At 38.4% G+C, this 144,179-nt stretch overlaps 4 protein-coding genes and 1 pseudogene across 12 annotated transcripts; 3 read left to right on the top strand and 2 right to left on the bottom strand.

The window, feature by feature from the left end:
• Positions 1 to 3,319: 3,319 nt before the first annotated feature.
• LOC138436417 (C-type lectin domain family 2 member A-like) lies at positions 3,320 to 12,668 on the top strand. Its single transcript, XM_069581998.1, has 5 exons — positions 3,320 to 3,458; positions 5,632 to 5,694; positions 7,703 to 7,893; positions 10,360 to 10,463; positions 12,511 to 12,668. Exons 1-5 carry the CDS (start codon positions 3,320 to 3,322, stop codon positions 12,644 to 12,646), a joined length of 633 nt encoding a protein of 210 aa, XP_069438099.1. The 3' UTR covers positions 12,647 to 12,668.
• Positions 12,646 to 34,519, bottom strand: KLRF2 (killer cell lectin like receptor F2). The gene is made up of 6 exons (XM_069585751.1): positions 34,309 to 34,519; positions 31,223 to 31,321; positions 29,146 to 29,193; positions 18,947 to 19,095; positions 17,766 to 17,881; positions 12,646 to 15,341 (listed from the first exon to the last, which is right to left on the bottom strand). Exons 1-6 carry the CDS (start codon positions 34,394 to 34,396, stop codon positions 15,224 to 15,226), a joined length of 618 nt encoding a protein of 205 aa, XP_069441852.1. The 5' UTR covers positions 34,397 to 34,519; the 3' UTR covers positions 12,646 to 15,223.
• A 6,518-nt stretch (positions 34,520 to 41,037) lies between these two features.
• LOC138437822 (C-type lectin domain family 2 member B-like) lies at positions 41,038 to 61,660 on the top strand. 2 transcript variants are annotated; one of them, XM_069585761.1, is made up of 7 exons: positions 41,038 to 41,217; positions 41,399 to 41,486; positions 46,667 to 46,771; positions 53,726 to 53,889; positions 57,044 to 57,147; positions 58,924 to 59,065; positions 60,202 to 61,660. In XM_069585761.1, the coding sequence occupies exons 2-6, from the start codon at positions 41,432 to 41,434 to the stop codon at positions 59,030 to 59,032; spliced, it is 537 nt and encodes a 178-aa protein (XP_069441862.1). In that variant the 5' UTR covers positions 41,038 to 41,217; positions 41,399 to 41,431; the 3' UTR covers positions 59,033 to 59,065; positions 60,202 to 61,660. The 2 variants fall into 2 exon arrangements, with proteins under 2 accessions (XP_069441862.1, XP_069441863.1); XM_069585762.1 differs by lacking the exons at positions 41,038 to 41,217; positions 46,667 to 46,771 and having other exon boundaries at positions 41,265 to 41,486; positions 60,202 to 60,742.
• A 2,963-nt stretch (positions 61,661 to 64,623) lies between these two features.
• LOC138437821 (C-type lectin domain family 2 member D11-like) lies at positions 64,624 to 86,113 on the top strand. 8 transcript variants are annotated; one of them, XM_069585753.1, is made up of 8 exons: positions 64,624 to 64,755; positions 69,793 to 70,272; positions 73,931 to 74,537; positions 74,913 to 75,088; positions 79,606 to 79,767; positions 83,413 to 83,588; positions 84,159 to 84,265; positions 85,724 to 86,113. In XM_069585753.1, exons 4-8 carry the CDS (start codon positions 75,037 to 75,039, stop codon positions 85,842 to 85,844), a joined length of 618 nt encoding a protein of 205 aa, XP_069441854.1. In that variant the 5' UTR covers positions 64,624 to 64,755; positions 69,793 to 70,272; positions 73,931 to 74,537; positions 74,913 to 75,036; the 3' UTR covers positions 85,845 to 86,113. The 8 variants fall into 8 exon arrangements, with proteins under 8 accessions (XP_069441854.1, XP_069441856.1, XP_069441858.1 ...); XM_069585755.1 differs by having other exon boundaries at positions 69,793 to 70,213; XM_069585757.1 differs by having other exon boundaries at positions 69,793 to 70,213; positions 73,931 to 74,499.
• Positions 86,114 to 132,857: 46,744 nt separating this feature from the next.
• On the bottom strand, positions 132,858 to 133,713 carry LOC138437824 (casein kinase II subunit alpha' pseudogene; annotated as a pseudogene).
• Between the last annotated feature and the right edge of the window lie 10,466 nt (positions 133,714 to 144,179).

Below are 144,179 nucleotides of genomic sequence, written 5' to 3' on the forward strand. Positions count from 1 at the left end.
AGCATTTAGGTAACTTGCTCAAAGTCACACAAATAATAAATGTGTTTGAATTTATACAGGCTTAATATCTGTTTATAATTATTATCAATGATTGGTGTATAGGTTTTCTATAAAAATGAGAAATGAGAGACCACTTCAAAAATAGCATGAAGTGCTATACAAAATAAATACTACTTTTTATGTGCTCCACTCAAGATGTTTTTCTTGTTAGAGAACAAAAAGTTTTCACTAATTTCATGATGTCCCTTGCCTGTGGATGAGTCAATTTTCTGATTTCTTTTCTGAACTAACAAGTTTGTCTACATTTATATTTGATTTAAACCAGTAGTGCCAGTTTATTTGGATTCCAAGAGCCTATTTTGATCATCAGTTGTTTTAATTCTATCTTTATAAGATAGAATTTTATCTTTATAAGATTCTATCTTTCTAAGTGGTTTTTTTTTTTTTTATAAGTGGTGTATACAAGGATCTTGGTTTCCTCCTATTGATCTGGATTAATTACCACCTTTGCCATTATTATTTTGGAACTATGTTATCGACAGGCATGACAACTGGATACACATGGCAGTTAAGTTGCATAGAATGAATGAGAATAAAAGAGAAATAAAAATCAAGTACAAGACAGCCTCAAAATGCTAACTTCCTTACTTAAGGAGGAAAACTGCTAAAAGAAGTGAGGTATGGGTGAAAGTACTACTGCAAAGTAGCAGAAGGTTTGGGAGAATGTGCAGAGCTTTATGTCTGCAAGAGTGGGCATACATAAGCTTGTGTGTATATAAAGATACTCAGAGTTGAATTTTGTGGCAAGTGTATTATACTCCAATACAGATTTTTTAAATGTGCTTTTACAGAAATGAAAGAGGTTGTTTACTACAGTTTTGCCCCATCCTGTAATCAAGATATTTTTCCCCCGATTCAACTGGCACAGCCCGATAATGGGTAGAAATAGCTAATGTCTGGCTAAAGTGAGTGAAGATGTTTCTAAATGACTTATCTTAACTCTGGTTGACTTCAAGAATCATTAGGCATCTAGCAGCTTCTGTTGTTTCCTCATCACCACCTTAATATTATGGAAAATAGAAATAGAAGTAGAGAGGAGAGTAGGAGGAAGTCTCAAGAGGGAGAGGATATATGTGTATATTTGACTGATTCATGATATTATACAGCAGAAACTAATGTAACATTGTACTCCAATTATATTCCAATTTAAAAAAAAGAAATAGAAGTAGAGAAAGTCTGAAGATGGCTTAAGGATGCATAATGAAATCTAAAAGTGCTTTTAAAGAAGTTTAGGATCGAATGAACCTAACAGAGTATATTTAGTACCTGAAATATGAACAAACAAGTGACAACAAGGCACAAAAACAGAACAAAACAAAACCCCACCATGCACAATAATTCATAGAGTTTATGTTAGACAAAATGAGTGAATTGTGTGCCAAAGGACTGGAATAGGCAACCTATAAAACTTCAAGATAAATACACTAAAGGGAAAAAATTAAAAGTTTGATATGAATTGCAGATAACAATTGAAACCACTGATAAAAATTCCAATGCTGACTACTCGATAACTCTCTTAATAAATAAATCTGATCATCGTAAAAGTTAAAGAGACTTCAACAGTCACTTAACAAAACTTCTTGTCTAATGTGGTATTCCCAACTACAGCATTCCTAACAGCCTGTACTAGAAGATCTTCAGTGATGAGAATATTTCTGCCTTTCAAGGCTGTCTATCTCAATTTTGACAAATTTAACTAGAAGTGTCTTTCTTTAGTGAATGGACATAATGTCACTCATGATTCATTTATTAAAGATTTTAAAATTTAAAAAATAAAAAACTAAAAAAAAAAAGTGGATAAAATGCTTACATATATGCATAGAGTAGCCTTAGATCTCCAAAAGAGTTTCCAGCAGTCCCTCATGGAATGTTCTCTAAGCTATGAACTAGCAGAAAATAAATTCAAACAAGAAGAATACAAGTGAGACAGGAAAACAGCTTGAGAGCAAAAGGACAAAAAATATTGAGTGTACATAAGTGCTTTTTATAATTTTAAAGTGACCTTAGATGACCTTAAATATTATCTCTCTGAGCATTTGTTTCTGCGTTTATGAAATGAAGATAATTAATCCTGTGTTATAGCTATTGTTATAAGGAATAAATAAGAAAGAATATATGAAGACCATTTATTTCATTGCCGGATAAACACTGAATTCTTGGTAAAGGGTAACTGCACACATATACACACACTTGTGTTTTGGGGTGTGCATGTGAATGGATGGATGGATAGATGGGTGTGTACATGACAGATAGAAAGGTACAAATAGATTACAGTAATAAATGCAAAAATTTGAGAATCAGAAGCTTTATTAATATGTCTACATTCACATCATTAGAGGTTTCTTTTCACCACTGGTAACCAATAGTGTGTTCCCTATCTGTGAATCTGCTTCTTCTTTTTTCAAATTAATTAATGTCTTAATTTGCATCAGGTCTTAGTTGCAGCATGCAGATTCTTGTTGTCTTTTGTGAGATCTTTGTAGTACATGAATTGTCTGGTTGTGGAGTGTGAGCTTAGTTGCTCCATGGCATGTAAGGTCTTAGCTCCCTGACCAGGGATCAAATACACGTCCCCTGCATTGCAAGGCGTTTCTTAACCACTGTGCCGCCAGGGAAGTCCTTGTGTCTTTTTTTGTGTCAAGATCCAGAAGACCTTAAGGTTGTTGCCTGCCCACTAGTGGGTGAAGCCAGGTTCTGGGGTTAGTGCAGAACTCCCTGCAGGTGGAGCAGCCCTGGAGTCTGGTTGCAGGGCCCAGGGATCCCAGATCTGGTGTCAGGCTGCTGGTGAGGGGGTGCTGATTCCTCTCACGGTTGGGTACATGGTCTGGCTTGGGGTGTCCTAAAGTTTGTGTTGGCCTGCTAGTGGTCAGGACTGAAGTTCAGCTGATCCCAGGGCATAGTCTGACCTGCTGTGAACAGGCTGGTTTTACAGGCTGTCTGACTGTCATTTTCTTACCTCTAGTGTTTGCTCCCTAGTGGGTAAGGCTGACTCAGAGTCCAGAGTAGGCTCCTTGGAGAGCAAGATCACTGGTAGGTGAAATTGGGTCCTGGGGCCCTTTTGTAGGCAAGGGCAACCATGGCCATAGGCTACTGTGGGCTCAGAAGAACTTTATGCAGCCTATCTCCTGTCTTCTTGTGGGTGGGGCTAGGTGGCCCCACTCAGCAAGGGGCGTGACCTGAAGCCTGCCATTACAGGCATCTACTTTCTGTCGAGCAGGGCCAGGTCTTGGTGCCAAAGAGCTAGAGGGAAGGTTCCAGGATGACTTCGTCCTGCACCAGCATTCACTTGCTAGAAGAACCTCCCAGTGTGGAAGCCATTCGCCTCCACCAGTGTCTGTGTCTCCAAGGTGAGCAGCAGGCCCTCTCAGCCTCTACAGGAGGGGCTCCAAGACAAGCAGGTGGGTCTGGCCCAGGCTTATGTCAAATTTCTGCTTTTACCCTGGGTCTTGAAGTGTGTGAGATTCTGTGTGTGCCCTTTAAGAGTGACGGCTCTATTTCCCCAGTTCTGTGAGACTCTTAAAATTAAACCCCGCTGAACTTCAGAGCCAAAAGCTCTGTATGCCCATCTTTCAGGAGCAGGATCCCTGGGCTGAGGGCTCTGAGGAGCCTAAGGAATTCTCACATCTGTGGGAGAACCTCTACAATATAATTACTCTCCAGTTTGTGAATCACCTGCACGGGGCATACGGGACTTGACTAAACTGTGAGTTCACCCCTCTTACCCATCTCTTTATGGTTCTTTATTTATATCCTTAGTTACAGAAGATATTTTCTGGTAAGTTTCAGTCTTTTTCATTGATGGTTGTTCAGCAGGTAGCTGTGATTTTGATGTGCCTGTGAGTGGAGGTGACCTCAGGGTGTTCCTTCTCCGCCATCTTCACCCATCTCTCTATTATATGTTAAATTTATGCAGCATTTTTATGATGTTTAGTAATGAAATTTTATAGATTTATGATTAAGGACAAGAAAAGGTGCTCACTCCTCGGCACCCTTCAACCTAGTAGAGCTCTAGCTTTTGTCAGTGATACAAGAAAATGAAAGGAAATAAAAGTTGATTCTGTTGGTGTTTCTTTTTATGTAATCATACTGTCTGAAATCATTGCAGATACATCTCTTCCATTAGAATCCTTTACCCTTTTTATTGTGATCATGAAACTGAAGGAAACCAGAATATGTCACCTCGAAATTTGCCTTTTGATATAAAAATGACTTTGAGTTGAAGGCATGTAGAAACCAGTAAACAGCAGAGAAAATTCATTGTGCCTGCCCTTGTTTTTGCCCAAAGACAGGATACAAATTCTCTCAATTACTCTATTAATTTCTCCCTACATATTTGCCTTCTCACAGTTGGCTACTCTTGAAAGTAAAAAACTGCTTTTTCTGTCCTCTCATTTTTCTAGAAATGTATTGTCCTTGGTGGAAGATGCTCCATTAGCTGGGGTTCTAAGCTATTGCTTTAAATTACTCTTCATGTAGGTTTTTCCCAAGTGGTGTGCACCACAGTCATTAATAAACTGTTTTTCTCTTATTAATCTGTCTTTTTGTTTAAAAAAAAAAAAAGCCAGCTGAAAACCCAAGACGGGTATAGTTAAAGTTTTGCCTCCCCTATGAAACCTAAAAACTTCATTTTCAACCACTAAGTCTGTGGTACAACTCTGAAAAGAGACAGAGTGTATGACATCTTTTTTTGTTTTTTTTCTTCAAATTTTTCTTTTTCTGGTATTAAATGTGTGTGTGCATGTGTGTACAGAATCTTCCCAGTTTGTTTTTATATCTGCTAATGGTATGATAGAGGATGAAATGGTTGGATGGAGTCACCGACTCAATGGATATGAGTTTGAGCAAGTTCTGGGGGTTGGTGATGGACAGGGAAGCCTGGTGTGCTGCAGTCCATGGGGTCACAAAGAGTCAGACACGACTGAATGACTGAACTGAATAATGTGTCAGACATGGGGATCTTAGTCATTAATAGAATTATTACTGTTTGTTCCTAATGTCCTAACATTTCCGCAAGTGCTAACTTCCTTCTTTCTAATTCATTCTGCTCAGTACAAATTACTGTTTTTAGCTTAACATGCTTTTGCTCAAAGACATTAAACTTCTGCCCTCTGTTGCTTATCAAATTAAAAAAAGTTTATTTTACATTTTAATTCTTCGGTCATACATACTTATGACTTTTTTTTCTTCCCTATCTTTGTTTTGGTTGATTCATATTTCTTTTGTAGCCATTTGTCTGATTATAGCCCTTTTGTTGATTCTGATGCTTTCTTGACTCTAATCTTTCATTCACACTATTTCCAGCTTAGGGATAACCTTGTTTTTCTTTCTTCCTTCCATCAAATCTAAGTACTCTCCTCACTCCCCACTGCCAATCTGAGCAGTTATAGCAATCACTGGGGCTTATCTTTCTTGTGTTAGTACTTTATAAGGCCAGTATATCCTTTATTACTTTAGGATGTAGATGCTTTTAGTGTGAGTTTCTTGATTGATTATTATGGCAGAGGAATAAGTGAATAATCAGTTCCCAGTCAGAATTTCTCTGGAAATTTAATTTTTTTTTTCATTTTACAGTTTGCAAGTTAAAAAAAGACTGGTGGAAGAAATTTCTTATATGTGTCCTTGTAGTAGTAACAGGTGGGTGACTTGTGAATTTTCTTTGGTTCTTTATGCAGCAGGCTATGCATTTATACCTCATGCTTAGTCCCAAATCTCTCAACTCTGCAGTAATAAAAAGACTGTAGAGACTTGACCTCAGGTTCCTACTAGCTTGGCAGCATTTGCCACCTTCCTTGGGGCTTTCCAGTAGTTCCACTGTAAAGAATCTGCCTACACTGCAGGAGACGCAGGTTTGATCCCTGCGTCGGGAAGATCCCCTGGAGGAGGACATGGCAGCCCAGTTCAGTATTCTTGCCGGGAAAATCCCAGGAACAGAGAAAGCTGACTATGTATGGTTCTTTGGGGTCACAGGGAGTCAGACATAACTGAGGTGAGTGAGCACACATGTACCATCTTCCTTGCCTCTCTTAAAATTACTCTCAGAACTTAGTCATCTTCTTGACTTCGTAAGAGTTCTTGATCTTTGAATAAAATAATCATAAGTTCTCAGATAACCCTCAGACAGCAACAGCAATAACTTGTTGAGAGTATTTTGTGTAAACTGAAGAGCTAATGTTAAATATACTATATTTATCATTATATTTTTATGAAGTAGTTATGAAATCCATTCACACACAAACAAATAGCAACCAGAGTGAATTAGTCGCTTTTTACAAATAACAAATTCCAGGGCCAACCAGAATTGAGATTTTTTTCTGTTGGCTAAATTCCAGTTCTCTAATTTCTGATATTTTAACTACCATACAACATTGTCTCCATAATTGCAGTATTTCTTTAATTTCTTTTGGATCAAGAGTGAGTTATATTACTAACAGTTGCTCTGTAAAATATTTGCTTATTTCTATTATGTTAAAAGAAAAAAAGGAAAATATGGAACTAGGGATTTACTTCAAGATTTTCTCTGTTGGAGTAAATTTGCAAAGATGAAGATATTTACATTTTTTTCTGTATATTATGGGTCTATTTTCTGAAAAATATCCAAAGGTAGATTTTAATTTATGACTTGTAGCCTAATAGTCTCCAGAACTTGATTTTCCATCTGCAAGTTTTGCTGAATTTAGCTCTGAAATTAAATAAACATTTAACATTCTAGAGTCTCATTTTCTTTCTTTTTGTCATTCACAAAAGTTCTGATATTATTACTGTTTATAGCCTTTTCTGTCATTATAAAGTTCTAGAGTGCAATACTAATTATATTTAAACATCTGGAAATTAATTATTTGGAGGGAAGAGTTTCTCTAAGACACATTTATATTCATTTATTCACTAAAAAGGTAAAATTGAAACGATGTATTTTATTACCCGTTTGTGGTAGTCTGGATCCAATTCTGAGTATTACAGAAGAGAAAAAGTCAGGAGTTTGGAGTTGGCTCTACATTTAAACATTTACTTGACACTGTACCCGTTAATTAGCTTTAAACATTTGGAGGGCCAGGACTTTATCTAGTCTAACCTAATTACTCAGCACCTCACTAAAATCTGGAAACAGTAAATTCTCAAAACAACGTACAGAGAAATAAAGTCATCATTATTCCAGCTTCTTTGGCACTGAATATTGGTGACATAGAACCAATATATGATTAATTCTGATTTCAATGATTCATTGTCCTCTATGGTGAATTTCACTTCCTTAGCTCATATATCCTCTCCTGTCCTTAACCTTTCCGTTTCTTTGAGGTAAAAGTAAGCCTTTATTTCTTACATTGGTCCTTGACACTATTTATATTTTTGTCTCTTCCTTGGTTGCTAAATCTGCTGCATAATTTTTGGTAGGATGTCAATATAGACCATGAGAGGTTTGCAGTTCCTCTTCTCAAAACAGAAGCCAGGAAAATAGAATAAAATCTAGACTTCTCAACCACTAAATGGTCGTCCTTATGGACAACAGAGGATTTGAATTCATCCATCATTCCATGAGTGAAGCTAGTTTTCATGTTTCAAACCATGGCAGTAAAAAATAAAATAGATTCACCAGAATGAGTACAAACACTTTGTAACTGTTTTTATTCATTTCTCTTTTTTTCAGGATTATATTTTTCAGTATCACGTTTGATATCTTCAGAAAGTACCAAAGCTATGGAATGTTCAGAGGAGTGGATTGGTGTAAGAAGGAAGTGCTTCTACTTTTCTGATGATACCAGAAATTGGAGAGCCAGTAAAAGATTTTGCAGTTCACATGGATCAGAGCTTGCTCAGATTGATACACCAGAGGATATGGTAAGAAAAGGGAAAAGTTTTCAATTATTTTGAAGCTTAATTTTGTACAAAGAGAAAAAAAAATGATAAAAGCTAATACTCCATGATTATGTCAGAGAGGGGAAAAATTTCCTCTACCCTTCTATGTTCTTCTGGCTGATCTAAGAATTCAACTGGCATGAGACAGATTAACAAGAGAAAACCAAATTAATTATGTACATATGAGGGCTTTATAAGAAATGACTCCCAAGGACAAGTTAGGCAATTGAGGCTTATATTCATCTGAGAGAAGAAGAAAGGAGTAAAGGTTTGGAACATCAAAGTGAAAGAAAGCAATTCACAGGAGATGGAAATACAAATAATTTATTTTTAATTAGCTTATTGGAGTATAATTGCTTTATAATGTTGTGTTAGTTTCTACACTACAGCAAATTGAATCGGCTATATGTATACATATATCCCCTTTTTAAAAGATTTTCTTCCCATTTAGGTCACCACAAGGCACTGATTCTGAGGTTCACATAAGCTATCTGTTATATACATATTATCAAAAGTGTGTATATGTCAATCCCGATTTTCCAATTCATCCCTCCTTTCCTCTTCCCACCTTGGTATCCATGTGTTTGATCTCTATGTTGAAAGGCAAATGTTTGGTGGAGCGGTTAGTTTATTTATGAAGAAAAACTATAGGTTTGTGGTTCAGTAGCAAAGAATCAGTAGGAGAGACTGTGGAATGATGGCACTCAATATGCTTTATTAGAAGAAATTATATTCTCCCATAAATTAGACTTCTGATTATAGGAGATAATGTGCAATGGAAATTACATTGTCTCTTCTAGTTTTATTGAGATGTAGTTGTATAAGTTTAAGGTGTAGAGCATAATGATTTGATTTACATACATCCCTCATGAAATGATTATCACAATAAATTTAGTGAACATCCATCATCTCCTGTAGATACAAAATTAAAGAAATAGAAAATAATTTTTTTTTTCTTGTGATGAGAACTCTGAGCATCTCTCTCTTAACAAATTCTATACATAACATACAATATGTTAATTACATGTATCATGTTGTACATGACATTCCTAGCATTTATTTGTATCTGGAAGTTTTTACCTTTTGACCACCTTCATCCATTCCCCCCACCTCCTCCCACCCCACCTCTAGTAAACACAAATCCCATCTCTTTTTCTACGAGTTTATTTATTTATTTATTTTTTGACGTTTAATTGACCTGTAAGATATGTTAGTTCCTGTTACACAAAATAATGATTTGATATTTCAATACTTTTCAAAATGACCTCTAGAATAATTCTAATTATGATATGTCACCATATGATATATATCACTAAATGATATCAAGTAGTTATAGATTATGTTCCTCACTTTGTACATGTCATACCCATGACTCATTATTTTGCAACTGGAAGTTCAAAGCTCTTTCAACTATTTCTTTGCTCTCCCCACCCATCTCTCCACTGACAACCGCCTATTTATTCTCTGTATCTGAGACTCTGTTTCTGTCTTCTTGTGTTTAATCATTTGTTTTGTTTTTTAGATTCCACATATAAGTGAAATAATACAGCAATGACATTATTATTCTGGTATCTGTTGCTGTTTAGTCACTAAGTTGTGTCTGACTTTTTGCAACTCCATGGACTATAGCACACCAGGCTCCTCTGTCTTCCACTATCTCCCAGAGTTTGCTCAAATTCATATCCACTGAGTGGATGACGCTATCTCACCACCTGGCGCCCCCTTTTCTTTTGCCTTCAAACTTTCCCAGGATCAGAGTCTTTTCCAGTGAGTTATCTCTTTTCATCAAGTGTCCAAAGTATTGGAGCTTCAGCTTCAGCAACAGTATCCACTGGTATCTATTCAAAGTAGTTTCTGAGTTTTCCTATTTTAACAGTACTTATACTTTCCTTTAAACACCCTCACCTCTCTATAATTTGGGAGAGAAGATCTGTGCACAGAATAAGATATGTGTTAGCCCTCTGTCACCCTTAAGAAACATGATATGCCTGTTCCTATAAAAATGCTCAGCTCCTGAATTTGTCATCCAGACATAACATCCTGTCAGTTTAGAGTCTTTGTCCTTTACTCTGTGAGAAACACACTGGTGCTTCATGCAGTAGAACTTGTAGGAAAGGAAGTCAAATATGATTTTTTTCATCAGTTTCTCATTTGAGAGATAGAAATTACCCTTAATGATAATTCAAGACATAGTAGCTCAAAGAGCTTTGATGACTTGTTAGAAGTCACTCTACTACTTAAGTATATTTAAGAAGTAAAAGAGCAAAGTGAAAATTATTCTGATAAAGCTAACCTGAACATCACCATCTGTATTGCTTGTTGCTATGGAAATATTAGGGCACACAAATTAGGATGTAAATCATAAAGATGGGATGTTCCAGTGAGAAGTATGTTAGCTATATGCTATAAAATGTTGTGTAACGGAGAATTCTCTGATTTGTGTGAAAGAAATTTTTGAAGAAGCATGCAGGAACTTCTATGTACTGGATTGGATTAAGCAGAAAACTAGGAGAGTCTTGGAAATGGACAAATGGCACTACATTCAATGCTGGGTGAGTTTCAAATTTACTAGGAAAGGTTCTATTCTGATGTTGTATAAAAACTTTAAATCAGTTTGAGTTGCATTATTATAAATAAGTCTCCCTGTTTTCTATGTGTAATTGTCTTTCTCAGTTTCTACCCTGTAACATGTGTCGTCTCAGATTGAATCATACCCTAGAACAACCCACCTTCCTTCTATTTTGTTATATGGCATGCAGTGAAATTTTCCACTTTTATTTTTGTTCCTTATTTAATTTTATTTTTATTGCCAAGCTCTTGCTAATAAACCCTCCTATTGCTAACTCAAATTCAACTATTCTGCAAATTCAAAGTCAAAGCACATGTATTGTACTTTTAAAATTTTTGTAAGATCTCTTTTTATTCTTTAAAGTGTTAGAGACCATATGAAAATAACCATATTTCCAAGTTAAAAGTCTTTAACTCTCCAAGATTTCTGGGAGGAATATCAATGACCTCAGATATGTGGATGATATCACTTTAATGGAAGAAAGCAAAGAAGAACTAAAGAACCTCTTGTTGAGGGTGAAGGAGGAGAGTGAAAAAGCTGGCTTAAAACTCAGTATTAAAAAAAAAAAAAAACAACAACTAAGAACATGGCATCTGGTCCCATCACTTCATGGCAAATAGAAGGGGAAAATGTGGGAGCAGTGACAGATTTCCTCCTCTTGGGCTCTAAAATCACAGTGGATGGTGACTGCAGCCATGAAATTAGAAGATGATTGCGTCTTGGCAGGAAAACTATGACAAATCTAGACAGTATGTTAAAAAGAGAAGACATCACTTTGCTGACAAAGATCTGTATAGTAAAGGCTATGCTCTTTCCAGTAGACATGTATGGATGTGAGAACTGGACCATAAAGAAGGCAGAGCACAGAAGAATTGATGTTTTTGAATCAATTGGTGGTGCTGGAGAAAACTTTTGAGAGTCCCTTGGACAACAAGGAGATCAAACCAGTCAGTCTTAAAAGAAATCAACCATCAATACTCATTGGAAAGATTGATGCTGGAGCTGAAGCTCCAGTAGTTTGGCCACCTGATATGAACAGCCAATTCATTGTAAATAATTTTTATCAATTTGTTCAGTTGATGATCAATCTTTTTCTTTTTATGCAATGAGTATAATCTTTCTTGTCTTTCCATATTTCTAAATTGGTTTCCATTTTTCTATCTAGCAATTATATTAAGGCAGGAAGACATGGATACAAAGTCAGGAAACAACATTCCCTCAAGAAATAGTTATATAAATAAATAATATTGCTTTTGTTGTTGTTCAGTTGCCAAGTCATATCTGACTCTTCTTAACTCCATGGACTGCAGCATGACAGGCTTCCCTGTCCCTCACCATCTCCTGGAGTTTGCCCAAGTTCATGTCCATTAAATCGGTGATGCAAATTGATAAAAATTATTATAATTAGTCTCCTTGGTTTCCATATCAGTATATTTCAAAAGTGCCAAATGCATATAAATCTTGTTTCTTACTTTCAAAACTGCACATTGGCTAAAAAATATACCAGGTAATATGCTGCTGCTGCTGCTGCTGCTAAGTCACGTCAGTCATGTCCGACTCTGTATGACCCCATAGATGGCAGCCCACCAGGCTCCCCCACCCCTGGGACTCTCCAGGCAAGAACACTGGAGTGGGTTGCCATTTCCTTCTCCAAGGTAATATGCTAGGGAACTGCTTTTAAAAAATTCCATATATCACTTGATTTAGAAACACTCTCTTTCTTGAAAGAGATATAGTTAGATAAGTCGAGATAGATATAAGCTCTTATTTATATCCATTATTTCTCTTTGTCTACTTGTATCTCTGTATTTCTACCTATTGCCCTAAATAAGTTGACAGATTATGCTAATAATAATAGTAATATTAAATACCTACATTGCTTTAAAAAAAACAGATATTGGGGAGGTAGAGTATTATGATAGGTGAGTAAAGCTCAGTGTTGTGTATAAAATGTGTCAAATTGCTCTATTCTTAATTTTATTTTTGATTACAGCTGAAAGTGGTCCCAAACTGATTTTGTTTCTTTTCAGGTTTGAAATCAGTGGGAACGGACACTTCGCTTTTTTGAATTCTGATGGAGTCCACAGTTCCAGGGGATTTGTTGATATCAAGTGGATTTGCAGCAAACCAATATCTAAAACAGAGAATAAATTAGGAAATCAATAAAGAATTTTGCATTTTTTTTTAATCGAAGTATAGTTGATTTACAAATGTTAGTTTCTGGCATACAGTAGAATTTTGCAAGAATTGAAGGAACTAAAAATTGTTGAATGAATGAATGATTATATATAGAATCTTATTAATTCAAGGCACATAATTGCCCATCATGAGCACAAGTCAGGAAACCTGTTAAATAGGACCAAACAAAGTTACAGTATACAATTAGATGACATTTACTGCATTAGTAGTTATGATAATCAAATTTAAAGGGATTTATATTGATAGGTCAGCCAAGACCTACTGCTTAAAAGTTAGAGAAATATATGTACTTAATATGTGTAAATATTACAAACCACTAAGCATAGCAACTTTGGTTTAAAGAAATGTTACAAGAGAATCACCTATGAACAAACATGTACTTAAATAATATCTTACAAATAAGGGAAAGGAAGGACCCTAACTCTATAAGTAATAAACACAGATACATTATCAGAGTTCTGTATTAAAATTACAAAGCTTAGATTATAGAATATAAACTAGAAAAATAACATTAAAAGTTAATAGAGAATAGATTATTGAAAAATATTTCCCTTTTCCAAGTAAGAACAAGGAAATAGGATGGACTTATGATTCAACCCTGGATGTGTCATAAAATTCAATCTCTGTAGGGTGTGGGAAAAATTATATCAAGCCCTTCTTTGTTACATTAGTTTGAGTTAACTTCCTGCCTAGGTAACTGCAACCTCTCAGTACAAGAAGGGATGAGAGTGTAGGAGAATACATAGACACTTAGGATGGAGAAGCTGGAGAAAAAGAAAGTATCTAGGTTACAGGATAAACATACAGAAACACACAGACTAATCTTTCTTCCATATCTTTAGTGGAGGCTCATTCCTAACTTAGTTGCAGATGAAACTTTCTGATAAATGAAAAGGAGATTCTTGTGAGTCTCAACCATAAATGTTGTTCCTGGTAATATATGTGAATGCAAATACTTGGAAAATATCAGCATGTAAGCAAGCACAGGCATATTATATCTAGTCATCATTTGTCACCAAGAAAACTTAAAAATATGAAATTTAGCCAAAGTTACATTTTGGCTCGGATTAAGTTCAAATTTTGCTTGATTCATAATGTGTTTTATTTTTGCTGTTGGTTCCTGATTACAATTTAATTTTAACTGCTTAATGATTTAAAGTAATTCACTCCTTGTTTTCCTTTAAGTCATACCTATCAGGGTGAATCAATTCCTGATGGCTCAGCATGAGCTACAGAGAACTTCCTGATGATATTATGTCATACCTCCTCACCTACTTAGGGGACACAAACTGTTGAATTTATTTTGAAATATGAGTGCATTTTGGATAAATGAGAGAAAAAATAAGATACTTTGTATAAAATTTCAGTTAGAAAACTAAGAGAGTGAGACAATTCTCAATATAACAATGTTTAAATGCAAATTTGATTAAAGGGAAATGAATTGTAGAATCACATTAAATACAAGATGGTATATTACTTCAAAAAGATATTTATAATTACAATGGCTGAGTACTTTATTATCAGTTGAAAGTTTAATTTCTTTTTGATAAAAACTGAAAGTAATTAAGGACAAAGCCCACCATGAAAAAAAAAATGTTGTATAACCACATCTATGCCCTGGTCTGTTATTTCATCAAATGCACAGGAAGAGTTAAAACCCAAGGAATAGAGAATAAGCAGGATTAGAAGATTAAATTTCATATTTTTTAGACACTGCAGCAACAGGGATAAATAAGAATGTCAAAGACTGAAGTCAGAAATCAACATTCTTCCCCAACCAAAACATGTTTTGTTTTGTGTTAGGAAATCGTCAAACTATTTAAAAGTAGAGAAAATAATACAGTAAGTCGCATATACTCATTATTCAGTTTTAAGTTATTAACTCATTGTCAATCTTGTAACCAGTCAATCTTAAAGGGAATCAACCCAGAATACTCATTGGAAGAACCAATGCTGAAGCTGAAGCTCCAATACTTTGGTCACCTGATGTGAACAGCTGACATTGAAAAAGACCCTGATTCTAGGAAAGATTGAAGGCAAAAGAAGAGTGTGTCAGAGGATGTGATGGCTGGATGGCATCACCGATGCAATGGACATGAACTTGGGGAAACTCCAGGAGATGGTGAAGAACAGGGAGGCCTGGCATGCTGCCGTCCGTGGGGTCAAGAAGAGTCAGACACGACTGGGTGACTGAACAACAACAACAACAATCTTGTATCATTCATTATTTAAGCAAATTCTAGACATAATATCATGTGAATGTTTCCCTGTCTATACAACATAACCACAATACAATTACCACATCTAAAAGTAATTAATAATAATCTCTAATAGCATTATAAAAAATCAATAGGGAATTACATTTTCTAATTTAAAAATAAGTTACTCCATTTTCTAATTTTGGAGTGTTGTATCTGTACAGAATACATGAAAATTTTTTATTTGTATTAAAAAATAAGTTTGTATTCCAAAAAAAGATAGGCACTGTTAACATCCATATATTTCTCTTCCAATTATTTAAATGCACAGATTTGCTTTTGTTGTTCAGACAGCATCTCTCTGGCAAATGTCATTAAATTTGGAGTCACAGTCTTCGGAATACACCTGATTTCTTGTTATGACAGCACAGCTCATGTTATCAATGGGTCCAATCACCGAGAAACTAGAAGACACAAGGCAGACTTTAGAGCATTTATCTTAAAATAATGGTTATACTTCTTAAAGTTTCCCCCAGCCAAGTTTTGCAGGTAATTTTTTTTTTTCCAGCAGTCAAAATGTTGCAGAGATATTAGAATAAACTCTTCTTTTGTTGCCAGGGACAACAAAAGATTTAGAATAACAACAACACATTTGTTATAACAAATCTGTTATATTGTTATAACAACAATAACAACAACAAAAGATTTTAGAATAGACTCTTTTGTTGCCAAACTCTTCTTTTGTTGCCAGTGGGGCACTCTTGATTTGCTTATCCCCCATGCCCTCCCTTCTGGGATGGCTCTTACCTGAGTATCAATACTGTTGGAGTGCTAGTCTGAAGACTAGGAGCATTCTTGGCTGTTCCTGCCCTCTTAACCCTCGAATTACATGCATCAGCAAGTCCTGGGCATTCCATCTCAAGATTAGTCCTGACAGCCATTTACTTCTCTCCCAAGCTACCATTGCCCTCTTTCTCCCTGGTCATAGCCTTGTGATTGAAAATCCATTTCTGTGTCACTTTCCATCTACTCATTTTTCACATAGCAGCATAAATATGCCCTTTCGAGACAACTAAATGCTAAAATGAAAGTTTTTGATAAAGGTTATGTGGTGACAGATATTCTACATACCAGTGGGAGTTTCAGGAGTTTCAAAGTTGGAAACTAGGGATAGTTTCAAGTTAAAACTGTTTAAATAACTGCTAATTCTTCAGTGGTATGACAGGGTTAGGAATGAGTGTGAATAGAATAATTTTTGAGAGAGCTATTTCCTTAACTATTTTTTCTAGTCACTGATTGTGTGTGTTAGTTACTCAGTCGTGTCCAACTCTTTGCAACCCCATGGACTGTAGCCCACCAGGCTCCTCTGTCCACGGGATTCTCCAGGCAAGAATCCTGGAGTGGATTGCTATTCCCTTCTCCAGAGGATCTTCCTGACTCAGGGATGGATCTGGTATCTCCTGCAACTCCTGCACTGGCAAGTGGATTCTTTACCACTGAGACATCTGAGAAGCCCCATCTGCATATCATTTTTCCTTAAATATTTAAATGAAACCTTTTAAAATGAGATATATCTACTCTCCTTCTACAATACATTTCTCTTTTGGCTACAGGATTAAAAGAGAGAGAGAGAGATGCTGCCGTAACAATATTCTGCTTTCTAAATAAAAGAATAAAAAAGAGCCTAGTTATTTCTAACTAAATTTTGTCAAGTTTGCAATCAAAGCATGTCCAAAGAATGAATACTACTTCATACTTTAATGTTTGTGAAAGACAAGAATGAGTGGAGAATAGCAATATCTAGGAAGGCAATGGCACCCCACTCTAGTACTCTTGCCTGGAAAATCCCATGGATGGAGGAGCCTGGTGGGCTTTCGTCTATGGGGTCGCACAGAGTCGGACACGACTGAAGCGACTTAGCAGCAGCAGCAGCAGCAGCAGGACTGAATAAACAGATTGAAATGAACAGACATGTCATGGTCTTTGTCCCAAACTTGACAAATCTCAGGTGCTCTAGCAGGTTAGAATGTTAAGAAAATCAAAGCACAGAGAACATGCAAACATCTGTAACACCTAAGAATCTTAAAGCCTTCTTACATGTATTACGTTATAGTGTTCACACAAGAATATTGTGAGAAAAGCTTCATTTTCTTTTCATACATACAAAAAATGTTTTCTTTCCTACATGCAAAAAAAAATTATTTCAGTGAGATTGAAATAATTTTCTAAGGGCAAAATTGCAAATTCTCACTTTCTGATTTCAGCTCAAGAGATGTTTGTATATATTTCAGGTGTTTTTCATTTATAAGTAAAATTTATCTTTGCATTTTGTATATAGAAAATATTTGCTTGGTAATATTTTAAAGGAGATTTAAATCAGTTTAACAATGTAAAAGTAACTATCATTTTTTGCAATTAATAATTTACAGGTTCCATAATGAACACTTTCTATTCCCTTTGCATGCTCAGTCACTCAGTCATCTCTGAATCCTTGCAGTCCCACAGACTAGACCACCAAGCTTCTCTGTCCATCAGATTTTACCAGCAAGAATACTGGAGCAGGTTGCCACCTCCTCCTCAAGGGAGTCTTCCCAACCCAGGGATCAAACCTGTGTCTCCTGCATTGGCAAGCTGATTCTTTACCACTGAGCCACCTGGAAACCCCCTCTATTCTCTTCAGTAAATGTTAAAAGGAGAAGGAGAGGAAGGAAAGAGAGTGAAGGAAGAAAGAAAAAAGAAAGAAAAAAAAAAGAGAGAGAAAGTTTTCAAAAGAAATGAGGAAAGAAAGAAGAAAAAGACCAGAAAGCAAAGAAGCTTAAATAAATATACCTTTCTATAAATAAAACATCAATACCATTACCATTTCCCCCCTGCAAATAAGTACTTACATTTCTTGTTCCACAAAAAGTTGTTCATTTATCCATATCCATTGTTTTCCTGGCGATGTAATATATAGTCCAAGCCAACTAGGTTGTCCAGATTTCAGACTCTTCTGTATGAACTCCTACAAGAGAAATAGTATATTCGTTCACTCATTCAAAAAAATTTGGGGATGTGAAGGCAATAGGTTTGTGACATCTGTCACCATATTGATCGCCAGTGTTGATTCAGGTGATCTGGCTGGCTAGGTGGGTGTCCCTTCCTCCCTAGCCACTCCGTGTGCATCCCTCTAGAAGCTGCAAGTTCCATCAAAGAGGACGACCATCCCAATAGAGGAGGACCAGTCTCCTGTCAAGAGTATACAAGTAGCTGTACTCCCCTGTTAGAACCTCCAAACAAGCTCTCAAAAAAAATTTGATGCCTTTTATACAGTAAGGGCTTCCCTCATAGCTCAGTCTGTAAAGAATCTGCCTGCAATGCAGAAGACATGGGTTTGATCCTTGGGCTTGGAAGACCCTCCGGAGAAGGAAATGGCAATCCACTCCAGTATGCTTGCCTGGAAAATCCCATGGCCAGAGGAGCTTGGTGGGCTACAGTCCTTGGGGCTGCAAGAGTTGGACACGACTTAGTGACTAAACCAAACCATACAGTAAGGCACTGAGCCAGGCACTAATGGAATGATAAATAACCATTTCTTTCAGAATAATAGGGTTTAAAAAAAATAAACAACAGTAATTGTAGGCCCCCGGGTGGCTAGAGGGAGCAGAGAGACCAGGGTGCCCTCTACTCCTGGGTGTCTTCCGAATTTGGCTCCAGCCTCTCCCAGAACCCCTTCCCAGTCACTCCAATAGGGCCTTTCCCTGACACCAGGCTGCTTATTGACCAATACCCAATGGCCAGTGAAGGTTTACAGGCTCAACAAGGACCAGCAGTGGGACAGCCGGGGCACCAGGCATGTCATCCAGCTACATAGAGTGGCTGAAGGGCATGTCCCTGCTAGTTAGGGCTGGACAAAATGAGGTCCACTGGAGAAGGAGTTGGCAAACCACCTCAGTATTCTTGCCTTGAGAACTGCATGAATAGTATGCTGGTTAAAGAATGTTCAAAAGCAATGACTATGAACCACTCACACTTTGAATTGTACCTAGTGATTTACCCTTACACTTAAAAACTGTTATTGACTCCTCACCAGCTCTTTTGAATTTTGAATCACAGGTAAATGTGCCTGTAGCTTTAAACAATCACGTTGACTTTCATTCCAAGTTTTAGGAACAGTTGAAAACCTGTAACATTTTCCTTGATTCAGTAGCCAGTCACTTGGGCACACATAATGATTTCCTGAAGGAAAATACAGGGGAAAGCAATCAGTTAAACTACAGTCATTAGAGAAAGTGTGAATAGTATCAAATGTAATTGAATGGAAAATAGATTTTTGTCAACTCATTTTTTTGTGATTAAAAGGTACCTCATTAGCAGCATGAGAATGAAATTAATTCAAAATCTGTCTATTTCCTGGAATGGAGTCAGTGGTTGGGGCTATGGGTTGCAGAGAACAAAGCTTATGAATTCTGAGCCATAATTAGGAGATACAAATCTTTAATATAAATAATTTATATATAAATAATACAGATACATTTATATAATATTTATATATTAAAATTATTTCATATTTATTTATTAAATAATATTTTATATTAAAATAATATTATAAATAATTTATATTATTAATATTTTATATTATTTATATATTTAGATATGTTTAAATTTATAATATATTTTTATTTATTTTTTTACTTTACAATATTGTATTGGTTTTGCCATACATCAACATTAATCCACCACAGGTGTACACGTGTTCCCAATCTTGAACCCCCCTACCACCTCCCTCCCCATACCATCCCTCTGGGTCATCCCAGTGCACCAGCCCCAAGCATCCTGTGTCCTGCGTCAAACCTAGACTGCCGATTTATTTCTTATATGATATTATACATGTTTCAATGCCATTCTCCCAAATCTTCCCACCCTCTCCCTCTCCCACAGAGTTAAAAAGACTGTTCTCTACATCTGTGTCTCTTGCTGTCTTGCATACAGGGTTATCGTTACCATCTTTCTAAATTCCATATATATGTATTAGTATACTGTATTGGTGTTTTTCTTTCTGGCTTACTTCACTCTGTATAATCAGCTCCAGTTTCATCCACCTCATTAGTACTGATTCAAATGTATTCTTTTTAATGGCTGAGTAATATTCCATTGCTTTCCACAGCTTTCATATACAGTCGCAGCACTGTTTATAATAGCTAGGACATGGAGGCAACCTAGATGTCCATCAGCAGATGAATGGATAAGAAAGCTGTGGTGTAATATATATTTAATTTTAAATAATTTTAAATAATATATTTAGACTTAAATATATTACATATTAATAAATAATAAAACATATGTTATTAATTTTAAATAATATTTTAAATAATATAGTCAAATTTAAATATATCATTTATATACTAACATATAATATTTTATATTATTAATAATTAATAATTTAAATTAACATAAATAATTACCACAAATAATATCTATATTAACCTATTTGTACCTAAATATTAATATTTATATAATATACAAATATATAATATTTTAAGTGTTTATAACTAATCAAAAAATTAAAAATCTGTTGTTTGATTCTGTCCCTTGTTTCTAATTTCTTTTCAGTTTGAGATTGTCCTTACAACCTGCACTTCCTTCCTGTGAGATTACTTTTCATCATCATTTCTTACCTTATTGTGTTGATTGCTTTTCAATCACAGTTCCCTGCCAGGAGCCAGCATGAGGAGTCCCGCCCGTGGCAAAGGTCATGAGGTTAAGGGGCCTGACAGGCAAAGGCGAGTCGGGCTTTAAGGGAGCCTCACTAAATCTGCTCATGCATCTGCCCCCAAAACCAGAGTTTGCCTGCCTTGCTGCATTATGCCTTTCATCTATACTTCTGACATTACGGGGGGTCTGAAACAGATGGGAATACCAGACCACGAGACCTGCCTCTTGAGAAATCTGTATGCAGGTTAGGAAGAAACAGTTAGAACTGGACATGGAATAACAGACTGGTTCCAAATAGTCAAGGCTGTATATTGTCACCCTGCTTATTTAACTTATATGCAGAGTACATCATGAGAAACGCTGGACTAGAAGAAGCACAAGCTGGAATCAAGATTGCCGGGAGAAATATCAATAACCTTAGATATGCAGATGACATCCCCCTTATGGCAGAAAGTGAAGAGGAGCTAAAAAGCCTCTTGATGAAAGTGAAAGAGGAAAGCGAAAAAGTTGGCCTAAAGCTCAACATTCAGAAAACGAAGATCATGGCATCCGGTCCCATCACTTCATGGGAAATAGATGGAGAAACAGTGGAAACAGTGTCAGACTTTATTTTTTTGGGCTCCAAAATCACCACAGATGGTGAGTGCAGCCATGAAATTAAAAGATGCTTACTCCTTGGAAGGAAAGTTATGACCAACCTAGATAGCATATTCAAAAGCAGAGACATTACTTTGCCAACTAAGGTCTGTCTAGTCAAGGCTATGGTTTTTCCAGTAGTCATGTATGGATGTGAGATTTGGACTGTGAAGAAGGCTGAGCGCCGAAGAATTGATGCTTTTGAACTGTGGTGTTGGAGAAGACTCTTGAGAGTCCCTTGGACTGCAAGGAGATCCAACCAGTCCATTCTGAAGGAGATCAGCCCTGCGATTTCTTTGGAAGGAATGATGCTAAAGCTGAAACTCCAGTCCTTTGACCACCTCATGCGAAGAGTTGACTCATTGGAAAAGACTTTGATGCTGGGAGGGATTTGGGGCAGGAGGAGAAGGGGACGACCGAGGATGAGATGGTTGGATGGCATCACTGACTTGATGAACGTGAGTCTGAGTAAACTCCAGGAGATGGTGATGGACAAGGAGGCCTGGCGTGCTGCGATTCATGGGGTCGCAAAGAGTCGGACATGACTGAGCAAGTGAACTGAACCACCTCTCTCTGTAAAGGAATTAACTTAGGACTCCAGTTAATACATCTCCTGGGCGTGGTCCCAAAACTCCTCTGATGGCTCTCTAGCCTGCCTGACAGGATTAACTGGCCACATGTGATTGTTTACAGCCTCCCAACCCTGAGAGGCACAAGATGCTTTAAACTTTCTAAAAACAGATTCTTTTGAGAAGTTAGAAAATTATTAGTATAGTATTAGTGAGTTAGTCAGAAATTATGTTGGTGCAGGGTTTCATCGCTGAGTTGATTGCCACCAGGCCTCCATAGCCTTAGGCACCTGGGAGTATGTTAATCAATGTAATTGGAATGTAGAAAAGGAAATATAGTAGTTTTGATATTAGCAATACTAGACTTTTTGAGTTAATGAATTTTCTCTTTTGTTATAGATCACTGTACTCCTCTTTCTTTGTTATAAATTACTGTGTCCTTGCTATGTAAAAATGTAACTTTATCACTATCTTAAGACTAAATAGATCTTAAGGGGAAACAAGTTTTCTGATGATTAACCTTTATCAATAGAAAGAAAGGTGGGGCCATAAAATGTTAATTGGTCTCCAGACCAGAAGATATTGTAAAACAAATGTAAGACCCTTGTAAGAACAAAGATATGCTGAGAACACATTTATCTCTATGTATAACTGAAAGTATAAAAGTGGATTTGGAAAATAAAGAAACAGACCAGTTCCTAGAAAGACTGATTTCCCCCATGTGGTCTTTTCTCGTTCTCTTCTTTTCTGGCTGAATTCCCATCTGGAGCATGGAGGCTCACCATGTATACTTACTTTCCCTGGCTTCTAAGACCCACGTGAGAGGGAGCCCAAGGCAGGGCACCCTCCTCTATTCAAGCGGGCACTGGTGGCCTACGTAGGTGGTGCAAACTCCTTGTCTTAGAGTTTTATTGGTTTTCTGTGTAAACCAAGTTATTCAGCCTCTTTCTCCACTAATAGTTCTACTACACTATTTCTTTCTAATCTCCCTCCATATCTTTAATCGAGCAATTAATTCCTCAGATGCTGACTCCGTCCCTGCTTCAAATTCCCTGGATCCACCGGGGCTGGACCCCAGCAGTTCCCTAGTCTTGAATAGCCTTCCCTTCTTCTTCATCCTCTAAATTATGTGTATCTTTTAATGATCAATCTCATTTCTGAGGTAGGAGATAAGCCCCTGAGCCAGACAGCTGCTGTTTGTTAAGTGGAGTAAAATTTTTGTTCTCATCTAGACCCTCCAAGGACATTGCTAGTGGCAGAAGCTGAGCACTACTAAAGTAAAGAGATAAGATGACCACTTCTGAGGTCAAGAAAAACTCTCCTGCCTGCATATACACAGGAAGACTCTTTGGGGGTCAAAAATGGAGGGTGCACCATCTGATAATAAGTGTACCCACAGGCCTCTCCGCAAAATGTTTTTGTGCACCCACGTTGGGGAGGGTCCGAGGACTAGTCAAGTGTGGGAAAAGAACTGAGATAACTGGCCAAAGGTAAACAAAGACCCAGAAGAACTGTCCTATGGTAGTGATCTAAATTGCCTCTTTACTGTGCTCTGCCTCATTAGCAAGGACGCCCACACTCTTCCTCTATCAGTGTGTATCTCTGCCTTGCTTCTGTCTTAAACAAACTGCTTCCCTGTGTGCTCTCCCACTTTTTACATTGTTTCTAATAATAAACTTTGTGCATGTGTTTACAGTTTTTGCTTCCTTGAAACATTCTTGCTTTAAAATGGGGAAAAGAGCCAGGGCTGCTCCTGGAGTCTCTAACCCTTGGTGGACTAAAGGCTAGGATTCCTGATTGTCATCAAGGCTACCTAGGTTCAATTCTTGAGGAGGGAACTAAGATCTCTCTTTAGGACTGCTCACTGCTATCTCTCTGAGATCATTTTTCACCTCCAAAACAAAGTTTTTAAACAGTCATAATTTCTGCCACCTCTAAGAATCGGAACACTCAGGTGCTGCTTAACTAGTCCATGTCATTGTCACCTGTGAATGACTCCATAACTTTTATCTGATTGGAAGGTTCTTCAGGTAACTGACATATTCATCATTGACTCTCCTTTCATACATCACTTTAATTATAGTGCGTGCAGGTTGATTGTTGAATGACTGAATTAAATATCCATAAGTTAGAGCATGTCAAACTTTTCATGGCTACTATTTTAGTCTGTCATCTAAAGTCTAAATTTTTTAAAAATTCATTTTAGGAAATTGAATTAAGATATCTAGCTATGATGGGAAAACAAAACTTCATCAGCAGACATGACTTGAAGAAGACTATCATGGATGTAATATAAAATTTATAATAATTTATATTTTATAATAATATAAAATTTATATATTGAAGACTATCAATATATAAAGCATCAAATATATCTTTAACTACTTTCTACTAGGGCAAGAGTTGACAATCCTGAGTAATTATAATCTTCCAAAAGTATGTGATGACTCAGGGTGATTGGATTATAATCTCAGCTATACAAGTACATACACGCCTGTGTGTTAAGTCACTTCAGTCATGTCTGAGTCTTTGTGACCCCATGGACCATAGCCTGCCTGGTTCCTCTGTCCATGGGATTCTCCAGGCAAGAATACTGGAGTGGGTTGCCATTCCCTTCTCCAAGGGACTTTCCTGACACAGGGATTGAACTCACGTCTTATATCTCTTGCATTGGCAGGCGGGTTCTTTACCACTGAGGCCACCTGGGAAGCCTGTACAAGTACATAGTCATGTGCTAAAATGACCTTAAATATTCTTCTCAGTTTATGATTGGAGAGATGCTATTTATTCACTAGTGAAAAGGAGTCATTTGGACAAACTAATTCTATTACATGGATTCTGATAGACTGTAAAGGTACAGGTCTAGAGCGGCAAAACACACTGAAAATACTCCAAATGATCAGTGTAATATGTTAAAACCACAAAAAAATGCAAAATGTGGACACTTATTGTCCAGAAGAGTTATAAGAGTTAATTCAGTTTCAAGCACCACGTTCTACAATAAGGAGAACTATCATGAGGATGAGGATGGAGAAAAATACTTATTGAGCAACACTTTGTATCAATTCCTGTTTCAGATGGTTTGCATAATAATAACTAACACAAAATGTCATTACTGTGGGCCAAGCAGGTTTCTAAGCACTTAACATATATTTATTTTTAAAAACAACTTTATAAAAGACAGATACATTCAATGAAGCAATAGAAATAGACACAGTAAAATCCAGAACATGAGAAATTAGACACAACCATAATCCATTTTTTTCAACATTAAATAAATGTTTAAGAAGGAAACAAAAGTAAGGAGAATGTACAGATTTAGAGACTCGAGACATTTTAGCTGATGTAACTGATCTTTGCTCTGATTCTAACAAATAAAATGGAAACAAAAATCGAATGCTGATGGAATAGTAAGATGATATTAGGAGGTTATTGTCAACTTGGTTTTAGGAATTGTGGTAGAATTCTAAAATGGGCCCAAGGAGACATCAAATGGTGCAGCTGCTTTGGAAAACAGTGGCAGTTCCTCCAAATATTCAAGCAAAGAATTGCTATGTAACTCAGTAATTCTACTCCTAGGCATTACTATATATGAAATGAAAACACACCCATACTCACCTCAAGAAAGAAATGGTAACTGTGATGTGATGGAGATAGAAATCATCTTGCAATATATGTATATTAAAGCAACCCATTGTACACAGTAAATGAACACAGGACTTATAGTGACATTGTGACTGTGTTAAACCCTTAACTGTCAGAATCACATACTAAAATATTTAAATATTAAATGGCATGATAGCCAGTAATTGCTTTAATAAAACCTAGTATGAGAGTGTGATGGAGGTGGAGATATAGATGAGTTAATCTTCATTACGTGTTAATAACTGTTAATACCAATTGAAAGGCACACGGAGATTTATTATATAATCCTTTCTACTTTTAGTTATGTTTTACATAATACAAATCTGTTATTTAGTGCTAAATTGTGTCCAATTCATTTGTAACCCCTTGGACTGCAGCCCACCAGGCTCCTCTGTCCATGGGATTTCCCAGGCAAGAATACTGGACTGGGTTGCCATTTCCTCCTCCAGGGGATCTTCCTGACCCAGGGATCAAACCTGTGTATCAAATGCTGTATCTAAAGTCCAGCATTGGCAGGTGGTTTCCCTGAACCACCAGGGAAACACAATAGAAATACAAGAATATAATAAAACAAAACCTTATGAAGCAGATATTATTATGCTTAATTTACAGATGAGAAAGGGAGTCACACAGACATTATCACTTTCCCAAAGTCATACAGCAGATAAATATTAAAGCTGAAGTTTCAATCCAGTTACTTTGGTTCCATAACCCATGTTACTAATCACTGAATCATGCCATCGTGCCCTATGCTAACTGGTATGTTACAGTTCTTCAGAGAAACAGAACTAACAGAATTTTGTTTCTGTGTGTGCATGTTTAAAGAGAGAGAAATAAAGAATGACAATGAAAGGAGAGAGAGATTTTAAGGAACTGGCTCATGTGATCATCAAGGCTAGCAAGTCCAAAATTTTTAGGCTAGCAGGTTGGAGACCCAGGGAAAAGTTGGTGTTGCAGCCCAAATCTGAAGGCATTCTAGAGGCTCAATTTCCTCTTCCCCTGAAAACTTCAGTATTTGTCTCTCAGGGTGTCAGGAGCCACGTTAGGCATTACTGACAAAATGGAGGCATGGCCCCAACCCCTTCTCCTCATCTCGCAGGCACGGCCCCAGGATGATGGAGTTGGTCTTGTGATTCTGACTTGTTCTTTCCTTTCTTTGGTTGGGTTGGCTGGAAAGAATGTTAAGGTGTTTGAGAGAAGCATGAGAAAGCACAAAGCCTTCTGCAGTTGTGCCCAGAAAATAATCTATAAAATAACCATTGACATTTGTTCAAGGATCTTTACAAAGAATGTCCCAGGATGAGCACGTAGGCTGCAGCTTAAGGCCAAGGGAAGGATTGTTATCTGAGACCTGTTTGTGAGGGAAATATTTATGGCAAAAGAAGTTTGCTGAGTTTCAGTTCAGTTCAGTCGCTCAGTTGTGTCTGACTCTGTGACTCCATGAATTGCAGCACGCCAGGCCTCTCTGTCCATCACCAACTCCTGGAGTTCACTCAGACTCATGTCCATCGAATCAGTGATGCCATCCAGCCATCTCATCCTCTGTCATCCCCTTCTCCTGCCCCCAGTCCCTCCCAGCATCGGAGTCTTTTCCAATGAGTCAACTCTTCACATGAGGTGGCCAAAGGACTGGAGTTTCAGCTTCAGCATCCTTCCTTCCAAAGAAATCGCAGGGCTGATCTCCTTCAGAATGGACTGGTTGGATCTCCTTGCAGTCCAAGGGACTCTCAAGAGTCTTCTCCAACACCACAGTTAAAAAGCATCAATTCTTCGGCGCTCAGCCTTCTTCACAGTCCAACTCTCACATCCATACATGACCACTGGAAAAACCATAGCCTTGACAAGATGGACCTTAGTTGGCAAAGTAATGTCTCTGCTTTTGAATATGCTATCTAGGTTGGTCATAACTTTTTTCCCCAGGAGTAAGCGTCTTTTAATTTCATGGCTGCAATAATCATCTGCAGTGATTTTGGAGCCCCAAAAAATAAAATCTGACACTGTTTCCACTGTTTCTCCATCTATTTCCCATGAAGTGATGGGACCGGATGCCATGATCTTTGTTTTCTGAATGTTGAGCTTTAAGCCAACTTTTTCACTCTGCTGTTCCACTTTCATCAAGAGGCTTTTTAGTTCTTCTTTACTTTCTGCCATAAGGGTGGTGTCATCTGCATATCTGAGGTTATTGATATTTCTCCCGGCAATCTTGATTCCAGCTTGTGCTTCTTCCAGCCCAGTGTTTCTCATGATGTACTCTGCATAGAAGTTAAATAAGCAGGGTGACAGTATACAGCCTTGACGTACTCTTTTTCCTATTTGGAACCAGTCTGTTATTCCATGTCCAGTTCTAACTGTTACTTCCTGACCTGCATACAGATATCTCAAGAGGCAGGTCTCGTGGTCTGGTATTCCCATCTCTTTCAGAATTTTCCACAGTTTATTGTGATCCACACAGTCAAAGGGTTTGGCATAGTCAAGAAAGCAGAAATAGATGTTTTTCTGGAACTCTCTTGCTTTTTTGATGATCCAGCAAATATTGGCAATTTGATCTCTGGTTCTTCTGCCTTTTTGAAAACCAGCTTGAACATCAGGAAGTTCATGGTTCACGTATTGCTGACGCCTGGCTTGGAGAATTTTGAGCATTTACTAGTATGTGAGATGAGTGCAATTGTGCGGTAGTTTGAGCATTCTTTGGCATTGCCTTTCTTTGGGATTGGAATGAAAACTGACCTTGCTGAGTTTAAGGTTTAGGAATAATTAAGAATAGTTAGAAGCCTTTTTAGGAGATAGTGATCTTAAGATGCTAGGGGCAAATAGGGTTTAGAAAGATAAGAAATAAACTGAGGAATGTGGCATGAGTTACAATGTAATCACAAGTATAGGACACATAACAGAAAGTAGATAATCGATAGTAAAGCCAATTTTGAGAATCTGAAGCAGGAACTCTGTTTGAAGGACAACAGTGATTTCTGGAGACAATAAATCTGGGTGGGGGAAACTAAAAATGTCAAACCTCTGACCTAATGCTTTTGTCAAAGTATAAAAGAAAACCTGAAGCTTGAAACAAACATGTAGTTATGGACTTCCCTGTAGCTCAGATGGTAAAGTGTCTGCCTACAATGCACGAGACCTGGGTTCAATCCCTGGGTCAGGAAGATCTCCTGGAGAAGGAAATGGCAACACACTCCAGTAGTTTTGCCTGGGAAATCTCATGGATGGAGGAGCCTGGAAGGCTACAGTTGGTGGGGTCGCAAAGAATCGGACACGGCTGAGCAACTTCACTTCACTTCACTTCACTTCTGTACTATGAGTCAGAGGCTACATCATCACATGCCAACACCGCTCACCCCTTGGCTGCTGGAGCTGAACTCCAGCATTAGGGCTTTCAACTGATTGGGTGAAGCCCACCCACATTCTGGAAGGTGATTTGCTTTACTCAAAATCGATTGACTTATATATTAACATAACCTAAAAAGTGCTTTCACAGCAACATTTAAACAAGCATTTGATCAAATGTCTGGGTATTGTGCACTGCCTAACCAAGTTCACACATGTAATTTGAACAGTTATACTTGGTTCAATCTACACTAAATGTTCTATGATGTTAGTTATTACATTATTCCTTTGCAAGTTTTCAAAACTGATGTTTAATTTTCCTAAATTCATGTGACCAGTTGATTGAAATCTTTGATTCAAACAGAACAGCACATTACAGACATATGATTACCTGCTAGGCTGGTGATATTAGCTTTCTGAAGGAAATCCATTTCTCTATCTGCATTCAATGCAAAGGGAAAAATATAAATAGAAACTTAAAATAGATAGAAGTCTAGGTATATGAAAATAAGCATGCTAGCACAAAATAAAAGCATACAAATAAAAATTCAAAATCTCTTTTTTCTGCTATGCTTCTATTCCTCTCCATCCTGAGAGTTAACTACTTTTTACCATATCTATTTTTACTGCTTTACTGCTGCTGCTGCTGCTACTGCTAAGTCGCTTCAGTCGTGTCCGACTCTGTGCGACCCCACAGATGGCAGCTTACCAGGCTCCCCTGTCCCTGGGAGTCTCCAGGCAAGAACTCTGGAGTGGGTTGCCATTTCCTTCTCCAATGCATGAAAGTGAAAAGTGAAAGTGAAGTCACTCAGTTGTATCCGACTCTTGCGACCCCATGGACTGCAGTCTCCCAGGCTCCTCCATCCATGGGATTTTCCAGCCAAGAGTACTGGAGTGGGGTGCCATTGCCTTCTCCAAGTACTAATCAAAATCCAAATATTCTGTGCATTCTTAAAATTCATACCTTTTACTTTTTTGTATATTTTTCACTGAACTTTTTAATTGCTATTATTTCATCTTGTTGCAGGCATACACACAAGAATCTCCTTTCATCTAATTAAGTTCCTTCAGCTTCTTATTTGCATTATCTATAGATTTTTTAACACAAAGTGAATTAATTGCTTTTCAGAACACAGAACAGCTGATAATCTGAAAGGTCTTTTGATTACATTCCCAGGCTAGTTTCACTCCATCTAAAATTAGCCTCACCCCCTTATTTGCTCGAAAAGAATGCATAAAAACTCTTACATTAAAATGAACATTGCTCATAATTTTTAGAACATTGCTGCAGTGGTATAAGTTTATGTACATTTGAAAATGTGAGGCCAATTTGTCTTTTCTTTGAGAGGAAATGAATTCTTCATGTAAACATCTAGGATCATGTCTTTGTCTATGGTGTTCTGAAATACAATGAATCTATTCTATCTTATTGCTTTAGGAGCATTTTTATTTGTTTTTGGTATGATATGATGGGAATTGCCACTATAAGCAGAGTAAGGCTGTCACGACGCCAGTTTAAAAGAGCATACCGTAAAGTCTTCCTATTAATGACTTTGCTTCTGCACTCTTATCTCTGAAAAGGGGCTCCTCTCCAGGTTTTGCTGTGAGGAACAGCTTCATCTAGATTGAAGTCGTCTATTAACCGTTTTCTGAACTGTGGTTCCCTCCCTTGATTTATCCAATAGCATTAGCCCATCCAGTTTTCATTTTCTTTACAATTTTCTTCACTTACCCTTTTGTGTTTCTATTTGTTATTCCACTTTGTTATTATATATATATATATTTACTATTTTAATATAAAATCTTGGGAAAGAGTGTAAGTAAATATTTATGGTCAATACTTTGTTTTGAACTAGAAGCATGAAAAGTATTTTTAAACTGGTCAAAGTATAAGCAAAAATATAAAAGAAACACTAATATTAAGATTGTCACTAATTTATTAAAATATATATAAATAGCAAAGAATATTATCCTCACTAATATTTTTATCAATGTATTAAATTTTATTGGTTTCCTTGAGCCCTATATTTTCAAGAACTACAGTTTTGAGAGAAAGTTATAGAAACCATGAATTAGTCTAGTTACTTCAAAGAACAACTACAGAATAAGCACATTAACTACTACTTCAGAAAAAAAGTGTAGGTACTTTTATATCACTGTCCTGTCTCTTAAGGTGATACCAATGAACATATACTTTTAACAAAAATACAGTACTAATTTTTTAATAAAATAATTTCAATCTTTTATTGGAGATTCTTCATAAGAAGAGATATGGAATAAGCGCTAATTTTATACTTGAGTGTTTCCTAATTTTTCTTAATTTAAAAATAATTTTGTAATATGAAATATATAACTGGTCAGCTTACCAATATTGAGCTACAGTGTGGAGCTTATCTTGATAGTAAGAGGAATTAAAGATCAACTGTTATTTTTGAAAGTGAAAAAATAAATTAAAATTCCATACTCACCCCAAAAGTTCAGGCCAATTACTGACATAATGAAAATAAGGATGCCAATGCATCCAAGTACTAACATGAGACAGTAACACTGTAAATACAGGATGAAATCTGAAATATTGAAATTAAAAAAAAATTTTAGAAGTCTGTGACTATTTACTTTGTATACATTTTTCTGTTTTGTTTTTATTACAGAGAAAATTTGTTCATTTTAGATATAGCATTAGAATCTGTGATTAATTTATGTATAAGCTTTTCACTTTAATTTATTTTTATTTAATCTTTAGTTTATAATTTTAATTTATACCCAAATTATGATGAAAAGTATGATTAATTGAAATTTTAAAATACAATACAAAAGCAAAGAGATGCTATGGTTATCGAATGTGTTTGATTATGCTGAAATTGTCTTGCTTTGATTGTTTGGTGACTTTTGATGACTTACAATGACATTAAATTACCTCTGCATGAATAAATATAATGTATATATGTATATATATATGAATAATATATCATGTATATAATGTGCAGTAATATATTAAGGAGTTTGAAGGAGAATGGATTCATATTTATGTACGGCTGAGTCCCTTTGCTGTTCACCTGAAACTATCACAGCATTATTAATAAGCTATACCCCAATACAAAATAAAAAGTTTAAAAAATTAATTTAAAAAGTTAAAAATATAAAATAGGAGGAGATGCAAAAGTAATATATTAAAGATATGAAGCATTAGTATATAAAATACAAAATATATAATTTATATTATATATGTAGAATAATATATATATCAGCTATTGCCATGTATATTATTTATTTTAATGACTCACTATAACAAATAAAACATTTATTGAAGTTCTATTAATGTACCAGCCACTGTACTGGGAATATTTCCATATTATTCTACTTTTACATATGCTATACTGTATTTTCCAGGCTTTGATATTTTGGACAGCAATCAACATCAGCCTAAACAGCATAGATCTCTGATTAGTGAGGCTTGTCTAAATTAATGCACAGTATTCCTCTGGCTCAGAATTGACAGGAATGATCCCTTTACAGAGGAGAAAACAAACTTCCAAATACCTTAAACAGGCATACTATGTTAAGATCCTCTTTCAATTTTAATCTATTTTTGGTCACATACAAAAGTAGAAAGACCTCTGAAAAAGTGAAAGTGAAGTTGTGTCCAACTCTTTGGAACCCCATGGACTATACAGTCCATGGAATTCTCCAGGCCAGAGTACTGGAGTGGGTTGGTAGTCTTTCCCTTCTCCAGGGGATCTTCCCAACCCAGGGACTGAAACCAGGTCTCCTGCACTGCAGGCAGATTCTTTACCAGTTGACCCATCAGGGAAGCCCAAGAATACTAAAGTGGGTAGCCTATCCCTTCTTCAGGGGATCTTCCTGACTTGGGAGTTGAACCGAGGTCTCCTGCATTACAGGCAGATTCTTTACCAGCTGAGCTACCAGGGAAGCACCAAAGATCTCTACTTCACCAAAAATCCTCATAATATATTTTCTCAAGTTTATGACCACATAGATCTGCAGTTAATAGATTCCATACTTACCAGAGATGAAAATTTTAAGCTTAATGCCAAATACTATTATAGGTATAAATTAAAGGCCAATGATCTTTTACATAAGCCAAAATTTACATACTATATCAAGCCAGGTACCTGAAGTGCATTGTACTGGTCCATTTTATACCCACTTAACTGGTTGCCATTAGCCTAAGTGGTTCAATATTAAGAAACTGCTCTTTGAATTCCATTATTATCACTCCTGCAAGATTATTAGTTGTGTTATTCATATCTGCTTTATGTTGGGAAATTTTCCTTGACTAGTGGGCTACAGTCCATGGGGTTGTATAGTCGGTCACGACTGAGTGGCTAACACTTAACTAGCTTACTTACTTACTTATGCAATAAGTGTAACTTTATTTTATAGTATGAGTCAAATAACGAGGCAGGTTTTCTTTTCACTCATCAATAATAAGCAAGCTTATAATCCAATTTATCAAACACAAGCATGTTTAATATGTAATTTCTGCTGAATTACAAGCTTAATATATGTTGCCATAATTTAAATGGATGTTATCTTATATTCTATGTATCTATACTAAGATTTCATATGTCTCTGCTTCCTTGTCTATTACAAAGGGATTTATACATTAAAGAAGAAATAGCTAATAATTTAGTTTCATTTACTGTAATGTCTACATTTAATAAATCACAATATGGGGACCTCCCTGGCAGTTCAGAGGTTAAGACTTCACACTCCCAATTCAGGGGGCACAGGTTTGATCCCTGGTCAGGGAACTAAAATCCTGTATGCTGCATGGCATTGCCTAAAAAAATATTTAAAATAAAATAACAGGAAGAAACTTCCATAAAAAAGAGGGGAGCATAAAATGAAAGTAGATATTTAAATAAACATTAAGAAGAGAGAGAAAAAAATCACAATATATATATTTGCTTTATTATAAGTAAAGGGATTGAGATTTAAAAGAAAAACGAAATTGTCAAAGGTCAGGCGCTTTGTGGGGCTTAGGGTCGAATTCAGTCAATTTGACTCAATTTGACTGTAATTCCCAACCGATTATTCTGCCAATTCCATGGATCTTCTGTGAACATTGAAAATGGGTATGTATAAAAATGACTTTAAGGCTGTAAAACACTATATACCACTGCTACTCCCACCATCAGTACTAGCTCTTTACTTTTGAAGTATAATAGATATCTTCATGTACATAAGACATCCAAATCATTGTGTCTCTTTCTTATGTTTTGTAAAAGAAATAATTTATGCAAAAATACTGTTTTTGATCTTTTAGTTGAAAGTTGCATTCTTATTCTCGTATTGCTACTTTGAAGGGATTATACTTTATCCTATTAGCATTTCTCTGTACCATGGCTGCAAAAATCATCTTTTTATGGTTGATGCTTATAAAAGTCTGAACAATTTATCTTAGATGATTCATGATCATCTTTTAAAATCCCAGAATATGGTTAATTTTAAACGTTAGGGATAATTTTGCTCCTAAGAGAATAATGCAATTTTAAACTGGAGTCTAAATAAAGGTGAATAATATTCCTACCTTTAGACTTTTTCCTTGATTCAAAGCGATTCTTGAATTTCAGCATCATATAGCCATCTTCATTCTCCATTTCCTCAAATGTTTTCATATAATATTACCCAGAAAATAGGAAAAATAAAATAGAGGATAGTCTCAGTCTTGAATATTTCTCCTAAGCATGATATACCAAAAGCTAAAAGGAAGTCCAAAAATAATCAAAATTCACTCTGGCAGGGCTATCTAAAACCACACAGGATATGTTGGTGAATGAAAATGAAAAGACATGTTGATTTTTAGATAAAATTCTGTATGTTTCAAGGTAACAGTGGCTATTTTGTTTGACTCTTTTCAACTACCTTGTTATAAATAGACAAATTACTTGGCTGAATTAGGTTCTGGTGTGTGGAAAGTAGAAATTGTAAGACGTGAGATTGAATATTTTGCTAAGAAGATGTCTAAGCAAAGTGTTGAAGGTTCTGCCAGGGTGTCCTTACTATTTATGGTAATATGTGAGAGGAGAGAGATAAATTAAGGAATCATTAAGCAAAAAAGAAACCCGAAATTGAAGATTTGGAAAGTTCTCAGCCTACCCATATAAAGGAAGTAAAAAGACATACTCCGGAGAAAAGGCCAAAAGTGTGGCCAGACAATCATTCCATAAAGAAACTATGCATAATTTTAATTAGCCGTATCATCAGCTCAGTAGGGGTTGCAGTGGTAGAGAATCTGCCTGCCAACGCAAGAGATGTGGGTTCGATCCTGGGTGGGTAGATCCCCTGGAGTAGGAAATATCAACCTGCCGCAACATTCTTGCCTGGGAAATTCCATGGACAGAGGAGACTTGTTGGGCTAGAGCCCCTCGGATCGAAAAGAGTCGAACACAACTGAATGACTGAGCATACACAAACACACATCACCATCATCAGAAGCCATGAATATACCAACAGAGACGTTGCAAGTTTGGAATAAATAGGACAGAGGTAAGCTAACATAAGGATGGTTTTCAGACTTCTGGAAATATCCAGCTGTGAACATGCCTTATCCTTCAAGAAGGATGGTCCTGAAGACCATTTGGGGATCATCAAGGTTACTACTCCCACCATAAACCTAGAGCATGCAGAAACAAACAGGGGTGAGGAATGGTGACAAGACTATTTCCTCCTGGATTTCTGAATGTGGGGCCACCTCCTCAGCTTCAGCAGGGACAAGGCCATCACATCACTCAGATCAGAGGAGGTAGGGCCTCCACCTAAGACCCTGGAGATGACACTGCTGCTCCAGTAGACCCAGAAAGCAGAAAATCCAGTCAAAGAGAATATTTCTTGAACCTTCAGGGCCAATGGAATTTGCCTCTCCAGGGTTTGGACTGGCATGGAACCCATGACTACTTAATTCTTTCTGATTTCTCTCTTTTGGAGAGGGAGTGTTTGCCTTGAGCCTGCCTGATCCTGTATTACAGAAGCACATAACTTGGATGGTTTCACAGCTCCAGAGGCATTTTGCCTTGGGATGAATCACACCTGGAGTCTCACCATCTCTAATTTAGATGAGACTGTGCACTTGGAATTGATGGATGGGTTGAGATTCTTGAGACTGTTAGGTTGAATGTATTTAACATGTGAGAAAGACATGCCTTAAGGGAGCCAGAAGATGGAAAATTATGGGCTAAGTTTTGTCCCTCAAAGTTCAGACATTGATGCCCTAACTTCAAATGTGACTGTATTTGGAAATAGGGCCTTGATCAAGATAATTAAGGTTGAGTGAAGACACTGGGTGGCGCCCTAATCTGATAAGATTGGTGCCCCAATTAAAAGGGATGAGACTCCAGAGAGTGCTCTCTCTTCTTCACACAGAAAAAAAAAAAAAAGGTAACATGAGGACACAGTGAAAAGACAGCCATCTGTAAACCAGGAAGAAAGATCTCAGGAGCCATCTACCTTCTGGCACCTTGATCTTGGATTTTCAGTCTCCAGAACTGTAAGAAAATAAATTTCTATTGTTTAAGCCACCATATATATATATATTATGGTGGCCTGAGAAGTTGCTATAACAAAAGTCACTTCGAGTGTGGACTCGGCATTTATTAAGATTTATACTAGTCGTGGTATTGAAGAGATCTTCCTTCTGAGGACCTGCTTTCTCTTTCAGTAATTGAAGTCCAATCACTAAATATAATCATTATTGAAAATTACATTCTCTAAACTAAAATAACTCATATTAAATGCAAAGTATATACACTACTATGTGTAAAATAAATAACTAATGAGAACCTACTGTATAGCCCAGGGAACCCTACTCAGTGTTCTGTGGTGACCTAAATGGAAAGGAAATCCATAAAAGAGGGGTTATGTGTATATGTATAGCTGACTCACTTTGGTTTACAACAGGAATTAGCACAAAGTTGGAAACTAACTATACTCCAATAAGCTTTTTTAAAAAAAAAAAAAAAAAAAAACAAAGGTAATTAAAAACACACAAAAATTCAAAGCTGTGGTTTTTCTAGCAGTCATGTATGGATGTGAGATTTGGACCATAAAGAAAGCTGAGCACCAAAGAATTGATGCTTTAGAACTGTGGTGTTGGAGAAGACTCTTGAGAGTCCCTTGGACTGCAAGGAGATCAAACCTGTCAAGCATATAGGAAATCAGTCCTGAAGATTCTTTGGAAGGACTGATGCTGAAGCTGAAGCTCCAAATTTTGGCCACCTAATGCAAAGAACTGACTCACTGGAAAAGATCCTGATGCTGGGAAAGATTGAAGGCAGGAGGAGAAGGGGAAGGCAGAGGATGAGATGGTTGGATGGTATCATTGATTCAAAGGACATGAGTTTGAGCAAGCTCCAGGAGTTGGTGATTTACAGGGAAGCCTGGCAAGCTATAGTCCATGGGGTTGCAAACAGTCAGACACAACTGAGCGACTGAACTGAACTGAATAAAAAAAGCTAATTTATATCTATCATATCTATATAATAGAATTACTGTACATTTATACACAGATCTGCTACTGCACATCTCTATTAAGTTCTGGTATTCAGTAATGTCACAAAGGTAGCTTGCAATCAGCCACACTGGGCATAATTGCATCATAGAAACCACTGAATTATTACAATAAAGAGACTGACCATATCAAAAGTTGCCATTGGTATGAAATCACTTGAACCATTCTACATTAATGATGGGCATAGTACAATTTCTTTGGAAAATGTTATATTTTTACAAGCTGTTTTAAACATATTTTCATCTAATAGGAAAATAGCTTGAGATAAAATTTATAACCAAAAGTTTTGTATTTAATGCATGCAATCTGAAGAGTGTGGATATAAGCCAATGAGAACTTCTGCACAACTGAGATGGTAAACATACCCATCACCTTCCAGATCACAACTGGAGTGTTCTTATCACAAAAGAGAGGGAAAAGACAAAAATACATATTTTGTATCTGACCTAGAATTTCTACTCCCAAGTATTTCCTCAAAAGATAAGAAAATAAATGTCCACAGCAAGACTTTAACAGAAATATTGATGCTAGTTTTATATACAGTAGCAAAAAGTCAGAAACAATTCAATGGGCTAATGATAAGCAAAACTTTATAAATCCATACAATCAAATACCATGTAGCAATAATAAAGAATGGACCACTTGTCTATGCAACCATATGGATGAAACTCAAAAGACTTATGCTGAGCAAAAGACACTAGACTTACAAAGAATGCATACTGCGTGTTTCCATTTATACAAAATTCTAAAATCAGCAAAATTTATCTCCATTAATAAGAGGTGAGTGGCTGCCTGCTTCCACAGGGTAGGGAAATGAATTGCAAACATACATCAGGGAACATTTTGAAGAAATGAAAATGTTTTATATTTTGAGTCAAATTTTATATCTTGACCTTCCTTTGGAACAAGTAGATTTCACTCAACCATGATACTGTGGTTTTGGTTTCAGACCGCCACAATAAAGTTAAGATTGTCATAAAGCAAGTCACACAAATGTTTTGGTTTTCCAGTGCATATAAACTTTATATTTATTTGATATTATAGCCTACTAAGTGTGAAATAGTTATGTTTAAAAAATGCACATAGCTTAATTTTTAAATATTTTATTGCTGAAAAATGCTCACCATCTCTGACACACAGGGTTGGTACAAACCTTCAATCTGTAAAAAATGCAGTATTGGAAAAGCACAAAAATACAAAGTATGTCTGTATTTTCCTGTATGTGTTCCTATTAGTCATATGGATAGAATGCTTTGGTGATGGCATAAGTAAAATATGTTCATCTTCCCTCAAACTTAATGTCTTCTTTCTGTCCCCAAATGGAAACTGTGGAATCCTATACCAAGGTCACAAGTGAGAGGCCTTGTACTAAGGCCACAGACAAGGAGCCCAGCAACACGGTCATCTCCAGAACTCACTGAGCCCCATAGCAACTGTTGCCATAACCCCTTCCCCCTCTCCCCCCCTCCCCCCTCTCCCCCCCTGCCCCCTCTCCCCCCCTCCCCCCTCTCCCCCCCTCCCCCCTCTCCCCCCCTCCCCCCTCTCCCCCCCTCCCCCCTCTCCCCCCCCCCCAATCTAAACTGGCCAGCTCCTAGGTAAAAGTACTAACCAGTCACCTAATAACATCCTTCCACAGGAATTTTCTTTGTCTTGAGGCTATAAAAATTGGCTACTAGCCCAGGAGAGTGTCAGCTCTCCCTTGAGCCGGCCCTCTGTTCCAAGAGTGTCTACCATTCTAAAAAACTCTATTCTCCTCTCATTCTGTCTCGTGTCTGGAAATTTTTTTCCAACCCATGCAAAGAGCAGGGCAGAAACAGGTTTATCTGTCCTTCCCTCTGCATTTTACCTTGCATAATTTCACTTCAGATGGTGACAGACCTGACAAGCAGAATATCTTTGAGACCACCTGGAAGAGTTTAAGCCTTCACTTCTTATTTTCATCACGCTTTTTTACTCTACTTTTCTCTCTGTTCTAATTTCCTTCCCCTGCCTCGGTGTCCCTGTCTGACAAATGTAGTGTTGATCGCAAAGCAGTCACTGGGACACCAGCTGCTTTTTTTAGTTTTCTGCTTCCTCTTTAATTTTTTAATACATTGTATTTATTTATTTTGGTTGTGCTGTGTCTTTGTAGCTGCGCCGGCTTTTCTCTAGTTACAGCGAGAGGCGGCCTCTCTCTAGTTTCCGTGTGCGGGCTTTTCATTGTGGTGGCTTCTCTTGTTGCAGGGTATGAGTTCTAGGGCACTCAGGCTTCAGTATTATGGATCCCGGGCTCTAGAGCACAGGCTCAATAATTGTGGTGCTCGGGCTTAGTTGCTCCCCTGTATGTGGGATCTTCCCAGATCCGGGATCAAACTATGTCTCCCGCATTGGCTGCTGCTGCTTAGTCGCTTCAATCGTCTCCAACCTTGTGCAACCCTAGGGACTAAGCCTGCCAGGCTCCTCTGTCCAGGGATTCTCCAGGCAAGAATACTTGAGTGGGCTGTCCTGCCTTCCTCCAGGAGACCTTCCCAACCCAGGGATCTAACCCAGGTCTCTTTCAGGCAGATTCTTTACCAGTGAGCCACCAGGGAAGCCCTACTTTTCTTCTTAATGTAAATACATTTGATCCTTGATATTAGCAGCTTTTACACTCGGGAGTCAATCATGGATGGGGAACTCAGGGTACCCAGGGCATGTGGGAGAGCAGACTGTAAGGAACCTGAGTGTGGTCAGATTCTGGTATCTGTGGCATCCATAGCAGGGGGAGTGAGGATCTGGACCAAATTCCCCACAAATACCAAGAGTCGACTATATTTAGATATATTGAGGGGAAACAGGAAATCACTTCAAAATTCTGAAGTGATTCAGAATTTTCTGGGGAAAGACATGAAAAGGAAACAAGAGTCCTGATAATATTGCAGCAAAAATAGAAGTGAGCCTTTTCGTAAACAAAAATAAGACTTTTCTGATAAGAAAAATAAGGAAACAATGAACAGGTGGGGAAACGACAGAAACAAGCCTGAGAGAGTTAAAGCAATCTTGATTACTCTTTAGCTGTTACTACTAACAAACACTTGTAGCTGTACTTGTCCTTCCCAAACCTAAACAAAGTCAATTACTCTCTGACTCTGTATGAATTATACTCTGCATCTGGCATTCTTTTCCTCTTGTAACATTTTTTATTTCAGAAAGAAGGCCACAGGCGATAACTTCAGAAAAGACCAGCCCCAGATATCCAGTTACCTGATGCCAGCTGTGGCTGTTTTGAAATTTTGCAAAAGAAAAAAAAAAGGAAGACCTTCCTTAGGATACAAAACCTCTCCCTATTTCCTAGAGGCAGGGCACGGTTCCTGAGGTGCTAGCCTCCTGAGTTTAGCATTTTGCCTGCCAAAGAATAAAGCTCTTTTCTGTTTCTCCAAAACTCTGTCTCTGTAATTTTTTGGATATCAGTATACAGAGAGTCAAGATTTTTGGCTCTAATAACACTAGCATAATAACATTATCATCTTGAATATTCATGTAACATTCTGAGTACTTTTTAAACTTTCTTTTTCTCTTTTTCTGTATGTGTGAGTGTGCACGCATGCAAATATGCACATACATGCTTCTGCACACTTCTGCTCAGGATGTTTTGTTTGAAACAGAAAATGCTTTTTATTTCGGTTTCAATGCTTTTTATTTCAGTAGCCGCCTTAAAGCATAGCTCTCTCCTCTTTAATTTCATCCCCTTTGAGATGGCCTTCTTAACACTTGATAATGAAACCATAATGTCCTAAAGCATGCCTTTTAATGAATCAAAGCAAGTCTTGTGTGACTAGTCATGTGTCACTTTTGTGAGAATTTAAGTGCCACTTGAAGGTTTTTTTCTTTGTGGGTCAGATGATGATTCTTTGTTGAATGAAGAAGAACATATGCTTTTCTCTTCACTATTTAGCGTAACTCCCCTCCTTTCCTGTAATTGTTTTGTGTTTGTTTCCCAGGGAGCAAACTATATAGATGATAGTATGACTCAATCTTCATCACATGATTTCTTTCCTTTTGCGAGATCTGATTAAATAAGCTGTGTTTTACTGCAGAGTAGCTTAACTCTAGTTTGGAGCTGTACACGTAAAACTTTTTTTTTTTTTTTTTACAGTAAAATTAAAACTGAAGAGAGGAATCGTCAAGTATGCAGTCAGATCACAAAGATGCGAGCAAAGAAGAAGCTGATGAAAAGAAGCGAGGTAAGAACATTTTCAGTTGTTCAGAATGAAAGCTATTTATTGAAATTATGAATCATAACTTCATAACAAAAGTTTTGAAAGTCCTGAATAGGGTTTTGTAGTTTTTTTCCATCAAGGCAAAAAAAAAAAAATCCCTTTTTTATGTTAAAATTGGTAATTGATTATTTTTGTCCTTGTGATTCAGATTCACTTTATCTTAATTGATAATGAAGGAAGTTTATCCATACTGTAAACCTGTTCAAGATTAGGTTTCACTTTCACTAAATATTCAATCAAATCTGTACTTCAAGAGAGGTTAAATATGACCCATAGCCATTCAATGTCCAGAATACATATGTGGTATGAAATAATTGGCAAATATTTGTAATATTTTAAAAGATTGTTTATGGGCCATGAGTAGAGTCAAGATAAACTACTCTTTAGAGGTACTTAATAGCAGAGTGGTTATCTCCCTCTTCTATTCTTATCTAAGCAATTGCTGGTTCCCTAATACTCTTGAGATGTCTCTGGCAATTTTTAAATGGAGAAGGAAAGAAAATGTACTCAAACGACAATAACAACAACACAAAACTTAGAAGACAATTTGGTAACATTGGCTGTTTTAAACAGAAAGTTCAGAGTAGGTAAGATCCAAATTCCAAATCTATTAGTAACAGGACAATTTTTCAAAGTTTTTTGAACAGGGGTCCTTAAATAGGTAGAAATAGAGTTCAGGAAATGAAGCTAAAGTGCATTAAAGAAAGCAATCTGTGATTTAGTGATGGTGGTGAGTTTTAAAATTTGCCATTTAATTTTGTTTTAGTCTACCAGTGTTATGGGCTTCCCAGAGGGTGTAGTGGTAAAGAATCTGCCTGCCGGTGCAGGAGATGCGAGAGACTTGGGTTCAATTTCTGGGTCAGCCAGATCCCGTGGAGGAGGAAATGGCAACCCACTCCAATATTTTTGCCTGGAAAATTCCACAAGCCTGGAGGGCTACAGTCCAGGAGCTCACAAAGAGTCAGACACAACTGAACACAAAAACATGTACACAAGCATTATGCAACAGTCAAAAATATTGTTGCAGTTCATATTAGCATGTATAAATGCTTTGTTTCTCATTTTTTCCACAATTTAATAATTCTAAGGTTAGATCAAACAACAATGGGATCAAATATTAGATAACATGAAAATATCTAAAATAAAGTTTTAAGAGTATTTTCTACCCACTCGTAAGACCAGTGTTAGTTTTTGCCTTATATATCAATAAACAGTATAAATTTATATATTTTATGTATAAATTTATATGTAACACATAAATTATAAATTAAATTTTATGTGGTATATATAATATCATGTATATGTAGTTGACATTTTAAACACCACTGAAATAGTAATAACTTAGTGTCATGTAATTCATTTCTAAACTTAATATTTTAAAACATTTTATTTTCTCTTATTCTTTCCACATATTGGTATTTTGTGATTTTTTTCTATAGCTGTGAACTCCGAAAAAGGGGATTTTATCTGGTTTTAAATTCATTGGTCACCCTGGATCTTTTCTCTTACCTCCTTGGAGAAGATCAGAGTCAGAAACAGAGAAATTAGTTGTCAGTGAAGCTTCCCTATGGGAAAAATAATTGGAACATTTAGCTATTTAATATAACAGGGATGAATGTAGAACTATTTTAGTTACATTGTTAATTAAATATATTTTTATTAAGCTACCCTGGGATTTTTTTTTTTTTTAAATTATTCCTCCATTGTACACACTGGGCTTCCCCAGTGGCTCAGTGATAAAGAATCTGCCTTCCAGTGCAGGAGACTCAGGAGATGTAGGTTCGACACTGGGTCAGAAAGATTCCCCTGGAGGAGAGCATGGCAACCCACTCCAGTATGCTTGTCTGGAGAATCCCCATGGACAGAGGAGCCTTTGGGCTACAGTCCATAGGACTGCAAAGAGCCAGACACGACTAAAGTGACTGAGCATACATTCATTGTACACACTATGAGCAACTTCTTTGAAATTCATCTTTCAATACTAACTTCATACTGAAAGACCAACATTTTCTGTTGCCTTCCTTTTTGGATATTTGTACAAGTTGCAGGTAATGAAGACTGAGTAAAAGAGTAGAAACAAGGAAATTTAAAGATGAAAACTAATTATACTGAGTGTGCAAAACTAGATTTTAAGGCTTAGGAAGTAGGCAGATTAAATAGAGAATAATTGTGCAGCAGATTAAAGTATGTACCTGCATATTCAGAATTGAAATAAATTTCCAATTCTTTAGAGCTTTAAATCAAACTAAACATCACTCCAAGTTCCTACCTCACTGAGCTGACAGTGTATTTAATCTTGGTGGTTCAGTGATATTGAATTGAGTGGGGTGTTTCCTACAGGGTTATATGAACTTTCCCAAATTTTGTAAGACATTGAATTTGAGGTTGAGAGTGTTTAGTTATCTCTTTTCACTGATTACTTAGAAGAAGGTATTTGTTATTGCTGTTCTTTAGTCAAGAAGTGGTGTCTGGCTCTTGGGAGATTTTCCAGATAAGAATACTGGAGTGGGTTGCTATTTAATATTTCCTTCTCCAGGGGATCTTCCCCACCCAGGGATTAAACCTGAGTCTCCTGCATTGGCAGGCAGATTCCTTACCACTGAGCCATCAGGGGTTATTTATATCAACATTCATAACCCCTTTGGTTCTAGTTCTGCTATTTCTGTGCTAATATAATGAACACCACTCTGTTTGCCACACTCATGACATACATCTTTGTTGAGACTGGTTTTTCTGCAGGTAGAATATCTCCATATGCTCCACAAAGTTGAATGATCTAGTATTTTGCCAACTTTGAGATATAAATGACTTATATCACTAGTACTTGGAGTATTTCTCATATTAGCAGGATGTGCACCATCTTCTTGTGGCTTATAAGTATTTCCTCTTTTTAAAGCCCTTTATAATTCTCAAAATACTCCCTTTAATAAACTAGAATTTTCTTTTCTTTTTTTTTTAAATGAAGGAGTCACTAATTTCAACAATCATTCTGGAGAAAAGGATGGCAAAATAGCTGAAGACCTCCTTGAAACAATGAATAGGAAAATGATTTTAAAATAATTCTGCTTAATAGGGCAATAATTAACCTTCAACTCCTACTTATATGGTAATTAAAGTATGGAAATATGGGAGAGCTAACACAGGAAAGTTAATAAAAGTTTTCACTATCCCTACTCCAGTGGATCTTCCCCACCTGCTGAAGAGGGGATAGGCTACCAACTCCAATATTCTTGGGCTTCTCTGTGGCTCAGCTGGTAAAGAATCTGCCTGCAATGCAGGAGACCAGGGTTCGGCCCCTGGGTTGGGAAGATCTCCTGGAGAAGGGAAAGGCTACCCACTCCAGTATTCTGGCCTGGAGAATTCCATGGACTGTATAGTCCATGGGGTCGCAATGAGTTAGACATGACAAAACAACTTTCACTTTCTTTTATTTAATTCCTGTTATAAGCCAGACCTGAAAACATAGTACATAATATATCCTTTAACTTTAAAAAAGAGAGATGTTAATGGTCAAAGTCTCTTAAGGTCTATGTTCTGAAGCCCCAGAGTGTCACTTCTACCACATTCTATTGGTCAAAGGGAGACACAAGACCAATTCATATTCAAGTATTGGGAAATGCAGTATATACCTCGTGATAGGAAATAGCATGATTGTGTACCAAAGGGGTGGTGGACACAGAAAGGCATGATTCTTTGGGGGCCATTTTTAACAATTTGTTACAGATAGGCAGAACAACAAAGTGTTAACTGAAAATATTAGCATATAAAACAGTGGGCAAATGATGATCATACTCATTTAAAATTACCAGTATTTGGGAGTATATGTAAAAATGAATTAAAAAGGTCTATGTGTGGAGGGATCTTAACACAAATGATAACACTGGCTATTTCTAAAGAGGGTAAATTTAGATTTATTTTAAATTTAATTTCTTAGGAGGACTTCCCTGGCAGTTCAGTGGTTTAGACTCCAGGCTCCCAAGGCAAGGGATTCAGATTCAATCCCTGGCCAGGGAACTAAGATCCCATGTGCCACATTGTATAGCCAAAAAAAAAAAAAAAATTCATGATTGAAAATAATTATTTCTTTCATATATCCACTAAGGAAAAAATTTGTCCAACAAAAAAAGCAACTAGTTCTTCACTAGGTAAAAAAAGACAGGGAGAATCAGTTTTGTCAATAATTTTATTGTCTACCTTAAAGTATCTGCTATAATTTTTTACATTTCATGAAATTTTACATTAAGGATAAATATTTTATAATCAAATGAAATAATAAAAAGTTTCATTTCAAGAAACTTGCATACCAATTTTATTTTTTCCTTAAATGACCACTAACAAAAGAAAAACAATTCCTCACAAAGATTTGTTCTGTTCTACTGAATTTGTAGATCAGGACATATAGAACTAGAAAAAAAAAGTGACTCATCCAAGTTCCTTTGTTAGTGGTGAAAATCTCAATTCTAAATTTTTTTATTGATTATTTCATGGTCTTTCAAATATACTATACTGTCTGTCCTTTAAAATTAAACTTTTTATTAGTTATAAAGTAGATTTTCTTAGATTTTCTAGTAGATTTTTTAGTACTTGGAGCATTTCTCATATTAGCAGGAAGGATGTGTACTATCTTCTTGTGGCTTATAAGTATTTCCTCTTTTTAAAGCCCTTTATGATTCTCAAAATACTTCCTTTAATAAACTAGGATTTTCTTTTCTTTTTTTTTTTTAAATGAAGGAGTCACTAATTTCAACAATCATTCTGGAGAAAAGGATGGCAAAATAGGTTAGAAATATTCAAGAAGTGTTAGGATGTGCTAATGTTTCACCATAGAAGGTTGTGGAAGGTCTGGAGGTGGCTTCAGGCTTGAGGAAATTCTACTAGAAAAGTCATATATTTGGTCCCTTGGGCTATGGCAGTAAAGTTCATAGTAACATCCGGATTTGATTAAAGGTTCTCCTGAGTAATTTTAGCCAAAAGGAAAAATCATGTTTCATTTTTTTCCCATATGACAAACAGAGAAAGTACATTTTGTGTCATCTCTTTGTGAAATATTGCCGTAAGGAAGTTTGTCAGGTATGGTTTTGAATGCAAATTAGGTTTTTCTTTTACTCGTTTCTTAATCCAAGTGGTGTTTTGCTTTGTTTCAGATGTTAACGACAAGCAGTACAAGCACTGTAAAAGGAGACTGATTTTTGCATTAGCAATATCTGTAGTTATTAATGTTTTAACAAATATTGTTATATATTTTTCAGGTGAGTAAATTACATCCTTTTATTTCTTAAATTTTATTTTTTGTTTTCAGAGCTTCCTACTGGATAATACTTTTCCTTTATGTCTCACTCATAATCTTTTCTCATTATTCTCACTCCCTTCCCATTATCCATGATATATATAGTGGGTATCAATGAATGAATGTTTACGAATTATGCAATCTACATTAAGGCATAGGGAGGTGTAAAGATGATTATGACAAAATCTTTCACCCTGATAGTCTGAGCGATTGAACTGAACTGATACATAGGTCAATTCTTAGATAGTAGATAGGCCGACTAAAAGAGTATGCAAATGTCTGTTGCTCAAGAATTTTGTCAATGATTTGTTGTCAGCTTTACCCAATTTAGTCATTCTTTCTTTTTCTTTATTTTATTCATTTATTTGTTGGCTGTGCTGGATCTTCGTTGTTGCATGTAAGTTTTCTCTAGTTGCAGTGAGCAGGAGCTACTCTCTAGTTGCAGTGTGGGAGCTTCTTATTGTGGTGGCTTCTCTTCTGGCAAAGTACAGGCTCAGTTGTTGTGGTACACAGGCTTACTTGCCTCGAGGCATGTGGAATCTTCCTGGGTCAGGGGTCAAACCCATGTTCCCTGCATTGGAAGGTGGATTCTTAACCATTGAATCACCAGGGAAGGCTCATTTTAGCTATTCCGATGAGTGTGTGTTGGTACGTTTGTTGGTACCTATTGCAGCTTTAATTGACATTCTCTCTCTCTCTCTCTCTTTTTTTTAATCGACATTCTCTTGATGACCAATACTGTTAAGCTCCTTTTCACATTTTGTTTCTCAGTCACTCGGTTGTGTCCAATTCTTTGTGACCCCATGGACTACAGCATGCCAGGCTTCCTTGTCCTTTATCATCTCCCGGAGCTTGCTGAAACTCATCTCCATTGAGTCAGTGATGCCATCCAACCATCTTCATCCTCTGTTGTCCCCATCTCCTCCTGCCTTCAACCTTTCCCTGCATCAGGGTCATTTCCAATGAGTCAGCTCTTTGCATCAAGTGGCCAAAGTATTGGCTCTTCAGCCACAGCGTCAGTCCCTCCAGTGAATACTCAGGATTGTTTTCCTTTAGGAAATCCTTTTCACAGTTACTGCTTTTCACATTTACTGCTCATTTAACTGCAATATTTTGTGAAGGGGTATCCTTACCCTGATTCTAGAGGGAAAACCTCCAATTTTTCAACTATTAAATAAGAAATTAGCTGTAGGGGTTTTTTTTTTTGTTTGTTTGTTTGTTTGGTAAATGGTCTATCAGGTTGGCATAGCTCCCCTCTATTCCTAGTTTACTGAGAATTTTTGCTGTGAATGAGTGTTAAATTTTTCAGATGCTCATATTGATATGATCATGTGATTTTTCTTTTATAGCCTGTTGATATGATGATTATATTAATGGATTTTCAAATGTTGAATCATCCTTGCAGACCTGGGATAAATCCTACTTTTTCATAGTGTATAATTCTCTTTGTACACTGTTAGATTTGTCTTTCTAGTATTTTGATAAGAATTTTTGGACCTATGCCAATGAGAGATATTGGTCTGTAATTTTCTCTTTTTTTCTGAATGTCTTTGGTTTTGTGGTTAAGATAATGCTGGCCTAATGTAATGAGTTAAGATGCATTCCCTCTGATTTTATACATTAAAAGAGGTTGTTGACAATTGCTGTTTTCTTTCTCAGTTGTTTGGTAGTGAACACATCTGAGCCTGTTGGTTTCTATGTTTTAGGACATTCAGTTCAGTTCAGTTGCTCAGTTGTGTCCGACTCTTTGTGACCCCATGAATCGCAGCATGCCAGGCCTCCCTGTCCATCACCAACTCCCGGAGTTCACTTAGACTCACGTCCATCGAGTCAGTGATGCCATCCAACCATCTCATCCTCTGTTGTCCCCTTCTTCTCCTGACCCCAACCCCTCCCAGCATCAGTCTTTTCCAATGAGCCAACTCTTTGCGTGAGGTGGGCAAAGTACTGGAGTTTCAGCTTCAGCATCATTCCCTCCAAAGAAATCCCAGGGGTGATCTCCTTCAGAATGGACTGGTTGGATCTCCTTGCAGTCCAAGGGACTCCCAAGAGTCTTCTCCAACACCACAGTTCAAAAGCATCAATTCTTCAGCATTCACCTTTCTTCACATCCATACATGACCACTGGAAAAACCATAGCCTTGACTAGACGGACCTTAGTCGGCAAAGTAATGTCTCTGTTTTTCAATATACTGTGTAGGTTGGTCATAACTTTTCTTCCAAGGAGTAAGTGTCTTTTAATTTCATGGCTGCAATCACCATCTGCAGTGATTTTGAAGCCCCCCAAAATAAAGTCTGACACTGTTTCCACTGTTTCCCCATCTATTTCCCATGAAGTGATGGGACCAGATGCCATGATCTTCATTTTCTGAATGTTGAACTTTAAGTCAACTTTTTCACTCTCTTCTTTCACTTTCATCAAGAGACTTTTCAGTTCCTCTTCACTTTCTGCCATAAGGATGGTGTCATCTGCATATCTGAGGTTATTGATATTTCTCCCAGCAATCTTGATTCCAGCTTGTGCTTCTTCCAGCCCAGCGTTTCTCATGATGTACTCTGCATATAAGTTAAATAAGCAGGATGACAATATACAGCCTTGTCGTACTCCTTTTCCTTTTTGTAGCCAGTCTGTTGTTCCATGTCCAGTTCTAACTGTTGCTTCCTGACCTGCATATAGGTTTCTCAAGAGGCAGGCCAGGTCGTCTGGTATTCCCAGCTCTTTCAGAATTTTCCACAGTTGATTGTGATCCACACAGTCAAAGGGTTTGGCATAGTCAATAAAGCAGAAATAGATATTTTTCTGGAACTCTTGCTTTTTCCATGATGCAGTGGATGTTGGCAATTTGATCTCCGGTTCCTCTGACTTTATTTCTTCTTTTGTGAGTTTTGGAAGATTGCATCTTTCAAGGAATTGGTCCATTTTACATAAGTCATTAAGTCATTAAGCTTGTGGGCATTAACTTGTTCATAGTATTCCTTTATTATCTTTTGTGGCATGTGTAGTGATGTTGTCTCTTCTATTTCTGATATGATTAATTTATCTCTCCTGTATTTTCTAAGTTAACTTGGCTAGAGGCTTACTGATTTTATTGTTCTTTGCAAAGAAAGGGCTTTTTTGCTTTTGTTAACTTTCTCTATTAATTTCCTGTTTTCAGTTTAATTGTTTTTTGCTCTGTGATTCTTATTATTTTTTCTCTGTTTTTCTTGGGTTTAATTTTCACTTATTTTCCTAGTTGCCTAAGAAAGGAATATAGATTGATTTTAAAACTTTCTTGTTTTCTAATATATGAATTCAGTGCTATTTTTTTTTCCTAAGAACTGGTTTTGCTTCTTCCCATCAATTTTGATGAGTTGTGTTTTCCTGTTTGTTTAATTAAAATTGCTTTTAAAATTCTCTAGATTTCTTTTTTGACCCATGTGTTATTTAATAGTGTATTCTTTCACCTCTACATATTTTAGGGATTTCCAATTATCTCTCTGGTCTTTATTTCTATTTTGATTTTACTGTTATCAGAAAACATAATTAATTTTTCTTTTGATTTTGTTAGTGTTAATAGTTATGTTAACTATTAATTTTAATATTTTACCTTCATTTTATTTGTATGTTTATGTAAGCATTCAGATTATCTGCAAATAATAGTGATTTTATTTATTCTATTGAAATCTATATATCTTTTTATATATTTATATTGCCTCGTTTCACTGGCTAATACTTCCAGTAAAAGGTTGAGAACTAGTGAGAACTTGCATCTTTACCTCATTCTTAATATACATAAAAAGTTTTAAATATTTCTCTACTAAGAATGATTATTTATGGATATTATTAATCAAATAAAGATTATTTGATTATTCTTAATTAAATAATTCCTAGATAGGCAAAGAGTTTTATTTTAAAAGGACATAGAATGTTATCAAGTACTACTGAGAAATGCTTAGTTTGTCTCTTATTTCTGTTAATGTGTTGAATTACACAGAGTTTTACAAAATGTTAAAGTAAACCTTCCTATCTGGAGTAAACTCAATTTGATCGTAAAATATTAGCCTTTGTAACATTCTTGAATTAACCTGGCTAATATTTTGTTTATTATAATATGTACACATGCTCATGCAAGGCTGGACTATAATTTCCCATTTTGATAATAGTGTTGTCGGCAATACTGAAATTATGTGAAAGTGTTAGGTGCTCAATCATGTCAGATTCTTTCCAACCTCATGGACTGTAGCGCACCAGGCTACTCTGTCCTTGGGCTTCTCCAGGCCAGAATACTGGAGTGGGTTGCCATTCCCTTCTCCGGGGGATCTTCCCAACACAGGGATCAAATTCAGGTCTCCCACGTTGCAAGCAGATTCTTTACTATCTGAGCCACCAAGATTATGCTAGCCTCTCAAACTGAGCTGTTTTTACAGGAATCTTGATTTCTTCCTACTCTGTTTTCTGAAAAAGATTGGGTAGCATTGCTACATCTTACCTAAATGATGAGATGTGTTCACACCTGAAGCCACCTGGACTGGGAGATTTCTTTGTGTGGAATTTTTTTCATTAAAAGTTTAATTTCTTCACTACACAGAGTATTTATTCACATTTACCTTTCCCTTGTCAGTTTTGCTGTGTTGTTTAGAAATTTCTCTTTTATTCCTAGTATTTCTAATTTGTCTACTTCCCTTTAAAAAGGTGTTTTTCTTTTTTCAGCAAATGTTCTATCTGCTTTAGATTATTCAAAAAGCCAACAACGAGTTTCTTGACTCTTTTGCTTTATATTAGTTTCTATTCAATTGTTTTCTGGTCTTATTTTTTTAATGGAGTCTTTCTGCTTTTTACTTTTAATTTATCACTCTAATTGTTCGAGATAGCTAATTAAAAAAAAAAAACACATAAATTTAAACCAATAAATTTTCCTCTAGGGTTAAAGGAAATGTACTGTGTGGTTCAGTGGTTAGGATGCCTTGCTTTCTTTTCTGAGAGTCTGGGTTCTATCCCTTGTCAGGGAACTAAGCTCCCACAAGCCACATGGCATGGCCAAAAATAAAAGAGAAAGACCCACAAGCTTAGTTATATTCATAATTTTTAATATGATATATATCACATATATAAAAAGATAAGTAATTACCTTTCATTTAAAACACATTTTATTTCTCAAGATTTCTTCTTTTTGTTTTTCCTTTGATTCACGAACTATTTAGCATTGTGTTTCTTAGTCTACAGCTTTTGATGATTAAAAAAAAATTTATTGGTATATGGCTCAATTCTACTACAGTCAGGTGGCACACTGTTAATGTTTTCAACCTTTTAAAATCTGTTGTTAAAACTTTATTGTCCCACATTTTAGTAAATGTTTTGAGTGCTTTTTTGAGAATGTATATTCTGTAGTTGCTACTTTTAGCTCTTGGTGTATGTCAACTCAATTTTGTTACTTATGGTGTTCAAATGTTATTATTCTTAGATATTTAGACATGGGCTTCCCTGATAGCTCAGTTGATTAAGAATCTGCCTGCAATCCAAGAGGCCCTGGTTCAATTCCTGGATCAGGAAGATCTGCTGGGGAAGGGAAAAGCTAACCACTGTAGAATTCTTGGTCTTCCCTTGTGGCTCAGATGGTTAAAAATCTGCCCGCAATGCCGGAGACCTGGGTTTGATCCGTGGGTTGGGAAGATTCCCCTGGAGAAGGGAATGGCGACCCACTCCAGTATTCTGGCCTAGAGAAATCCATGGCCTGTATCGTCCATGGGGTCGCAAAGAGTCAGACACAACTCAGTGACTTTCACTTTCACTTAGACGTTTGGACCGTTGTTTTATCAGTATTTAAGAGAAGGGTGCTAAAATGTTTACCATCTACAGGCACTTGGCATGAGGTGTTTAGGAGTGATAATTTAACTAATAGGTTTACCTTTATGCACCATAGACCACCAGCATCCCATTTACAACTGGTGACTGGGTCAATGCCTTTAATGCAGATCACTTTGGAAAACCAATAGCATATCTCATCCTTAAGGTTCTGTTCCCTTAGAACCACTTTTGATACCAAAAACTGACTCAGTCTGGGAGTGTTCAGAAAAATTGATGGCACAAATATTATAAGAATACAACTTTATTTTATTTTATTTCTACTATTTCTATATATTTCAAAATGATCACCACGATAAAACTAGTTTCCGTAGAAAAGATTTTAATATAAGAACTATGCATGACACAACTGGAAGGAACTGTGAAGAGATGATGTGGAAGGCTAAAGAGGAAATAGTCGCTAAAGATTTTGGCTTAAAGCACTAGTATGTTTAGAGAACCCCCAGGTGAGGAAAGTCTATAAACATCTAACTGCGGTGACTACAAAAGGAAACTCATGAAAAGGCTTGTGAACTTACTATGCACAGTGCCTCCAACAATAATGAATTCTGCTTTATTTTCATCTTCTAAATTTCACATGAGTTCTTTCTGTTGATTAACCTGGAACCACACAACGATGGTGGTATCTAGTTACAACTGGAAACCAAGTACATGTCTTGTTAGTTACATAGTGTTTTATTATTTTCATTGCTTTCTTAGAGATTAAAATCTGTCCTAGATTTATAAGTCTAAAATAAATCAATATTTTTAGTACTACCTGATTTCGTTACATTTTATTTAGCTGGAAATGACAGAAGCGACTTAACATGTGTGAAATCACATTGACTGGTCTAGGAAGGCCTATGAATCACTGAATTTGGAATTGAAAGCAAAATGAGTGTCCTGTCACATTCTGGACTGTTCTCATTTAACCTAACATGAAGTCGGTTTTCAACTTGTTATGGGATAGACATGCAATTCTGGCCATGAGCATCACCTTTTTTTGTCACAATCCCGTCCTTTTTCAATGGTCTCAAAACACAGTGGCATATTATTTCATCTGATTCTTAAAATATGTATTTGTCTCCACTCTAGTTAAAGAAGATAGGATTGCTCAGTATTTCTGCCCAGATAATTGGATCGGTTTCCAAGATAAATGCTATTATTTTTCTGAAGAAGAAGAAGATTGGAATTCAAGTAGATACAACTGTTTGTCTCAAAATGCTAGCCTAGTTATGATTGCCACAACAAAAGAAAAAGTAAGTAATATCCATTCCTTATCAATTGCATTAATTTAAGATACTGGAAGTATTCAAATTTCACTATGGTCTTTAAAGCATTTCAAACATGCCTGCTTATATATGCAAAATGTCACAGAAGTTTAGAACATGTCATAGAAGATAAACTTGAAAAAGCTAGTGATATTTTGTTTGGATAGTTTAACATTCTGATCAAGTTGTAGACTTGAGAGCTAGCTTCTCCATTTTAAGGAATATGAATAGAAGAGCTTAACACTATTTGGAAAACTTTTAAAACCCTTGAACAGGAAGGATGGAATTCTCCTTTTCACTTCCTTGGTGGAAATTTCCTCTGGCTACTCAATCTTGCTTCCCTGTCTTTCTCTGAGATATCATGGCAGCCTCTGTCAGAGTGCTCATTATCAACAATGCAATAGGTGTAATTGAAAGTTTCCCTCTAGGCTGAAGTCATGAGTTTCCAGTGGCCAGATTGCCACCATATTTTATCTGAAATTATATCCATTGCTGTAGCATATAGGCAGGTACAAATTAAAAGGCTAATGAATCTTTGTTCACATTGATGGAAAAATGCAATAAATAAAGAGAATCTCCAAGAGCTTTAACAAGCATGAGACCCTGTACATCTGCACTTATGAAATCTGTTCTTTCCCTGGGTGACTTACATGGTAAGTATATTTTTTACTTTTGTTTCATTTCTTTAAAAGTAAAGGGTCAATTTAAAAGGTAATTAACTTCATTAAAATTTGTGTGTGTTCTTCCCAGATGACTCAGTGGTAAAGAATCCGCCTGCCAATGTGGGAGATGAAGGAGAGGCGGGTTCCATCCCTGAGTCAGAACAATCCCCTGGAGAAGGAAATGGCAACCCACTTCAGTATTCTTGCCTGGGAAATTCCACAGATAGAGGAGCCTGGCGGGGCTGCAGTCCATGGTGCTGCAAAGACACGATTGAGCGATTAAAGCAGTGATAACAAGATTGTTTAAATGTACAGCAGCCCAGTGGTCAACATTGTTAAAAGAACTGTGTATCACTTTCAGGGTAAACAATGTATAGTTATGCAATCTGCCTGATTGGTTCAAATTTAAATAGATACAGACTAGGCTGGGGCAATTTATAGATCAGCGTAAGGAAACTAAACCATTTTGGAAGCAAGAAAAGACAGAGAAACCTGAATAAAATGTGAAAAACTAGATATGTTAAGAGTAGACATACCAAGTCAAAAAGTAAGATGCAGGCTTAATTTAATACAAAGAACTTCTGTAGCCAATGGTTTCACTGCTGAATTTAACAAGACTCTTGATATGAACACTCTGAGAAATCCTTAAACAGTCCTTACAGTTCCTTTTGGGGAAAAAAATCTAACTTAGCAGCAAGATAAAAAAAAAAATTACAAGTGACGAACAGAATGAGGTTGTTACTACATATTGCATATACAATATTGCATATTGTATCTGTGAAGAAGTAATGAAAGTAACATATAAAAGAACTTTATACATCTGTGTCTCTTTTAGCCATACAACATTGTAAAGTAATTAACCTCCAATTAAAATAAATAAATTTATATTTAAAAAAACAAAACCAGAAAACAACAAAAAAGAATTTTAAAAGGCTATTTTTAAATAGTTTAATTAAAATATTACAAATGTCTATTTAGACTGCAAAGTATTTTCTTAGTTAAAATGAGATAAAGCTTCCTTCATGAAAATTTTCCCCTATTTATTTGCACCTATTTAGAATTACCTTGTCTTTTTAAAAAGCAGCTCCATGAGCTACTCTTTATTAAGCAAGTAATGTTCGATATTTTTCATATGACATTTCCTTGTACCTTGTCACTTCCCAGTTCCCGGTCATCAAAAGTGCAGCTCCACATCTTCATCCAATTTTTCCAGCGATTCAGTACAATATATCCTGTTGATTTCCAATACATACATCCTGTCTTGCTTTTCTGCCTTAAAACAAGCTCTTTCCTAAGTGTAGAAAATGAATTGTCCTTTTCTCCCTGGATTCTGTATTTGTCATGGAATCTTTTACTCTTTCCAGATACGCCTCTTACACTACATCCTATGTGATGGTCTCCTGTAAAGACTGGGACGCTTCTTCTATACACTAAAATTTCACTCTGTATTTATTATACTCATAATCTTCTCATTTAGTAGAATGTTTTCTAACTCTAAGTTTGCATGGATTTACTCACTCTACAGGAAATTCTGTGAATTCAGGGACACTGTTTTCTTAATACATTCCTTCGTAAACCCATAGCTTGGCTCAGCAAATTGGATTTTTTTTTTCAAATAAATTCATGAAATGCTATAGAAAATGGTATATTAAAATGCCAAGGTTATTGGCATCACTGTTACCAGGTAGGAATGGACCACATTGTTGTGATATGTCATAATTCCTTTGTATTTATATAAAACTGAAACGTGGAGTGATACAAAGTCAAGTTTATGGTTTTGCAACTATTTTGGGGCAGGCAGACTCAGTGACTTTCTGTGAACAACATAATTTTATGGCGTGAAAGGCTCTAAGGTAGGAAACATTTTCAACATCAAATGAATAAGGAGAAATATCAGAAAAAATAAAAATCCCCCCCCCCCAAATGATGTCTTTAGAAATGTAAATATTTGGTAAAAAAAAAAAATTTGAAATTTGGGAATTAACTTCTAAAGGAACTGGATACATGAAAGATGTGTGTGTATGGGTGTGCAAACATATGATAGTTGGAAGAAATGCTGAAGTAAAATATTACATTAAATTCACCGTACTAGTATTTACTGGAAAGTGAAAAAAACATTATAATACATATCTGATGATTAGGAAGTCTGTGTAAGAACTCAGTTGAAAAGTCTAGCTTTCTAGGAGTTCACAGACTAAAAATCTTGGAGGAATAGAGTTTCATACTGAATGTTTATCAATTTGGAATCAAAAATGTCTTAAAGAAAATTTCTCTGATAAATTTCTCTCTTTGTTTCATAAATGAGAAAATTGAGAGTCAGAAGGTAAAATACTTTTTCACAATCACATAGCTATTTTCCAGTGAAACTAGGATTTGAAGTTTTGTCACCTTTTTCCTCACAACCTGCAAAGCAAGAGGGACACAATAAGTTGTAGTGAAAAATGACAAATAAAATTATGAATTTTATTTTGTCTCTAAAGCGTTTTCTTATGCGATTCAAGTGCACTTCTGATCACTGGATTTGGCAAGACATGACAGAAAATCTAACAGGACAATGGGTGGATGAAAACATACATAACAAAGGGTGAGTGTCTTTTTTTCTGGGATTAAGTTTAGGTAGTTCAGCTTTCTGGGCTTCTCTGGTAGCTCAGGTGGTAAAGAATTCACCTGCAATGCAGGTAACCCAGGTTCAATTCCTGGGTTGGAAAGTTACCCTGGAGAAGGGATAAGCTACCCACTCCAGTGTTCTTGGGCTTCCCTGGCGGGTCAGTTGGTAAAGAATTCGCCTGCAATGCAGGAGACCTGGGTTTGATCCTTGGGTTGGGAAGATTGCCTAGAAGAGGGAATGGCAACCCAATCCAGTATTCTTGCCTGGAGAATTCCCATGGACGGAGGAGCCTAGGGGGCTACAGTCCATGGGGTCGCAGAGTCGGACGCGACTGAGTGACTAAGTGCACACACACGGTGCAGCCTTCTAGAATCTGTACATTAGGATATTTCTGTACAGTCCTTGATTTGTCTGCTTGTTGGAAAAGTGGACTAAGGATTAGTGTATCATGTATTAACACAGGTTTCAAGAGTCAACCAGAGAGTCTGGAAATCAAGATATAAGAGAAAAACAAATATTGTATGTTAACACATATATATGGAATCTAGATAAATGGTCCTGATGAATCTATCAGCAGGGCAGGAACAGAAACACAGACGTAGACAATGGACTTGTGAACATAGCAGTGGAAGAAAAGGGGGAGACAAATTGAGAGAGTGGCATTACGCTTTACCCTCTGAACCACAGTGGGCCTATATATACACTACCATGTGTGAAATAGCTAGCTAGTGGGAAACTGCTGTATAACATAGAGAGCTTAGCTCAGTCCTCTGTGATGACCTCGGTGGATAGAATAGGAGGTGGGAGGGTGGCTGAAGAGGGAGGGAATATATGTATACATATAGTTGATTCGTGATGCTGTAAAGTAAAAAATAACAGCTTTGCAAAGCAATTATATTTCAATTTAAAAATGAAAAAAAAGATATAGGGGAAAAGACTTCTTAGTTGGTTACTTTGAAAGTAAAGACCTGAGATTCACATACACAGTAAAAGTAGACTTTTTCATGATTTTACCCTATTTTCTGTAATCTTATATCTCTTTCACAAGCTTCATGCTATCTGTTTGCTGACAAGTTTCACAGTTCAAGGTAAATTTGTTTATTTTAAATGCTTTTATTTGCACTGATATTTGCAATTTAACCTGGGCTTCATACCTTCTATTTTACAACATGGAGTATTGGACCTAAAAAATAGAGTTCACTGCATATATGACCCATTATAATCACCCCAAATTGTGACTGCCAGCCACTTAGGCATTTAGTCTATGCTAGAATTTCTCAATAGCAGAAAAAAATGGACCTTTTGGACCACATCGTTCTTTCCTATGTGGAGGGAGCACTTTCTTGTGCACAATAGGATGTTGGCAACATCTCTGGCCTCTACTCATGAGACAGTAGCAATTCCCCCTGCCCCACTCCTCTTGAGGCAACCAAAAATGTCTTTAGATATTTCCAAGTGTCCCTTGCAAGGGCTGGTGGAAGGCAAACTCACCTCAGGGTTAAGAACCATTGGTTTCTACAAATTGACGACTCTACCTATAACATGTAACTTAGTTTAACAAACACAGATTCTTGGAAGGGAGACTCCTTTTGTCCAATTTGGTACAGGCATCTTAACCCTAGCAAGAAAAGTCAGTGTAGCAGCATACTTTTCCAGAGCTCTAGACAGATAATATTTTTTAAAAAGGTGTCATTGACCAAGAGAGAAGTCATAGGACTCCCTAATGCATAGTGTTTGATTCCTTTATTGTAGGATTAATATGACAGAGAATGAAATATGTTTTTACCTTAATGAAGATGGTGTTGCAACAGCTAGATGCTACACAGAGAGGAAATGGATTTGCAGGAAAAAAGTGCACTAAATCAGTTTCTGACAGAGGACTTAACATCCAAGAGTAAGATGGTTTTAATATTTATCAACTTTTCCCCTTTCCTTTTGTTGAAAATTCAGCATTTCACTGCTTTAATATTATAGCCTGATGACACAGCTGGATGATTGTGAAAGCAATTTTCGTATTAGTTTTCTACTTTTTAAATGGTCTGGATCTTTGTTTATCTGTATCAATTTTAAAAGAATCATGCAATTTCACAGAATCTCTAGGTTAATTTGGGGAGTGTTGTATTTATATATTATTTCTTATTCATTTACAATATATGTCTTGTATTGATTTTTGTCTTATATAGCATAATTTTTCTAAACATTTATTACATAGTATTTATTATATGTGTCTCTTTTATATATCTATTGCTTTTGCAATTATATACTTTTATTATCTTTTAAAATAGTTATTTTTCTTAGCAAGGTAACTTTTTTAGGTATTCTTGTTCTGTTCAACATACTTTCTGACAATTCATAATTTTCTAATAATTTGTGGATTCATTTTAATACTGGAAAACACAGCATCTAGTAGTAAGAATTTTATTTTTCCTATATTGTAAAAATTAGTTATTTCTTGTATAATTAAAATGGGTGTAATTTCCAGGACAATATTGATGGTAAAAATTGTTCAACATTTTAAAGAAAACGTTTCTGATATAACATGAGTCATGTTGTATCTAGTTTTTTATATCTTTTTCTTAAAAGTTAGGTTGGTTCTTTTCTATTTCTATTTGCTAAGAGATTTGTTTTGTAAGAAGAGACTTCATTTTCTTGTATGCTTTTGTTTGCTGCATCTGTTACAATGTTGTCATGGTTTCTATTCCTTAATCTTTTAATGTAGTGAATGACATTTTAAATTTTCTAATGTTAAGAGACTGTTTTACATTCCTAGATAAAATTCAATTTGGTCATGACATGATATCCTATTTATTTTAGGTATATTCATTTTGATATTTATTTTTTAACACTGTTTAGTGTAATTACCCTAAAATTTTCCTTAGGAAATCAGGGATTATAGTTTGAATAATTCAGTGATGACATGGTTGAAAAATGTGCTGCTTTACAATTATGCTATAAAATTATGAATGATAAATTTCATATGGCTTGAAAATTCATTCCTGATCACATTTTCTGCATATATATCTTTTTTAGATATGCACTTATGATTTTCAATGAAGAGCAGCAGCAGCCTTTGAGAGAGCTGCTAGAAAAGAGTACTCATGGACATCATGACATAATGATGTCACCAACGTTGAATGCTGGAGTCAGAGAGCTGCAGCCTCTAGAAGATTTCTATTGTTTCAACTAAAAAAAATCTCATTTTCTCCTGATATGAGAAACAAAATCAGAAAAGACACATTTGACAGTAATGAAGTCTGATATTATCCCTGGCTCTCAATAGGAAAGGGGCTTCCTAGGTGGCTCAGTGGAAAAAGAATCCACCTGACAATCCAAGATTTGCAGGAGACACAGGTTCAAATCCTGGGTCGGAAAGATCCTCTGGAGAAGGAAATAGCAACTCACTCCTGTATTCTCTTTTTTCCTTTTGTTTATTTTATACAGTATTTTATTTTTTTTAATTTTTATTTAAATTTATTTATTTTAATTAGAGGCTAATTACAATATTTTTGTCATTTTTATCTTTATTATTTTATTTTGTAAATATACTATTAAACATTTACATAATATTCTATCATGTGGATGTGCTATAAATTACATTCCAATTTTACTGGCTATCTTTAGGTTTTCTCTTCTACCATTTTTCTCCATTATGAATGATATCTGAGTGACCATCTCTATGTAAGCATTTCCTTTGTTTCAAATTCTTACATGAGTTAATAGAGAAATACCTTTGCAAGAGCACACTGGTCCTTTAATTTACCCAGATAATTTGTTATTAGGTTTCTTTCTTTTTTTTTATGAGAAGATAATACCAGTAATCATTTATTAGGGGATCACTATTTATCAACATTGTGCCATTTTACATATATTATCTCATTTATTCTCCAAATATCCCAAAGGATAGATATTATTATTCCCAATTTTTTTTTCACTTTACAATACTGTATTGGTTTTGCCATACATTGACATGAATCTGCCATGTGTGTACATGAGTTCCCAATCCTGAAGCCCCCTCCCACCACCCTCCCCATATCATCTCTCTGGGTCATCCCAGTGCACCAGCCCAAAGCATCCTGTATCCTCTATTGAACCTAGCCTGGCAATTCGTTTCTTACATGATAGTATACATGTTTCAATGCCATTTTCACAAATCATCTTACCCTCTCCCTCTCCCACAAGGTCCAAAAGTCTGTTCTATACATCTGTGTCTCTTTTGCTGTCTCACATACAGGGTTATCATTACCATCTTTCTAAATTCCATATATATGTGTTAGTATACTGTATTGGTGTTTTCTTTCTGCCTTACTTTACTCTGTATAATCAGCTCTAGTTTCATCGACTTCATTAGAACCGATTCAAATGTATTCTTTTTAATGGCTGAGTAATATTCCATTGTATATATGTACTACAGCTTTCTTATCCATTCATCTGCTGATGGACATCTAGGTTGTTTCCATGTCCTGGCTATTATAAACAGTGCTGCAATGAACATTGGGGTACACGTGTCTCTTTCAATTCTGGTTTCCTTAGTATGTATGCCCAGCAGTGGGATTGCTGGGTCATAAGGCAATTCTATTTCCAGTTTTTTAAGGAATCTCCACACTGTTTACTTTACAATATTGTATTGGTTTTGCCATACTGGAGAATCCCACGGACAGAGGAACTTGGTGTGCTTCAGTCCACAGGGTTGCAAAGAGTCGGACATAACTGAGCAACTGAACACACGTGCCCTGAACAGGAAGAAATAACATCTGAACACTGTAAACAATCTGAATGCACCCTCACTGGATAAGCCAGTGCATAACCAATTCCCTTTTCCCACTATTTTGAAGATGTTTTGCTAAATAATAATGCTCTTCATGAGCTCATGAGTTCTGTGATGCACAGAACTTTACACAAAGTGTTTGTTGAAAGAAAGACCCTACCATACATGTTTGCCCTGGGTCTCAGACCCAGGGGGAATCTTTAAAAGACCAAATAACCAGTAATCAATAATTACACAGGGTCTTTGCAGTTGAGGGTAACTTAATTTATGTAATATCTATGAATAGTTAATATGAAAAACTACACAATCTATCCCATGGGATAGAATTAATTTTGTAAACTTCTGAGAAGTGAAAATAAAGTCCTTCAGTTGTGTCTGACTCTTTGTGACCCCATGGACTATAGCCTACCAGGCTCATCGGTCCATGGGATTTTCAAGGCAAGAATACTGGAGTGCGTTGCCATTTCCTTCTCCAGGGGATCTTCCTGACCCAGGGGTCGAATCCGGGTCTCCCACATTGCAGGCAGATGCTTTACCATCGGAGTTATGTATATTGTGTGTAGGCTCAAGAAATTTCCTCTTCGTGTATCTTATGAGGCTGAACTATGAGCCTAAAATGTTGTGTTGACATTCTAATGCTCAGGACCTCAGACTGTGACCTTATTTGGAAATTAGGGCTGTGCTGAATGTAATAGTGAAGACGTCACTACCATAGGCCTCAAGATCTTTAGCACAAGTGGTGTTATAAGAAGAGGAAATCTGGAGTCAGACAAAACTCTTAACAAAGCGAAGACACGTGAAGACAAAGGGAAAAGACAGCCATGTGACTGAAGTGATGTGCCTGTAAGTCAAGGAGCGCTAGGTACGGCCAGCCGTTAGCAGAAGCAGGAAGAGGCAAGAAAGGACTGTCTCCTAGAGCAGTCTGAGAGAGCATGACCCAGAGGACATATTGATGTTGGGTCTTCCAGGCTGTAGTACTGTGAGACCGTCAGTTCCTGGTGATTTAAATCATGCAGTGCATGGCACTTTGTTATGGCAGCAGTAGCATTAGTACAATTCATTTCTGAAACTGTACAAACTCCTGGGTCCTTGTTTTTAAAGTAAAAGACTGACTCGAGAATCAATGATTGATTTTTTGTCGGTTGTTTCATGAGGGCGGTCTTTCCACCTTGCTTATAGTTTCCTTCGTTGTGCCAAAGCTTTTGAGTTTAATTAGGTCCCATTTGTTTATTTTTTATTTTTATTTCCATTATTCTGGGAGGTGGGTCATAGAAGATCTTGCTGTGATTTATGTTGAAGAATGTTCTACCCATGTTTTCCTCTAAGAGTTTAATAGTTTTTTTGTCTTACATTTAGGTCTTTCATCCATTTTGAGTTTTTTTTGTGTGTGTGGTGTTAGAAAGTGTTCTAATTTCACTCTTTTACATGTAGTTGACCAATTTTCCCAGCACCCCTAGTTGAAGAGAGAAATGTGAAGATGTAGAAATAAAGACTAGCTATTGGGCTGGGGAACTGGCAACTCTTTAGATTAGAATTCAACCACATAGCAGAATCACTGAACTCCTATTTCTCTGAGATATATTAAAGAATGACACACATTGCTAAGTTATTTTTACAAGAAGCAGACCCGCTCCAAATGAAACCTGCTGATCATATTGCATAGACTCTAGACTGATTGAAACTGGAAAATTGATGATGCTTGAAACTTGACCTTGATGCCAACCAATCCAAGAATTGTCCATGAGTTGATCACACATTGCTCCTTGAACACTGTAAAACTGCTCACTAGCCCACTCCCGGGTGGGTCACACAGTCTTGAGTGCATTAGCCCTCTGTGGCCCTCTTTGCCTGACAGCACAATAAAAGTTACTCTTTTCTACTTCACCCAAAACCTGTCTCTATGTTTCTATATGGCACCAGAGAACACAAGCAGAGTTTTGGCACCATTATCAATATCAGCTTCTTTTCATTTCTATGTTTCATCTTATTCAGATACAAGCATAACCTAGAATGTCCACTGCTTCTTTCAGGAAATGTATTTTAAGGAAAATACATTCTCTCAGCATTTCAGTACAGTCAAATCTAGTTTTGTCTATCACTCGACAAAAGTGAGTAAAAGCAGCCCTCACCATGTCACTCTTGTCTTTATTGCTGTATCCAGTGAACTTGCTTCAGTAAATAACTCCCATGTCCTCTTGAGGACCATTTCCTTTTCTTCCTTACTAAAGAATAGTAGATTTACAAAATTAACTTCAAATGTTCAATATAGCAGTTCAACACTTTTATACTGTATATATATAGTTATAGATGCAAAGAACAAATATGTGTTTGCCAGGAAGGAGTGGGGGGAGCAGAGAGAAAGAAAGAGGAAGAGTGAGAAACCAAAACCTCCAGTTACAAAATAAATGAGTTGTAAGTATGAAACGTACAGTGCAGGGAATAGAGTCAATAACTGTGTAATATATTTGCAAGCTGACATGTCGTAACTGGACTTATCATGGTGATTGGTTTGAAATCCACTGTCTTGTAATTAAAGTATTATTCATGAAATAGCTTCCTTGTCTTTTTAAACATTCATACAAAGCCCAGTCTTCTCTGTGTGTCTGTGGCAAGTGGCCTTCTGACTAAAAATGTGTGGTTCACTGTGTGACTCTTTCACTACCCAAATTAGCTTAGCTTGACTTTTTCAGTTACTCAGGAAGTTCCGACCTCAAACGGTTGCCTCTGGTCTTAGCTCTCTAATAAGAGCTGGAGGTAAAATGCATGATATAAATATGGTAGAGAAAGATGCTTTCCAACTGTGTGGATTGTGAAAAGAGGTAAGAATTTGGGCTGTAAGGAATGAGGGTGAGGACTGAGGTAATAAAATAATGCTACTGATAAGGCTCTAGTATCTACACAGGAAAAGTGGTTCACAGGTACAGGTTTCAAGGATGAGAGACCTTGAAAGAATGATATAATTTATAAAATTTTAAATGTGTTTATAATTTGTATAAAAATAAGCAGATATGGAAATTCTTGTTCTCACAGGTAATGGAAAGGAAATATTAAGAGAAAGAGACAAGAGAATGGAAATAGGTAAAGCTTATGACTGACAATAGAGTGATTAATTTCACTGGGAAAAATACATACTGTAAAGTGTTACACAGATGCAGCATATTATTATTATGAAATAAAGTATAAAACTTATCAGGGAGGCTCACAGGAGAGAAAATATTAAAAGGCAAGTAAAAAAAATTTACCAATTTAAAAAAGTGAACAATTCCAGATAAAAATTTAAGAGAACATTCAAATAAAATATCTTCCATTAGACGCCGTATAAAAAGAAAAATGTGTGTGTTTATATATATGTGTGTGTGTATGTGAACATATACATATACATACATATATATGAGATTGAAATTAAAAATCATCTATTAAGATTTTGTTTGATGACCTATTAAGTGAAAAAAGTGACTTTTACCTGTTGGAGAAAATTGGGGTGTTATAATTTAGGATGGGAAAATTTTCCTTATCCTTGATAAAAGTAGCAGTCAATTTAGATAGAAGGCAATTCAGAGGAGGAAAAACATGGTTTCTAATTCTTGTTAAATGACTTCATTTATTTCTTCATTCCTTTGGTAAATTGGGTATCTTTATAATAGCTGCTTGAAATATTTTCTAGGTAATTCCAACATCTGTGTCACGTCAGCACAGCTTCTGTTGATTGCCTTTCCCCATACAAGTCCAAATTCTCATGGCTGCTAATATGCTGAATAGTTTTGGATTGTCTTCTGGACATTTTTAATAAATATTTTGTTAGGAGACTCTTTGTTTAAATGTCTGGAATATATCCAAATTTTTGGTTTGAGCAGACAATCACTTTGGCTAGGTTCAGGCTTTCTGTTGGTTCTGGTTCCAGTTCAGTTTTCAGAGCCCTTGTAGTGTTATTTGGATATTTCTTGCAAGTGAATCAACCAAAGGCCAGTGTGGAATGTGGGCAATGTTATTCTATGAAGAGTTTAGGTCTCAGTGTCTTTGGTACATTAGAGTTGGGTGTAGGCAGCACAGCTCATGTGTCTATGGACAGGGGAGGTGCAGGAATTTGCTACCCTCTAATCACATGGTGGTGGTTTTTCTGGTGGCCAGACACTCCCTTGAAACTATACAGAACCTTCACAATGAGTGATCACTAGCATAACAAAGTTATTTCTTCTATGACTTAAGAAATGGAAAAAAATTATGATTTTTGAAGCTCTTTGCCAGGAATCAGAGGTAAAGATCAAATATATTTTTTATAACACAGTTTTCAGTCACCCAGGTGGTGCTAGTGGTAAAGAATCCCCCTGCCAGTGCAGGAGATGCAAGAGATGCAGTTTCAATCCTGGGTGGGGAAGATCCCCTGAGGTAGGCAATGGCACCCTGCTCCAGTATTCTTGCCTGAAAACTTTCATGGGTAGAGGAGCCTGGTAGGCTATAGCCCATGGCACTGCAGAGGGTCATACATGATTAAGCACAGGAAACAAAAACAAAAAGTTAAGCACAGTTTGAAAAGTATCAGAGCTTAGATATGGCAGAAATATTGTAATCATCACACTGGAAACTTTTTTAAAACTATGACTGACATGCTAAGGACTCCAATGCAAAATATGGACACCATGAAGAATAAATAGGTAGTGTAAGGAGAACATAGAAATTATAAGAAAGGAAAAATAAATGTCAGAGAATCAAAAACACTTACAAAGATAAGGAGTGTCTGATGGTCTCATTAAAAGATTAGACTAAGGAGAGACTCTCTGAGTTTAGGAAAGAGAAACAGAAACATCCAAAACTGAAAAGTTAAAAGAAAACAACTGAAAAGAAAGAAAAGAAAACCCAAAACAATCTCCAAGAATTGTGGGGTAATTACAAAAAGTACAACATGTAATGCGGACACCAAAAGGAGAAGAAAGAAGTGGAAGCAATATTTTAAGAAACAGTGACTGAGAATTTACCCCAAATTAATATCAGACACTAAAGCACAGATCTAGGAAGCTCGGAGAAAACCAAGCAGCATAAATCTGTGCGCACGCGCACACACACACACCTCCATCAAATACATCTGGGTATATCATAGTCAAATTGCAGAAAGTCAAACAAAAATTGAGAAAAGGTTTGGAAAGAAGCAAGAAGAAAAAAAGTTACCTTGCCACCTTTTGTTATCTAAGAAGCCAGGTAAACAAGCAGAGTGTAGTGAAATGTTCAAATTGTTGAGAGGAAAAAAAAATTACCAACCTAGAATTCTATATTCTCTGAAATCCCCTTCAAAGTGAAGGGGAAATAAAGATTTTTTCCAGAATAAAAACCTTCAGGGAATTTGTAGCCAGGAGACCTTCCTTGTAAGAATGTTAAAATAAGGAAAGAACAGAAAGAGGTAAGGAAAGTGATCCAAGTCAGAAACTAGGATCTACTTTGAGGAATAAATGAGAAAATTTAAAATGTATCTTTCCTATTCTTAATTGATCACACTGGTAACAGCTTGATCAAAATAATGACTGATTAGGTTCTTGTAGTTTATGCATAAGTGGAATGAATGGCAGTAACGATGTAATGGACAAGAGTATAACTAGGATTATTTTGATATTGTAAGATATTGCACTACTCGTTTGAGGTTTACAGTATTAATTGAAAACATATTTGAGCTAGTTGTAATTTTGTGTTACAAGCATCAGGGCAATCACTAAAAATATTTTTTTTAAAGAAAGAAGTGCAATGGATACAAGATAGGGGAGAAAATGCAATAATCTAAGCTGCCCAGCTAAAACTACGTAAGGCTGAAGAAGTAGAAGAGAAAATGGAAACAAAGAACAATAGCAACAAATAGAAAACATTTACATACATGTCAGACATTAATTCATCTGTTTAAATAATCATCTTCACGTCAATGGTTTAAATAGACCAGCTAAAAGAAATCGTCAGAGTGAAACAAAAACAAGATGCAGTTTTGTATTTTCTGCAAAAAATCCACTTTAAAGATGAAGATATATGTAGTCAAAGAAAAAGGAAATGGATGGAGAAAGATATTCCTTTTGAATACTAATCAAAAGAAAGCTGGAGTAGCTACACTATATTAATTTCACACAGAGCAACTTCTAAACAAGAAAACTTATCAGAGAAAAAGAAGGACATTACATAACCATAAAACAATTAATTCTCCAAGAAGACAGTTCTTTTGTATATGAACCTAACAACAGTGTCAAGATGTAAGGTAGAACCTGATAGAACTGCTAGGAGAGACAGGTGAATTCACTATTATAGCTGAAGACTTCTGTAACCCTCTGTCAGAAATGGGCAGACCCATCTAGCAGAAAATCACAACACAGTTGTACTAACAGCACCATCAATCAACTGTATGTAAAATAATTGACATGTATAAGCTACTTTATTTAATGACAGCAGAATATACATTTGTCTTGAGGTTATGTTGAATATTTGCCATGTTAGACCACATTCAGAAAAATTATAGCTTAAAAAATTAAAAGAATAGAAATCAGATAATGTATGTGCTCAGGCCATAGTGGAATTAAACCAGAATCAGATGGCTACATAGAAATATAACTAGAAAATCCTAAATACAGGAGATTTAACAACATATTTCTAAACAATATATGAGTCAAAGAGGACATTTCAAGAAACTTTTGAAAATATTTTTAACTAAATGAAAATATAACTTCAGAATTTGTGACATAGAGTAAAATAAGTGTTTAGAGGAAAGTTTACTACATTGAATGCATATATTCAAAAAGAATAAATATCTAAAAACAAATATTTAAGCTTTAACCATAGTAAACCAGAAAAAGAAGGGAAATGCAAAGTGAAAAGAAACGAAATTGAACAGTAGATATCAATAGGGACGATCAATGAAATCGAAAGGTGGCTCCTTGAAAAAGATCAATAAAGTTGATAAGCCTCTACAAAGCAAAGCTGGTTCTTCAGAAGAAATAAATAAAATTGATAAACCTCAAGTGAACTGAGGAAAATAGAGAGAAGACACAAATCAATAATATTAGAAATAAAAAAGAAGAAATACTACAGAATCTTTGGATATCAAAGATAGTGAAAGAAAATTCTGAAAATTCCTAATCCTACAAAGTCATTGTACAGTCTTGCTTCAGTTGGATCTTAACAGTCTGTGGGATTGCAGAGGTGTCAGGACTGAGCGACTAACACACACACACACACAGTACTACAGAGTCTTTGGACATCAAAAGATGGTGAAAGAAAACTATGAAAAATATTAATCCCACAGATTCATTGCACAGTCTTTCTTCACTTGGATCTTAACGTCTATACATTTCACAAGCACACATACTGAAGAAGGTTAATGTTTCTAATTACTATAAAATGGATTGAGCTATATATGGTTCATTGTTTAAAAGCAAGTTAGCTGGAGTTCCTTTTGCTCAACATCTGGAAGAAAGCTATTATTTTTATTCTAGGTCAGCACCTTTGAATCAACTTTCTACAGTGGTGGAAATATTCCACATCAGTGCAGCCATAATTGTAGCCACTAGCCACCTGGAGCTGGTGAGCACTTGAAATATGGCTAGATTTAAAATTTTTATTTAATTATAATTGATTTAAATTTTAATACTCAAAAGTGATTAATGACTATCCTATTGCACAGCAGTTCTAAAGGCTTCCCTTGTGGCTCAGCTGGTAAAGAATCCACCTGCAATGCAGGAGACCTGGATTGAATCCCTGGGTTGGGAAGAGCCCTGTAGAAGGGAAAGCCAACCCACTACAGTATTCTGTCCTAGAGAATTCCATGGACTATATAGTCCATGGGGCCACAAGAGTCAGACACGACAGAGTGACTTTCACTTCACTCACTGCAGGTGGTGGTGGCACACTCAGTGCGGCCGAGAGCCACCCCATGTTCGAGGTCAGAGACAGCGGCCTAGAGTGCCAGGCTGCAATGGCGCAGGAATGGCCGAGAGGAGATATCCTGCATCCAAGGTCAGGGGCGACAGCCGGGAGGAGATACCCTGCGCCCGAGGCCAGGGATGGCGGCCGGGAGGAACCACCCCACGTCCGAGGTCAGGGGCGACGGCCGAGAGGAGCCACCCCGCATCCAAGGCCAGGGGTGGCCCCCGAGGCCAGAGCAGTGACCGGGAGGAGCAATCCCATGCCCAAGACCAGGGGCGGGGGCTGGGAGGAACAAACAACCCCGTGGCTGCCAGGCGCAGGAGGGCCTAGAGGAGCCATCCCATGATGAAGGTCAGGAAGGGCGTCGGGAGGAGATACCCCTCATCCAAGGTAAGGAGAAGCGGCTGTGCTTTGCTGGAGCAGCTGTGAAGAGATACCCCACACCCAAGGTAAGAGAAACCCAAGTAAGATGGTAGGTGTTGCAAGAGGGCATCAGAAGGCAGACACACTGAAGCCATACTCACAGAAATTAGATCTAGTCAATCTAGTAACACTAGGACGACAGCCTTGTCTAACTCAATGAAACTAAGCCATGCCTGCGGGGCAACCCAAGACAGGTGGGTCAAGGTAGAGAGGTCTGACAGAATGTGGTGCACTGGAGAAGGGAATGGCAAGCCACTTCAGTATTCTTGCCTTGAGAACCCTGTGAACAGTATGAAAAAGCAAAATGATAGGATACTGAAAGAAGTACACCCCAGGTCAGTAGGTGCCCAATATGCTACTGGAGGTCAGTGGAGAAATAACTCCTGAAAGAATGAAGAGATGGAGCCAGAGCAAAAACAATACCCCCTGTGGATGTGACTGGTGATAGAAGCAAGGTCCAATGCTGTAAAGAGCAATATTGCATGGCAACCTGGAATGTCAGGTCCATGAATCAAGGCAAATTGGAAGTGGTCAAACAGGAGATGACAAGAGTGAACATCGACATTCTAGGAATCAGCGAACTAAAATGGACTGGAATGGGTGAATTTAACTCAGATGACCATTATATCTATTACTGTGGGCAGGAATCCCTCTGAAGAAATGGAGTAGCCATCATGGTCAACAAAAGAGTCTGAAATGCAGTACTTGGATGCAATCTCAAAAATGACAGAATGATCTCTGTTCATCTCCAAGGCAAACCATTCAATATCACAGTTATCCAAGTCTATGCCCCAACCACTAACGCTGAAGAAGCTGAAGTTGAACAGCTCTATGAAGACCTACAAGACCTTTTAGAACTAACACCCCAAAAAGATGTCCTTTTCATTATAGAGGACTGGAATGCAAAAGTAGGAAGTCAAGAAACACCTGGAGTAACAGGCAAATTTGGCCTTGGAATGCAGAATGAAGCAGGGCAAAGACTAATAGAGTTTTGCCAAGGTAATGCACTGGTCATAGCAAACACCTCTTCCAACAACACAAGAGAAGACTCTACACATGGACATCACCATATGGTCAACACCGAAATCAGATTGATTATATTCTCTGCAGCAAAAGATGGAGAAGCTCTATACAGTCAGCAAAAACAAGACCAGGACCTGACTGTGGCTCAGATCATGAACTCCTTATTACCAAATTCAGACTGAAATTAAAGGAAGCAGGGAAAACTGCTAGACCATTCAGGTATGACCTAAATCAAATCCCTTATGATTATACAGTGGAAGTGAGAAATAGATTTAAGGGCCTAGATCTGATAAATAGAGTGCCTGATGAACTATGGACTGAGGTTTGTGACATTGTACAGGAGACAGGGATGAAGACCATCCCCATGGAAAAGAAACGCAAAAAAGCAAAATGGCTGTCTGGGAAAGCCTTACAAATAGCTGTGAAAAGAAGAGAAATGAAAAGCCAAGGAGAAAAGGAAAGATATAAGCATCAGAAAGCAGTTCCAAAGAATCGCAAGAAGAGATAAGAAAGCCTTCTTCAATGACCAATGCAAAGAAATAGAGGAAAAGAACAGAATGGGAAAGACTAGAGATCTCTTCAAGAAAATTAGAGATATCAAGGGAGCATTTCATGCAAAGATGGGCTCCATAAGGACAGAAATGGTATGGACCTAACAGAAGCAGAAGAAATTAAGAAGAGATGGCCAGAATACACAGAAGAACTGTACAAAAAGGATCTTCATGACCCGGATAATCACAATGGTGTGATCACTCATCTAGAGCCAGACATCTTGGAATGTGAAGTCAAGTGGGCCTTAGAAAGCATCACTACGAACAAAGCTAGTGGATCTGATGGAATTCCAGTAGAGCTATTTAAAATCCTGAAAGATGATGCTGTGAAAGTGCTGCACTCAATATGTCAGCAAATGTGGAAAACTCAGCAGTGGCCACAGGACAGGAAAAGTTCAGTTTTCATTCCAATCCCAAAGAAAGGCAATGCCAAAGAATGCTCAAACTACCGCACAATTGCACTCATCTCACACGTTAGTAAAGTAATGCTCAAAATTCTCCAAGCTAGGCTTCAGCAATATGTGAACTGTGGACTTCCGATGTTCAAGCTGATTTTACAAAAGGCAGAGGAACCAGAGATCAAATTGCAAACATCCGCTGGATCATCAAAAAAGCAAGAGAGTTCCAGAAAAACATGTATTTCTGCTTTATTGACTATGCCAAACCCTTTGACTGTGTGGATCACAGTAAACTGTGGGAAATTCTGAGAAAGATGGGAATACCAGACCACCTTACCTGCCTCTTGACAAACCTCTATGCAGGTCAGGAAGCAACAGTTAGAACTGGACATGGAGCAACAGACTGGTTCCAAATAGGAAAAGGAGTATGTCAAGGCTGTATATTGTCACCCTGCTTATTTAACTTCTATGAAGAGTACATCATGAGAAACGCTGGGCTGGAAGAAGCACAAGCTGGAATCAAGATTGCCAGGAGAAATATCAATAACCTCAGATATGCAGATGACACCACCCTTATGGCAGAAAGTGAAGAGGACCTAAAAAGCCTCTTGATGAAAGTGAAAGAGGAGAGTGAAAAAGTTGACTTAAAGCTCAACATTCAGAAAATGAAGATCATGGCATCTGGTCCCATCACTTCATGGGAAATAGATGGGGAAACAGTGTCAGACTTTATTTTAGGGGACTCCAAAATCATTACAGATGGTGATTGCAGCCATGAAACTAAAAGATGCTTACTCCTTGGAAGGAAAGTTGTGACCAACCTAGACAGCATATTGAAAAGCAGAGACATTACTTTGACAACAAACGTCCATCTAGCCAAGGCTATGGTTTTTCCAGTAGTCATGTAAGGATGTGAGAGTTGGACTGTGAAGAAAGCTGAGTGCCAAAGAATTGATGCTTTTGAACTGTCCTGTTGGAGAAGACTCTTGAGAGTCCCTTGGACTGCAAGGAGATCCAACCAGTCCATTCTGAAGGAGATCAGCCCTGCGATTTCTTTAGAAGGAATGATGCTAAAGCTGAAATCCAGTACTTTGGCCACCTCATGCGAAGAGGTGACTCATAGGAAAAGACTCTGATGCTGGGAGGGATTGGGGGCAGGAGAAGAAGGGGACGACAGAGGATAAGATGGTTGGATGGCATCACCAACTCGATATACGTGAGTCTGAGTGAACTCCGGGAGTTGGTGATGGGCAGGGAAGCCTGGCGTGGTGCAATTCATGGAGTTGCAAAGCGTTGGGCATGACTGAGCGACTGAACTGAACTGAACTGAGGATATAATGACTTGGACAACATATACACTATATACGTTAAATTTCATATAAGTAACTTATTGTGTGTCTTAAGCATAAAATTATACAGATTCAAAGAGATGTAAATATTAAAAAAAAGCATCCTTGGTATGCAGGAAAAATTACTTTGCTAGTAAACAAGTAAATAGATCTTCAGTATTTCCAAATGCGTAAGAATGGAAATATGTAACTATTTATTTACAGGTGCCTGTGAATATAAGTTTATACCACTGGGAGGCAGTATAACTTTAGGTTAAAAAGGACTGTAGCACAGAAACAAATTTGTGTACAAATCTCAGCTATTTTATTCAGTGATTCTGTGAATTCAACCAGATACGATAACCTTTTCTTTTTTTTTTCCAGATATGGTAACCTTTTTAAAGCTCAACATTCAGATCATGGCATCCGGTCTCATCACTTCATGGCAAATAGATGGGGAAACAGTGGAAACAGTAGCTGACTTTATTTGGGGGGTGGGGGGGGCACTCCAAAATCACTGCAGATGGGGATTGCAGCCATGAAATTAAAAGACAGTTACTCCTTGGAAGGAAAGTTTTGACCAACCTAGACAGCATATTAAAAAGCAGAAACATTACTTTGTCAATAAAGGTCCATCTAGTCAAGGCTATGGTTTTTCCAGTGGTCATATATGGATGTGAGAGTTGGACTGTGAAGAAAGCTGAGCACTGAAGAATTGATGCTTTTGAACTGTGGTGTTGGAGAAGACTCTTGAGAGTCCCTTGGACTGCAAGGAGATCCAACCAGTGCATCCTAAAGGAGATCAGTCCTGGATGTTCATTGGAAGGACTGATGTTAAAGCTGAAACTCCAATATTTTGGCCACCTGATGTGAAGAACTGACTCTTTTGAAAAGACCCTGATGTTGGGAAAGATGGAAGGCAGGAGGAGAAGGGGACGACAGAGGATGAGATGGTTAGATGGCATCACCTACTCAATGGACATGAGTTTGGGTAAACTCTGGGAGTTAGTGATGGACAGGGAGGCCTGGTGTGCTGGAGTTCATGGGGTCACAAACAGTCAGACATGACTAAGCATCTGAACTGACTGAGTGACTAACAAATCTATGTCTGTGAAGTAAACCGAAGCAACTGCAGTTCTCACCAAAGGATCACTACCTTTCATTTATTGGTACCCAGTGATAGAAAGGAATTTTTTCTGCACATTTTATTTAATCTTTTTAGTTGATTCAGGCAGGAAAATAAATCTGCTCCACGTTATTCCATTTTGACAGGGAAAAGAAATTTGTGGAGTAGATTTTTTAAGTTAAAAGCACTTTGCATTTTATAAATCTAAAGCTCTTGTGAACTTGACTTATCTTGTTGCAGCTCACTTACTGGATGGGAGTTTACTGCTTTCACTTCTGACTTTCTATTTTTGCAACTACTTATGAAACAGTGTGATATGCTCTTGATTAAATAGAGACATTACTATGATGGCGACAGAGAGAAAATGTTTCAGAGAGACCCTACCTCCGGAGAAAACGTGGAAGAGGGGCGATCTGGTAAGTGAAAATTGATAAACTTTGACAAAGTAAAATGGGGGCTGGGGAGGGAAATAATACTTATTCCACTGACTACTGACAAGATAGAAATTGCACTTCAGGAGTATCAGTACTTCACAATTCACTCTGTAGAAGGAGAGATGGTTTGAAGGTCTAGAAGTGGCTGAGAGGGCAGGTAAGTGTTATCTCAATTATTATGCTACTGTTTATGCTATTTAAATATTTCACATCAATTACGTTACAGGAGGTTAATAGAAAAATGCTCTTTGGGTTTATTTTATTAGTCTTTATATTTTCCCCAGGTTGCTGGCAATTTGCACTCTGGCAAGTCACATTACAATATTAAATAACCGATGATTATATCTCAGAGTAATGGTAAACAAACACCAACATTTGGTAATACATATACTAGTTGTAAAAGTTGCCCAAAACTACTGTATAGCACAGGGAGCTGTGTTCAATATTATGTAACAATCTAAATGAAAAAAGAATTTTTAAAAGAATAAATACATATATATGCTTTAAAAAATTAACTATGACACCTATGCTGCAGTGTGATTGAATCTAGTAATCACATGTTTAGAGCCTGTTATTTGTTAGGCATAGAGCTACAAAGACAAACTACATTTAGACCCTGATTTCAGGGCTTCATCATCTCAGGGACAGACAAATGAGTTACTATAACTTGATGTGATTAGTGTGAGAAGTGAAACTTAGGGAGTTGGTGGCCCACTCCAGTGTTCTTGCCTGGAGAATCCCAGGGACGGGGAAGCCTGGTGGGCTGCCGTCTCTGGGGTCTCGCAGAGACGGACATGACTGAAGTGACTTAGCAGCAGCAGCAGCAGCAGCAGCAGCAGCAGCAGCAGCAGCAGCAGCAGCAGCAGCAGCAGCAGCAGCAGCAGGGAGTTGGTGATGGCATTATTGTGAAGTTACTTTTCATCTGGGCCTTGAATGATACTGTCACTTTTTCTGAAAGAAATAGGAATAAAAGTCAATTTTATTCAAAAAAATTCCAAGTAAATACAAAAGTGTACTTTCCTTCCCTTGGTGACAAAAATGCCCTGCAAAGTTTCCTTTTGGGGTAAAGGGTAAATGTGATTTTTCAGTGAGATCATTAAATGTTTCAGCTAAAATCTATTGAGGCCCATTTTGTGTCCAGATAATTTTCTCTTGTCTCTCCCTCTCTGTCTCTCTTCCCCTTTATGTCTCGGGGTCTGCTATACTTCTGTGTTTTCTCTCTCTCTCTTTCTCCATTTCTTTGATTCCAGTGGATCTTTATGGCCAAGCTTTATGTCATCCTGTTTAGAGTACGATACCAAAGTAGTTTATGTAATGTGTCTTACCAGAGATTTTCAGTAGTGAACATAAAAAATATGAGCATCTTTTAAACTTAACCATTTTAGTCAAACAATTTTTAAAAATTTATTTATTTTTCAAAGGATAATTGCTTTAAAATATTGTGTTGATTTCTGCCAAAAATCAACATGAATCAGCCATAAGTATAACAGTTTTGATTTAGTGAGAGCATCAGTAGTAATACAACATAGTGATTGATTATTAAAAGCATTTGTTGAAATATAATATTTATATGGTTAATGTTGTTATTATCAACATCCCTGCATTACAAAAAATAATTATAACCTCCTTCTACTCTCCCCAGTTGATATTAGCTGAGAATTAATTTCTTGCTGCTGCTGCTGCTGCTAAGTCACTTCAGTTGTGTCCAAACCTATGCGACCCCATAGACGGCAGCCCACCAGGCTCCCCCTTCCCTGGGATTCTCCAGGCAAGAACACTGGAGTGGGTTGCCATTTCCTTCTCCTGTTCCCTAAAGAGACTTTTGTTTAATAAAACCATGAATAATTATTGACTAAAAAAAGCATTGCCCCCAAACTGGGAATATTGATATAAATATCCTACTTTATAATTTAGAAAACAAATGTGTGGGTTTGGAAATAGGATGCTAAAGCCATCCACCAGAAAATCCTTTAACATTTTTAGTTTATAAGAAATTTGATGAGAAAGAGAAAGAGTATAGCTCATGCATGTTTGTACTTCAGCCCAGCAGAAAGAATACCTTTTACTGAACATCTATTTCCTGGTAAAAACGTGCATTTCCATCTTTCTTTCCTTCTCCCTTTCTCTGAATTTTTTTTTTTTAATCAAGGACAAGACGATATTGAATTTCCTAAAACACAGGATTCATGCTTAATCAAAAAGAAAGTTCTTGAAGAGATTTAATGTTTACTAGCTAAGCCAAGGGCTTATGTAGCTGAAACTATTTGAGCAGTGCAAGTGTGAAAGCCATTTTTTTTTTTAATTTAAACTGTTCTTGTAAGTTAACTAGGTTTTCTAGAACATAAAACTAAAGTTAAAACCAATAGACCAGTATTATGATTCATTTCTCTGTTCTTCTGTGAGATAATCCCTAACTATTTTTCAAATTAATAAATTGGTGGGTTGTTTTTTTTTTTTTTTTTCTTTTGGAGTATAATATAAGGCATTTAAATTTAGAGGGAGACAAGAAGAGACAAACCATAGGAGAGTGAGAAGAAATTTTCCTTTGCTTTTCTGGTTGGTTTAAGAATTCAATTGATTTGACATAGATAACAGGAGAAAATAAAAGAAAAGTTGGCTAACAAATATACATGGGACAGATTCAGGAAATCTGAGTAACTGATCAAAATGGCCAAAAACCTCACATGAAATACCGTCTCCAGCTAAAGACAAAAGATGTTGGGGGTGGTGGCTTGGGTTGCAGAGGGGCAGAATGTCATTGACATGGACATGAAAAAAGGGGAAGTTGGGTGAATAAACATTTGCAGGGCGATAAAGAGAAGGTAGACACAAAGCAAAGTCTGAGAGTCTGATCTCCAGGGCCTGCCCACTGTTCTACACCACATTCAGGGCCATATTCTTTGCCAGAAGTCCTTGGGGTGAAAGGAGGCCTGGGTTCCCAGGAGCCTGCCAGGAGCCTGGTGTCTCTTGGGTCATTGGAGCTGGCAAGCACTGCGGTGAGGGGTCCTGGGTTTGTGGGAGCCTGCAGGGAGTTACGTAAGGCTGCAGAGTCAAGCCTAATGTGATGCTGGGGAAAGCAGATCTGGGATGTGTAGTGAAGTCAGGTGCTGTTTTACCCTCCCCCTCCCTTTTCCCAAGAGGAATGGCTCTCTCTCTTTTCTGGACTGCCTAGTCCTGAGGGAAGGGTTTTGGGAGCCTGGTCCTAAAGAGTTCATCAGGAGCCAAGTGTCACAGGAGCCCCACCTGGAACTGCTGGAGTTGGCAGGTGCAGGGGGGAGACAGGCGCCTGGACTCCTAGGAGCCCACAGGAAGCCCTGGGTGGAAGCTCTCTGAGGCTGCATTATCTGCCTGGAATTGCTGGAGTACAAGGAGCTGGGATGAGGCAGGGAGTAGGTGTGCCTGGAATCCTTGGCTCTGGGGAAGGTATTTTTATGTGCCGATAATTTTCAAATTGATATTTCTACTTGGAGGTGAGTGGATGTGACTTCTAGAAACACTTTGACTTCTTTCTAATCTTTATGCCTTTTATTTACTTTTCTTGCCTCATTAGCACTAATAGAGTTCAGTTCAGTTCAGTCGCTCAGTCGTGTCCTACTCTTTGCGACCCCATGAATCGCAGCATGCCAGGCATCCCTGTCCATCACCATCTCCCGGAGTTCACTCAGACTCACGTCCATCGAGTCCGTGATGCCATCTAGCCATCTCATCCTCTGTCGTCCCCTTCTTCTCCTGCCCCCAATCCCTCCCAGCATCAGAGTCTTTTTCAATGAGTCAACACTTCGCATGAGGTGGCCAAAGTACTGGAGTTTCAGCTTCAGCATCATTCCCTCCAAAGAAATCCCAGGGTTGATCTCCTTCAGAATGGACTGGTTGGAACCTCTAGTAAAATGTTAAATTGGATTGGTGAGAGCAGACATCCTTTCCTTGTTCGTGACCTTTGGTGGAAGAGGTTCACTTTTTCACCATTAAATATCATATTAGCTGTACTATTTCTGCAAATGACAAGTATCGGTTTATGTCCTTCAATTCCTAATTTGTTGGGATTTGTTATCTTGGATGAATATTATGTTTTTCACATATTTTGTCTATACTTATTGAGATGATCATATCCTTTCTCTTCTCTTATTCTGTTAATATGATGAATTACATTGATTAATTTTCTAATGCTCTTCTCAGAACTTCTAACCAGATTTCTCATTTGAGGAGGTAAATCTGGATTTTTTTTTCATCCTGATTTCTACTCTTTTTGTTTCTTGCTATTTCCCTAGCTCTTCTTCCAATTACTGGAAGATTCTCTAGGGGGAAAAACTCAGTTTCTCTTACTCTGGTCCCCTTTGGGTCATGGCCATCATTTGTGGACTTTGATCTCTTGTGAAGACAGTTGGCAATAGGAGAGGTGAGGTACAGCTGACTTTACAGGTTGATTCTTTGTTAAATCAAGTCAAGTTTTTCTTCCTAATATGTCCATGAGATTGAGATTCTGACATTTGCATTTACAGGTAAATTACTCCAAATTCTTTATCTGCTGAGCCAATCGGGACGAATACTCCAAAGGATATGCCTAGCAATTATATCTTTTGTAACTTCTGCCAAGTTTTATCGTTTCATCTTCATTGCATCTCTAGCTGCAAATCTAATGCTATTTTATCCTCTTTTCCCAGGTAAGTTGTGTGTTCTCTAAACTTCACAATGTTCTTTGCACTTTTATATAGTCAATAAATGTTTATTGAGCTCCATTATGAACCAGGCACTGTGTGAAGTGCTTCACGTATGGTATACCATGAACAAAACATGCACAAACACACACACACACAAATCCCCATGCCAGTGAACTCCTATTCTATCAGGAAGACACAGATACTATAATAAAAAGTAACAGGGTGAGGAGTACAAGGGGCTTTCCTGGAAGCTTAGGTGGTGAAGAATCCACCTGCAATGCAGGAGACCCCAGTTCAATTCCTGGGTCTGGAAGATCTGCTGGAAAAGGGAAAGGCTACCCACTCCAGTATTCTTGGGCTTCCCTGTGGCTCAGCTGGTAAAGAATCCGCCTTCAGGGTGGGAGACCTGGGTTTGATCCCTGGGTTGGGAAGATCGCCTGGAGAAGAGAACTGCTACCCTCTCCAGTATTCTGACCTGGAGAATTCCATGGACTGTATAGTTCTTGGGGTCGCAAAGAGTCGGACATAACTGAGCAACTTTCACTCATTCATTCAAGGAGTACAAGTGTCTAGGGCAAGCCTTCTTGAGAGGATGACTTTTCAGCAAACTATTGAAGGAGATGAAGGAGCCATTGGCTATGTGAGGAAAGTATTCCAGATGGTGGGGACAAGTAGAATGAAAGGAGGAATCTCCTGATAGGTTTGACGAACAGCAAGGAGGCTTCTTCAGCTGAAGCAAGGTGAGGAGGAAGAAGAGTAATGGGCTGGGGGGTCACAGCATTATGAGTCAGTTAAAGATTTTGGATTTTGTTCTGAGTGCAATGGGGAGGAACTAGAAAAGAAAACTTGTAGGAGAGGAATGTCATGATCTGAATTTCATTGTAGAATAATCATTTTGACTATTACATTGAGAACAGATTGTTAGAAGAAAATTTAGACATAGGAACAGCTACTAGGACAAAGCTGTTGAAATCCACACTGCTGGGGTCCAGCCCTGGTGGATCCAGGGAATTCGAAGGTGGGGACGGAGTCGGCATCCTTAGAAATAACTTATTTAATTACAGATAGAGAGGGATTAGAAAATTAGCAGAGAAAAAGAGGCTGAATAACTTGGTTCACATGGAATACCAATCTCCCCTTAAGATCTATTTAGTCTTAAGATAGTGATAAAGTTACATTTTTACATAGCAAGGACACAATGATTTATAACAAAGTACAGCGATCTATTACAAAAGAGAAAATTCATTAACTCAAAAAGTCTAGTATTGCTAACCTTAAAAACCACTATATTTCCTTTTCTATATTCCAAATACATTGATTAATATATTCCCAGGTACCTAAGGATATGGAGGCCTGGCGGCAATCATTGACCCAACAATGAGAAAAGCCCTATGCTAATTAAGACTCTCAAAATACTCCAAAACTCTCTGTGCTGTTTATGGTTGAGAGGTAGTAAACAATCATGTGGGTAGTGGCAGGAGTATGGATAATCCTGTCACACAAGCTAGTCTGTCAGCAGAGAGGTTTGACCTGAGACACCCTTGTCATGCCCAGGGCAGGGAATTAGCAGTAATTATTGGTACAACAAATGAAAAACCCTTCACCAATATAATTCTTAACCAACCCACTATACTGACAATTTCCCCAAAGAATTTGCCTTTAGTAAGTCTAAAAATCTCCTGCCTCTCAGATTGGGAGGCTGTAAACAATCACATGTGGCCAGACGAACCTATACAGGTGAGCTAGATAACCTTCAGAGGAGTCCGTAAGCTGAAACACTCTTGTCATGCCCAGGAATTTTTATTAACTTGGAGCTGCATGTTTACTCCTTCTCCAAGAGAACTGGTGGGAAACAGCCCCCTATAAAGTCAGAGATGTAGGCGAGAGCATGAAACAGTACAGTAGATAGACTCTGGTTTTGGGGGTAGATGCTCAGGAACAGGGGGTTCCTGAGGCCTTTGCGTATGCCAAGCCTCCTTCCTCATGACCTTTGCCATGGGTGAAGTTCCTCACGCTGGCCTCCGGCACCACACCAGATAGGACAGTGGCTTGGCCCTGGTGATAACAGTGGAGGTGGGACAGGGTATCAGAATCTGTTTATTCTGAAAGTTGAGTCAACAGTATTTCTTATTAGGTTGGCTAAGAGAGGAAAAGCGAGATTATGAACCAAAAACATCTTGCTGGTTACAGAGTATCTAATCAGGGCCCATATATTTTTACACATATTTGACAGAAATTCACATGAAACAAAAAACTTCTGGAAACCCTATATCATATTTTTGGTACTAGAATCAGTATTTGGACTATGCTATATTTTGTCAACTAGAAGGTTTTATACCCTTAAGAAATGCAGCATAGTAAAATCTAGGAAAGGTAAGGAATTTACCTTTCTTTTGTCAAGAGTAAGAGGGACTGATATAAAGAGGCTGCGGGGAAAGGGAAATCCGTATGATGCTTGGAAAGAGTACTACAGAAATTAAATGCTACAGAAATTGATTTCTTCATAACAATCAGTGGCCATGGACCCCTGGGAAGTGAGGTACACAGATTCTCTTCTTGAAGATCAACTTTTGTACCTGAGATAAGACTATTTTTTTGTACTGATGGCTTTTGTACCTGAAATAAGACTGTTAGTGATGACTCCAGGAGGCAACAATTGAATGTACAATACATACTTCAAGACTGACCTTGGGTAAAAGTTCACCATATAAAATATATATGCATTTATTCATATATTAGTTTCTGTAGTACATTTTGTTCCAAGGCAATTCTCAATCTAATAAAATCATTTAGGGAAAGCAACTACTGCTAGCTTGCACTCAGCAAATGATCACATATCTCAATATTGCATTCTCCAAGAAACCAAAAGAAGAAAATGATCTTAGAAAAGACTGTTGTTTGGGGAAGCAGTGAAATGCAAACAAATTTCCAAATATTGACTAGCAGTTAGTGCTTTATAAATCATTATGGCTAGTAGCATCCTAAGAGGCATTAGTAATACTAGTTGGCAATGCATTATAGCTCAGCAGTTCTGCAAATAACCGAGAATTGGGCAGCATCCATAGAGGGTATTTATTACATAGCCAGGCATTTGAGAATGTCTTTCTGGAAGGAAAATATGATGATGAGGGAAATTATGTAATAAATGCTACTAAAATACATATAATGGAAAGCTATTTATTGGGAAAAGCAAACACATTTGGGCATGGAAGGCATTTCTAAAAATCTGTCTACCAATTGAAAATAGTTCCTGTTTGGATGTGAAGAAAAGCAAAATGCTATTTCCAAAAATCATAAAAGCACAAGAGTCTAGTTGATATTAGATCATGTTTTTCTTCAAACCCCTCATTTTGGAATTTCCCTGGTGGCTCAGACGGTAAAGAATCTGCCTGCAGTGCAGCAGACCTGGCTTCTATCCCTGGGTTGGGAAGATCCAATGGCCTGGAGAATTCCATCGACTGCATATTCAGACATGACTGAGTGACTTTCACACATATATGCTGTACAACATATATGCATATGTGTGTATATATGTGTGTATACATACATATGTAAAGAGAAAAAGACTGACCTCGGGATGGAAAGTGGAAAAATAGAGGAAAGGGATGAGAAAATTTGTTATATTCACTGTGTTTGTCCAACTTCTAGTGAGAAGGAGAGAGCTGGACTCACATGTTCTGCATGTCCCCTGCTTAAAAGGATGGATAGGATTTGGAAGTAAATGTTTTTATTTTTCGGAAGACACAAGGAATTGGACATTCAGTCAGACATTCTGTACTTCATTGGAAGCTGTCCTTGCTCAGTTTGAAACTAAGGACGAGCTGGTAAGAAATATTTGGGGATCATGTTCTTTGTTAAATATTTAGCCTCTGAGAAGTCTATAGGCTGCATAGGGTGACAGCTGAAAGAAGAGGAAGGATCCCATTCCAGGCAGACTTGGGGATCTGGAGTGCATATTAGTGCCTGATATTTCTTGAGTATGTTCTCTGTCTGGAATGCTGTGAGACAATTTGGACACATTCTCTCTTGTATCCTCATAGTTAACCTTTAAATAAAAGTATTGTTCCCATTGTACAAAGAAATATGGTAACATGTAATTTATCATCCAAATCAGGACATTTGGGGGAGTGAAAATGACAATATTAATAATATGTTGGTGCCGCAGTTATAACCTGGAACTTTCTCAGTCAAGCTGGGATGTGTGGTCACTTTAATGTAATTTAGGATCAGAGATATTTGAGTGACTTAAGCTGAGAACTGGAGACTAGTCTCCCACCAGATTCTAAACTTATCAATTATTTAGGCTGCCATTTAAATAGAGAAGGTCAAGGGGAAGAGGACTCAAGGGTAAAATGAAGGAGACATATGTTTTCACTTTCTGTGTTTTATAATAGAACTTCCTGATAAGATACAAAGGCCCTTTTGACCATTGGATTGGCCTTCATAGAGAATCATCACATCATGTTTGGCAATGGACAGACAACTCTAAATATAATGCCTCGTAAGTTTATAGACTTTCTTCTATTGTATTTATGTGTGATTTTGGGTATGAATTGTGTTTATGAGAAAATAAATTTAATATCATAAAGGTCATGAATTAAGAAATAGAAATCCTTTGTATGCTCTTCCATTTATTAGTTGCACCTTTGGAAAAACTAATATGATTTCAGTTGAAACCTTTATCATGACGATAACTTTGGATGTAGTCCTTCCACTTTTACCCACTGACTTAAACTGTGCTAATTCCCTACTTAAAAGGCAGAGAGAAAAGCTGAGGCACACGAGGGTCCTACAGTCTTGGAAAGCCACTAAGGATTGATATCCATAGAGCCTCAGTCCACTCTTTCATTTGCTAAGTTCATTCTTAAAAGGAAGGTTGTCAGGGAACCAGTGGAAATCCTCCCTAAATGATCTCTGGGAGGAACTTAGTAACATTCCTTGGATTGTGAGCGCTTCAGTGGGGATGTTTTGAATGTAATCATTACATTGGAGCAGATAGAATATAAGGGCACAGTCACTTCCCTTAATCAAAACTAAACCCTTTTAAGATTTTACTAGTAAGTAAACACTTTATTTTCACACATGTATGAAACAGGTCAGGAGAGCACTGAAAATATTCTTCACTCAAGGCCACTGGAAATGAAAATAATCAATAATAGATCAATAAATGATCAATAATAATAATAGAAAATGTTTTTTCAACCAAGTTGAGGACTAAACTAGACCATTTCCTAGATTACTCAGAGAAACTGCTCCAGAGAAACAGGGTTTCTAGCCCAGTTTTACATCTTGTCAGAACAGAGAACATTAAACAAGTCGGGGTTACATTTCTTTGAGGTTTCCCCTAGGAAAAAAAAAAAAAAAGAATAGACCAGCACATACACAGTGGATCAGTATGGCCCTAGCTCCTGGGAAGGGAGTCTTAGCACCAAAGGAGACCAGCACTGATGTCTCAAGAAGAGGGACATTTAATCTTTATTTCCAACATGGACATTTTTACTTCTGGTCAATGTATCCTTTTCTTTAATAATTAAAGCAGAAGTATAACATATGCTTGATAGGCCACAAACAGGTTGTTTTAAATAGCATTAAATTGATATATAAACCAGAATGACATCCCTATATCTCAATATGTGAAATTTTTGTCTATCACCATCCATGGCAACAGTTCACTTGGCTACCACAGCAAGCACTAGTTAAATACCTAGTCAACAACATAGCTGGATTTGGGATGGATGGTGATAATCTTCTGATACTCCAGCAGAGACTTTGAGAATACAAAAGGAACTAAATACAGAAATGGTATATATTTACTCAGAAGACTTATGAACAACAGATTTTCACTTTTCTCTTGTTCACATTAACAGTAACTGAAGTGGGGGTGCTGAAGCATACAGAGGAGGAATGAATGTAGATGTCCAGCCTATGCTTTTTTTAACATTTTTGTGCTTGGTTTTAGGTTTGCCATCACAGGAGATGCAACCTGTGGCTATCTGAATGACCTTGGAGTTAGCAGTGCCAGAAGTTATACAGATAGAAAATGGATTTGCAGCAAACAAATAATGTCTCCATGTCCTTAAATTCTTCAAGTCCTTTTTAGGGAATTTCACACACCATCTCCAAGAGATGCATTATAAATTATGAACAGTTGCTGCTCTATTGCTTGCTCTTCCAAAAATATCACCAACATTCATTTATAGTGTTGTTAACAGCAAGGAGACAAGCTATAATTGAATGATACAGGGATTTGGAAAAGCATGGTTCTAAATTAAATAGGTGTTATATAATATGAGTTGATATTTATGTTTTGAAGCCAGTCAATATGAATAAACGCCTCTTTTTATATACAGACAGTGCTTTCTTTGCACACATGGGACTATAAAAATAACTATAACTGAAGCCAGGCAAAGTCATTTTAATCACTGATGTTATTAATTGGTTAACATAGTTGAAATTCTCTTGGATCAGTTACAAATGTATGGGGAAAATTGTTTTGGACTTCCCTGGTGGCACGGTGGATAAGCATCTGCCTGCAAATTCAAGGAACATGTGTTCGATCACTGGTCCAGGAAGATTTCACATGCCACAGAACAGCTAAGCCCATGTGCCACAATACTGAGCCTGGATTCTAGAGTCCATGAGCTGCAACTATCGTAGCCCAAGTGTCCAAGAATCTGTCCTCTGCAACATGAGAAGGCACTGCAATGAGAAGCCACTGCAATGAGAAGACTATGCATTGCAGTGAAGAGTAGCCCTCACTCTCTGCAATTAGAGAAAGTGCAAAACAAGGAAGCCCCAGTGCAGCCCAAAATTAACTAATTCATTAAATTAAAAAAAAAAGACACATATATAGAGTAATTTTTAAAACTCCCAAGACTAGGGACTTACCTGGTTGTCCAGTGGCTAAGACTCTGCTCCCAATGCAGGAGGCCTGGGTTCGATCCCTGATCAGGGAGCTGGATCCTGCATGCTTAAACTATAAGATTCCCCAGGCTTGTCTCAGCCAAAAGTTCCCACTTGCAGCAACTAAAAATTCCACATGCTCTATAACAAAGTGAATCAGCTGTACAGCATGTAGAATCTTTGGTTGATGCATGTGAGATTTTACTCCAATTTAAAAAAAAAATCTTACCACAAAAAGCAGGAAAGAAGAAAGAAAGACATCACAGAAACTGGCAAGGAAAAAAAAAACAACAACAACAACAACAGGATTCCACATACCACAACCCATATAGATTCCTCATGCTGCCAGTAAGATCCAAGCAACCCCTCCCCCCAAAAATTAACTAAGAATAATATTTATTATAGACTCTATATTTTAAAACATTAGAAACACTGAAAAAATGCTTCGTACACTTCAATTCTCGGTGTTTATGTTATAAGTTAGAGTGTGCTAACTAAATGTTATCCCTATAAACCAATATTTTGGTTTTGGTATTTTGTATACCAATCTTTTACCCTTTATTGGATTTTAAAATCCTGCTTCCCCTCTAATTAAATCACAAATAGTTAGTTACTTCTACCCATTAGCCATGTGATACCCAATCTCAGAATATATGATTGAGTTTGATAAACAAAATGTTTTAAATTTTTACAGCATTAACTACACTGTACTCATGAGTCTACAAAAGTAGAAAATACTAACTTATAACATATCCTGTCTATGTACTTCCATTTCTCCTGACTCCTTACACCCGGTTTTAACTTGTTTTCGATATCTGTGACACTATTTCTGTTTTAAAAGTTCATTTGTAGCCTTTTTTTTAGATTTTACATGTAAGTGATATCATATGATATTTGTCTTCCTTGTTAGTTTCTTAGTGTAATTTTATGCAATCTTGTATTATTAATTTTCCATATATGTATAAATATTATATGTTTATATGTTTAGGGGCTTCCCTGATGGCTCAGCAGTAAAGAGGTGCCTGTAATGTAGGAGAGATGAGTTGCATTTCTGGGCTGGGACGATCCCCTGAAGAAGGAAATGGCTACCCCTTCCAGTATTCTTGCCTGTGAAATCTCATGGACAGAAGAGACTGGCAGGCTACAGTCCATGGGGTCTCAAAGAGTCATTTACAACATAGTGGCTAAACAACAACATAATCAAATGAACCAATTCTTCAAAGTAAATCTTCCACACATTCTATTAGTTCTGTTTTCCTGGAGAACCCTGACTGTCATAAGAAATTAATTCCTTACAAAGCAAACTGACTTAAGGGGACAGGGGACAGGAAGAATGCAAAATGCATTCTATTTCCTTTGCTTCCTTGGCTGGACAATTTGGAATCACAGGTGTTTGACAGGCTCACAGGAGGCATCAAAAAGAATGAACAGTCTGCTCAGCTTTGTCTAAAGATGTAACATTAAACACCTTAACCTTTTAAAATGTATTTATTTATATACTTATTCATTTATTCATAAGATTTATTCATATTCATTAAAGATGTAAATTTATAGAATTTATAACTACAAAAAACATAATATAAATCAATAGAAGTGCTGCTAAGCAAAATTGATATGACCATAAAGTGAAATAGTATGCAATAATAAAGTAAAACTATAATAGTGTGTGGAAGGAGCTATAAGATGTTGAGGAAATTGCTTGGTCATATGATAGTTCTATTTTAAATTTTTTCAGGAAATTCCATAATGTTTTCCATAGTGGCTTACCAATTTAAATCTTTACCAGCACTGCACAAGTGTTCCCTTTTCTACACATTCCTCCCAAAACTTGTCTCTTGTCTTTTTGATAATGTCCAATCTAACATTGTAGCTTTGATTTTTGTCTCTGATGATTAGTGATGTAGAACATCTTTTCATGTTCCTGCTTGCTGTCTGTATATCTTCTTTATAAAAATGTCTATTCATTTCCTCTCCTCATGTTTTAATTAAATTAGATGGTTTTTGTTGTTGTTCTTGCTGTCAGATTTTGGGACTGTGGGCTGGGACTCTAGTTCTGTTGTTGGTCAAGGCTTCTCTGGACCAGTACTTAACCCACACATACACTCAATCAACGTGTGTAGGGATGACACAGATGGGTTTATGGGAAGAAAGCACGACTGAGAATTTGTGAGCTTTCCCAAGAAGACAGAAGTTAAGACTCTGAGTTTTGTCACTGCTTCCAATGTGGCTTTAGCAAGGTAGGGGGCCTACTAAGCTGAGACCCATCGTCCTGCCCAGAGTTCTACCAGGGCTTGGTATCATCATCCACCTTTGGTGGGAGAGGAGGTCTTTTCTGTGTTCAGAGGGAGCTATGGTAAAGAATCAGCTTGCAATGCAGGAGAGTAGGGTTCAATTCTTGGGTTGAAAGATCCCCCAGAGAAGGGAATACCAACCCACTCCAGAATTCTCACCTGGAGACTTCCATGGACAGAGGAGATTGGCAGGCTGCAGTCCATGGGGTTGCAATGAGTTGGCCATGACTGAGAGACTAACACTTATTTTTTTGCTGCTGAAAAGTGGAACGTTTTCATAACAAAAAATATGTAATTATTGATAGACACCAATTCATTAAATGCATTTTAATCTCATTGAAACAGGCTTATTTTGGTATTTATTCAGGTATTTGCATTTTCTCAACACATTCTTTTTTGTTTTGTTTGGCATCAACTTTCTGGTCACAAGATAAGGTGACCAGGTTACCTAGGTTACCTATTTTTTTTTTTTTTTCAGAGCAATCGCTTATATCAAACATGGTCAAAGCAATCTAATTTTCCTATAGTCCCAGGGTAACAGAGTTCCTCAACATATTCTCTTTGTAAAAATATGTTTTTTTTCTTGAGCTCTGATGTTTCATACTCATGAGTCAACATTATCTTATTTTAACAAAGTTCTATTTTAGCTCTATTCTATTTGTCGGAAACTAATAAAAGAAGTACGTTCATTTTCAGTATCAGATCCTGGCCTCCTGAAGATGTTTTGAAATGTTTCTGATATGGTGGTCAGTTATACAACTGATGGACACAGATTGCTTTCACTTTCTACTTGTGTATACTCTACTCAACAAAATGGAGAGTGGCTGTCTCCAGTTCTTTCCAGGATGCCTCAGGTTACAGGAAACACCTATTTTCACCAATGATTTTAAGATGTGATGGAGTTTCAGTTCTTAAAGAAGCCAAATAAGTGTTTACATTAGTCTACAATTTACAGTTTTAGTTGAATGGTAGAGATCTATGAAGAAATCACACCACAGATGGGAGCCTAGAAGCCAAAGTCAAGCATCAGGAAGTGTGCTGGCCCCTAACTGAGCCTGTTCCATGGCAAAGACTCAGGCCATCCTGAAATTGCTTCTCCAGGAGGCCATCACATTCCAGGAAATGAGTTCATAGTCCAATATCACCAAATGTATAAGGAAGACCAACAACAGAAAATAAAACCTACAGTATCCATCAACAAAATAATTTTCACCTAAGAAAATAGAATTAGCAGAACAATTTATAAAAAATATGTAAATAAAAGAGCATGTATAAAACATGCAACTCACCACTGAGTTGAGGTGACAAGGAAGTCTAAATATCTTTAATCTTTTAGCTCATAATTAAAATTTATCCTCAGAGAGGCCTTCTTTCTGATGGAAGGCAGTCATTTTCAGCTTGTGGCAGCTATCAGTTTACCCTGTTTTATCTACAATCTTTGCTTTAATTGCTTGATCTGTATTAGTGGGCTGGACTCTAAGCTATTTACCCTGCAGTGAGCTGGTGGTAAACTTGTGACAAGAAGACATTGGAGGGATATTGAGGAGGAAGGGTCTTCTTTTCCTGATTCTGATATTTCTGTTCAGCTTTCTCTTTTTGCTCTTGCTACACTATGGCATGAAACTGACATTAAAAATGGTGCTAAACCATCAATAAACCTGTGGTGATAAGAGGACAAATGAAAAATTATTATGAAGTTTGGATATTACTTAGCCATAACAAAGGCTGCAACATGGATGACCCTTAAAAATATTGTGCTAAGTGAAAGAAACCTGTCATCAAAGTTCACAGTCATATGATTCTATGTGTATAAACTATCCAGAATAGGCTAACCTGTAGACATAGACACAGATGGGGTTTTGATGGTGATTGGGTGTGCTGGTGTGTAATGGGAAAAATGAAATGAAGTGTTAGTTGCTCAGTTGTGTCCAACATTTTGTGATCCCATGGACTTTAACCCGCCAGGCTCCTCTGTCTATGGGATTTCCCAGGCAAGAATATCGGAATGGGTTGCTATTCCCTACTCCAGGGGGTCTTCCCGACCCAGAGGTAAAATTCTGGTCTCTCACACTGCAGCAGATTTTTTATCATACCATCTAAGCCACGAGGGAAGCCCAAAGCAACTACTTAATGGGTATGGGGTTTCTTCTTGGGCTGATTAAAATGTTGTGAATGTACTTAGTACCACTGAATTATTTATTTTAAAAGAGTTAAGTTTACAGGACAGGAACTCCCCTACACACAAGCCTTGAAGTTGCAAACTTTCAAAGATGTGAACACATGTTGAAGGCCTGATGGAATTGGAGGCCCAGAGAAAGGATGATGAGAGACAAGAAGAAGTAACTAAAACACTAAAGAGATTCACAACACAAAAAAATGGCACAGAGATTTTATTTCAAGAGGCACTGTTAGTTTTTGAGGCACAGGACCTGAACATAGAACAGGACACAAAGGTTGCACAGCCATTCAGAACTCAATCCAGTGTTACCTCATCAGCTATGATGAGGAAAAAAAGAGCCAGAACCCAGACATCACTGGATTGTTTTTTAAAGAGGGGAGGTAGAATTGAATCCAGCAAGGAACCGGAACCTGAGCCATCATCAGTTGTGAGTGAAGCTGCAGTTTGCCTTCGATCTCCTATTGCTGACAATCCTTCAGCTCTACCATCTTCCACCTCCTCTCCCTCCTCCAGTCAATTGCTCTTCTTGTCTGTTCACTAGATGTCAGCCCCTGTATGCCAGCTGTTGTACTGGACATCTGAACTTTACAAGGTAATGTGCTGTAAGGTTACAATTATTTTCTCTATTTACTGTGTTTGTTTTTTGAATATTATTTCTCTGGAAAATATTTTAAACCTATTGCTGCCAGTACAGTAATACATCACCAATAATGTTAGTTGGGTACCTAGGCTAAATATTGGCCTTATGAACGCACTCACAGAACAGAACTTGTTTGTAGGTACTGGATATATTGTATTTTATTTCAATATGAAAAAAAAAAAAACCTACTCTGCAGTAACACTACTACAATGTGGAAAAAAATCACATTTAAGGGGATTTCACAATTTAAAAAAATGGGAGTGTCAAATGAAGGAAAAAATGGAGGATTAGAAACAGAAAAAGCCAATGTTATGTAATTAATGACCCCTCCCCCCAAATAATCTGAAACAGTGTATTATAAAATAAACGAAACAAAAGCAAAACTTTTTTTTTTTTTTTTCCAGCAAGGGGAATGCTTAGAATTTATTGCTGGACTAGCCTCTATCTTGCTGTGAGATCTTTAGCATCACTTTTTTAAAATAATTAAGTAGAACTTTTAGAATTGAACAATTTGTTAAATTTTTAATGAATCAAAGAAATAGCTGATTAAATTAATGGGTAATTTATGGCTGGCTTTATTTTTTGGGGCTCCAAAATCACTGCAGTTGGTGATTGCAGCCATGAAATTTAAAGAGGCTTACTCCTTGGAAGGAAAGTTATAACCAACCTAGATAGCATATTCAAAAGCAGAGATATTACTTTGCCAACAAAGGTCCATCTAGTCAAGGCTATGGTTTTTCTGGTAGTCATGTATGGATGTGAGAGTTAGACTGTGAAGAAAGCTGAGCGCCAAAGAATTGATGCTTTTGAACTGTGGTGTTGGAGAAGACTCTTGCGAGTCCCTTGGACTGCAAGGAGATCCAACCAGTCCATTCTAAAGGAGATCAGCCCTTGGAAGGAATGATGCTAAAGCTGAAACGCCAGTCCTTTGGCCACCTCTTGCAAAGAGTTGACTCATTGGAAAAGACCCTGATGATGGGAGGGATTGGGGGCAGGAGGAGAAGGGGACAACAGAAGAGGAGATGGCTGGATGGCATCACCAACTCGATGGACGTGAGTTTGAGTGAACTCCAGGAGATGGTGATGGACAGGGAGGGCCTGGCGTGCTGCAATTCATGGGGTTGCAAAGAGTCAGACACGACTGACTGACTGAACTGAACTGAACTGTTGCGTGTAACTTAAACCTCAGGAAAATAAAGAGATTAAAAGCTGTGAGAAGTTTAAAAAACTTGGATAATAGAATGATGCCAGAAAACATTTAATAAGAACTCTAGAGAAATTAATGAAATAAAAAGATAAGAGAGGGGCAATATTTGAGGAGTCAATTAAAAATAATTTTCCAGAACTCTCATTATTGGATAATGAAAATATAAATAGTTATAATTCCTTTTAAGAAACATTTGTCAATATCTACTAAACCTTAAGAATGTCCATTTTCTATAAGCTTACAGTTTTGGGGAAACAGTGGAAACAGTGTCAGACTTTATTTTGGGGGGCTCCAAAATCACTGCAGATTGTGATTGCAGCCATGAAATTAAAAGACGCTTACTCCTTGAAAGAAAAGTTATGACCAATCCAGACAGCATATTAAAAAGCAGAGACATTACTTTGCCAACTAAGGTCCCTCTAGTCAAGGCTATGGTTATTCCAGTAGTCATGTATGGATGTGAGAGTTGGACTGTGAAGAAGGCTGAGCGCCGAAGAATTGATGCTTTTGAACTGTGGTGTTGGAGGAGACTCTTGAGAGTCCCTTGGACTGCAAGGAGATCCAACCAGTCCATTCTGAAGGAGATCAACCCTGGGATTTCTTTGGAAGGAATGATGCTAAAGCTGAAACTCCAGTACTTTGGCCACCTCATGCGAAGAGTTAAGTCATTGGAGAAGACTCTGATGCTGGGAGGGATTGGGGGCAGGAGGAGAAGGAGACGACCGAGGATGAGATGGCTGGATGGCATAACTAACTCGATGGATGCAACTCTGAGTGAACTCCGGGTGTTGGTGATGGACAGGGAGGCCTGGCGTGCTGCGATTCATGGGGTCACAAAGAGTCAGACACGACTGAGCGAGTGAACTGAACTGAACTGTAGTTTTCTACTAGAGAGAAACTCTCAGAATAAGCACCTGTGCTGTAATACTTTGCAGCACTATTTTAATAAGGAAATAACAGAATCAAATTAGCTGAGTCTTTCACAGGGCAAGTCTCTTAAGATACTCTGTTTTCATATATTAGGAAATTTGCCTTTCATCATGGGGACAGAGTACTACTCAAAAATTAAGCATTATACAAGTTAAATTTAACTGAGGAAAAACTCATTAACAGAGTTTAAAATAAAATATATGAATAATACATACGTTCACAAAGAGCTTACTAATTTTATGAAGATCTGATGAAATATCATACTCAGAATAAAGCTAATGAGTACTATGCAGAAGCATGTCTCATTCTGACCCTGGTTCAAAATCAGTTGTGGAGTTACATTATGCACAATTCTGATGGGCTTGACTATTTGAATAGTTCACAGACTATACATAGCAGATTAAAAGTAAAGGATGAAAATATACCTAGAGGTGAGCATTAGGTTACACAGCAGAGAATGACAGCTGGAAGAAAAAGCAAATACTGAAGATGTATTTAACAAAAAGCTTGTCATTTTGTGTCCCTTAGTTTGGAGGTGTATACTAGTATTTCTACGTATTCTAGACACAGTTATTTCTATTTATCTGGAGGTCTTCATTATATTATAATGTAGTTTACAGTGGATTATTTGATTTTTTTCTTTTTTTTCTTTTTTTGGTCACAGAAAAGAACACCATAAAAATATAGCTGTGAAGAAAATTCCCTTTCTAATCAGTTAAACAAAAATCTTGAATTCAAGTTCTCACCATCTGGATCATGACCAAAGCAGTCTGTTTTGTCTGTTTGTTTGAACAGATTTTTCTGCTTTTTAGTCATGTTTCATTGTTCTTTGAAAACTCTTAGCATGTCTCTTGAGAAGGCTTCGTCTCTGGAAGACAAAGCTGACTCCAGAGACCTCTGGTTGTTCTTGTTCAATCATTCAATCCCCATGGACTGCAGCATGCCAGGCTTCCCTCCCCTTCACTATCTCTCAGAACTTGCTCAAACTCAGGTCCATTAAGTCGATGACGCCATCCAACCATCTCATCTTCTGTCACCCCCGTCTCCTCCTGCTTTCAATCGTCCCCAGCATCAGGGTCTTTTCCAATGAATCAACTCTTCACATCATATGGCCAAAGTATTGAAGCTTCAGCTTCAGCAACAGTCCTTCCAATGAATATTCAGGATTTATTTCCTTTAGGGTTGACTGGTTTGATCCCCTTGCAGCCGAAGGGACTCTCAAGAATTTTCTCCAACACCACAGTTCAAAAGCATCAATTTTTTGATGTTCAGCCTTCTTTATTGTCCAATTCTCATCCATCCATGACTACTAGAAAAACCATAGCTTTGACTATGCTAACCTTTGTCGGCAAAGTGAGGTCTGCTTTTTAACATGCTGTCTAGGTTTGTTATAGCTTTTCTTCCAGGGAGCAAGCGTCTTTTAATTCTGTGCCTGCAGTCATCGTCTGCCTTGATTTTGAAACCCAAGAAAATAAAATCTGTCACTGTTTCACTTTTTCTCCATCTATTTGCCATGACATGATGGGACTGGATTCCACGATCTTCATTTTTTGAATGTTGAGTTTTAAGCCAGCTTTCACTCTCCTCTTTCACCTTCATCAAGAGGCTTTTAGTTCCTCTTCACTTTGTGCCATTAAAGTGGTATCATCTACCTATTTGAGGTTGTTGATATTTCTCCCAACAATCTTGATTCCAGCCTGTGAGTCATACAGTCCAGCATTTTACATGATGTACTCTGAGTATAAGTTAAGTAAGCATAGTGACAATATACAGCCTTGACATACTCATTTCCCAACCTTGAACCAGTCCATTGTTCCATGTCTGGTTCTAATGATTGCTTCTTGTCCTGCATGCAGGCTTCTCAGGATGCAGGTAAGGTGATCTGATATTCCCAACTGGTTAAAAATTTTCCAGTTTGTTGTGATCCACACAGTCAAAGGCTTTAGTGTAGTCAATGAAGGAGAAGTAGATTTCTTTTGAATCCCTTTGCTTTTTCTATGACCCAACTTTGCTTTTTCTATGTTGACACTTTGATCCCTTGTTCCTCTGCCTTTTCTAAATCCAGACTGTACATCTGGAAATTCTCAGTTCACATACTGCTGAAGCCTAGTTTGAAGGATTTATCATACAGCATAGTTTTACTATGCTTCCCAGGTGGGGGTAGTGATTAAGAACCTGCCTGACAATGCAGGAGACATAAGAGACAGGGGTTAGATCCCTAGTCAGGAAGATCCCCTGGAGAAGGAAATGGCAACCCAGTATTCTTGCCTGGAGAATTCTATGGACAAAGGAGCCTGGAGGGTTACAGTCCCATGGGGTTGCAAAGAGTCAGGACACAACTGAAGCAGTTTAGCACATAGTTTTACTGCTTTAATAATCCCCTGGGCTCTACCAGTTCATCCCTTCCAACTTCTCCACCTGGGTCCTTCAGACAGATCTTTTTACCATCTGCATGATTTTGCCTTTTCCTGAATATCAAATTGTTGGAATTTTACAGTATGTTGCCTTTCAGATTGCCTTCTTTCACTTCGTAACCTACATTAAAAGTTATTTTATGTCTTTTCTTGACCTGAGAACTTTTTAAAGTCCCGGAATATTATGTCATTGCCTGGAAAGTCTAGAGTGTGTTTCACCATTTATTTATTGACAGGAATCTTGGTTACTTCCAAGTCTTGGCAGTCATAAATGCAACACACCTGTGCAGGTTTGGCATAAGCATAAATTTTCAATTCATTTGTGTAAATGCCAAAAATGAGATTTTTGGAGCATATGATCAGTATATTATTATTATTATTATTATTTTTAAAACTGCCAAACTGTCTTCTAAATAATCATCTCCTCTTTATTATCAACAATTGGTGAAACTTCTAAATCATTTCAGGGATTAAAAGAATCCACTAGAAAAAACAATTTGTTGCTCAAAGATTGATTTTTGCAGTTGCTGTCTTGTTTTAAGAATAGGTTCATAAAATCTGTTCCAACTGGACCAATCACTGTGGGGCAGAACCTCGGCTTTGAAATCTGATCACCTCACGAAAGCCCAAGTAAGGGTGATGGAGACATGTGATGATATATTTAAGATCATTTAAAAATCAAAATGGAGTAGCTATGATTCATATATCCAAAATGGAGCCAGGTAGCCATCTGTGGATGTGGTTTTAGATGCATTCTTGCATCACTGTGAACTTGAACTTTCTGGATTGCATCAAACTCAAGAACACCTCCAGTCTTTTTTGGGGATGTGCCACAAAGCATGCTGATAGAACCTGTGCCCCTGCCCTGGAAATTCCAAGTCTTAACCATTGAACCAGAATGACAGGGAAGTCCCCAGCCTTTTCCTAAACAACATCTGCAAGCTACTGTCAACTGTAGACATTGTTACAAAGTGCACACTTCCCCATCCTGGAACTTTATAACCATTTTGAACCCCTAACCATTCTTGTTTAAACAAGCACGTTTGAGTTCAGTTCAGTTCAGTTCAGTCTCTCAGTTGTGTCTGACTCTTTGTGACCCCATGAATCATGCCAGGCCTCCCTGTCCATCACCAGCTCCTGGAATTCACTCAGTCTCATGTCCATCAAGTTGGTGATGCCGTCCAGCCATCTCATCCTCTGTCGTCCCCTTCTCCTCCTACTCCTTTATTTCTTCCCAATTCCAATCCCAATTCTTGACAATTTATGTAAACTTGCAGTTAAACTCTCCCTATTTTTTAGTCTTAGAGCACAATCCAAGCCTTTAATCTGTGTCCCCTGAGAGCTGTAGTGCTAACAAACCACAAATCAATGCCTTTAGAGTATGCGCGCGCACGCGCGCGCGCGTGTGTGTGTGTGTGTGTGTGTGTGTGTGTGTGTGTGTTTACAGCCAGGGTTTCTGTTCCCAGAAGTCTTGGCTAACACAAGTTGAACTCCAAAGAGACAGAGCCTGATCCCCACCATGCTAGCCAGGGTGACTCCCAGGCTATGGAGATTTATGCAGACTTTCTCTTGCTCTGCCAGGAAGGGATCCAGCATGGCAGACGGTCTGAGCAGAGGGCTGTCCTTTTAGATCCACCAGGCCCCCATCAGGGGTTTGGCAGCTTGGAAAGAAACCAAAGATCACTAACCTCAGGGTATTCTCTTTAAAATGGTTCTGAAGTAGGAGATAGCTGGACTGCTGATGTTTGTCAAGTGAAGTAAAATTGAGCCTTTGTTCTCACCCAGACAGTCCATGGACAAAGCTAGTGGCAGAAGTTGAGCCCTGCTAAAGTGAAGAGATAAGGTACCCACTCCTAAGGTCAAGGAAGACTTCCCTGTCTGCACATGTGCAGGAAGGCTTCTTGGGAATCAAACCAGGAGGGGTCCCCACCCCATGATAAGTATGATCATGCACCAATAGGTCTCTGAAGTGGGATCCATCTTAGAAAAATGTTGCACACACAACTTGGGGAGGATCCAAGGACCAGTCAGGAGTGAAGAAAGAAACAAGATAATTGGCCAGAGGTTTAAATAGTGTGAAAAGGCAAAAAGATATGACACTGAAACATGAAATACCCAGGTCGGTAGGCACCCAACATACTACTGGAGAAGAGTGGAGAAATAATTCTAGAAAGAATGAAGAGATGGAGCCGCAGTAAAAACAACACTCAGTTGTGGATGGGACTGGTGATGGAAGTAAAGTCCGATGCTGCAAAGAGCATTATTGCATAGGACCCTGGAATGTGAGGTCCATGAATCAAGGTAAATTAGAAGTGCTGAAACAGATGACAAGAGTGAATATCAACATTTTAGAAATCAGTGAACTAACATGGATTAGAATGGGCAAATTTAATTCAGATGAACATTATATATACTACTGTGGGCAAAAATCCCTTAGATGAGATAGAGTAGCCCTCATATGACTATGAGTCCGAAATGCAATTCAATTCAGTTCAGTTCAGTCGCTCAGTCATTTCTGACTCTTTGCTACCCCATGGACTGCAGCACACCAGGCTTCCTTGTCTATCACCAACTCCTAGAACTTCTTAAATTCATGTCCATTGAGTCAGTGACATCATCCAACCACCTCATGCGCTGTCATCCCCTTCTCCTCCATCATTCAATCTTTCCCAAATCAGGGTCTTTTCCAATTAGTCATTTGTTCACATCAGATGGCCAAAGTATTGGAGTTTCAGCTTCAACGTCAGTCCTTTCAATGAATATTCAGGACTGATTTCCTTTACGATCGACTGGTTGGATCTCTTTGCAGCCCAAGAGACTCTAAAGATTCTTCTCCAACACTACAGTTCAAAACCATTCATTCTTTGAGGCTCAGCTTTCTTTAGAGTCCAACTCTCAAATCCAAACATGACTACTGGAAGAACCATAGCTTTGACTAGACAGACTTTGGATGGCAATGTAACGCCTCTGCCTTTTAATATTCTGTCTAGGTTGTTCATAGCTTTTCTTCCAAGGTGCAAGTGTCTTTTAACATCATGGCTGCACTCAATGTCTGCGGTGATATTGGAGACCAAAAAGACAAATAAAGTATCTTATTGATTCCATTGCTTCCCCATCTATTTACCATCAAGTGATGTAACAGGATGCCATGATCTTAGGTTTCTGAATGTTGAGTTTTAGGCCAACTTCTTCACTCTCCTCTTTCACTTTCATCAAGAGGCTCTTTAGTTCTTCTTCACTTTCTGTCATAAAGATGGTGTCATCTGTATATCTGAGGTTATTGATATTTCTCCTAGCAATCTTGATTTCAGCTTTTGCTTAATCAAGCCTAACATTTTGCATGATGTACTCTGCATAGAAGTTAAATAAGCAGGGTGACAATATATAGCCTTATCTTGACGTACTCCTTTCCCAATTTGAAACCAGTCTGTTGTTCCATGTCTGGTTCTAACTGTTGTTTCTTGACCTGCATACAGATTTCTCAGGAGGCAGGTCAGGTGGTCTGGTATTCCTATCTCTTGAAGAATTTTTCACAGTTTGTTGTGACATATACAGTCAAAGGCTTTGGTGTAGTCAATAAAGCAGAAGGAGATGTTTTTCTGGAACTATGATCCAGCAGATGTTGCCCATTTGATCTCTGGTTCCTCTGCCTTTTCTAAATTCAGCTTGAACATCTGGAATTTCATGGTTCACGTACTGCTGAAGCCTGGCTTGGAGAATTTGGAGCATTATTTTGCTAGTGTGTGAGATGAGTGAAATTGTGCAGTAGTTTGAATATTTGGCATTTCCTTTCTTTGGGCTTGGAATGAAAACTGACCTTTTCCAAGCCTGTGGCCACTGCTGAGTTTTCCAAATTTGCTGGCATATTGAATGAAGTGCTTTAACTGCATCATCTTTTAGGATTTGAAATAGCTCAACTAGAATTCCATCACCTCCATTAGCTTTATTCATAGTGATGCTTTCTAAGGCCCACTTGACTTTGCATTCCAGGTTGTCTGGCTCTAGGTGAGTGATCACACCATTGTGGTTATCCAAGTCATGAAGATCTTGCCATGAAGATGGCAAGAGTGAATATCGACAACTTAGGAATCAGTGAACTAACATGGGCTGGAATGGGTGAATTTAGCTCAGATGACCATTAAATCTACTACTAGGAGAAAGAATCCTTTAGAAGAAATGGAGTAGCCCTCACAGTCAACAAATGAGTGCAAAATGCAGTACTTGGATGCAGTCTCAAAAACGGCAGAATGATCTCTGCTCATTTCCAAGGCAGACTATTCAGTATCATAGTAATCCAAGTCTATGCCCAGACTCGTAATGCTGAAGAAGCTGAAGTTGAATGATTCTATGAAAACCTACAAGACCTTCTGGAACTAACATCCCCCAAAAAGATGTCCTTTTCATTATATGGAACTGGAATGCCAAAGTAGGAAGTCAAGAGATACCTGGAGTAACAGGCAAATTTGGCCTTGGAGTACAATATGAAGCAGGGCAAAGGCTAATGGAGTATTGCCAGGAGAAAGCACTGGTCATAGCAAACACCCTCTTCCAACACAAGAGATAACTCTACACATGGGCATCACAGTATGGTCAACACTGAAATCAGGTTGATTATATTCTTTGCAGCCAAAAAATGGAGAAGCTCTATACAGTCAGCAGAAAAAAGACCAGGAGCTGATTGTGGCTCAGATCATGAACTCCTTATTGCCAAATTCAGACTTAAATTGAAAAAAGTAGGGAAAACCACTAGACCATTCAGATATGACCTAAATAAAATCCCTTATGACTATACAATGGAAGTGACAAAGAGATTCAAGGGATTAAATCTGATAGACAGAGTGCCTGAAAATCTATGGGCAGAGGTTTGTGACATTGTACAGAAGGGAGTGATCAAGACCATCCCCAAGAATAAGAAATGCAAAAAGGCAAAGTGTTTGTCTGAGGAAGCCTTACAAATAGTGGAGAAAAGAAGAGAAAGAAAGGGCAAAGGAAAAAAGGAAAGTTATATGCATTTGAATGCAGCATCCCAAACAACAGCAAGGAGAGATAAGAAGCCTTCCTCAGGGATCAATACAAAAAATAAAGGAAAACAATCGAATAGGAAAGACTAGAGATCTCTTCAAGAAAATTAGAGATACCAAGGGAACATTTCATGCAAGGGGCACAATAAAGGTCAGAAATGGTATGGACCTAACAGAAGCAGAAGATATTAAGAAGAGGTGGCAACAATACACAGAAGAACTATTCAAAAAGATCTTTAGGCTTCCCTGTCTATCCATCACCAAATCCCAGAGCTTGCTCAAACTCATGTCCATCGAGTTGATTATGCCTTCCTACCATCTCATCTTCTGTCATCCCCTTCACCTCCTACCTTCAATCTTTCTCAGTATCAGGGTCTTTTCCAATGAGTCAGTTCTTTGCATCAGGTAGCCAAAGTATTGGAGCTTCAGCTTCAGCATCAGTCTGGGGATTAAGGGGTTGGAAAAGCTGGGAGAGGGTGACAGGTATTCCTAGTGAGCTGGTTTAGGATTTTGCCCCCCTTCCTTTTTCCTCAGACTGCCCTGCCCCCAGGAATGGCATCTTAATTGGAAACTAGAGATCCCTCTGGGACTGGCCTGAATCCCCCTCTTTTCCAAGAACACCAACTTCCAATGTTCTTGGGGAGACTTGTCTTTAAGCTTAATTAGAATGTCCTCAAGCTCTCTCTGGCAGAATAAATATGTTTTAAAAAGAAGTTCCTTTCTTGGGGTCATACAGGCTTAGTGTGTCACCGTTTTCATGACTTAGTGCTCTTATTAACTGACATTTCAGAAAGAGAGACCTGTCTGAGATAAAGAGGCATTTATTGTGAGAACTGTTAGAGCTGCAGCCTGCAGATACAGACTCAGGAACTTCTCAAGTTGTGATCTGCCAGGCTAAAAATAGAGAAGTTTATTAAAGACAAAAATGCAAGAAGTCATGATTAGTACTCATTTCATTTGTCCAAAATTGTAATTGGAGCTGTTGAGAAGTGAGGATGCTTGTTAAGGCAGAATTGGTAGCACAACCACAAGGTGGAGGAGGCAGGACCCTGAGACCAAAAGATTGCAATGTGGGAAGGGGTACTTTGAGGCTGTCAACTGCAATTGCCAAGAGCATTTGCCAGCGCCTGAGCAACAAGGGCATTTTCCATCTGCCTGTGCTACTGCACCTGCTGACTTTCGACACCTCCTGAAAGGAATTGAGCATGGAGAATGAGGTACTCTGTGTTCTTGTTCTTGTGGAACAAGTCTTTAGAGAGTTAGATATTTTCAGGAATTGATTTCATGATCCCAACCTTTGCATCTCCAAATATCTACAAAAGCATTAAATCCCTTCATGGTGACAGCTCCTCAGGACTAGTGGAAAATCTTTTATAAAGTAAGCACTTGATTGCATTGAACTCCCCCTTCACCAAAATCTTATATATTCACCTCCCCTCACTGCTGCTTTGGAGCAGCTTCTCAGAGCTATCTGAGGTGCTGTCTCCCAGGCTGCAGTCCTCATTTTGCCCCTAATAAAACATAATTCACAACTCTTCCATTGTGCATCTTTTTAGTCAACAAGGCCAAAGGAGCTGACAAAAGAAGATGCTTGTCTGTTCTTGGGTGAGGTACAATGCAAAGAAAGTTCTGGTTCTTAAGTTCTGAAATCAGAGGCCTCAGTGGCCTCCCAACTGCATTTTTTTTTTCCAACTCCATTTTTATTTGCTGAACTGTGATTACTCCATTATAATTTCAATTTGTCATTACTCTTAACTCTGTCAGGGTTTCTATAGTACTATAATCCATGATCTTTTAAAATCCACCTCTTGACTAGACACCAGAGAAGACACCTGTCTTTCTGGGCCATCCCAGGTGCCTGCTTCACCCTCTTCATCAGAATTTGCAGAGCTTTTGTTTCTAAGCACCTACAGCAGGAGTGAACATTCTGCAGCTGTTTGGTGATTGGATAAGAAATTATTGGGCATGCAAAAAAACACGAAAACATGTGGTTACCACTCTAACTAGGTATGTAACAGCTGCTACAATAAATAATCTCCTAAGTTTCATTGGTAGAACAGTATATATTTACTTATCTCTCATGTAGCTGTGGAATATAGGAGCTCCTGGTTAGAATGCAGCTTTTTCCACATGGAAATTCAAGGACATAAGTTTCTCCCTATGTCTAGGGCTTCCCAGGTGGTGCCAATGGTAAAGAATCTACCTGCCAATTCAGGAAACATAAGAGATGTGAGTTGGATCTTTGGTTTGGGAAGATGTCCTGGAGAAGGGCATGGCAACCCGCTCCATTCTTCTTGCCTGACGAATCCCCATGGATAGCAGAGACAGGCAGGCTACACTCCATGGGGTCGCAAAGAGTAGGACACAACTGAGCACCCACGCATGCACGCACATTAAGAAATGGAGTATTGATTGCTAGAGTGAAACTTACATAGCTACTCCAAAAACTCCAGTGTTTTTTGCTTTGTGGGTTTTTGTTGTTGTTGTCTGGTTGGCTGATTGGTTTTTGTTTTGGGGTTGCTTTCTGTTTTTTTTTTTTTTAAATCTGAGTTCATTTACTAACAGGGGGCACTGCTGACCTTTCTTTTTTATACCTTTAAAACTTCTGTATACTGAAATCAGAAAGCTCAGGTTATTGGTAGATGCTTCAATCCACATTGTTTCATTTGATACATTATCATCTGCCTTATCCAGGCATAAGATTTTTTTTGAATTTATGGATGAGTAAGGAGCAAGACTGACCATCTGTTTCCTACCTCAAAACTCAGGCTCCTTTTGCAATCTACCACACCACATTTTGATCCTGTAATACCTACAAAACCAAGTTATACAGAGGAAAAAAAAGCTAAAATAAAAAATTTTGCTCAAGGCTGACCATTGTACTGCAAACAGTAGCTCTGCTCCTGAGTAGGTAGTCTGTCTAAATTCAAGTGGATGAAAACAATATTGTGTTGCTTATTGTGCCAGGGTATCTCTGAACAAGATTGATGTATATGTATATGGTGACCTGGACAGCCTTGATATTTCCCTAACTTTGTGTACACTTTGTGCTTAGTCGTTTTATTATAACGACTCTTTTATAATCACTCTTTTGTGATGCTATGGACTGCAGCCCACCAGGCTCTTCTGTCCATGAGGATTCTCCAGGCAAGAACACTGGAGTGGATTGCCATGGCCTCCTTCAGGGATCTTCCCAACCCAGGGATCTAACCCAAATCTCCTGCATTGAAAGAGGATTCTTTACTGTCTGAGCCACCAAGGAAGCCCATGGATAATGGAGTGGGTAGCCTATCCCTTCTCCAAGGGATCTTCCTAACCCAGAAATCGAACTGGGGTCTCATGCATTGCAGGCAAAGTCTTCACCAGATCAGCTACTAGGGAAGCCCCTTGTTTAAGCTCTAGACAGGTGTTAGCCTAAGTCAAGAGATACCTTCTTCAGGAGATCTTCCCCACTCACAGGTTGAACCCACAATTCCTGCAGTGGCAGGTGGATTCTTTACCAAACTGCCACCTGGGAAGCCCAACTCTATAGATGGATACCGCCATCAGACTAATTATATTATTTGCAGCCGAAGATGGAGAAGCTCTATGGTGGTGGTAGTTTAGTTGCTAAGTGGGTCTTAGTTGTGGCATTCAGGGTCTTTTTTTTGTGTGTGGCACAGCTATACTCTTAGTTGCAGCCTGAGGGTTTAGTTATCCCACAGCATGTGGGATCTTAGTTCCCTGAGCAGGAACTGAACATGCTTTCCTTGCACTGGTAGCTGAATTCTTAACCACTAAACCACCAGGGAAGTCCCAATTATTTTTACCCTTCAGCAAGGATAGTTGGATGGATAACAATTCTGTTTCAAAAGTTACTGTGGTCATAGCAAAGCAAAAGTAGAGATTTCAGCCTCTCTTTTTCTCTTGATGGCTTCGTGCTTTAATTTGCTCAGCATTGTCTCCAGTGGTTTCTAAGGTGCTTTTTTCAGACTTACACTTTAAGTTTAGAGGATTCTGACAGCAAATAATCACTGACCCTTAACTCATGTCACACAGAACACACTAGAGCTCCGTATATGTCTCACCTTTAATTTCTAGTTCTAGTTTAAGGATGAGAGTGTTTCCTAGGTCACCGAGCTAAAAACAATGATAATGCTGACTAAGAGTCAACTGCTCTTTTAAGTTAACAGACTCCATTTTAGGTTTATGGGAAAAAAAGGAAAAAAAGCAGTTTTAGGTTTGGGAAAATTTTAGCAGAAATGCAGAGTTCCCACAGGTAATTCTTCCTCACAGCTTTCCTTATTTTAAGCACACTGTATTAACTTGTTTTATTGGTTACAGCTGATGAACAAATTTTGCTCCAATATTATGAACTGAAGTCCATAGACTACATTAGGGTTTGCTCTTTATGTTCTATATGCTATGGCAAGCTTGGGCTTTCCTGTTGGCTCAGACAGTAAAGAATCAGCCTGCGAGGCAGGAGGCTGGGGTTCAATCCTGGGTCAGGAAGAGCCTCTGGAAAAAGGAATGGCTATCCACTCCAATATTCTTGCCAGAATTCCTTGGACAGAGAAGCCTGGTGGGCTACTGTCCACGGGGTCGCAAAAAGTCAGACACGACTGAGCAACTAACACTTTCACTTTCATAATGACATGAATTTGATAGGGATAGAGTAAAGGGACAAAGTGGGTAATTAAATGATGAATCCCACTGGGGATTGTAAGTAAAAAGTATGAGAATGGGAAACCCCTGTATGTTAATGATTGCTTAAAAAAGCAGGTTTGCTTAACTACAAAACCAAGCAGGGTTGTTTAGCAAAAGAAACCTTGCAAAACAGAAGCATGAGACATCTCTCAAAACAACAGAAAAATGTCGGCATGAGACCCACATCCCACCTAGTGAGCTCAGTAAGTTAATGGCCCCCAGGACAAGCTCTCTGCACACATTAAAAAACAAAAAACAAACAAACAAACAAAAACAATAAAATGGAAAGGTGACATTCAAAGTGAAAGACCCTCATGGTGCTGAGACTTGAAACAATTTTCCCATAGTGCCATGACTGTCCTGGCTTAACCATGTAGGGACAAGAAAACTCCCCAGCCTGACGTGAAGGCAGAGCTGACTATGGAAGCTTGACATCCGCTCAAGAATGAGGGAAAAAGTGGTATTTTCCCCTCCCCATTTTTCCTTTATTATTAATATGAAACTATAGCCCACTAAGTTCTCAGGCACAGCACCCTCTCATCCATCCACTTGTTAACCTCACAAACCTCCTATTCTAACAAATCATTTCTTATCTATCACTTTGCCTCTCACTGGATTCTTTCTGTGTTGAGACATAAAGAACTTGAGATCTTGAAAATCCCCCCAAACACCACCTAGTAGTTTTAAATCCATCATTACAGAATCACAGAGTATAGTTTCATTGTCTTAAAAACCCCTTGGCCTCCCCCATTCATCCCTCCCGATCTCTCCACCTTGGCCCTTCAGACATGTCTTTTCAACATCTCCATAGTTTTGCCTTTACGTAAGTGTCAGATTGTTGCAATTTTACAGTACATAGATTTATCAGATTACCTTCTTTCACTTAATAACCTGCATAAAAGGTTCTTTTTATGTTTTTTTCTTCACTTGAGAACTTTTCTTAAAGTCCCTGAACATTATGCCATTGTTTGGAGAGTCTACAGTGTGTTTAGCCATTTATATATTAACAGGCATTCTAAGTTTTGGCAATCATAAATATAGCTGCTATAAACACACCTGCGTAAGTTTGCATAAACATCAGTTTTCAACTCATTTCTGTAAATGCTCAAAAGTGAGGCTGTTGGATCACCTGGCAAGTATACTAATTTCATAAGAAACTGACAAACTGTCTTCTAAAGAGTCAGCTTTTTATTGTCACCATTTGGTGAAACTTCTAAATCACTTCAAGGATCAAAATAATTCACCAGGAAAAAAATTTTTGTTCATCAAAGTCCAATTTCTGCCATTACTGTCTTGCTTTAAGAATCTGTTTGTAAACTCTGTTCCAACTGGACCAATCTCACTGTAGCAGATCCTCAGGGTTTAAATCTTATCCCCCACAAAAGTCCAAAAAAGGACAATGTAGACAGGTGATGATATATTTGCTGCTGCTGTTGTTTAGTCACTAAGTCCTGTCCAATTCTTTTGTGACCCCATGGACTGTAGCCCACCAGGCTCCTCTCTCCATGGGATTTCCCCAGCAAGAATACTGGACTGGGTTGCCATTTTCTTCACCAAAAGATCTTCCTGGACTGGGGATTGAACCTGCCTCTCCTGCATTGTCAGGCAGGCTCTTCATCACAGAGCCACCAGGGAAGCCTGATTATGTATTTAAGATCTTTCAAAAATAAAAATGGAGTAACTATAGTTCACACACACAAAATGGAGCCAGATGGCCTTAGGTGGAGATAGTTTCAGATGCAGTCTTGCATCTGAGAACTTGCAGATGCATCACTGAGAACTTAAACTTTCTGAATTATATAAAACTCAAGACCATCACCAGACATTTTCAAAATAGTATCTGCAGGCAGTGCCAGGTGAAAACACAGTTTCAAAGTGCCCCCCTCCTACACCTGCAAATGTGTAACCATTTGAACCCCAAACAACTCCTGTTTAAACAAGCATTATTTCTTCCCAACTCTAGTCCTAATTCCTGACAATTTATATAACCTTGTAGTTTTTGGCCTTTATAACCTTTCCTCATTTTGTAGCCTCAGAATATATTAGCCTGGGATTTTGATTTGTGTATGATCTCCTGAGAACAGTGGTACCTACAAGCCACAAATCAACACCTTTTAGAGGAGGTTTATGTGTCGGGGTGGCTACACACAACAGGGTTTCTGTCCTCAGGGGTCTTGGTTACCACAGGTTGAACCTCAGAGAGACAGACAGAGCCTTTTCCCCATCTCTGCGAGGCCAGGGAGACTCGCAGGCTGTGGAGAGTCATGCAGACTTTCTCCTGCTATGAAGGGACCCAGCCTGGCAGACAGCCTGAGCAGAGGGCTGTCCTCTTAGATCCCCCGTTAGTCCACCAGGTCCCCATCAGGTGTTTGACAGGTTGGAAAGGAGCCAAAGACCCTTCAACGGCAGGCATCCTGTTTACAAGTGTGCTGACTTCCTTTTCTGCCTCAATATCCTGAACAATTAAATGCAGGAAGTGGGGCATAACATCTAGGGTGGAGGGCAGAAGGTGGAGGGTGGGGAGGGAGAGTTATTTGGTACCATCTGGGGTACCATCCGGTCCATGGGCCTATTTTCTAGACCCTGCATCCAGTGTCTTCCTCAGACCTTGGCAGACCATTGGGACCTGGATATGGGAGAAAGCTGTGAATGGAAAGGGATGTGATCACCCCACAGGGAAGCTAGAGCTGCAGGGAGAGGTGGGTGGTAGCAGCCCCAAGATGCCACATCCTCCTGTTTGGCCAGCTCTGCTGCTGCTGCTGCTAAGTTGCTTCAGTCGTGTCTGACTCTGTGCGATCCTATGGACAGCAGCCCCCACCAGGTTCCTCTGTCCATAGGCATCTCCAGGCAAGAACAATGGAGTGGGTTGCCATTTCCTTCTTCATTGGCCACCTCTGGTCCAGAGCAAAGTCATAGTGAAAGAAGAACCACTACCGCCCAGAGGAGAAGAGAACGAAGAAACTGACTTCTTGGTCTCAAGCAGTTGCAAACCCTCTAGGCCTGTTCCAATAGGGGGTGAACATCTGGCCTGGTTGGGTGATTTGAAAAATTTTGATAAAATTTGAATAACATGCAAAAAAAAAAAAAAAGAAAGAAAGAAAGAAAAATTTTGACTTGATTTCTCCCCAGATGGCTGTGCGCCTAAGCTGCCCTCTTCATAGGAGTTTGCAGAACTTTAGTGGGTGACTGGGAGATTCCTTAGGGTAAGCTCTGTGGTCTAAGGATTAAAGGCTTTGAAAGGCTGAGAAGGTGGCAGGTATTCTTAGGGACATTGTTCAGGGTCTTTCCCCTTTTTTCTCCATCTGCCTCACTCCCAGGATTGTATCTTTATTGAAAAGTTGAGATCCCTTTGGAAGTGGCCTCAATTCCACTCATTTCCAAAAACACAAAGGTCCCAGGTTCTTGGGGAGACTTATCTTTCAGCTTTGTCTGAAGAGACTTAAGCTCCCTTTGACTGAATAAGGGTGTGTTAAAAAAAAAAAAAGTTCCCTTCCTGGTGTCAAGCAGGTTAAGTGTGTCACCGTTTTCATAATGTATTGCTTTTATTAACTGAAATTTCAGAAACAAAGACCTGATTGAGAAGAGGCATTTTTTGGCTGGATTGTTAGAGCCCCAGCTTGGAGACACAGATGCAGGAAGCTCTGACTTGTGACTGATGCGCTTAAAAAAAAGGAGGAAGTTTATTTATTTTTTTAAATGCGAGAAGCCATGGGTTCATTACAGAGATTATTTCTCAAGCATTAAAACTTCACTTGATGAGAAGTGAAGTGTGTTAAGCAAGGACTTGTTGCACGAACACAGGAAAGGGAGGGAGGGAGATCTTTAGGGAGACAGCAAGTTTTCTCGGGGTACCATGAGGCCACAGAAAACGGCAGGTGTTGCTCTGTCCTTTTGTGCAGCACAATACAAAGATACAAAGAAGTTCTAGTTCTTGAATTCTGAAATCGGACCCTTGCCTTCCAACTCCATTTTTGTATGCTGACCACTTCATTATAATTATAATGATCACTATTATAATTTCAATTTGTCATTGCTCTTAGCTCTGTCAAGTTTTCAGTGGTGCTATAAACCGTGATCTTTTAAAATGTTCCTGTCTTCACTAGACACAAGAGAAGATATTAACCTTGCCTCAGCCATTCTGGAAAGTCCATCCAAACCTCTCCCACACAAGACCCAGGTGCCTGCTTCATCCTCTTCATCAGAATTTGCAGAGCTTTTGTTTCTCAGCACCTACCAAAATAGTAAACAATCTGCAGATATTTGGTGATTGGATAAGAAGTGATTAGTAATGCAAAAAATATGGAAAAAATGAAGCTGCCATTCTGACTAGATACATTACACAGCTACTGCAATAGATAACCTCCTAAATTTCATTGATAGCACAGTGTATATTTACTTATCACTTATGTAACTGTGAAATATAGGAGGTTCTAGTTAGAACACAGCTTTCTTCCATGTGAAAATTCAGGGACATAAGTTTCTTTTATCTTGAGGCTGTGCTACCTCTAAGGTCTCCTTGTTTTTTATTTTTTTCACCTGAACAGAGAAAGAAAAAGATTTTTGTGAAGACATGTCTGAGCTTGGGTGGCCTCAACCTGCAGGGACTTGAAACAGAACTTTGGTTTCTGGCCAGAGATTGAAGTCAGGCTGAGTGCTGAATCCTGGCCATTAGGATTCATTTCCAGAAAAATGAATTTCCACACAGAAACCAAAACTAATGAAACAAGTGAAACATTTATTAGGAGGGAAAAGGAAAGGGGTTTCCCAGGTGGCTCAGTGGAAAAAGAATTCACCTGCCAATCCAAGAGTTGCAGAAGACATGGGTTCAAACCCTGGGTCGAGAAGATCCTCTGGAGAAGAAAATGGCAACCCACTCCCATATTCTTGACTGGAGAATCCCATGGACAGAGGAACTTGGCGTGCTCCAGTCCACAGGGTTGCAAAGAGTCGGACACAACGGAGCGACCAAGCACACATGCCCTGAACAGGGAGAAATCACATCTGAACAGTGTAAACAATCTGAATGCACCCACACTGGATAAGCCAGTGCATAACCAATTCCCTTTTCCCACTATTCTAAAGTTTTTTTTGCTAAATAATAATGCTTTTCATGAGCTTATGAGTTCTGTGATGCACTTTAAGTAAAGCATTGTTTGAAGAAAGACCCTACCATACATGTTTGCCCTGGATCTCAGACCCAGGCGGAAGCCTTTACAAGACCAAATATCCAGTAATCAGTGATTACACAGGGTCTTTGTAGTTGAGGGTAACTTAATTTATGTGATATCTATGAATTTCAATATGAAAAACTACACAATCGATCCCATGGGATAGAATTATTTTTGTAAACTTCTGAGAAGTGACAGTGAAGTCCTTCAGTTGTGTCTGACTCTTTGTGACCCCATGGACTATAGCCTACCAGGCTCATCAGTCCATGGGATTTTCAAGACAAGAATACTGGAGTGGGTTGCCATTTCCTTCTCCAGGGGATCTTCCCGACCCAGGGATTGAACCCAGGTCTCCCACATTGTAGGCAGACGCTTTACTGTCTGAGTTATGTATATTGTGTGTAGACTCAAGAAATTCCCTCTTCCTATATCTTATGAGTACTCTTGCCTGGAAAATCCCATGGGTGAAGGAGCCTGGTAGGCAGCAGTCCATGGGGTCGCTAAGAGTCAGACATGACTGAGCGACTTCACTTTCACGCATTGGAGAAGGAAATGGCAACCCACTCCAGTGTTCTTGCCTGGAGAATCCCAGGGACGGGGAAGCCTGGTGGGCTGCCGTCTATGGGATTGCACAGAGTCACACACGATTGAAGCGACTTAGCAGCAACAGCAGCATATCTTATGAGGTTGAACTATGAGCCTAAAATGTTGTGTTGACATTCTAAAGCTCAGGACCTCAGACTGTGACCTTGTTTGGAAGTTAGGGCTGGGATGAATGTAATAGTGAAGGCGTCATTACCATAGGCCTCAGATCTTTAGCACAAGTGGTGTTATGAGGAGAGGAAATTTGGAGTCAGACAAATCTCTTAACAAAGCGAAGACAACGTGAAGACAAAGGGAAAAGACAACCATGTGACGGAAGTGATGTGCCTATAAGTCAAAGAGCGCTAGGTATGGTCAGCCATTACCAGAAACAGGAAGAGGCAAGAAAGGACTGTCTCCTAGAGCAGTCTGAGAGAGCGTGACCCAGAGGACATATTGATGTTGGGCCTTCCAGGCTGTAGTACTGTGAGACAATCAGTTCCTGGTGTTTTAAATCATGCAGTGCATGGCACTTTGTTATGGCAGCAGTAGCATTAATACATTTTATTTCTGAAACTGTACAAACCCCTGCATCCTTGTTTTTAAAGTAAAAGACTGCCTCAAGAATCAATGATTGATTCATTTTTTGTCGGTTGTTTCATGAGGGCTGTCTTTCCACCTTGCTTATAGTTTCCTTTGTTATGCCAAAGCTTTTAAGTTTAATTAGGTCCCATTAGTTTATTTTTTGTTTTTATCTCCATTACTCTGGGAGGTGGGTCATAGAGGATCTTGCTGTAATTTATGTTAAAGAATGTGCTACTCCTCATGTTTTCCTCTAAGAGTTTAATAGTTTTTTGTCTTACATTTAGGTCTTTCATCCATTTTGAGTTTATTCTTGTGTGTGGTGTTAGAAAGTGTTCTAATTTCACTCTTTTACATGTAGTTGACCAGTTTTCCCAGCACCCCTCACTGAAGAGAGAAATGTGAAGATGTAGAAACAAAGACTAGCTATTGGGCTGGAGAACTGGTAACAATTTAGATTAGAATTCAACCACATAGCAGAATCACTGAACTCCTATTTCTCTGAGATATATGAAGGCATGACACACATTGCTAAGTTATTTTTATAAGAAGCAGACCTGCTCCAAATGAAACCTGCTGACCATGGAAACATAGACTCTAGACTGATTGAAACCGGAAAACTGATGATGCTTGAAACTTCACCTTGATGCCAACCAATCCAAGAATTGTCCATGAGTTGGTCACACATTGCTCCTTGAACACTGTAAAACTGCTCACTAGCCCACTCCCGGGCGGGTCACACAGTCTTGAGTGCATTAGCCCTCTGTGGCCCCCTTTGCCTGACAGCACAATAAAAGTTACTCTTTTCTACTTCACCCAAAACCTGTCTCTATGTTTCTATTCAGCACCAGAGAACACAGGCAGAGTTTTGACACCATTATCAATATCAGCTTCTTTTCATTTCTATGTTTCATCTTATTCAGATACAAGCATAACCTAGAATGTCCACTGCTTCTTTCAGGAAATGTATTTTAAGGAAAATACATTCTCTCAGCATTTCAGTCCAGTTGAGTCTAGTTTTCTCTATCACTCGACAAAAGTGAATAAAAGCAGCCCTCACCACGTCAGTCCTGTCTTTATTGCTGTATCCAGTGAGCTTGCTTCAGTAAATAACTCCCATGTCCTCTTGAGGACCATTTCTTTTTCTTCCTTACTAAAGAATAGTAGATTTACAAAATTAACTTCAAATGTACAATATAGCAGTTCAACATTTTTATACTGTGTATATATAGTTATAGATGCAAAGAACAAATATGTGTTTGCCAGGAAGGAGTGGGGGGAGCAGAGAGAAAGAAAGAGGAAGAGTGAGAAACCAAAACCTCCAGTTACAAAATAAATGAGTTGTAAGTATGAAACGTACAGTGCAGGGAATATGGTCAATAACTGTTTAATATATTTGCAAGCTGACATGTCGTAACTGGACTTATCATGGTGATTGGTTTGAAATCCACTGTCTTGTAATTAAAGTATTATTCGTGAAATAGCTTCCTTGTCTTTTTAAACATTCATACAAAGCCCAGTCTTCTCTGTGTGTCTGTGGCAAGTGGCCTTCTGACTAAAAATGTGTGGTTCACTGTGTGACTCTTTCACTACCCAAATTAGCTTAGCTTGACTTTTTCAGTTACTCAGGAAGTTCCGACCTCAAACGGTTGCCTCTGGTCTTAGTTCTCTAATAAGAGCTGGAGGTAAAATGCATGATATAAATATGGTAGAGAAAGATGCTTTCCAACTGTGTGGATTGCGAAAAGAGGTAAGAATTTGGGCTGTAAGGAATGAGGTTGGGGATTGAGGTGATAAAATAATGCTACTGATAACACACAGGGAAAATGGTTCAGAGGTACAGAGTTTTCAAGGATGAGAGACCTTGAAAGAGTGCTCTAATTTATAAAATTATAAATGTGTTTGTAATTTGTATAAGAATAAGAAGATATGGAAATTCTTGTTCGCACAGGTAATGAAAGGGAAATATTAAGAGAAAGAGATAAGAGAATGGAAACAGGTAAAATTTATGACTGACAATGAAATGATTAATTTCACTGGGAAAATACTGTAAAGTGTTACACAGTTGCAGCATGTTATTATTATGAAATAAAGTATAAAACTTATCAGGGTGGCTCACAGGTGAGAAAACATTAGAAGGCAAGTAAAAGATATTTGCCAATTTAAAAAAATGAACAATTCCAGATAAAAATTTAGGAGAATATTCAAATAAAATATCTTATATTAGATGCTGTACAGAAAGAAAAATGTGTGTGTGTGCACATATATATATATATATATATATATCTGTATATACATACACATATACATACATATATATGAGATTGAAATTAAAATCATTTATTAAGATTTTGTTTGATGACTTACTATGAAAAAAGTGACTTTTACCTGTTGGAGAAAATTGGGGTGTCATAATTTAGAATGGAAGTTTTTCTTTATCCTTGATAAAAGTAGCAATCAATTTAGATAGAAGGCAATTCAGAGGAGGAAAAAGATGATTTCTAATTCCTGTTAAATGACTTCATTTATTTCTTCATTCCTTTGGTATTTTGAGTATCTTTATAATAGCTGCTTAAAATATTTTCTAGATAATTCCAACATCTGTGTCACATCAGCACAGCTTCTGTTGATTGTCTTTCCCCATGCAAGTTCAAATTCTCATGGCTATTAATATGCTGAATAATTTTGGGTTGTCTTCTGGACACGACACTTTTAATAAATATTTTGTTAGGAGACACTTTGTTTAAATATCTGGAGCATATCCAAATTTTTGGTTTGAGCAGACAATCACTCTGGCTAGGTTCAGGCCTTCTGTGGGCTCTGGTTCCAGTTCAGTTTTTAGAGCCCTTGTAGTGTTGTTCAGATATTTCTTGCAAGTGAATCAACCAATGGCCAATGTGGAATGTAGGCAATGTTCTGCTATTAAGAGTTTAGGTCTCAGTGTCTTTGGTACATTAGAATCGGGTGTAGGCATGCACAGCTTGTGTGTCTGTGAACAGAGGGAGGGCAGGAATTTGCTACCCTCTAAGTACTTTAGCTACATCATGCAAAGAGTTGACTCACTGGAAAAGACTCTGGTGCTGGGAGGGTTTGGGGGCAGGAGGAAGAGGGGACGACAGAGGATGAGATGGCTGGATGGCATCACTGACTCGATGGACGTGAGTCTGAGTGAACTCTGGGAGTTGGTGATGGACAGGGAGGCCTGGCATGCTGTGATTCATGTTGTCGCAAAGAGTCGGACAAGATTGAGCGACTGAACTGAACTGACTCACATGGTGGTGGTTTTTTTCTGGTGACCAGACACTCCCTTGAAACTATAGAGAACCTTCACAATGAATGATCACTAGCATAACAAAATTACTTCTTCTATGACTCAAGAAATTGAAAAAATTATAATGATTTTTGAAGCTCCTTGCCAGGAATCAGAGGCAAAATTAAAATATATTTATTATAACACAGTTTTCAACCACCTAGGTGGTGCTGGTGGTAAAGAATCCCCCTGCCAATGTAGGAGATGCAAGGGACTCAGGTTCAATCCCTGGGTGGGGTAGATCCCCTGAGGTAGGCAATGGCACCCGGCTCCAGTATTCTTGCCTGAAAACTTCCATGGGTAGAGGGCCTGGTAGGCTATAGCCCATGGCACTGCAGAGAGTCAGACATAACTAAGCACAGAAAACAAAAACAAAAAGTTAAGCACAGTTTGAAAAGTGTCAGAACTTAGGTATGGCAGAAATATTGGAATTATCACACTGGAAACTTTTTTAAACTATGACTGACATGCTAATGACCCCAATGCAAAATATAGACACAATGAAGAATAAATAGGTAGTGAAAGGAGAGACATAGAAATTATAAGAAAGGAAAAAAAAGAAATGTCAGAGAATCAAAAACACTTACAAAATAAAGAGTGTCTGATGGCCTCATTAATAGATTAGACATGGCTGAGGATAGAATCTCTGAGTTTAGGACATAGCAACAGAAACATCCAAAACTGAAAAGTTAAAAGAAAAAAACTGAAAAGAAAAGAAAAGAAAAGGAAACCCAAAACAATATCCAAGAGCTGTGGGATAACCACAAAAAGTGCAACATGTAATAGGTGAAAGGTTGTTGTTGAATTACAACACCGGGATTCTTGGCCCCCAGAGGAGAAGAATTCAATCCGGGGCCAGAAATGATGCTTGATCACTCAGAGCTTTTGTGCAATAAAGTTTTATTAAAGTATAAAGGAGATAGAGAAAGCTTCTGACATAGGCATCAGAAGGGGGCAGAAAGAGTACCCCCTTGCTAGCCTTCAGCTCGATGTTATATAGTCACCAGCAGTCTGTTAATGAAAGAAAGGAATGTCTCAAAACTCGGAATGGCACCAGGCCCCTCACCCATAGGATGTATTTTGGGACAGTCTTGGCTCCAAATGCTTTATCTTGTGCCATAAAAGGATTAACTTGAATCTTGAAGAAGGGCAGAGCACCATACAAATAATGTCATTTACATAGATTAGAGGAACAATATCAGAGTATAACATACTGGTTATAGTAGGTTCTGAGCCCAAAAGGTGGAACCGACTTGAAGACTTAGTTTGGGGTAAATGCATAGTACATTAGCATAGCTTAAGATAAACATTTCCATAAGAAAAAGGCAATGGTTAACTTCAAGTGAAACCAGGTGTCAATATGGCAACACAGAATTTTAAGGGAAATTTCCTTTTAAATTTGTATAGAGAAGGAAAAAATATCACTAGTTTGGTTTCTTCCTGCCTCTTAAGAGAGATAAAAATGTCTGACACTTGCAGGCTATTTCCTCCGTTTGGAGACCCCTGGCCTTCCTGCCTGTTACCCTCTCATAGGGACACCAAAAGGAGAACAAAGAAGTAGAAGCAATATTTTAAGAAACGGTGACTGAGAATTTACCCCCAAATTAATATCAGACACTAAAGCACAGATCTAGGAAGCTTGGAGAAAACCAAGCAGCGTAAATCTGCACACACACACACACACACACACACACCTCCATCAAATACATCTGGGTATATCATAGTCAAATTGCAGAAAATCAAACAAAAATTGAGAAAAATTTGGAAAGAAGCAAGAAGAAAAAAATTACCTTGCCACCTTTTGTTACCTAAGAAGCCAGGTAAACAAGGAGAGTGGAGTGAAATGTTCAAATTGTTGAGAGGAAAAAAAATTACCAGCCTAGAATTCTATGTTCTATGAAATCCCCTTCAAAGTGAAGGGGAAATAAATATTTTTTCCAGAAAACAAAACAAAACAAAACAAAACATAAAACAACCTTCAGGGAATCTGTAGCCAGGAGACCTTCCTTGTAAGAATGTTAAAATAAGGAAAGAAAAGAAAGAGGTAAGGAAACGATCCAAGTCAGAAACTAGGATCTACTTTGAGGAATAAAAGAGAAAATTTAAAATGTATCTTTCCTACTCTTAATTGATCACACTGGTAACAGCTTGTTCAAAATAATGACTGTATTAGTTTCTTGTAGTTTATGCATAAGTGGAATGAATGGCAGTAACGATGTAAGGGACAAGAGTATAATTAGGATTATTTTGTTATTATAAGATATTGCACTAGTCTTTTGAGGTTTACAATATTAATTGAAAGCATATTTGAGCTAGTTGTAATTTTGTGTTACAAGCATCAGGGCAATCACTAAAAAATGTTTTTTTTAAAAAAGAAAGAAGTGCAATGGATAGGAAAATGCAGTAATCTAAGCTGCCCAGCTAAAACTACATAAGGCTGAAGAAGTAGAAGACAAAATGGAAACAAAGAACAATAGCAACAAATAGAAAACATTTACATACATGTCAGATATTAATTCATCTGTTTAAATAATCATCTTCGTATCAATGGTTTAAATAGACCAGCTAAAAGAAATCGTCAGAGTGAAACAAGAACAAGATGCAATTTTGTATTTTCTATAAAAAATCCACTTTAAAGATGAATACATATGTAGTCAAAGAAAAAGGAAACCGGTGGAGAAAGATATTCCTTGTGAATACTAACCAAAAGAAATCTGGAGTAGCTGCTGCTGCTGCTGCTAAGCCGCGTCAGTCGTGTCCGACTCTGTGCGACTCCATAGACAGAAGCCTACCAGGCTCCTCTGTCCCTGGGATTCTCCAGGCAAGAACACTGGAGTGGGTTGCCATTTCCTTCTCCAATGCATGAAAGTGAAAGTGAAGTCACTCAGTCATGTCCAACTTTTAGCGACCCCATGGACTGTAGCCTACGAGGCTCCTCCGTCCATGGGATTTCCCAGGCAAGAGTACTGGAGTGGAGTATCATTGTATTAATTTCACGCAGAGCAACTTCTAAACAAGAAAAGTTATCAGGGTAAAAGAAGAATATTACATAACCATAAAACAATTAATTCTCCAAGAAGACAATTCTTTTGTATATGAACCTAACAGCAGTGTGAAGATGTAAGTTAGAAGCTGATAGAACTGCTAGGAGAGACAGGTGAATTCACTATTATAGCTGAAGACTTCTGTAACCCTCCGTTAGAAATGGGCAGACCCATCCAGCAGAAAATCACAACGCAGTTGTACTAACAGCACCATCAACCAACTGTATATAAAATAATTAACATTTATAAGCTACTTTATTTAACGACAGCAGAATATACATTTGTCTTGAGGTTATGTTGAATATTTGCCATGTTAGACCTCATTCTGAAAAATTATAGCTTAAAAAATTAAAAGAAACCATATAATGTACATGCTCAGGCCATAGTGAAATTAAACTAGAATCAGATGGCTACATAGAAATATAACTAGAAAATCCTAAATACAGGAGATTTAACAACATATTTTGCCGGAAGCCAGTGTGAGGAATCCCGCCCGTGACAAGGTCATGAGGAAGGAAGCTGACATACACAAGGCGTGCTCAGACTTCAGGGACCCCTCTGGAAATTCCTAAGCATGTACCCCAACAAAAATCTGCCGGCTTTTGTGCTCTGCTTTTCCACTCTTCTGACATTTTCTGGAGAAAAGTCAATTCAGGGCTTTAGTCTTCTGCATTTGAAAGTGTTTCAATTCAAAAAAAAAAAAAAAAAACCCTCTGATGGCTTTCTAGCCTGCCTGCAGGACTCGTACAGCTGCGCGTGATTGTTTGAGGCCTCCTGACCGCAGGAGGCACAGGAAGCTTAAAACATCCTAGGAATGTAGGGGCTTCCGAGGAGTCAAAATCTTTAGAATAGGACTGATTAAAGGTTTCATTTGTTGAGTCAATGCTTGCTGCCAAATTTTCACATCCTTTATTTGTAGATATAGTTGGTATACAGAAAAACAAGTAGTAGACCTTGTATTAGCAACATTAGATCTTTGAGTTAAGTATCTTCTTTGTTATATCCCACTGCACCTTTGTTCTATAGAGATGTAACTTTAATGCTTTAAGGAGATGTAGATTAAAGAAAAACACTTCAGGGGAAACAAAATTAACATTCATTAAGGAAGAGAGCCAAAAAGTGTTAACAAGCCTCTTGGCCAGAAGATAATGTAAATCACCTGAGACCTTTTGTATACAAAATGATGTATAGAAAGAGTCTGAGCTGCGAACGCTACATAATTTTGTGTTACCCATTGATCTCCGTGTTTTATCAAAAGTATAAAAGGCCTTCTGAACAATAAAGGATGGGGCCAGTTTCTCGGACCAGTTTCTCGAACTAGTCTCTCGGCCTGGTTTCTTGGGACTCTGGCTCCCCCGTGTCTTTCTCTCTCTCTTTCTTCTTCTCTCCTTTTCCCTCTCTCTGCTCTTTACTTTAACTTCAGGCTGAATCTCCACCTGGGGCGCGGAGGCTCGCCAGGTCTACTTACTTGCCCTGGCTGTTAAGACCCGCACGAAAGGGAGCTTAAGGCGAGGCACCCTTAGATATTCAAGCAGGCGTCGGTGGCCCAACGTAGATGGTGCAAATTCCTTGTCTGGAATTTTATTGGTCTTCCGCGTAAACCAAGCTATTCAGCCCTCTTCCTCCACTTAATCTTCCTACTACGCTACAGTTTCTCAATCTAATCTTATATTAATAAATAAACAAGTCTTTCCACGCCAACGTCGTCCACCCTTCGAATTCCCTGGATCCACCAGGGCTGGACCCCGGCAATATTTCTAAACAATACATGAGTCAAAGAGGACATTTCAATAAACACTTTAAAATATTTTTAACTAAATGAAAATATAACTTCAGAATTTGTGACATAGAGTAAAATAAATGTTTAGAGGAAAGTTTACTACATTGAATGCATATATTCAAAAAGAATAAATATCTAAAAACAAACATTTAAGCTTTAGCCATAGCAAACTAGAAAAAGAAGGGAAATGCAAAGTGAAAAGAAATGAACAGTAGATATCAATAGGGATGATCAATGAAATCAAAAGGTGGCTCCTTCAAAATGATCAATAAAGTTGATAAGCCTCCATAAAACAAAGCTGGTTCTTTAGAAGAAATAAATAAAATTGATAAACCTCAAGCGAACTGAGGAAAACAGAGAGAAGACACAAATCAATAATATTAGAAATAAAAAAGGGGAAATACTACAGAATCTTTGGATATCAAAGATAGTGAAAGAAAATTCTGAAAATTCCTAATCCTACAAGGTCACTGTACAGTTTTGCTTCACTTGCATCTTAACGTCTATATATTTCACAAGCACACATACTGAAGAAGGCTAATGTTTCTAATTACTATAAAATGGATTGAGCTATATATGGTTCATTGTTTAAAAGCAAGTTAGCTGGAGTTCCTTTTGTTCAACATCTGGAAGAAAACTATTATTTTTATTCTAGGTCAGCACTTTTAAATCAACTTTCTACAGTGGTGGAAATATTCCACATCAGTGCAACCACAATTGTAGCCACTAGCTACATGGAGCTGGTGAGCACTTGAAATATGGCTAGATTTTAAATTTTTATTTAATTATAATTGATTTAAATTTCAATACACTAGTGTGATTACTGACTATCCTATTGCACAGCAGTTCTAAAGGCTTCCCTTGTGGCTCAGCTGGTAAAGAATCCGCCTGCAATGCGGGAGACCTGTATTCAACCCCTGGGTTGGGAAGAGCCCTGAAGAAGGGAAAGCCAACCCATTGCAGTATTCTGGCCTAGAGAATTCCATGGACTAGTCCATGGGGCCACGAAGAGTAGGACATGATAGAGTGACTTTCACTTCACTTCACTTCTAAAGGTATGGTTTGGATTTAGACCTTAAAGCACTTAGAGAAGAATTTTTTCACCACTGTTTTTTTTTTTTTTTTTTAATTGGAGGCTAATTACTTTACAATATTGTACCACCATTTTTTTACCGCCAATGTCAGGAGTGGAGTAGCAAAATCAACACATATTTGAATGCAAATTCTTCTTTACGTCTTGTGAAAAAGTGTACAGTTATAGATGGTAGACAATGATCAGATATTTAGTTGTGTTTACACAAATGAGTACCTGAACAAGGTATTACTCAAGGATTGATTCCAAAAGATCTGATGCTTGTGGTCATGGAGAAGATATTATGTTGGAAAAGCCATAAACATGCAGTGCAAGATTAAAGCCTTGACAAAAATTCTAACTGGGAAAAAACTATGGTGGAAGTGTAATTCATGGTTACAAGGATGGGCTTTGAGAATGAACAAGAGAATAAGAGTACTGGTTGGGCACTGGTAGCTGTGTGATACTGGCAAGTTACATAGACTCTGTGAGATTCATTCATTTTATTACTAAAGTAAAATGAATAATAGTAATAGTTTAATAACTTAAGATACAATGACTTGGACAATATATATGCTATATATGCTATATATGTTAAATTTCGTATAATTAACTGCTTGTTGTGTGTCTTAAGCATAGAATTATACAGATTCAAGAGATGTAAATATTTAAGAAAGAGCATCCTTGGTATGCAGGAAAAATTAGTCTGCTAGTAAACAAGTAAATAGATCTCCAGTATTTCCAAAGGCATAAGAATGGAAATATATAACTATTGATTTACAGGTGCCTGTGAATATAAGTTTATACCACTGGGAGGCAGTATAACATTAGATTAAACAACACTTTAGCACAGAAACAGTATTCTTGCCTGAAGAATCCCATGGACGGAGGAGCCCGGTGGGCTACAGTTCATGGGGTGGCAAAGAGTCAGACATGACTGAGCGACTTTACTTTCACTTTCTTTCACTTTTTAGCACAGAAACAAATTTGTGTACCAATCTCAGCTATTTTATTCAGTGATTCTGTGAATTCAACCAGATACGGTAATGTGTGTGTGTGTGTGTGTGTGTGTGTGTTTCTTCCAGATATGGTAACCTTTTTAAAGCTCAACATTCAGAAAACAAAGATCATGGCATCTGGTCCCATCACTTCATGGCAAATAGACTGGGAAACAGTGGCTGACTTTATTTTGGGGGGATCCAAAATCACTGCAGATGGTGATTTCAGCCATGAAATTAAAAGACACTTACTCCTTGGAAGGAAAGTTATGACCAACCTAGATAGCATATTCAAAAGCAGAGACATTACTTTGTCAACAAAGGCCCGTCTAGTCAAGGCTATGGTTTTTCCAGTAGTCATCTGTGGGTGTGAGAGTTGGACTATAAAGAAAGCTGAGCACAGAAGAATTGATGCTTTTGAACTGTGGTGTTGGAGAAGACTATTGAGAGTCCCTTGGACTGCAAGGAGATCCAACAAGTCCATCCTAAAGGAGATCAGTCCTGGATGTTTATTGGAAGGACTGAGGTTGAAGCTGAAACTCCAATATTTTGGCCACCTGATATGAAGAGATGACTCATTTGAAAAGACTGTGATGCTGGAAAAGACTGAAGGCAGGAGGAGAAGGAGATGACAGAGGATGAGATGGCATCACCGACTCAATGGATATGGGTTTGGGTGGACTCTGTGAGTTGGTGATGGACAGGGAGGCCTGGCGTGCTGCGGTTCGTGAGGCCTCAAAGAATTGGACACGACTGAGTGATTGAACTGAACTGAACCTTTTGAAGTCAAATATAAAGTGGAAATAACGATGTCTGTCTTGACTGCATCACAGTAGAGCTTGTGGTAAGGCATCTTCAATTTTATTAAAAACATATTATATGTATGTATCCATCCAGCCCATTGTTTTGCATGATGTACTCTGCATGTAAGTTAAAAAGCTCATGTCAACATACAGCCTTGACATATTCCTTTTCCAGTTTTGAACCAGTCCATTATTTCATGTCCAGTTCTAATTGTTCCTTCTTGACCAATTTCTCAGGAGGCAGATAAGGTGGTCTGGTACTCCCATCTCTTTAAGAATTTTCCATAGTTTGTTGTGATTCAAACAGTCAAAGGCTTTAGCATAGGCAATGAAGCAGAAGTAGACGTTTTCCTGGAACTCCCTTGCTTTCTTCATGATCTGACAGATACTGGAAATTTCATGTCTTCCCCTACCTCTTCAAAACCTAGTTTGAACATCTGGCAGTTTTCTGTTCATGTACTGCTGAAGCCTAGCTTGAAAAATTTTGAGCATTACCTTGCTAGCATGTGAAATGAGCTCTATTGTACAGTAGTTTGAGCATTCTTTGACACTGCCCTTCTTTGGGAGTGGAATGAAAACTGACCTTTTCCAGTCCTGTCTGTGGCCACTACTGAGTTTTCTGCTGACAGTGAGTGAAGCAGTTTAACAGCATCATCTTTTAGGATCTGAAATAACTCAACTGGAATTCTGTCACCTTCACTACCTTTGTTTTGGGCTTCCTAAGGCCTGCTTCACTTCACACTCCAGAATGCCTGGCTTTAGGTGACTGACCACATCATTGTGGTTATCCAGGTCATTAAGACTTTTTTGTACAGTTCTTCTGTGTATTCTTGCCACTTCTTCTTAATCTCTTCTGTTTCTGTGAGGTCCTTGCCATTTGTGTCCTTTATCATGCCCATTCTTACATGCAATGTTCCCCTGATAGCTCCAATCTTCTTGAAGAGATTTTTAGTCTTTCCCATTCTACTGCTTTCCTCTATTTCAGTATAGGTATGCATTTTATTAATATAGAAACCTTTTTAATAATATTTCAAAATCTTTAATGTATCAAGAAATTTTGGACCAAGGAAATCTCCTTCAAAGAATTTATCATGAGGAAATAAATGGATTCCTATATGATACTTATTTCAAAAATATTTAAAATAGTAAAATTATTATAAACAACTTTAATGTCTATAAATATGAGCTAGGTTAAATTATGGTACATTTATACTGTACACTTAGGGAAGGAAACAGCAACCCAGTCCAGTATTCTTACCTGAAAAATCCCATGGACAGAGGAGCCTGGGGGGGCTACTAAACAATACTACAGAAAACAATACAGATATTAAAAACAATAATGTAGTGCTACAAATATTGCTATAAAGATCTACAATTTTTTTTTAAATAATATATTGGAGTATAACCAACTGATCATGTTTTGATAGTTTCAGATGCACAGCAAAGGGACTCAGCCATATACATACATGTATCCATATCCCTCCAAACTCCCCTCCCTTCCAGGCTACCATATAACTTTGAACAAAGTTTACTGTGCTATACAGTAAGTCCTTGTCAGTTATCCATTTTAAAAATAACAGTGTGTACATGTCTATCCCAGACTCCCTAACTATCCTTCCCCACATCCTTCCCCATGGCAACCATATATTTATTCTCTAGGTCTGTGGGTCTGTTTTGTAAATAAGTACATTCATATCATTTCTTTTTAGATTCTGTATATAAGGGATGCCAAACAATATTTCTCCTTCTCTGTCTGACTTACTTCCCTCAGTATGACAATCTCTAGGTCCATCCATTTTGCTGCAAATGGTGTCTTGTTCTTTTTAACAGTAAGTAACATTCCGCTGTGTATATGCACTGCATCCTCCTTATCCATTCCTCTGTCAGTGTACATTTGTGTTGCTTCTTTGTCTTGGCTATTGTTAACAGTGCTGCAGTGAACATTGGGATCCATGCATCTTTTAAGATCATGGTTTTCTCAGGATACATGCCCAGGACTGGAATTGCAGAATCATGTGGTAGTTCTACTTTTAGTTTTTAAGGCCTCTCCATACTGTTCTCCTTAATGGCTATATCAATTTACATTTTCACCAACAGTGTAGGTGGATTCCCTTCTCTCCAAACACTCTCTAGTGTTTATTGTTTGGAGTTTTTGATGATAGCCATTTTCACTGGTATGAGGTGATATCTCATTATAGTTTGCTTTACATTTCTCTTGTAGTTAGAGATGTGGAACATCTTTTCATGTGTCTCTTGGCTATCTGTGTGTCTTTTTGGAGAAATATCTATTTAGGTCTTCTGCTGATTTTTTTATTAGGTTGTTTTGATGAAATTAAGCTGTTTGCAATTTTTGGAGACTTAATTCCTTGTCAGGCATATCACTGGGAATATTTTCTCCCAATCTGTGTGTTCTCTTAGTCTTTCTAAATTTTGTCTATGGTTTTCTTTGCTGCGCAAGAGCTTTTGAGCTTAATGAGGTATTATTTGTTTATTTTGGTTTTACCTTCCATTATTCTGCAAGATGGGTTGAAAGAGATTGCTGCAACTTATGTCAGAGAATGCTCTGCCTATGTTTTCCTGTAGGAGTTTTATTGCTTCCCATTTCACAATTAGGTCTTTGACTCACTTTGAGGTTATTTTTGTGTATGGTATTAGAGCAAAATGTACTTTCTTTTTTTACATGTTGCTGCCCAATGTTTTCAACAGTTGAAGATACTGTCTTTCCATCATTGTGTAGGCTTGCCTCTTTTGTCATAGATAAATTGACCATAGGTTAGCGGGTTTATCTGTGGGCTTTCTATCCTCTTCAGTTAATCTGTAGGTCTATTTTTGTGCCACTATCACACTGTTTTGAAGACTATAACTTTGCCCTATTGTCTGTGGTTAAGGAGACTGATTCTTCCAGCTCTGTTTTTTTTTTTTTTTTTTCCCCCTCAAGATTGACTATTCAGGGTCTTTTGTGTTTCCATGCAAATTGTAAAAATTTTTGTTCTAATTCTGTGAAAAATGCTCTTGGTAATTTGATAATGATTACATGAAATCTGTAGTCTGTTTAGGGTAGTATTGTCATTTGCACAATATTGATTCTTCCAATCCAAGGACATGTTATATCTCTTCATCTGTTTGTGTCATCTTTGATTACTTTCATTAGTATCTTTTAGTTTTCTGAGGACAGGCCTTTTGCCTCTTAGGTAGATTTATTCCTAGGTATTTTATTCTTTTTGCTGCAATGGTAAATGGAATTATTTCTTGGATTCTTCTTTCATAATCTTATGTTGTTAGTGTAAATGAATGCAAGAGATTTCTGTGTATTAATTATGTATCCTGAAACATTACTAAATTCATTGATTACCGCTAGTGGGTTTCTGGTGGCATCTTTAGGATTTTCTATCATGTCATCTGCAAACAGTGACTGTTGTCTTTCTCTTTCAGTTAGGATACCTTGTCTTGTTCCTGATCTTACAGGAAAGGCTTTCAGTTTTTCACTATTGAAAATGACGTTTGCTGTCGGTTTGTTGCATATGACCTTTATTATATTGAGGTAGGTTTCCTCTGCCCATCTTCTGGAGAGTTTCTTTAATCATAAATGGGTATTAAATTTTGTCAAAAGCTTGTCCTGCATCTTTTGAGATGATCATAAGGTTTTTATCCTTCCATTTGTTAATATGATGTATCACATTAATTGATTTGCATATATTGAAGAATCCTTGCCTCCCTGAGCTAACTCTTACTTGATCATGGTGTATTATCCTTTTAGTGCATTGCTGGATTCAGTTTGCTAGTATTTTGTGGAGGATTTTAGCATCTATGTTCATCAGTGTTATTGGCCTATAATTTTCTTTTTTGAAATACCTTTGTCTGGTTTTGGCATCATGATGATGGTGGTTTCTTAGCATGAGCTTGAGAGTGTTCCTCCCTCTGCAATTTTTTGGAAGAGTTTGAGAGGGATGGATGTTAGCTCTTTGCTACATTATTATTATCTGAAGTCTATAGTCTAGGGTTCACTCTTTGTGTTGTGTATGCTACAGATCTTGAAAAATGTATAATGACTTGAATCCATCATTGCAGTATCATATAGCATAGTTTCACTGCCTTAACAGTCCCCTGGACTCCACCTTTTCATCCCTCTCAACCTCTCCACTTTGGCCCTTCAGACAGATCTTTTCACTGTCTCCATAGTTTTGCCTTTTCCTGAATTTGGAAAGATAAGTTGTTGAAATTTACAGTATGTAGCCTTTTCAGATTGACTTCTTTCACCTAGTAACCTGCATTAAATGTTCTTTCATGTTTCTCTTCCTTAATTGCTTCTTTGTTAAGTCCTAGAATATTGTGCCGTTGTTTGGAGAGTCTAAAGTGTGTTTAGTCATTTACATATTGACAGGCATCTTGGCTGCTTCCAAGTTTTGGCAATCATGAATACAACTGCTATAAACATACCTGTGCATATTTTGCAAAAACATTAGTTTTCAAATTATTTGTGTAGTTTTTGGATCATATGATGAGTATATGATCAAAAAGTGAGATTTTTGGATGATGAGTAGAGTAATGCCTTAAGAAACTGTCAAACTGTCTTCTAGAGTCATCTGCTTTTTATTATCACTACTTGGTGTGATCCTAAATCATTTCAAAGACTAAAGTAATTCACTAGAAAAAAAAATTGTTCAAAGACCACTTTCTGCAGTTACTGTCTTGTTTTAAGAATATGTTCGTAAACTCTATTCCAACTGAACCAATCTCACTGTGGACAGATCCTTAGCTTTGGTATTTGATCACCCAAAAAAGGGTGATGAAAACAGGTGATGACATATTCGAGATCATCTAAAAATAAAATGAAATATCTATGGCTCACACATTCAAAATGGAGCTGGGTAGCCATCCATGGATGTGGTGTCACACATGTTCTTATATCTCTGAGAACTTAAACTTTAGGGACTATATCAAACTCAAGAATACCACCAGCATTTTTTTTTTTGGACATGCCCTGCAGCATGCAGATGGAGGTGTGCCCCATGAAGTAGAAGCTTTGAATCTTAACCACTGGACCACCAGGAAAGATCCCAACCATTCTCAGAACAAAATCTGCAAGCTGCAGGCCAGCTGCAAACATAGTTTCAAAGTACCCTCTTCCCCTACCTGCAACTATGTAACCATTTTGACCTCCAATCAATTCTTTCTTAAAGAAGCACCTTTATTTCTTGCCAACTCCAATCCTAATTCTTGACAATTTATATAACATTGTAGTTTGGGTTTTTATAAATTTCCCCTATTTTGTAATCCAGGGGTAGTTTCAGTGATTTTGATCTGTGGCTCCTGAGAGATAACACTCCTAACAAGCCAGAAATCAAGGCCTTCTGAGTATGGATGTGTGTCCTCAACCAGAGTTTCCGCCCTGGTCACCTCAGGACAGAAAAACCAAGAAGTCTTGGCTACCTCAGATTGAACCTCCAAGAGACAAAGCCTTGTCCGCATCTCTGCTAGGCCAAGGCGATTTCCAGGCTGTGACACCTTCTGCAGACTTTCTTTTGCTCTGCCAAGAAGGCACCCAGAGTGGCAGACAGCCTGAGCAGAGGTTCGTTCTCTTAGATCCACCATTAGTCCACCAGCCCCCATCAGGCATTTGGCAGTTTGAAGAGGAGCCAAAGACCAGCAACCTTCAGGCGTCCTCTTTACTCCTGTTCTGACTTCCTCTTCTGCCTTGAAGCCCTGAGAAACAAATCACAGGAAGCGTAACTTGGTTAAAACAAAGCCAGTAAAAAAAAAATCAAGAAATAAAACAAAGCCAGTATGTGACATCCAGACTGAGGGGTACCTAGTGTCATCTGGTCTACTGTCAATGCTTGATTTCTGGCCCCTGCATCTTGTGCCCCCCCATCGCACCCCCCCAAGTCTGGGAGGAAGACTGAGGCCTGGAAGTGAGAGACCATCCAGCAGAGGCCGTGGGTGGCGGGTGTGTATGAGGACCCAGGAAACAGGAGGGCGTGGCAGTAGCAGCAGTGTTTGTGGTCCTGAGACCAGACAACCCCTTTTGCCAGTGGCAGCTCACAGTGAAGAGGAACTGCCACCAGGAGAGCCAAGGAGAGGATGAAGAAACTGCCTTCCCTGGTTTCACTTGGCCATGACTGAACCCACGTACAAGTGCCTGTGTTCTTGTCTTTTGAAGTAGAATGCCAGCTCAAGAGTCGGTCATCAGGAAATATGAAGATGCAGAAACAGAGATGAGCTGTTGGGCTGGGGAATCAGTAGTAGTTTAGATTATAATTCTGCCATATGGCTGAATCACTGAACTCCAAGCTCCCTGAAAGAGATAGACAAAGGCCTGACACACATTCCTAAGCTGTTTTTACAGAAAGCGGACCCTCTCCAGATGAAAACTGCTGACCATCAGAACATTGATCCTAGACTGGTTGAGACCAGAAGACTGAAGATACTTGAAATTTCATCTTGATGCCAACCAATCTGAGAACTGTCCTCGCCCTGCTCCTTGAACACTGTAAAACTCCTCGTGACCACAGTCTTGAGGGCATTAGCCTGCTCTGGCCCCCTTTGCCTGGAAAAGAAATTAACAGCTATTCTTTTGTACTTCACCCAACACGGTCTCCATGTTTCTACTTGGCATCAGTGAGCAGAGGCCAAGTTTTGGCAATATGACCTCCTAGGGCTTTGTTTTCAATGTGAGTATCTGAACTGGTAACTAGTATCTGAACTCCTTACCTAGTAACTAACTAGGTATGTAACACAGCTACTGCAATAAATAACCTCCTAAATTCCATTGATAGCACACTATGTATTTACTTATCTCTTATGCAGGTATGAGTATCTGGCCTGGAGAGGAGATTTGGAAAAATATAACCTGATTTCTCCCCAGATAACTGTGCCCCTAAGCTGCCCTCTTCATGGGAGTTTGCAGAACATTAGCAGGTGACTGGGAGATTCCTTAGGACAGGCTGTGTGGTCTGGGGATTATGGGCTTTGGAAAGCTGGGAGAGGGTGGCCAGTGTTCCTAGTGAGCTGGTTCAGAATATTGCCCCCCCCCCCTTTTTCTCAATATACCCTGCCCCCCAGGAATGGCATCTTAATTGGAAACTAGAGATCTCTCTGGAACTGGCCTGAATCCCCCTCTTTTCCAGGAGCACAAATGTCCAATGTTCTCAGGGAGACTTCTCTTTAAGCTTGGTTTGAATGTCCTCAAGGTTTCTCTGGCAAAATAATTGTGTTTTAAAAGAAGTTCCCTTCTTGGTGTCATACAGCTTAAGTGAGCTTGGTTAAGTGTTATGTGTTGTGAGCCTGGTTCTGTTAAACTGGCCTGAGGTGATCTTCTAGAGGAGTTTCTCTGGTTCCTTTAATTTGGAATGAAGAATCTTCATTCTGTTGGGGATCTTCCATCTGTTGGGGATTTAGTTCTATAAAGAACTTAATGATATTGTGTCATGTATGTATGTATGTGTATGTATATATGTATATGTATATATATATATATATATATATATATATATATATATATATATATATATATCTCGAGGTAGAACCAGGATCCTGCCCCAAGCCTGCTCTATTGTTTCTTGGCTGCTCCTCCTCCCTTGTCTTGTGTCCCTTTTCTTCCCTGATTAGCACCTGTTCTAATCTGCTCTTTAGAACTCAAGGGAAAAATTTAGAAAGTAACATGTAAAATAGATAGCTAGTGGGAATCTGCTATATAAAACAGGGAGACTAGCTTCTTGCTCTGTAATGACCTAGAGGGGTGTAATGTGGGGAGGCGAGGAGAGATGCTCAAGAGAGAGTGGATATGTATATATATAGTTATGTCTGATTCCCATTCTTGTATGGCAGAAACCAACACAACATGGTAAAAGAAGTATCCTCCAATTAAAAATAAATAATAAAAAGAAATACCATAGGAAAATGTAAAAAACTATTAAAAAAAAAAAAACACAAGGAAGATCTTAGGACTGGAGTCTATAACCTACAAACAAGAAATGGGGGACAGAAAGACTTCCCTACCCAGGAGCCCTACAGGGTCCTGCTCGGTTTCATTCCTGGGTCTGGTTTTTTTTTTTTTTTGGCTCACTTTCTCCACATCAGGGGCCATACTTCTCTGCTTCTGTGCAATCTTTGCACTCCAGAGATTGTGAGTTTTTACCTTTGGATGCTGGATATTTTTGCCTTTCTCTAAATATTCTTGAGTTTGTTCCAAATGATGTTAAATTATTTGAAAGCAGTTCTATCCTTTTCAGTCTTCCTTTTAAGATTTGTGTAAAGGAAAAATCCACAGTTCTTCCTCACTGGTTTTTCTTTCCCGTGAATCTCTGTTATTGTGCACACAGGCCTCTTCACTTCTGACATTGGTGGACACCAAGTGCACAAGACATTCCTACTAAACAAATGACTCTCTGTGACACTAGCCTGGCGTCCCATAGTTGAGCTCACTTCTCACACTACCAACCTGGGGATAGCATCAGATCCCACAGGCTAAGAGCTCAGCTCCACAAAACTGCCCCCCACCCCTACTTCAAGATGCCAATGCAAATGACAGGACCCAGGTTACAACAACCTCTGTTCAATTTGACTACAAATCAAAGAGAGTATGACCCCTCCTCCATTTTGATTAATTTGCCAGAGTGGCTCATAGAGCCCAGGGGAACACTTGTGCTTACCAGTTTATAAAAGGGTGTGATAAAGGATACAGACAAACCACCAGATGTATAGATTATACAGAGTAAGTTCTAGGAGGGTCTTGAAGGTAGGAGTCCACACAATGCCAGTCCCTGCACACAAGAAAGACTTTTCTTTGCCAACACATTCATGTATATCTCTGCTGTGTATACTTCACATTCTTTCTTTCTGCTGTGTGCTGTGCTTAGTCACTCAGTGTTATCTGACTCTTTGCGACCCCATGGACTGAACCCTGCTAGGCTCCTCGGTCCATGGGGATTTTCCAGGCAAGAATACTGGAGTCAGTTTCCATGCCCTCCTCCAGAGGGTCTTCTCTATCCTGGGATTGAACCAAGGTCTCCTGCATTGCAGGTTGATTCTTTACCAGCTGAGCTGCCAGGGAAGCCCAAGAATATTGGAGTGGGTAGACTATCCCTTCTCCAGGAATCTTTCCAACCCAGGAATCGAACTGGGGTCTCCTGCATTGCAGGCAGATTCTTTACCAGCTGAGCTACTGGGAAAGCCCCCATGTATACCTATCAGATCTCAAAAATGTAGATCACCCTAATAGAGAGAAATTGTTTCTCATGGGGATAAAAAGAGGTAAAGGGTGGGAGGGAAGAACTTTCTATCCCCTCCATCCAATTTGTCCTTCCTGAATAAATTCTAATATTACATCTTTTTTTCCCCCTCTCTCTGAAAACTGACTTTCCACCTTTAGTTATGGGTGTGAATAAAATGTTTTTGATCCAGAGATGTGCATTAAAATACATGTGTACAGAGAGATGTGCTGGGAAATTAAGCTTTCTTTGAGAGGCCATCATTTGCCAATCTTCATCTGGCTGCCGTGAGACCGCTGGGAAGCACAGCATTATCTGCACAAGGCTGGGACTGCTTCTTCACCATGGGGTAGAAGTGTGGGTGCTCCATGGCCTCTTTGTCAGTCAGTCTCTGTTGTTGGTCATATCACAGAAGTTTGTTCAGAAGATCTAGGGCCTCAGGGCTGATAAAGCATCTGTTCTCACTATGGGTAAAATTTTTCCAGCGTTTCCATGAATGTTGTCCACAATATTGTTGAAGTGTAGATCTAGGTCTTTGTGATACTTATTCAGACTCCCATGTAGCTCCTCTGTACCCAGAACCTTGGCAATGTGAACAAGCTGGTCATAGTCATCCTGTCCATGAAAGAAGTGCATGCATGCTAAGTCACTTCAGTCATGTCTGACTCTTTGCAGCCCCATGGACGGTAGTCCACCAGGCTCCTCTGTCCATGGGATTCTCCCAGGCAAGAATTCTGGTGCAGGTTGCCATGCGCTCCTCCAGGGGACCTTCCTGACCCAGAGATCAAACCTGAGTCTCTTATATCTCTTACATTGGCAGGCAGGTTCTTTACCACTAGCGCCACCTGAAAGAAGGGCTCCTTTCAAAAGATCATGCTTGCTAACATACAGCCCAAACTACATATCCAAGCTATACTCATACATCTGCTAGTCCACAAAGTGCTCTGGTTCCATGAAGTACCTGGAGGTCACTTGGACATTGTAGTCCTGGGCAGGATGGTAAAGTTCCCCTCCAGACCCCAGTATATCAGTCACAGTTTTCTGTGGTGCTCTTTCATGACATCATGAGGTTTCACATTCCTGTGCATATTCCCTTGATGTGGCAAGTAATTCAGAGCTTTAAGTAGTTATAAAATAAGGGTATTTTTAAATTAAGGACATATAAAACTGGATATCAAAATCTGTCAGGATATGAGATGGATCTTAAAATCTGTATTATTGATATATTCAAATACCAGAGCTGGTATCTCCAACACAGAGTCCTTCACGGTGTTAATCAGCTAAATGATAGTTGTTCCACCAGGAGAGTCCTCCAGAATGATTGCCTTCTCATTTTATCATTTTTTTTCTTCCCTGGCTTGAGAATTTTTACAACCACTCTGTCACTGTTGGTGATGTTAACAGCCTCAAATACTTCACTATAATTTCCCCGACGCAAGTTTTCCAACCAGCTCGTTTTTGTTGATTAGCTGCTTGGTCGTGTCGGACTCTTTGAGACCCCCATGAACTGCAGCACGCCAGGCTTCCCTGCCCTTCACCATCTGCCAGTTTGCTCACACTCCTGTCCGCCCAGTCAATGATGCCATCCAACCATCTCATCCTCTGCCACTCCCTTCTCCTCCTGCCTTCAGTCTTATCAGGGAGTGAGTCAGTTCTTTCCATCTGGTGGCCAAATTATTGGAGCTTCAGCTTCAGCATCAGTCCTTCCTATGAATATTCAGGATCAATTTCCTAAGTTTAGGATTGACTGGTTAGGTCTCCTTGCTGTCCAAGGGAACCAGCTGGTAATCATCTTGATTATCTGGGCACACTAAGTGCTGCTGTACTTCCTAGCCCCTGCAGGAAGGCCCTCTACGTCATAGCCCCTGTACCTGCTGCTGCTCAGGCTGTTTCAACTTAGATTCGCCAGCCCGGGCAGGCGGAGATGGGGACAGGGAGGGGATGAGTGGGGTGCCAAGGGTGGCTGGGGCCAGGCGGGCGGAGGCGGAGGCCGGTGGGCGGAGTTAGGCTGGCGGAAGCGGCCTGGCGGAAGCTGAGGCCTAGGCAGCGGCGGAGTGAGCGGGAGAGGCAGTTTGACTTCGCTGCCAGAGGAGGAGGAGCACAGCTGGCCCAGGAGCAGGCAGCCACACCAGGCTAGGTTTGCGGGGGTCAGGCGGGCGGGGGGCTCCCAGGGTCACTGGCCTAGCTGCCCAGTCTTTGGAGCAGCCTGAAGCCAGCCGTGGCAGGCTGTCCTAGGTCTTCAAGCAGCCTCCCTGGCTTGGCTCTCAGCTCCGAGTCTGCCCTGGGGTCATGGGCACCAGCAGAGGCAGCTGCGCCTGAAAGGCGGGGCACACGGTTTAATCCTTGTAGAAGTGAAGTTGCTCAGTCCTGTCCGACTCTTTGCGACCCCATAGACTGTAGCCTACGAGGCTCCTCCGTCCATGGGATTTTCCAGGCAAGAATATTGGAGTGGGTTGCCATTGGCAAATGCCCATGGCGAGTGCCAATTTGTAGTTGACAGAGTTTTTTGGTTTTTGTTTTTGTTTGTTTGTTTGTTTTTCCCTCCATCCTTATATACAAGTGATCAGTAAGCTGCTGGATACCCAAAGGGAACACTGTACCTCCCTCCAGTTCTCTCCCTGTGCATCTCTCTCTCTCTTCTGATATTCTTTAGTCTTGCCCCTTCACTTCTCCTGTTCACCTCAGCGAATCTCTTGGCATTTTGTTGGTTTCCCTCTGCTTTGGAAAAGACCCTGATACTGGGAAGGATTGAGGACAACAGGAGAAGGTAAGGACACAGGGTGAAATGGTTGGATGGCATCACCAATTCAGTGGACTTGAGTTTGAGCAAATTCCAGGAGATAGTGAAGGACAGGGAAGTCTGGTGCGCTGCTATTATGGGGTTGCAAAACGTCTGACAACTTAGCATCTGAACAACAAAAACCCACCCCTACAAAGTTGTCTATGGGCTACAAGCTGGGGCAAGTGTAAGGCTCACTGTCCTTTATTGAAAGGTGCCCAGTGATTGAAAGGATTTTTTCTAACATTTTTTTTTCTAACATTTTTTTTATTTCTAGTTTTTTTTTTTTTTTTTTTTAGTTGATTCAGACAGGAAAGTAAATCTGGTCCCTGTTACTCCATTGTGATAGGGAACAAAAGTCTGTGGAGTAGATCTTTCTAAGTTAAAAGCACTTTGCATTTTAAATTTAAGGTCTGGTCAACAATAAATTGAAAGGTCTTGTCAATTTCACTTATCTTGTTGCTGCTTACTCATTGAATGAGAGTTTCCTGCTTTACTTCTCAGTTCCTGTTTTGGCAACCTGGTGAAAAACAGTGTCGGATACCCTTAAGTAGAAACATAACTCTGACAGAGACGTTGGGAATGTTGCAGGGAAACTCTACCTCGGAAGAAAGTGTGGAAGAGGGGAGATCTGGTAAGTGAAAATTGATAAACTTTGACAAAACAAAATGAGGGTTGAGGGAGGGGAAACTCTTATACCACCAGCCACTGACAGGATAGAAATTGCACCTTAGGACTATCAGTACTCACAGTTAACTTTGATAGAAGGAGATATGTTTTGAGGGTCTAGAGGTGGATGAGAGGACAGGTGTGTAATTGTCACATCAGGTGTTTTGTTACTGGCATGTTACTTAAATATTTCTGCACAGATTTAGGTTACAGAATTTTAAGAGAAAAATGTCTCTGGATTTATTTTATTAGTTCTCATATTTTCCCCAGGTTGCGGGTGATTTTCACTCTGGCAAGTCACATTATGATTTTAAATAACAGAGGATTATATTCCAGAGGTGATGGCAAACAGATACCAACAATTTTGTAATACATATCCTAATAAAAGTTGCCCATACCTACTGTGTAGCACAGGGTACTCTGCTCAATCTTATGTAACCAACTAAATAGGAGAAGAATTTGAATAAGAATAGATTCATTTATATGTTTAAAAAATTAACCATGACACGTATTCTGTAGTCTGATTGAATGTAGTAGTGAGATATTTAGAACCTGTTATTTGTTCTTTGCTACAAAGATGGATTTTATTTAGACCCTGCTTTCAGGACTTCATTGTCTCAGGGACAGACAAATTGATTTACTATCATTTGATGTGATCTGTGCTACAATGCATTTAATGAAACCTAGGGAGTTGGTGATGGCTGCTGCTTCTGAAATTACTTTTGACTTGGGCCTTGAATGATGGCATCACATTTTCTGGAGGAATAGGAGTAAAAATCACAATTTCTTTCTTTTTTTTTTAATTTTAAGTAAGTGCAAAACTGTTTTTATTCCATTGGGCACAAAAGTGCCCTGCCACGTTTCCTTTTGGAATTAAGGGTAAATGTGTTTTCCAGTAGTATCATTATGTGTTTCAGCTAAAATCTACTGAGGCTCATTTATGTGAACAAATAATTCTCTTTGTCTTTCCCTCTGTCTCTTTCCCTCTTTATGTCTCTTTCTCTCTCTCACGAGGTCTGGTATACTTCTGTATTTATATATAGTGTTATTTCTATATATCAGTTCAGTTCAGTCACTCAGTTGTGTCTGACTCTTTGAGACCCCATGAACCGCACCTCACCAGGCCTCCCTGTCCATCACCGACTCCCCCAGTTTACCCAGACTCATGTCCATTGGGTTGGTGATGCCACCCAGCCATCTCATCATCTGTTGTCCCCTTCTCCTCCTGCCCTCAATCTTTCCCACTGTCAGGGTCTTTTCAGATGAGTCAGCTCTTCTCATCAGGTGGCCAAAGTATTGGAGTTTCAGCTTCAGCATCAGTCCTTCCAGTGAACACCCAGGACTGATCTCCTTTAGGATGGACTGGTTGGATCTCCTTGCAGTACAAGGGATTCTCAAGAGTCTTCCCCAACACCACAGTTCAAAAGCAACAAGAACTCGTGAGAGAGAGAAAGAGACATAAAGAGAGAAAGAGACATAAAGAGGGAAAGAGACAGAGGGAAAGACAAAGAAAACTATTTGGACACATAAATGAGCCTCAGTAGATTTCAGCTGAAACACTTAATGATATTACTGAAAATCACATTTACCCTTAATTCCAAAAGGAAACTTCTGCGCTCAGCTCTTCTTATAGTCCAGCTCTCACATCCATACAAGACTACTGGAAAAAGCATTAGCCATTTAAGGTCCACTATGATCAAAGGACCAGAGAATGAAAATAAGAGAGAGCTATAATAACAGAAGTACACTATATATATACACATATATATAGTATATATACTAATATATATACTATAATAGTTTATATACTGTAAAATATACTATATTCTATACTATAATTTATACAATAGTTTATATATTATACTTCTCTATATATACTATATACTATATATGGTACATATATATGTTTATATACATATGTACGTATATATACTATACATATTTGTATACATATATATGTATACATACATGTATATATGTATATATGTGTACATATGTATACATACTATGTGCACATACTATATGTATATGTATATATACTATATATGCATACTAAATAGTATATATAGTATACATAGTATGCTACGTACATATATGTATATATACATGCACATATATGCATATACATATATACACAGATACATGTATATATGTGCATATGTATATATACATACATTCATATACGTACATGTATACACAAAGACATACGCACATGTACACATGCACATGTATTACACGCGTGTGTGTGACACATACATATATGTATACACATGTGTACAGTCATACATATGTAGTATATATGCTATATAGTCTGCTCATCCTGCTGCTGCTAAGTCACTTCAGTCATGTCCGACTCTGTGCGACCCCATAGGCAGCAGCCCACCAGGCTCTGCTGTCCCTAGGATTCTATAGTTTATATATACTATCATAGTTTACATACTATAATTTACTGCAATTTTGTTCTCTGGTCCTTTGATCATAATGGATCTTAAATGGCTAAGCTTTATATCATCCTTTTTAGAGTACATGACAAAGTAGTCTATATAATATCTTAACAGACATTGTCACTAGTGATATAAAAATATGAGCATCTTTTAAATATAACCATTTTAGTTAAACACATTTGATTCAATGAGAGTGTCAGAGTGTTAATGTAACATAGTGATTGATTATTAAAAGAATTTGTTGAAATATAGTACCTGTCTGGCTAATGTTGTTATCAATAAAACTGCATTAAAAAAAATTGTAACCTCTTCTCACTGTCCCCTGATGTCAGCTGAGAATTAATATCTTACTGTTCTCTAAGAACTTTTGTTTAATAAAGCCATGACTAATTATTGACAAAAAAAGGTTAGCTGCAAAAACTAGGGCTATTGGTGAAAGGGTTTGGTGTCATTACAGGAGCTCCGAAGAGCTCCGGTACCACAGTTCTTCATCTGTGAGCGCAGAAAGAATTCATTGAGAGGCAAAGTGATGAATAAGTGAAAGTGAAAGTCGCTCAGTTGTGTCCGACTCTTTGCGACCCCATGGACAGTAACCTGCCAGGCTCCTCTGTCCATAGAGTTCTCCAGACCGGAATACTGGAGTAGGTAGCCTATCTCTTCTCCAGAAGATCTTCCCAAACCAGGAATCAAACCCAAGTCTTCCATACTGCATGCAGATTCTTTACCATCTTAGTCACTCGGGAAGCCCTGGTGATAGATAAGAAGTGATTTATTGGAATAGAACACTTGTGAGGCTTTCGAGTGGGTGGGCAGTGTCCTCCTGCACTGCAGAACGTACTGGGCTACAGTCAAAGGAAAAGTAGGTGGTGGAGAAGACCTTCTTTGTTTTTCCGGACTACATGTCATACTTCCATCATCAGCTCCTCTCTGTTCTTCTGTGAGATAATTTCTAACACCATTTTTTCAAACTAGAAATTTGAAGGTTATTGTGTTCAGAGTGTAATATAAAAACCATATGAATTTAAAGGGAAACAGGAAGAGGACACGACACACCACAGGAGAGTGTAAGAGCAGTTCCTCTGCTCTTCTGGTTTAAGAATTAAATTAACATGAGATAGCTATCCAAAATCACAAAAGAGTTTGCAGACTGATAAAATATATGCACCTTAATGTTGAGAGTTACCTTTTATTCAATGAGAATTTTTAGGTCTTCAAGCCTGGAAGACAATGTCTCATGTAACCCCATAAAAACTGCTCGGAGGAGAGGGGGGAGAAGTCAGGTTATGTAGAAGTTTGGAACAAGGGGCAGGTAATCTGAACATCCAAAGATCATTGTGATTTAGAGAAAACCAGATATCCCAAGTTAAGGAATGTAGTGATTTCTTTGTACTAGAAGATGCAAGAGTGTGGGCTCACTGAAATCATTCCCTTGAGATGCACCTCAGCTGTCTGGGGCTGGTCTCCTGCACTTTTCCTTAGTGCTCACGGCAGGGAGTGGCTGCAGCTTAATGACTGCCAAATAGCAAGCATCATTCTCCTTCCTAAGCACACTCAAGGCTCAGAATTTCACATTTGGAGGGTCAAAACTGCTGATGGCTGTGACATCCTTGTTTATTGATATGGCAAGAAATTCCACATCTCAAGTTGAATCATATGTATACATGAGACAGACCCAGGAAAACTGAGTAACTCACCAAAATGGCCAATAGCTTCACCTTCAATAGCATCTTCAGCTAAAGACAAAAGATGTTGGGGGTAGTGGTTTGGGACTTCAGAGAGAAGGAAATGGAAATGGAAATGCAAAAGTTTGGTGAATGAATGTTTGCAGGGCTGTGCAGAGACACAGCCATGACAGATCGTTAGGGCCATGACAGACTCTGATCTCTAGGTCCTGCCCAGTCTCCCCCACCATACTCAGGCCCATATTCTTGTAGATATTTCTGGTAATAGCTCTCTTTTAAACAACCCCTCCATTTAAATTTTTTTAGACAGATAGGGAGAAGATCAAAGATTCTTCCTGGATTTTGGGTGCCTTGCTGATTTCCAGGTTGAAATAATCTACATGCTGAAGACACATTTTGGGGGTGGCAAATTTTATTTCCGTACGAAAAAACAGAACAGAAGTAAGTAAGCAAGAAAGAGAAATGAAACAAAGGAGGGTGTTAGGAGAAAGATATAGAGAAATGAAGAAGAAAAAGGGAGGACTTTTAGAATACTGTGCTTAGTCACTCAGTCACATCTGCCTCTTTGCGACCCCATGGACTGTAGCCCACCAGGCTCCTGTGTCCATGGGGATTCTCCAGGCAAGAATACCATGACCTCCTCCAGGGGATCTTCCCAACCCAGGGATCAAACCCAGGTCTCTTACATGGCAGGCACATTCTTTACCAGGTGAGCTACCAGGGAAGCCCCTTTTAGAATATTAGTAAGGAGCAAATAGGAGATTCTTTGGAGAGAGGTAAGAGGAGATTCACATCTTACTCTTCTAAAATGAACAAAAATTGTAGAAGTGTAACTTAAAAGTGTTCACAACCTAAAAGTTGAGTATTACCCAAGTTCACTCTGCTCACCCCTGACAATAGGCTAATGAATCTGAGAGATAAGGTGTTAAGGCAAGGAATAGTACTTTATTCAGAAAGCTGGCTGACCAAGAAGATGGCTGACTAACATCTCGAATTAACCATCATGTCAGGGTCTGGATGCCTGGTTATTTTATGGATCAGGTGGGGGGAGGTGAGAAATCAAAGTACAAAGAATATAACTTTTTTTGTCGGCATCTCTTAGAATAGCAAGCCTCATTCCGAGGGATGTGTTAGTTTCACTTTACGGTCAATCATGGGTGGCGTGACATGAAATATTTGCTGTGATGTCAGTAAACAAAGATGAAACAGCTCTCTGCAGTTCTGGCTGCCAAATATGAATTTCTGTCAGGCTGGTAATCAACAGAGGAGGGGTGCCATTTCCCACACAAAGAACAGGCATGTCATAGCCTTTCACAGGTGAGAGGAGTCAGGCTCTTTCCCTGTGAGCCAAACAAAGGCACCCTAGCCCAAGAGGCAGGCAGAAGTGTGGCAGACAGGGCTCCCTGAGTCAGGCCATTATGTATGCCTGTAATAACAAAAGCCGTGAAATGAGAGTTAAAGTCACAGAAACAGATCCTGTATGGAGTCAAAATTAACCCTTCCTGGTTACAAGAGTTATGTTTTATTCAGTGGGAACTTTAGAACTCAAGCCAGGGAGACAGCATCTCAAATAACCCTGAGAGAACTGCTCCAAGGAGGCAAGAGGGGAGCCAGGTAGTACAGAAACTGCAACATGTAGCCTTTGAGTATCAAAAGATTTTTTTGTAAATTAAAGAAAACCAGATATCCCAGGTTAAGGAATTTAGCACTTTTCTGTGTATGGGAAGATGCAAGAGTCTGGTCTCACTGAAATCATTCTTTTGATATGCACCTCAACTATCTGGGGCCATTATCCTGAGTTTTCATATCCTGAGTTCCTTCAGGGCTCAGCATAGGGAGTGGCTGCAGTCTGAGGGCTACTAGAAGGAGGGATTTCTCCCCTTCCTGAGTTCACTCAGGGCTCACCAGCTCACGCTTCTGTGCTGGCTGCGATTGCTGATTACTGTGGCATCCTTTGCTTACTGTTATGGCCGGAAATCTTCCATTTCTCAGAAGTCATAACATATGGAATTTCTGAGACAATTTTGCTTTAATGCAGAACCAGAAAGAATGAAGATGGAAAGTTTTATATGTAGCCAAAATCCAAATGCCATTGTATAGCATTTAAAGAAGTCATTCCTATATTTTCCCCCCCTGCCTAGCGTTTAAACTGACGTTCCTGAACATTCTGGGAGATACAGTTGCAATGAGTGAAATGTAGCAGTTAAAGTTAGCAGGAACTTTTAAAAATTATAATTAACATTCAGTAAAATTCACCTTTTGCTGTACATTTCTATGAGTTTTGACAAATACATATAATCATGTGGCCACAACACACTAAGAGTACCCCCCAACACCCCCCCAACACACACACACATACTCTCTGTATATATTTCTTTCCTCTCTCCTCATCATTTGGCAACCAATGATTTGTTTTCTATTTTAATACTCTTGCTTTATAAGAATGCCTACAGAGTCAGGCTTTTTTTCACCAGCATGATGCATTTGAAATTCATTTATATTGTACTGTATATCAATAGTGTAGACTTAGTAAAGAGAGACATTATTCACAAGGACTTTCACAATAGGAAACACTCTCTGAAAAAGGTTCTCACTTTTAAGTAGGCAAGAAGGGGAACAGAACACTTTGTTGGGAAGGGAGAGCAAGGTGGAAGAGCAGGTGGCATTTCCAAAGTCACACTTCTCACGTGTTCTAGGGACACGAGGTCATGATCACACTTGAGTTGGGAAGCATCTCATTGCTTTCTTTAGTGCCTTTTTACATTTTCAGGCAATCCAGAGTTTTTGGAGTCTTTGGGGAGGAGAGTCTCAGTAAAATTTACTGAGTCAAAGCAAAATAATAAATGAGCAATTGTCAGCATGGGGTCAAGCTTTTCTTTTTTCTTAGTACAAAGTGGTATTTATTTAACTTTTTCCCAGCTGAAGGATATTTGAATTGTTGCCAGTTTTTGGTGACAATAAATAAAATTATTATAAATGTTCAAGTATGGGTTTTTGTGTAAATGGAAATTTCCATTTCTCTTGCATAGATACCTAGGGATGGCATTGCTAGGGCATGTGGTGAGCTTATGTTTGCCACACCTCACTGCCAAGCTGTTCTCCAAAGTGGCTGACTGTTGCATTTTCAATAGTTTATGAGAATTCCTTTTCTATCATTTCTTCACCATCATTTAGTTTTGTTATTTTATTTGCCACTGTGATACACATCTTGTGACAGCTCACTGTATTTTATGTTTCCCTAGTGACTGGTTGGAGCTTTCCAGGTGGCTCAGTGGTATAAAGAATCCCTGTGCCAAGCAGAAGACATAGGTTTGATCCCTGGATTGGGAAGATGCCCTAGAGAAGGAAATGGCAAACCATTCCAGAATTTCTTGCTTGGGAAATCCCATGGACATAGGAGCCAAATTCCATAGACAGAGGAGCCTGGCAGGCTATAGTCTATGGGGTCTCAAAACAGTCAGACAAGGTTTAGAAACTAAACAACAATGCCTGGTTATGTTGGTTTCTTGATTCATGGGAGCCAGCAGGAGTGATAGGAGCTGCCAGTGGTCACGGGAGTCCACAGTCCCGAGGGTGAAAGGTGTCCTGGGTTACCAGGAGGCTGCCAGGAGCCTAATGTCACAGGAGTCACTTGGCTCACTGGAGTTGGCAGGCATGGGGAGAGGGTGGCCTCGGTTAGTGAGTCTGCAGGGTGTCACCCAGGACTGCAGGAGTCAGACTGATGTGATGCTAGAGCAGGTAGACCTGAAATCTGTAGGGAAGTCAAGCACTGCTTTACTCTCCTTTTCCCACAGGGAGAGGGTCTTTCTCTCTCTGCTGAACTGCTGAGTCCAGAGGGAAGGGTTTGAGGGGCCTGGTCCCCAGGAGTTCACCAGGAGCCAAGCGTCACAGGAGCCCCACCTGGAGCTGCTGGAATTGGCAGGTGCAGTGGGAAACAGGGCTCCTAGGAGCCCACAGGAAGCCCAGGGTGGAAGCTGTCTGAGACTGCATTATCTACCAGAATTGCTGGAGTGCAAGGAGCT

This window comes from Ovis canadensis, chromosome 3 (genome assembly GCF_042477335.2).
Source record: "Ovis canadensis isolate MfBH-ARS-UI-01 breed Bighorn chromosome 3, ARS-UI_OviCan_v2, whole genome shotgun sequence".
Taxonomy (NCBI): Eukaryota; Metazoa; Chordata; class Mammalia; order Artiodactyla; family Bovidae; genus Ovis; species Ovis canadensis.

What these genes read in the sequence shown, in the direction of transcription:
- LOC138437822 (XM_069585761.1), top strand. Translation starts at nt 41,432, where the DNA reads ATGCAGTCAGATCACAAAGATGCGAGCAAAGAAGAAGCTGATGAAAAG. An exon ending in AGCTGATGAAAAGAAGCGAG is followed by an intron (nt 41,487 to 46,666) that starts GTAAGAACATTT and finishes GCTTTGTTTCAG; the next exon opens with ATGTTAACGACAAGCAGTAC. An exon ending in TATTGTTATATATTTTTCAG is followed by an intron (nt 46,772 to 53,725) that starts GTGAGTAAATTA and finishes TCTCCACTCTAG; the next exon opens with TTAAAGAAGATAGGATTGCT.
- LOC138436417 (XM_069581998.1), top strand. Translation starts at nt 3,320, where the DNA reads ATGACTTCGTCCTGCACCAGCATTCACTTGCTAGAAGAACCTCCCAGT. An exon ending in AGGGGCTCCAAGACAAGCAG is followed by an intron (nt 3,459 to 5,631) that starts GTGGGTCTGGCC and finishes TTCATTTTACAG; the next exon opens with TTTGCAAGTTAAAAAAAGAC. An exon ending in TGTCCTTGTAGTAGTAACAG is followed by an intron (nt 5,695 to 7,702) that starts GTGGGTGACTTG and finishes TCTTTTTTTCAG; the next exon opens with GATTATATTTTTCAGTATCA.
- KLRF2 (XM_069585751.1), bottom strand. Translation starts at nt 34,396, where the DNA reads ATGAAAACATTTGAGGAAATGGAGAATGAAGATGGCTATATGATGCTG. An exon ending in ATCAAGGAAAAAGTCTAAAG is followed by an intron (nt 31,322 to 34,308) that starts GTAGGAATATTA and finishes TCAATATTTCAG; the next exon opens with ATTTCATCCTGTATTTACAG. An exon ending in CTTTTTGTGGAACAAGAAAT is followed by an intron (nt 15,342 to 17,765) that starts GTAAGTACTTAT and finishes TGTGTCTTCTAG; the next exon opens with TTTCTCGGTGATTGGACCCA.
- LOC138437821 (XM_069585752.1), top strand. An exon ending in CGTGGAAGAGGGGCGATCTG is followed by an intron (nt 75,089 to 79,605) that starts GTAAGTGAAAAT and finishes TTGCATTTACAG; the next exon opens with GTAAATTACTCCAAATTCTT. An exon ending in AACTCTAAATATAATGCCTC is followed by an intron (nt 84,266 to 85,723) that starts GTAAGTTTATAG and finishes GCTTGGTTTTAG; the next exon opens with GTTTGCCATCACAGGAGATG.